The sequence below is a fragment of the Apodemus sylvaticus genome, chromosome 19 (genome assembly GCF_947179515.1).
Source record: "Apodemus sylvaticus chromosome 19, mApoSyl1.1, whole genome shotgun sequence".
Classification (NCBI taxonomy): Eukaryota; Metazoa; Chordata; class Mammalia; order Rodentia; family Muridae; genus Apodemus; species Apodemus sylvaticus.
In genome coordinates, this window is record NC_067490.1 from 24,316,196 (window position 1) to 24,459,657 (window position 143,462).

The 143,462-nt window shown below is 46.2% G+C and overlaps 4 protein-coding genes across 6 annotated transcripts in view; 1 reads left to right on the forward strand and 3 right to left on the reverse strand.

The window, feature by feature from the left end:
- The first annotated feature begins 2,048 nt into the window (after positions 1-2,048).
- On the forward strand, positions 2,049-79,620 carry Mypn (myopalladin). Its single transcript, XM_052164457.1, has 19 exons — positions 2,049-2,947; positions 25,665-25,840; positions 27,937-27,988; positions 31,399-31,510; positions 32,733-32,804; positions 43,003-43,144; positions 45,735-45,758; positions 47,782-47,898; positions 48,431-48,830; positions 58,633-59,235; positions 59,875-60,013; positions 63,269-63,490; positions 65,651-65,800; positions 67,814-67,896; positions 70,034-70,160; positions 71,662-71,869; positions 74,835-75,000; positions 77,013-77,146; positions 78,440-79,620. The coding sequence occupies exons 1-19, from the start codon at positions 2,049-2,051 to the stop codon at positions 78,607-78,609; spliced, it is 3,996 nt and encodes a 1,331-aa protein (XP_052020417.1). The 3' UTR covers positions 78,610-79,620.
- Positions 79,621-87,462: 7,842 nt separating this feature from the next.
- On the reverse strand, positions 87,463-87,912 carry Atoh7 (atonal bHLH transcription factor 7). Its single transcript, XM_052164534.1, has one exon. The coding sequence runs from the start codon at positions 87,910-87,912 to the stop codon at positions 87,463-87,465; it is 450 nt and encodes a 149-aa protein (XP_052020494.1).
- A 23,593-nt stretch (positions 87,913-111,505) lies between these two features.
- The window catches only part of LOC127670179 (phenazine biosynthesis-like domain-containing protein 2), a 56,415-nt gene continuing 24,458 nt past the window's right edge, over positions 111,506-143,462 (reverse strand). For 2 of the 3 annotated variants that reach the window (XM_052164529.1, XM_052164530.1), the window contains exons 3-10: positions 138,837-138,936; positions 138,216-138,314; positions 133,224-133,333; positions 133,078-133,107; positions 132,432-132,520; positions 131,894-132,072; positions 129,546-129,608; positions 127,516-128,693 (exon numbers count right to left, since the gene is read on the reverse strand). In XM_052164529.1, coding sequence (XP_052020489.1) covers positions 128,581-128,693; positions 129,546-129,608; positions 131,894-132,072; positions 132,432-132,520; positions 133,078-133,107; positions 133,224-133,333; positions 138,216-138,314; positions 138,837-138,936 — 783 coding nt within the window. In that variant the 3' untranslated portion in view covers positions 127,516-128,580. Of the gene's footprint in view, positions 111,704-127,515; positions 128,694-129,545; positions 129,609-131,893; positions 132,073-132,431; positions 132,521-133,077; positions 133,108-133,223; positions 133,334-138,215; positions 138,315-138,836; positions 138,937-143,462 lie in introns of those variants that run through there. The other variant, XM_052164531.1, reaches the window with a different exon arrangement.
- LOC127670040 (phenazine biosynthesis-like domain-containing protein 1) lies at positions 112,450-124,340 on the reverse strand. Its single transcript, XM_052164327.1, has 9 exons — positions 124,257-124,340; positions 119,700-119,799; positions 118,962-119,060; positions 118,263-118,372; positions 118,116-118,145; positions 116,178-116,266; positions 115,626-115,804; positions 112,766-112,852; positions 112,450-112,517 (listed from the first exon to the last, which is right to left on the reverse strand). The coding sequence occupies exons 1-9, from the start codon at positions 124,338-124,340 to the stop codon at positions 112,450-112,452; spliced, it is 846 nt and encodes a 281-aa protein (XP_052020287.1).

Below are 143,462 nucleotides of genomic sequence, written 5' to 3' on the forward strand. Positions count from 1 at the left end.
GATTTAGGGTAGTATTTTCCTCCCCACTTTATTTATTTATTTATTTATTTATTTATTTATTTATTTATTTATTTTTGGATTTGTGTTTTTTCGAGACAAGGTTTCTCTGTGTAGCCCTGGCTGTCCTGGAACTCACTCTGTAGACCAGGCTGGCCTCGAACGCAGAAATCTGCCTGCCTCTGCCTCTCAGAGCCCTCGGATTACAGGCGTGGGCCACCACCGCCCTGCTTCTTCCCCACTTTATTGACAAGACCAATACCTAACAGCAAAGAATGATAAATGGTTTTCATTCCGTTACCATCCCCCAAGGGTAGGTGGAGTTAAGGGTGGGGTGCTGTCCGTCAATGGGAAGATTACGGCTATCTCTGAGTGTCCGCTTGGGATAGAATAGAGTTAACTACCCAGGGGTCAAAGGTGAGCCATCTCTCAGCAAGCTGCTGAGGGAGTATGTGGGCAAGATCACCAGCGCCAAACACATGCTATGGTTTTCTTAAGGTTGTAGAAATATTTTCTAAAAAGTGTTATATTCACATATTTACAATTTAAAAACTAAGACTGTGATACCCCGTGCTAAGCACTGCATTCTGTGACCTCTCATCTCTTCTGTTAACCAAAGGTAATTTGAGATCCTTTTAGAAACCGAGGTTTTAGGGGCAGAAGAGATGGCTCAGCCACTACGAGCAAACGCTGCCCTTTGCAGGGGATCCGATTCTGTTCTCAGCACACCTCTGGCCTCGCATCCTGCGCATGCGCCGCACACAGACATACTATGATTTTAAATTTTAAATCTTTAAAAAAATAGAAGCCCAGCAATTTAGACTCAACATGAAGGGCAGATGACCCCAGCTTTTGAGAGTAGAGTGAGTCCAGCAATAACAGTGAGTTTAAACAGCTTGTCTCCGAGCTGGGGTGGTGGCGGCGGCGCACGCCTGTAATCCCAGCACTCTGGGAGGCAGAGGCAGGTGGATTTCTGAGTTCGAGGACAGCCTGGTCTACAGAGTGAGCTCCAGAACAGCCAGGGCTATATAAAGAAACCCTGTCTCGAAAAAAACAAATCTAAAAAAAAAAAGGAAAAGAAAAAAAAAAAGAAAAAACAGCTTGTCTCCTACCAAACAATCTTTCATTACATTTCATAAATACCTTTCATTTTTTTTTCCTGAGCTCAGTCAAGGCAACATCTTCAGTAGCTAAGTGAGACTATGTTGCCAATTTCTTTTGTCTTTCTAGAATTCTATTATCATGGAGTTAACAAAGCTGACAGGAGGCAGAACAAGCCTGTTTCTCCCATGGAAGCACCTTGTAACAAAAAAACAGACTATTGTAACTGTTACCAAAATCAGGCTTAGCAGGACCAGTGAGATGGTTCAGTGGGTCCCTGGGGCCCAGGTCTGATCCTTCCACCTACATGGTGGACAAAAGAACCTTCATGGACCTCAAAAGTGCCTGCCCACACATACAATAAACACATACATAAATACACATCATTTTAAAAATTAGGCTTAGACAATTTCCCACATTTTAGGCAAATATTCTGCCACTGAGTTCCATTCCTGGCCCTGATACTGTATAAAATCACTAGAGTTACCCCATAACTTACACAATTGAATTGAATGTAAAGTTGGTTTTTTTTGTTTGTTATTTTTACTGCAATAGTAATCCCCAGGGTCAGGTTGTTTGTTTGTTTGTTTGTTTTGGATTTGTGAGACAGGATCTCTCTACTTAGCCCTGGTTATCCCAGAACTCACTATGTAGACCAGGCTGCCCCAGAACTCAGAGATTCATCTGGCCTCTGCCTCCCAAGTGCTGGGATTAAAGTCGTGGGCTACCGCACTCGGCTAAACTTTATCTTTAATTTCGGGGAAACTTTATTGAGTTAGGAGTCATCATTATGTCTTTCACTTTTGTGAAAATGTCAACATTAGGTGATGTGAGGTTTGGGGTTGGGTTTTTTTAGTGTAATTTAAGACTGTGTGCTGAAGTAAACGCAGGCTTCTTATTCCGTGGCAGTGATCCGAATCTTTCTGCTCTCCTCCTCACTCTGTTGCAGCATGCAAGACGACAGCTTAGAGGCATCCACATCCATCTCCCAGCTTCTGAGAGAAAGCTATCTGGCTGAAACCCGGCATCGAGGAGACAACGAGCGGAGTCGAGCAGAGCCCTCCTCCAACCCTTTCCATTTCAGCGGCCCTGGGGCTGCAGAAGGAGGAGGCCCGGAGGACCTTCCGGACCTTTCTGCCTTCCTGAGCCAAGAGGAGTTAGATGAAAGTGTCAATCTGGCGAGGCTGGCCATCAACCACGACCCCTTGGAGAGAGTGGATGAAGATCAAGCCAGGAAGCGTCTGTCTTCCGACCAGACAAAGCATGCGTCCAAGCCAAGCTTCGAACCCGCCTTCCGCCAGGACAGCTCCCGAGGTCCTGCCAGCTCTAAAGACAGCTCGCCGCCGGAGACCAAGAAGCCACAGTACAGTTCTGAAACCCAGTCCAAGAAGGTCTTCCTCAACAAGGCTGCCGATTTCATCGAAGAACTCTCCTCCCTTTTTAAGGCTCACAGTTCCAAGAGGATCAGACCTCGGGCCTGCAAAAACCACAAGAGCAAAACGGAATCCCAAAACAAAGTTCTGCAGGAAAACAGCCCGGCTTTCACAGATCTGACGGAAAGGCGCGAGAGAGCATCCGTCCCCATCCCCATCCCCACGGACAGCAGGGACAACGAGCTGAACCACGCGATCGAGCAGCGGGAGGCCAAGAGGCGGGAGGCCGAGCTGGCTTCCGGGGAGGCTGCGGCTGGAGACAGCACCCCAGGCTCTTCGCCTTCCTCCCTGTACTACGAAGAGCCTCTGGGGCAGCCTCCCCGCTTCACACAAAAGTTACGGAGCCGAGAAGTTCCGGAAGGCAGCCGAGTCCAGTTGGATTGCATAGTGGTAGGAATTCCACCGCCCCAAGTAAGGTAAAGACGGCCAGGGAGCAAGGCTATGGGTCTGCTGTGATCGTCACTCCAGAAAATAACATACTTCCTTTGAGAAAAGGAGCTGGGAGGAAAAGCGAGAACATAGCACGAGCTATATAGGCAACTCAGTTTGTTCTAGGGCTGAGCCTGCGTCACGGCGCTACCGGTAGATCAATTGCCCAACGTGCAGTGCATGGGGGCCTGACTTCACCTCCTAACCCCTGCACTGCAACAAATCTCTAGATTCCCTCTGTGCAAACCTGTATTCCAGCACTCTGGAGGGAGTGGCCGACGATCAGTAGTTCAAGGTCATCTTGGACTCCTTATAGAGTGCAAGGCAGCCTGGGCTACTTAAGACCCTGTCTCCATTTTCTTTTTCTTCTAAAAGCCCTATATTTTAAAGATTTTTTTATTTTTTTGATGCATGTGCTTATGTTTGTGGATGTTAGTGGAAGCTGGATTGGACTACATGAGACGTCTCAAATGATTAAAAACAAATGGGGGCGGGGCATAAGTTATAAGCTAGCAGCTGATAGATTTTAAGATAGAATAGCGTTGTGGATAAAGCCAATTTAAAAAAAATCATTCTATATATGTAAAACTCTATTCTCCCTAACTCCAAAATCTTTCTCTAATGTGTCTAGTGAGTAGAGGAGATGTTCATCATGTAATGTGTATATGTGTGTGCGTGTGCATGTGTGTGTGTGTGTGTGCATGTGCGTGTCCTGCTTTTACCTGGGTTCTGGGGTGCTCCAAATCCAGCTTCTTGTGCTTTTGAGTCAAGTGCTTTCCCCACTGCACACTCTCCCCAGCCCTAGAGACCCTCACCTGAGGCCCATGAGCTTCAGATTTCCTGACTTACGACGCTGTTCCTAACTTTAGATCCTAATTTCAGTCTATACTTTCAATTATTTCCTTCTATGTTTGTAGTCCCACAGAATCCGGAACCAATCCAGTGGTATTTGCTACCTCTCTTCTTAACATATGGTAACATGTGACTAGTATAGATAAAATACGTTGTGTTTATGGAGACTCACTGGCGTCCCGAGGCCTGTAAGAGTTACCATGCTTCTTCAATCACCTAATTACCGCTAGCCTATGACATCGTTACTATGTAAACTTTATTCTCTGTGAGTCAACAGTATTTCATCTTTTTCTTTCATAATATTCCTACTATGAAACAATCATAGTAATATGAATAATTGTATTTTATATATGCATATGAATTGAAGGTATTCTGGCCCAAAGGCATGTTCTTATATCAAGCGGCAGTAGTGCATACTTTTAATCCCAGCCCTCAGGAGGCAAGGGTACACAGAGACCTGTGAATTTGAGGCCAGCCTGGTCTATAGAGCTAGTTTCAGGACAGCCAAGGCTACACAATGAGAAACCCTGCCTTGAAACACCACCCCCCCACCTCCATGCCACCACCCCCACTTCTGCCTCACCACCCCCACCCCACAAAAATATTTTGCTTTCAAGATAAAGCATACCCGATATTATTTTCACAATGATACAGACAGGTCAGGTTGCCTAGGTGACCTTCACAGCAGGGTTTTCATGGTTCTGAGTCTTGAGTGTCAAGTTCCACTTTTGGCCCACACTAGTGAACGGGGGAAACTGCACATTCAGGGGCATTCTCGTGGCTAATTACCAGAGAAGTCCCTCGGGATGTGAGGAGCATGGAGACCCCCAGAAGCTGCAGAGCAAAGCTGACTTCCAGCGTCGACTGTCACGTCCAACTGATATTGTTCTCGTCATTTGGGAGAGTGGGGCAGGGGATACCCACCATGCTACAAACAAACAAACAAAACCAGGAAAGCAAGAGATTCTCCTTACATTTAAATCGTGACTTATGCAGTTGGCCAAAGACACAGCAAAGAGTAGTAACAGTGGTGTCCGACCTTCTCCTTTAAATATAACAGATGACGCCTCCTGGAACTACGGTCAGGAAAGCTTGCGAGCTGTCATTCCAACAGTGTGACACATGTCCCTCCGTGGCTTCAGGTCCGTCTAAGGAAGCTGGCGAGCCCTCAGCCTTACAGCACACACACCACCTTAGAGAGGTCTACCCAATTTACTCGTTTCTGGATAGACTGGTTTTGTTTTATTTAGTTTTGTTTTTTAAGTAAAAGACCAAATCAGTCATTCTTGACATTTCTCAATAGTGACAGTCTCAGCTATAAGAATCAGATCAGTATACCACCAAAAACAAAACAAGACAAAACCAAAAACCAATCATAATTATAAAGTACCCCTTCCCCAAATAGAAGCAATCCAATAGTCACCCAGAACTGATTAATCAGCCAGGCAAAAATGTACAAATCTATATATACATGGTCACACACAAAACATGGCCACACATTCACGTGCACACAGACATACACACATGCTGAAAGTCATGTATGTGGCTTCTATGCAGCAATGCTGATTTTACCCAGGAAGAATTTCTCAGCTGATAGAACTCATGTCTGTGTCAACAGTTGGTCTAAGGCCAGGAAGTTCATAGGAATCTTTTACATTCATATCTGAATGAACTGGTACTGAATTTCCTGACTACAATTGCATAAAAAAAAAACACAATAATTTTCCTGATCAGCTATCAGCTGTTGCTGTTTTTCTAAACACATGGTTTATATAAGTCTACTCAGAAAGCAGTTTTTGTTTAGTGTTTATTCTGCTCAGCACTACAGTCAATACAACTATACAAATAATATAAATGCATATCAATGCCTTCCAGGAAGGAGAGAAAGAAGTCACCCTAATCCCTCCCCCTTTCTCTCGCTCCTTTTTCAAGACAAGGTTTCTCCTCATAGATGAGGCTAACCTCAAACTCATAGAGATCTGCCTACCTCTGCCTCTGCATGCTTGGCTTCTTAATTTCTATAGCAATAGACTATATGCTCTCAGACTGAGAGGTAGGAAGGTAGAGGAAGGCTATGGAGCTATTGGGGCTTTGAAGACTAAACTGGAGCTAGTTAGAAATGAACTCATTTGTTATTCAACAAGCACACATCGAGTCACTAGCGTTGTTCAAAGCTGGAGTTCAAAGCAGCAAGCTGTTGGAGGTTAGTGACCTTGTTTTAAAACCACATCTAAACCATTCCGAGAGGGCAGCTCATAATCTAGTACAGGAAGCAGACGTGTAATCAGAAGGCTACAGCATTGTGTAATAAGGGGTGTCCAAGGAGAAGGACTGGGGATGCCTGAGTTTGGCCACCAGCTATACATAAAACCCGACATGGTGACACACGCCTATAATCAGGACTTGAAAGGTAGAGGCAGGAGGGTCAGAAGTTCAGAGTCACCCTTAGTTACAATAGCAAGGTTGAGGCTAGATTAGGTTCCATGAGACCCTCTGGACCAGGGAGTCTCAAGTTGTAGTCTACTGGAGAATAGGGCAGAAGGCGGAGGGCGGAGGGCGGAGGGCATTATAATATTTTTGGTGTGATGGAGAGGAAACTGTTCTAACCAGAAAGGACAGTAGAGCCAGATGGTTTTGAAGAGCTTGGGAAGCAAATACCAGAACAAACCGGAAACTGTCTAAGGTCACATGAGCAAGGTGAAGAGGACCATTTCGGGAGGATGATTCCAGAAGGATGGGTTAAATTAGACGAGGGTGATGTGCCGCAGCTTCTGGGGACGCTATCGAGGGTATCCTGGGCACCAGATACTCCAGCGGGGTGGGACGCTTGCCATGGGAAGGAGGAGAGGGAACGATGCCAGGTATTTGGATGAAGCTGAACTTGGTGACTGAATGGACAGGACGAATGTGACAAGGGTGGGCATCCTGTCGTGCTGCGGAGGTACTGAGTGGATCACTGGGGCTTGCCGGCTCTGGGACAGTGAAAGGCCCTGATGGCTGTGAGGATGCTTTTATGCTCCAGGAAATGGCCCTGTGGACGTAAAGTCAGCACCAACTGGGCTCAGAGAGATGGGAGCAGAGGACATGATTTTGGGAGGGGGTGTGTGGTGGAGAGGGTGGTCTGGAAGGAGTTTGATGGGGGAATAGAGGGCTTAGTGTGATCAAAACATGTTGTATACATGTATGAAATTCTCAAAGAATGAATTGGGGGAGAAAAAGAGATAGACGGTAACTGAGGAATGACATCTGATATGAACCTCTGGCAGGTACAAACATGTATGTGCATATTTGCACACACACAGAGGCACACAGGCACATACGCGCGCGCACACACACACACACACACCACTAACACACATGCACACACACATATATGCACACACATACTCAAACATGTGCACACATGCTTGCACACACACTAACACACTCTCATGTACCCACACGCATACACACACTTGAATACACACACATGTGTGAGCACAGGCACACACAGGCACACACACACCACTGACACAAACATGCACACACACACATATACGCACACACATATATATGCACACACATACTCAAACACGTGCACACATGATTGCACACACACTAACACATTCTCTCATGCACCCACACACATGTGCATACACATGAATACACACATATGTGAACACAGACACACACACACACACAGTTCCACAAGTTTGAAGCTGTGCACCTGGTTGGGGGCGAAGGGTGGAAAAGGTTTCACGAGCCAGGGCTGGGTAAATGGAAGAAACAGGTTTGTGGAAGATGCTGATGAACTACGAGTCTGAGGGTTTAAAAAGAGCACAATTATCAGTCAGAAAAGCAGACAGAGCCAGGAGGGGTTCTGCACTCCAGAGGTGGAGTTATAAGGATCAGGAATTCAAAATTATTCCTAGCTCCACAGGAGTTGAAGCCAGCCCGAGACCCTGTCTCAAAGGAATTAGGACATCCAAAAAGTTAGCCTGAACACTGAGAAGAGTCTGTCTCAGCGTGCCTGTGCCTTTTATCAGGCTGAGTAGATCTAAAAGGACTGAGGGAGTGATCGTGTTTCCCTACTGTTTACAAAGGGACTGGTCACGCCGGTGACATTGAGCAGTGACTCCTGCCTCAGTCCAGTGCTACAATGGAAAATATTTTCTAACTTTCTTTCAACAGTAACTAACTCCCCCCGGGGTGGGGGGAATCCCCAAAATATCACACACACATATACACACACTTAAGATAAAATTAATATGGTTAGACTTAAGGAGCTGAAGCCTGCTTGCTGCAGACCAAAGCCCCTGCGACATCTCCTTGGAGGCCCCAGCGACACAGATTTTTGATCCCTCGGATTTTCCTAACAGTGCATCAGAGTTGGGCTGGAGGTGGGTCTCAGCTGGTACAGTGCTTACCCACCCTGTGCGAGGCTGCAAGTTCAATCTGTAGCTATTCGTAGATCAGGCATCACAGCGTGTGCATCTGTGATCCTAGAACTCAGGAGGTGGAGGCTAGAAGGACCAGATAAGTTCATCATCCTGGTTAAAATAATGAGTTCCGGGGCAACCTGAGATTTGTCTCAAAAAAAAAAATTAATAATGATAGTAAAACAATGAGTCATTTTGGCTTGTTACATAGGAACATCAGGGTCAAGAAGAAAACAAAGTTGTCTACTACTTTAGTAAGAAATATTAGTGTGTTGGGCAGCCGTCTCAGGGCTCCTGTGTGTAATTGATACTTTGCCTATGTTTATGTGACTTCAGTTTAGCTGGAAACACACTTGTGTGTATGCTCTTGGATTCCAAGTTAATTCTGTGGCGATCTCTCAGTAGGCGTGAGGTCCTACCTCGCTGAAATCAGCATTTCCGAAAGCCGAGTAAGCTTGGGTATTTTGAGTCTTGGAAAATGGCATCTACTGCTGCAGTAGTCCCAGATAAAAGGGGTCCGCAGGAATCCAGAGCAAATGGCCCTGATCCCTTTCTGTGTCCTGACTCCAAATTCTTGGACCAGGAATTTACAGCTGGGTCACTCTCTGTTTGCTTGTTTACTTCTAAGGCAACTCAAGTCTGCTTTTATAGACACACACACAGCTATCAGAGCTTGCTGTGGTCCTTAGGTTTCCTTATTGCTACTTCTGGGCCATTGCCTGAAAGTAGCGTGCCAAAGAAGTGAGAAGTTTTAAAACAAAAGAAAGGATCTTGTGTGCTCACAGTGGCTTGCGGGTGTAGCCCGGCATTTGGGAGGTAGAGGCAGAAGGGTCAGAGGTATCAGGTCTTCCTTGGCTACTTAGCAAGCTGGAGGCCAGTCTGGGCTACATGAGAATCTGTCTGAAAATAAAATAAAGATATATTGAGCTGGCGGTGGTAGCGCATACCTTTAATCCCAGCATTCAGGAGGCAGAGGCAGGCCATTTCTGAGTTCTAGGCCATTCTGGTCTACACAGCGAGTTCCAGGACAGTCAGTTCAACACAGAAAAATCCTGTCTGGGGGTGGGGGAGTGGGGAGGCAAAAAGAAAGAAAGAATATCTTAAATAATGCAGAGGTAATTCATATTCTGTTATTTCAGGGCTTTTTCTTGTACCTTGCTTCTGACCTTCCTAATGCTGTGGCTTCCCTCCTTCCCTCTCTCTCCCACCCCCCAGTGTTTCTCTGTATAGCCCTGGCTGTCCTGGAACTCACTCTGTAGACCAGGTTGGCCTTGAAATGCTGTGGCTTTTTAATACAGTTTCTCATGTCATCGTAAGCCCCCAACCATAAGTTTGTTTGGTTGGTTGGTTGGTTTTTTTGGATTTGGTTTTTTTCAAGACAGGGTTTCTCTGTATAACCCTGGCTGTCCTGGAACTCACTCTGTAGACCAGGCTGACCTTGAACTCAGAAATCCACCTGCCTCTGCCTCCCAGAGTGCTGGGATAACAGGTGTTGCGCCACCACCGCCGGCTTTTCTTTTTCTTTCTTTTTTTAAAAAAGATTTATTTATTTATTTATTTATTTATTTTAATGAGTACACTATAGATACCTTCCGACACACCAGAAGAGGGCATCAGATCTCATTACAGATGGTTGTGGGCCACCATGCAGTTGCTGGGAACTGAACTCATGACCTCTGGAAGAGCAGCCTGTGCTTTTAAGCGCATTGTTCTAACAAGCTGCCGGTTACTTGCTGATAGTTGGCGGTGCTTAGCAATGGGTATGTCTCTATTTTGGTTTTTTTGGTTTTTTTTTGGATTTGGTTTTTTCAGAGACAGGGTTTCTCTGTGTAGCCCTGGCTGTCCTGGAACTCACTTTGTAGACCAGGCTGGCCTCGAACTCAGAAATTCGCCTGCCTCTGCCTCCCAGAGTGCTGGCATTACAAGTGTGCGCCACCACCTCCCGGCTGGTATGTCTCTATTTTGTTGATAATTTAAAAGTTAAAAAAAAGAAAAAGGTAAGGGCCAGCAAGATGGCTCGGCAGGTGGAGATGCTTGCCACCAAGGCTGCCAACCTGAACTTGATCTGCAGAGCCCACGCGGTGGAGAGAGGAGAGGGAGAGAGCCGACTACAGCAGGTTGTCCTCTAGCCACAACATGCACACACACACACACACACACACACTCATACACAATGTTTAAGCGTTAAATTTTTTTTTAAAGTTAAGTGTATTAGTCAGTCTGTCATGTAAAAATGTGAAATGAGTGGAATTAGCATGTCTATATTCTTTTGCTACATGACTTGGCTTCCTTAAGGCGAGTCCCTGTGGAGCTGTTTTCATGCTGTGCGCTGTATCACACACGGCTACACTGTTGCATTTCCTGTGTACCTCCTATTTGCTTTAGTGTTTGTCCCCACATTTATAAAGGTCATACTTCCAATACATCCCGGTGAATGTGTTTTCACTTGTTTCTTTAACGTGGGTAGGGATGGGATCGGAGGCAGCGCCTGTCTAACATCAGCCTCATAAGAGTCTTGAATTGTCTTCCCCATTTCTTCTGACTTATGTTCTCACCAAGATATCGTAAGGGTTCTGGTTACTCTGTGTCGTGGCCAATGTCAACAACACTAATTTAACCAATGAAGCTCCGGAGCATATTATTTAGTTGTTTGTATAAAAGAAAAACCATTTATTTGTTTGTTTGTTTGTTTATTTATTTAGTGTATATGCATGCCATGGTATGAATATGGATCTTGGAGGACAGCTTTCAGGAGTCAGTTCTCTCTCTCCTTCCTCCATAGGGTTGCCCGGGATAGAACTAGGGCCGTCAGGCTGAGCAGCAAGCCCTTTTACCCCAGAGCCATCTTGCTGGCCCTGGACGGTCTCATTTTTCTATTGCATTGCTTGTTCTTTTCTTCTTGTAAGACTTTTAAAATAGTCTGGACATTAGCTGAGCTTGGTGGAGCAGGCCTGTAATACCGGCTACCCAAGAGGGTGAAGCAGAAGGCTCGTAAGTTCAACACCTGCCTGAGCTCCAGAGTTAGTTCAAGGTCAGCCTGGAGCCGGGCTTTGGTGGCGCACGCCTGTAATGCCAGCACTTGGGAGGCAGAGGCAGGCGGATTTCTGAGTTCGAGGCTAGCCTGGTCTACAGAGTGAGTTCCAGGATAGCCAGGGTTACACAGAGAAACCCTGTCTCGAAGAAAGAAAAAAAAAAGATTTAAAATCATTTCTGTTGCTCTCACCAAATCTTCGGCTACCTTTTTTCACAGGCATTTCATTTCTCATGCAATTATAAATGGCATCTTTGAAAAAATGACGTGGCGTGTGCAGCATATGTAGAGACAGAGTTGACTTTCACAGCCTTGCTGAATTCACAAAGCTTTCGCATTTGGGAAACTTTTCCCATCCAATATGGGCTGACTGAATGGAAGTTTGACCTCTGGAGTTTGTTCTCCCGTCCTTCCTGTCTCGCCTTGTCTTGTGCATTCCTTCCTTGCAGTTGGTCACAGGTGATGGTCCTTTGTGCCCTGGTCTTATTTCTGACCTTAGCAAGATCGATTTCCAATCGCTACTCTTCAACCTTACATGGGATTCTGTTACAAGTCCTCTCTAGAAGTTTCATAGTTTAAAAATCCAGTCAGGTGTTATGACACATGCCTGTAATCCCAGTACTTTAGAGGTAAAGGTAGGAGTTTCAGACCAGCATGGGGACTAGGAGAGCTTATATTTAAAAAGGAGAAAAAAATTGATTTGGGTGCATACATAAGAGAGATATGTATAGTGTGTGTGTCTCTGTGTGTGTGTATGTCAGTGTGTGAGCGTGAGTGTACATATAAGTGTGTGAAAGTGTGTGTGTGTGTATGAGTGTGCATATAAGTGTGTGAGTGTGTGTGTGTGTATATGAGTGTGTGAATGTGTGTGTGTGAGAGAGTGTCTCTGTGTGTATGTGAGTGTGTGTGTGTATATGAGTGTGTGTGTGTATGAGTGTGTGTGAGTGTATATGAGTGTGTGTGAGTGTGTGTATATGAGTGTGTGTGAGTGTATATGAGTGTGTGTGAGTGTATATGAGTGTGTGTGTGTGAGTGTGTGTGTGCAGGGACAGTCATCATGAATGCTCATATAGGCTATAGATTTGTTTCCTCAGCTGCTCCCCATGTTATTCTTTGAAACAAGATCTCTGGACGGAGCTGGGACTCACTGTCTTGCCTAGGTTGACTGTCCAGAGAGACTCTGACACTCTGCCTGCCAACTGCCAGCCCCCAACAGTGCTGGGGTTGCAGGTGTGCTCCACTGACCCTGGCTTGTAGTCCTCCCTCACATGTATGTGTGTATGCATGGAGGTCAGAATTTCAGGAGTGGGGTCTCTCGGCCCACCACGTCATTGCGCTGTCTCTGGATTCTTTGGTACTGGGGATCCAACCCAGAACCTCACGCATGTTAGGCAAGACTTTAACCAATCAAGCTACATCACTAGCCTCAAACTGAGACTTTCAGATTTCCTAAAAGGTAGAGATCCCATATGGAAGACAGATACCAGTTTTGTGAGTCTCGATGCATCTCTAAACTAGAGGCGTCCTCTTTAAGATAAATAATCCAACCTCCTGAATATACAGTCATGAATACAGAATATACAATAAAGACCTTGGAAGGGTCCTGGAAAAATCTGAAGATTCACTGACATCTTAAATAACATGAACCTTGATTGACAAGGAAAACCTAAATCCAAATCATATCCCAGAGAAAATGGGATAGGTACTAGGAATTCTTCAGGGCATGCTCCAGACTCAGAGGGGAAAAACCCAATGACTAGGAGAGGACCCTGGCTGTCAGCGTGATTAACCTAGGGATGACATTCAAAGCAGCTGTGTGGGTCAGGGCTTCCCACTTTCTTTGCTTGGGCTGAGCACCAAGCACAGTCCTGAATACAGGAGCCAACACAGCAAGTGTGCTCTGGAGGAGCCCCGGGCTGTGGCCTGGGCAGTGGCCCAGATAACTAACAATAGCCAGGAGGGTTGAGGCACTTCTGGTACACAGTGTTCGCCTAGCTGAAAATCCTCTGCCACCTCACCCCAGCAATCACCAGAAACTATTGTCTCTGGTAATCAGAGCTGATTGTCCTGAATGGACAAGGCTTTCAAACAGCTCAGGAAAATCAACACCGACCCAGCTCCCCCAGGAGCAGACAATAGAGTTCATTCTAGAAGATGTCACTTAGCAGGGTCCGGGAATGGCTCGTTTGGTAAAACGCTTGTTGCAGGAGCTCTGTGGGCTTGAGTTTGGCTCCTCTGCCTGCGCATGACAGCCTAGGCATGCTTTGGTGGCGTGACTAGGGTGGAGCTCTGGTGCATGCTATCCAGTCAGACCACTTAAATCAAGTCTGCAAGCTTCAGGCCAATGGAAAACCCTACAAACAAACAAACAAACAAATAGGTAGGAGGTAGAATGTGACTGAGGAAGACACCAATATGAACCTCTGGTCTTCATCCGTGCAAGCCCATAAGCACACACACATCCTTACACCAACCTAGCAGATAAATGAAGGAATAAACTCTACTTTTAAACAGGTAACACAGATTTCAACCCATCAAATTGATGAGAGCAAACCCTGAAAATCTGTCTGTCTGCTCCTTCAATAACAATTAAAGGTCCTTGCTTTGTATCAGGAAATATTTTAGGGACACAGGAGTCCTTTAAGGAAAATGAAGTTCTGCCGGGAAGTGGCACACGGGCCGTGGTGGCGCACACCTGTAATTCCAGCACTCTGAGAGGCAGAGGCAGGCAGATTTCTGAGTTCGAGGCCAGCCTGGTCTACAGAGTGAGTTCCAGGACAGCCTGGGCTACACAGAGAAACCCTGTCTCAAAAACAAACAAACAGCCGGGCGGTGGTGGCGCACGCCTGTAATTCCAGCACTCTGGGAGGCAGAGGCAGACGGATTTCTGAGTTCGAGGCCAGCCTGGTCTACAGAGTGAGTTCCAGGACAACCAGGGCTATACAAAGAAACCTTGTCTCGAAAAAATCCAAATCCAAAAACAAACAAACAAACAAACAACAACAAAAAAAGGAAAATGAAGTTCCCTAAAAATACTACATTCTGGGAGGGGGGACAGATAATAAAGGCTAACCTTGATAAATAAGCAGACTGTGTAGTGATTTAGACATAAAGGCAATGGCTTGAAGAAAAGAAAGAGTTTCTAGGTAGAAGCTGTTAAGGTTTTGGGCAAGAGAGCCTTGACCAAAGTAATCTCTTTAAAACATGTTATTTTAGGGGATGAAATTCAGCTGGTAAAGTGTTTGCCTTAGAGGCACAAAGCCCTGGTTTGATCCCCAGTAGTAGATGAATTCAGGAGGCAGAGGCAGGAAGGTCAGGAGTTCAAGGGTATCCTCAGCTCTGGAGAATTTGCAGCCAGCCTGGGATCTATAAAACCCCAATCCCAGCACCTGAAAGGAGACCTGGAATGGAGAATTCTGAATCCCAGGTCAACCCAGGTTTAGGAATTGCTTTCTTCTTGTTGCCCAGAAAAGTTCCCTTTGTTCTACATAAATTTAGCTAAGTGGTAAGGGGCGGGGTTAGTGTCTTCATCTGTGACAGCTGCCCGTTTGTGCTTCTTTTAAGTTACCAACTAGCTCCCACCTGAAAGAACTCATACACATTTTTTTCTCTCCTTTTTCTTCTTGGTTTTGAGATAAGGTTTTGGTTTTGTGAGACAGGACAGCCCTGGCTATCCTGGAACTCACTCTGTAGACCAGGCTGGCCTCGAACTTAGAGATCTGCCTGCCTCTGTTTCTGTAGTGCTAGGATCAAAGGTGTGTGTGTGCGCGCCACCACTGCCCAGCACACATAAACATTTTTAAAAGAATATAAATTGTTTGAAAACACAGCATAGCTTCAAGTCCCTGACAGCTCTCGTGGTCTTCCTAACCAATTAGGGGAAAAGACGTTAAACACATAAACCTGCAAATCAATTCATCGTCTGTAGGTTCTAGAAAGGAAAGGGAACAGGGCTACCAGAATAACAGAAATGTGTGAAGGACTTTGGAAGGACTGGGGTAAGGTTAAGGGAGGACTCCGAGCAAGCCCTCTCTTAACGAGCACTATTACTGGTGAGTCAGAACAGCATACTCAAATTATACTTAGAACTTGTCAGTGTGCTGAGATGACAAGTCACAATATTTATCCAAGTCAGGTTTTAGGTGCACTAGTAACTAACAGTAGAATATAATGACAGGCAGCCAAAAAATTTTTTTTAGAAAACATATTTCTTGAATGTCGTCTGAGGCTTGGTAGCTGACCAAATCTGCAGGCTTGACCGGTGACTCCAGCACAGGCACGGAGAAGGTAGGTTTGGCTCCGCCGGCTTCCCCGACCCGGCGGTGACTCATTTCTCCTGAGCCATGAATCACACGGGGCATCTCCTGCCCTGCTGTGACTGTCTAGGGACAGGCATTCTGAAAACGTGGAGTAGGCGAGGCCACCATCTCTCTCTGAGAGCTCTCCTTAACATGGCGGCTCCCTCCGACCCTCAGAAGGCTTCCGGGTGCCTTTCAGAAGGCACTCTGGTTTCTGACTGGATCTCAGTGCGGTAGCCAGAGATAAAAGGGCGGTTCCTCAGCCCTAGCCGTAGCCACTCTGGTGGACTGAGTAAGCATTTTTCAATGCTTCTGACTAAGGGCTCAAGCATGTGAACCTACACACATACTCACCCCACCCCACCCCACCCCACCCCCACCTCCACCTCCACCTCACCCTACCCCCAACCCCACCTCACCCCGCCCCACCCCACCTCACCCCACTCCACCCCACCCCACCTCACTCTTCCCCCACCCCACTTCAACCCCACCCCACCCCACCCCCACCCCATCCCCACTCCACCCCACCCACTTAGCTCCCTCTGGGCATCCAATTTACCACAATTGATTCCTCTTTCTTCCTTCCTTTCTTCCTTCCTTCCTTCCTTCCTTCCTTCCTTCCTTTCTTCCTTCCTTCCTTCCTTCCTTCCTTCCTTCCTTCCTTTCTTTCTTTCTTTCTTTCTTTTTTGATTTTTTCGAGACAGGGTTTCCCTGTATAGCCCTGGCTGTCCTGGAACTCACTCTGTAGACCAGGCTGGCCTCGAACTCAGAAATCCGCCTGCCTCTGCTTCCCAAGTGCTGGGATTAAAGGCCTGGTTGGCATTTATTTGTTTAAAAACAACTACTTATATTTGTTTTAGAAAAAAACAACTACAACACCTTGATGCATTGCTTTAAAATTCAAATGCAGACACTAGAGAGATAGCTCAGTGGTTTAGAGCACCACACACTCTTCTACAAGACCTGGGCTAAATCCTAATGCCCACCAAGCAGCTAACCACTCTCTGTAATACTAGTCCCAGGGGATGCAGCACCCTCCGTGAGCACCAGGCACACACAGGGAACACAGACTTCGGTGCAACCCAAACACCAACCAATGCACATAAAATCTAAATTCGAAATTGAAATACTGGTCAGGGCATGGTAGCACACACCTTGACCCCAGCACTCAGTGACAGAGACAGGTGGTTTCCTGAGAGTTGGGGGCAGGCCTGATTCTTATAAAGTGAATTCCATGTTAGCCAGGACACTATCTCAAAAAAAAAAAAAAAAAAAAAAAGCAAATATTATAGACTACTTTCAATTCTCCTTACAGTTTCCTGTTTATTTCCCTACTGGTCTCTTACTGTACACAGTGCTCAAGTTTTTTGTTCTTAGTTCCCCTTTACAATCTTAAAGATCACTGAAGCCCAAAAGAAGGCTTTCTGTTATTTCCTTCCTTCCTTTCTCTTCTTCCTCCCCATCTCCTCCCTCCATCCCTCCCTTTTCCCTCCCGTCCTGTACAGAATCAAGTTTACTGTCTCCAGCCTGTAATAATAATTAATAATAATAACAGGTCATTCTAAATAATTTGATGAGGAATATTTTCCGAATCAAAACACTTAGCCAGTGAGTATGATGACAATCACTCAAGTCAAATAGCTTTGACCATAGCAGGAAATCTGTATCCAAATCATTGTGTCTACAATTCATTCCTTGGCACAGCAGAGCTGTCACTCTTAGCTTAGCTACTATGGAGGTAAAATCCTTTGGTGATGGGAGGGACATTGAACCCGGTTGTCTAGAAATTGTTATTTTGGGTTTGTAGCACAGTAAGAGCCAAGATTTTTAAGCTCTACTAAAAACAACAAACAAACAAACAAACAAACGTTATCTTTTTATGTTTATTTAATAACATGTCCATCATTTTTATGATTGGTAGAAAAATATATATTGTGTTAAGTATAATAATTGAAAAATAAAAAATAAAAACTTAGCCAGAAGAGTGGCATTACTTCAGTAAGTGTCTGTATGGAATGTATGTGTGATATATGTTGTATGTACATGTGTGAATTTGCTTCTGCGCTCAGTGTATTGTAATGTGCTGTTGGGGCTGAAATCACCCTGTACTGAAATGTCAGGACTGGTAGGGCATTGGAAACATTAGCGTCTCTCAGCCTTTCAGCTCATAGCTTCCTAAAGGTGAGCAGGCAGGGGAAACCTGAACCCTACCAAAGAACTTTTGTCCTGCCACGTGTTAAAACCCAGAAGGTCATTTTGAACTCCATAGGGACAATATCTTCCATTTGTCATTTGGGAAATGAAGAATGTAGATCTTCCAAAACTTGGCATTAAAAAAGAATCCTTTTTTTTGGGGGGGGGGGTTGGATTTGTTTTGTTTTTTCAAGACAGGGTTTCTCTGTGTAGCCCTGGCTGTCCTGGAACTCACTCTATAGACCAGGCTGGCCTCGAACTCAGAAATCCACCTGCCTCTGCCTCCCAGAGTGCTGGGATTACAGGCGTGCGCCACCACTGCACAGCTAAAAGAATCATTTGTTAAATCATTGATTTCACTTTTAAAAAAATAATGAAGACTTTTAAGATGGTGGGAAACCTAAACTCACTGTGGGAGAGACAGAAGTTCTCTGGTTTCTCCTGGAAAAGACAATTTGTAATCCATCAGCAGCAGATAATGTCAATTGTTTTTGCTTGAGATGACAAGTGTGCTTCCTTAGGTTTGTGACCCAGGTCTGAGTGTTCATAAGGTTTCAAGGGAAATTTCCAGGTAAACCATCACATCGTGCATTAGACAGTTTAACCTTCAGTTGGAACATAGCACAAGGACTCTCCGTCATGCAATCCAATCCCTTATTCCACATCCCAGAATATTAAAAGACTTAGACCCAAGGTTAAGATTCAATAAAATGCTACTGGATGTACACCCCTTTTATCTCCAGCACCTGGGAGGAAGAAGGTAACCTGGGCTTCATAGTGAGTTCCAGGCTAGCCCAGACTACAGAGTGAGACCCTGACTCCAAAGGGGGTGGGGAGCGGGGGATTGATAAAAACTAATGACTTTTGCTGCTTTATCAAAATCTGTTCTTTATCGGGGTGCTGGGCCCGCTCCCAGAGTCTGCTCTGTGACATGCTTCGGTTAACTCGGCTGAAGCACCCGGGGCTCTCTCTACTTACTGTGGCTTTTGCGGCATCAGGGTAAATGTGACTACAAAGGGCAAATAATCTCGCTTTTGTTCTCACGGGAAGTGAGAGACGTGAGTTCAGCGAGATGCCTCTGAAGAGTTCCTGCACAAACGCTGGCGTAAGCTATTCTCTGTTGATCTCCATCTGTTGGCCGGAACAAGCGTCCGTACGTACCTTAAGCCGGCACCCCTACTTTTTCCCTTTATGATGCCTCAAATATATTGTTATATCAAAAAATATTTAGTGGTTAGTTGCTTGTTACTGTGAAAGTGTCCCTCACCCCCCAGCCTTATCGGGTAAGGTTCGTCTTGTTTACGTAGCACCCCACTGTTATCAGAGGATCAACTCCAGAAGTCTCCTGTGGATACCAACATCTATAATGCTCGAATCTCCTATATAAAACCATGCATTTTACTTGTTATTTGCATATAATTGATACATATTGTCCTGCATATTCTCTTTCGGGTCTTGGGTTTGGGTCTTGGGTTTGGGTCTAAGCCCAAGACCTCTTGTGTGGGAAGCCGTTACCTGGTCACTTAGCTGTGACCCCAGATTGTCCGTTTACATCGGGTCTAGTCAACGTGAGAGAGGTTAGGGAGAGTCTTTAGGGTTGGAGAGGAAAGAGAGGCTAACAGACATGTGACCTGTGACATGAGAGCAGGTGTAGGAAGGACCTATGGCAGACATGAGGGACTCGGTAGAGAAAAAACACGTCAGAACAAAGTGCATTGTCCCGTGTGTGCGAAGAAGCCAAGTCACACAGTAACTCTGGTCGCTAACTTAAAAGCTCATTTTAAAGGGTCGGCACTGCGGCGCATACCTTTAATCCTAACCCTGGGGAATCTGAGTCAGACGGATCTCTGTGAATCTGAAGCCAGCCTTGTCTACACTGTGAATTCCAGGCTAGGCAGGAATACACAGTGAGACCCCGTGTCCAACAAAGAAATAAACGGCTGAGCTAGAATTCATGCTGTCGACCAGGCAGGCCTCGAACTCAGAGACCTGCCTACCTGTGCTCCCAAGCACTGGGAGTAAAGGCATGCACCACCAACACTGACTATTATCGTAAGTAAGCAATGGCTTCTTTGTCCGTATTTATTTGAACATGAAACAAATTTGACTGACTCGATTCTACCGTCAGTTTGTGAAACTTCAGACCAGCCTGGTCTGCGAGGTTAAGCCCTTGGGGTTTCCCCAGAGAAACCCCTCCTGAAGCGCTTCTTTCCCTCTGGCTCCCCTCTGGGACCTCTGCTCGCTCACCCTGCAGGGCAGTCCTCCTGGGACAATGGTGACAGCTCAGCCCAGGGGCAGTGACCTGGAGTGGAGGCTCATTTCCCAAACTAGTAACCTTTCCCCGATTTACATTCCATGTCCTCTCTCCCTGCTGTCAGCAATCTCCTGTCTCCATGACCCAGTTTTCTGGGATCTGGCTGCCGATAATACATCGTTCACCCCGCAGCCCCAAGGAAATACTGGGTTTACATCTCTCCTCTGTCCATCTTCCCACGGCACCTGAAAGCTAGCATCTGTTCTTTTTTTTTTTTTTTTTTTTTTTGAGTTCTTTTCGTTTTTTGTGGCTCTGTGCCTTTAAAAAGTTCTTTTATTCTGTCATCTCAGCATTCAGGATGTGGGGTCAGAAGGACTAGGAATTGAAGGTCGTTCTTGTCCACTTACCAAGTTTTCAAACTTGAGTTGGCTTCAAGAGACTCTGTTCCAAGACTTCAGTGCAGGGACAAGAAAAGAAAAGAAAGGAAAAGAAAAGGAAAGGAAAGGAAAGGAAAGGAAAGGAAAGGAAAGGAAAGGAAGAGCTGGGTGTGGTGGCGCACTCCTGTAATCCCAGCACTTGGGAGGCAGAGAAAGGAGGATTTCTGAGTTCAAGGCCAGCCTAGTCTACAGAGTGAGTTCCAGGACAGCCAGGGCTACACAGAGAAACCCTGTTTCGAAAAAACCAAAAAGAAAGAAAGAAGGAAAGAAAGAAAGAAACAAACAAAGAAAGAAAGAAAGAAAGAAAGAAAGAAAGAGGAAGGAAGAAGAAAAGAAGGAAGGAAAAAAGAAAGAAAGAAAGGAAGGAAGGAAGGAAGGAAGGAAGGAAAGGAAGGAAGAAAATCCTTTTAGTCTCATTTCTAGGTATTTCAAATGGGAAGTAATGACAATAAGTAAGCTTAATCCCCGGGGTTTGATCAAAAGCCCGCATTTCAGGTTCATTCACAGACAGTCCTCACAGTCTAGGTCAGCTGTGTGCCCTGGGAAGGATGTGAACCTGTCTTGGCAGGCTTGGGTTCTGTGTCTGCTGCTCAGAGATGGGCCGTGAATCTGGTAAGGCAAACAAACACCCATGAAGGATCAACCATGAACGTTTCCTGCCCTTTTGTTTGCTCATTTGACAAGTTCATCAACCCTTTCCTTCTGAGTACAGGCACCTAGCCCGGTAGGTGTGAGTGATAGGATTGTCGTGGTAATTACGACAGATGAGGCCTGCTGTGGCATTAGGATGTAGGGAAGAGGGGCAGACAGTGACCAGGTAAGTTTATATGATTTCAAATAGTAAGGGGTGCTGAGAGGATGACGGATGAACGTACCGTGGTTTAGATATAAATGTCCCTACGGGTTTATGTATTAAATGGTCGTCTCACTCCTGAAGCTGTGTTGGAAGATTAGAAACTTTAGGAAGTAGGCCCAGTTAGAGGAAGTAGATCATTGGGAGTGACTTAGGACGTGGCCTCTGGTGCCGGCTTTCTGTCCACCGTAAAGTGAAAGGCCACTGCTGACTCCTGTTCCTGCTGCCGTGATGTTCTGCCAGATTACATGGGGTCAGGTAACCCTTGGAACTGAGCCAAGGCAAATCCTTCTGCCTTTGTGTTGGTATTCAAGGTCACTGCTTGGTCATTGCTACCAGAAGATAACTAATGCCTGGGTTAGCGTGATAGAATGAGTAGAAAGGCCATCCAGGGGAAACAGTGGGGAAGTTTCTCCCAGAAAGTGACATTTGAGCAGAGGTCTCATTTAACGAGACTTGTGTAAAAATTAGTTATCATTCTAGCTAGCATGTATAAAAGGCACAAGAATCTGGTATTGTATTTACAAGCTGTAAGCCTAGATTGGGCAGGTTGGGAGCTATGTTGACTTACCTTCCAGCCGTGGGTCCCTTGCTGTTTGAGTCTTGCCTGAGTCATTCCCAGGGTCCGTGTCTCCTGGTCATGTGCTCATGATCCATCCGGTCTCATGGTGACCTTATCCCCACCCCCTGACTCCTTCCTTTTTCCTCTTCTGGTCTCTCCTGAGACCCCCTCACTCCATTCTCAAGTCCCGCCTTTCTCTCTCTCCTACCCAGTTGCAGGTTCTAGCATTTTGTTAACCAATTAACTTTAAACTGGGGAGCAAGGTTCACAGAACCAAGGCTTATATGAGAATTCTCTCCTCTGGGGGCAACTGGATCTCGGGGTACAGAATATAACATTTATATACACAGCACCAACAGACATGTCTTTGTGACAATCTGGGGCAGACGGTTTTAGGGATCTCAAAAACCTCACGGTGGAGCCAGGTGTGGGAGTACATACATGTGGGAGTACATACATGTGGGAGTACATACATGTAATCCCAGCACTCAGAAGGTGGAGGCAGGGCAAAAATCCAAGGTCGGCCTGGGCAACAGAACAAGTTTCAAGCCAAACTGGAATTCCTAGTAAGATCCTATGTCAAGCGCCTGGAAGAAGATGACTCAGAGGGTAAAGGCACCTGTCACCGGGTCTAATGGCCTGAGTTCAATTCCTGAGGCCTGCATGGTGGAAGGAGAGAACTGACTCCCTAAGTGGTCCTCTGACCCCCACAAGTATACCATGGATGCTCCCCTGTGAGAAAGCTTTTTACAAATACAATAAGACCCCCATCAATGAAAACACCAAATGCATAAATATCTGTGGGCAGAGAGGGGCTCAATGTACTCACAGGATAGAAAGGTCAGGGAGGCTGAAACAGAAGGGGAGGGAGGGGGAGGAGAGGAGAGGAGAGATTCAGTCAGGACTGAGAAAGCAGATTTGGAGGTGAAGGTGTGCTTGACACTGAGGGGTGACATAAGATGCCAAAGCAGAAAGGAGAAAGAGCTGTGCTAGGCTCTGGAGATACCCCAGCAGTGCAGAAGGTACTGTCCCTGCTAAGATAAAAGGCCTACAGAGCAGCGAATTAGCAAGACAAACAGAACTTCAAAATGGAGACTCAGTGAAAGGTCATAGACAATCAGAACTTTTTTTTGTTGTTGTTGTTGTTGTTGTTTTTGTTTTTAGTTCTTTGGATTTGGTTTTTTTTGAAACAGGGTTTCTCTGTGTAGCCCTGGCTGTCCTGGAACTCACTCTGTAAACCAGGCTGGCCTTCAGAAATCCACCTGCCTCTGCCTTCCAAGAGTGCTGGGATTACAGGCGTGCACCACCACCGCCCGGCTCAGAACTTATTTTTTTTTTAAGGTGGAGTTAGAAAACATACTAATCATTGTTGGTAAGTGTAGCCTTGTGTGTGAGGTGAGGTCTAAGCCACAAGTCCATGGATGAATTATGTTTATAGTGGTGGAAAGCAGAGGAAGGGAGGAAGAACCTGGACAGAGGGGTGACCGCGATATATTTATGCAAGAGAAGAGAGCAGCTTGCTTGTAGAAAGTAGGTGAACAGATGTGATTCCTAGAGTGTGCTTAGAATCCTGCTTGATCGAGTCGCAGTGGGAGGAAGCTAAGCCACTCAGGTGAGTATATCTTAGGGACCCATCTCCATTGGTACTTGGTGCTCCTTCCCATCCTCAATTGGGAGCCGCCATGTTCCATTCTATGATGGCTGCACCTTAGCTTGGAGAGCAGTGACCTAAAGGTGAACAGTTAGCTTGTTTCTCATCGCTTGTTCTTCTCAGCGTTAGCTTGTTTCTAATCCCTTGCTCTTCTAAGAGTAACCTGTATATTTCTCAGTTTGTACATTTGCAAGTCTCTCTGTACACAGATTTCAATGAGACTGTTGGCTCCAAGAATAAAGTGTATCTGTAATTTTAATATCACTGCCACAGTCCTTTCCTAAGAACAATACCATTTCTTGTTTATATTTCAAGAAAAGGTTTCCTTGTATAGCCCTGGCTGTCCAGGAACTCACTCTGTAGACCAGGCTGGCCTCAAACTCAGAAATCCTCCTGCTTCTGCCTCCTGAGTGCTGGGATTAATGGTGTGCACTACCTGGCCCAGCTGGAGTCATATATTATTTTTTCTTATCACTAATATATATGAAAGTGATCAATAGATTTTTCTTTCAAAACTGTTATGTGACAAATTGTATTTCAATGCTTATTTTTCTTACCAGGCACCTTCCACATTTTATTCTTTCTTTTTTAAAGATACACTTTAAAAAAAAATATGTGTATGTCTGTGCACAAGAATGCAGGTCTCATGAGGTTGGATCCCGAGGAGATGGAGTAGTTACAAGCTGTTAGGAAACACCTTATAAGCATGCTGGGACTGAATTGCAATCTTCTGTAAAAGCAATAAGCACCTTTAACCACTGAGCCATCTCTCCAGCTCCTAAATATTTCACATATAATTTTGTATAAACTTTTGGCCACAAAAATACCCCATATGCTATAAAAGGTTCTAACTAAATATATAGAATTAAAATGCAAGTCCAGCCATGCATACCTTTCATCCCAGTACTTAGGAAGCAGAGGCAGGTAGATCTCTGAGTTTGAGGCCAACCTGGACTTAGTTCCAGGCCATGCAAGGTTACAATAGTGAAATCCTGTTTTAAACAAACAAACAAACAAACAAACAAACCATGCATTATGCATAGAAACATTTAACCTGGGCTATCTACCAGGGCTATAGCCAGTTCTGGGCAAAGTAGTAACAGAATAAATTAAATTTCTTAGAGTGCCAGACACAATGTAAGTGACCTCGTAAATACTTCGCACCTCTTTGAGCCTCCCTAGCTAAGATGAAGCAGCACTTGATGCGTATTATAAAAACATGGGAAGAAATGAACATCTGTATCACAGCATCTAACTGTATGATTGACAGTGCTGAGTTTTTTTTTTTTCAACATCTTTCAGTTGTATAATTTAAAAAAAAAAAGGCGGTGGTGGCGCACACTTGTAATCCCAGCACTCTGGGAGGCAGAGGCAGGCGGATTTCTGAGTTCGAGGCCAACCTGGTCTACAGAGTGAGTTCCAGGACAGCCAGGGCTACACAGAGAAACCCTGTCTCGAAAAAACCAAATCCAAAAAACCAAAACCAAAAACAAAACATGCATGTTTATGTGTGAGTCTGTATTTTGTATGCAGTATAACAAAACATGGAGGACAGAAGAACATCTGATCCCCCCCCACCCCCCACCCCAAGCCGGGATCCCAAAGGAGGTCCATGCTTGGAACTAGATTCACGCTCCTCTGCTAACAGTACTCTTAACCTCTGAGCCAGCCCACCAGTGTCATTTTCAGTAGGAGTCACTTCTCGATTGCTAGAGTAAACTATCGGTGTGGTTTGAATACTACTGCCAACTCGTCCCTCTGTTACAACCAAACAATACCAAACCAAACTGCAACAATACCAAACCAAACCACAACAAACCAAACCCCAACAATACCAAACTAAACGTTTACTTTGCATTCTGACTCAAAGCTTATAGGTTTCCTTCTCATGAAACAGCTGGAGCCATCTCTGCTATTGAGCCTTTGATATTATTCCGTTTTATGTGTTTGGTTTGGTGTTTGTTGTAGTTGTTTTAAGGCAAGGTCTCCTATAACTCAGGCTGATCTCCACCTCACTATGTAGCCTAGAATGACCTTGAACCTCTGCCGCTGCCACCTCTGCCTCCTGAGGGTTGGGATTACAGGTAAACCCCACCATCCCTTGACAATGCTCCGGTTTCCATTCTGTCTGATGGCGATGTTCTTGTCCTTACAGGTGGTATTGTGAAGGCAAGGAGCTCGAAAACTCTCCAGATATCCACATTGTGCAGGCAGGAAACCGTCACTCACTGACCATTGCCGAAGCCTTCGAAGAGGACACAGGACGATACTCATGCTTTGCTTCCAACATCTATGGGACAGATTCAACTTCCGCTGAGATTTACATAGAAGGTAAAGCTAAATACTTCCGGAGCTTGGCATGCCCTAACTATCTGTAATTAAGTAAATATTTTCAGGGGGTGCTGTTCTATCCAGATAGACACTGGGGGTAATAACCATGAACCAAGTAGATAAAACTCTTCAGATACCGGGCAGTGGTGATCCACGCCTTTAATGCCAGGGAGGCAGAGGCAGGCGGATTTCTGAGTTCGAGGCCAGCCTGGTCTACAGAGTGAGTTCCAAGACAGCCAGGGCTACACAGAGAAACCCTGTCTCAAAAAAAAAAAAAAAAAAAAAAAAAACAACCAAAATAAAAAACAAAATAAAAAATAAAAAACTCTTCAGATGATGAATTCTCATTATAATGGGAGAAACTCCAAACAAATGAGATAAACCATGATAAATATGTGACACTCCAGAAGAAATAGGGGGAAACAATGAATAGAAATTTTGTGTGTGTCAGCTGTAATTTTAGATTAGGTGACCAGTAAAGACCTCACTACCCAGGTGAAAGGAAAGACTGGTGGCCACAGGAGAAGGAAGGGAAAATCTCTTAGGCAGAGAAATCAGCAGGTAAGAGGGCACCAGTCTTAAGGCAGAAATGAGCCAGTGTTGAGCCAACGAGACACCTCAGTGAGTAAAACCCGGAAACTGAGTTCAACACTGGTACCCACAGTGGAGGAACCAACTCAAAAATGCTGTCTTCTGACCTCCATGCATGCCTACACACACACACACACACACACACACACACACACGCACGCACGCATATGCACAGGGATATACACATACCACATACACACATATACACATGTACATGCTAATAATAATAATAGTAATAATAACCAAGACCATTTAAAAAAAATAGGAAGAGTTGAGCTAATGTGGCCAGAGCAGAGCAAGCAAGAACCAAAGTAACAGCAAAGGAAGCCTGAAGTTCAAGGTGAGGTTGAGGTGCAGGGAGGCAGGGGAACAGATCCTCAGTCCTCATCAGTCACTTCAAGGGCTTTGCTTTTGAGAAACACAGGAAATTCTGGAAGGTTCTGAGGAGGGGCGTGGCATAACGTGGTGGGTCCCCTAGCTGCTAGCTGAGAATACACACTGTCAGGAGTCAGGCGTAGAAGTCTGGTGACCACTTGAGAACTTTGGGAAGGAGGGCCGTTTCAACAGGAGTAATTTTAGAGGAGAGATCAAGTTGGAGTCCTTTGGTGTCTGTTAAGCCTATATCCTATTTGCTTCATCCTCTGGGTTTGATCCGGGGCACTGTTCTCTAGTCCCCTTTCTTGCCTATTCAATACCTTAAGTATTGTCCTTGCACTTGCATATTATATGATCATAGAATAAACACTCATTTGCCAAGAAGATTGCAAGGCCAAAGTGGTCTCCTTCCTCCGTATTTCCATCTCTTGATAATTTCCACAGAACCAAGCACCTATTGCATATTTGACAAACATTTAGTGAATAAATACACCGGCAGGAATGTGCTTGGCATTTTTAGCCTCAAGGTTTTGGAGCACAAGAAATACCTCCAGGTTTAGCTCTACTGTATATTCCTGGCGTTTGCTATCTTGAGAAGGCAATCTAGGCTCCAGCATCTGGTAGAAGAACTGAGATTGCATTGCTGTTTGTGTGTCTTTCCATTCCGGCATCTGGACATGGAAGACTCCCACCCCGAGATGAAGGATGACTTGTTAATATTAGGACAGGAAGGAAGAGCCCCCACCTACACCTGCAGTGTTTGGAATCCTGACTAATCCCCTCTTTCGCCCACTCTGTGAGGATTTGTGAACCCAAGGGGGTACCAGCAAAGACTGCCCTGTGGATGGGAAGACCTTAGCAGGTGTTTTACACACTGGGATTCAGAACACGGCCCAGTTACATTTGAACTGTAACATTGTAACACTCACTAGGCGCATGGCCTTGAAGGGCTCCCTTGGCTTCTTAGGGTGAAATGTTCCTCCTTTGCCAGATTGGGTGTTCACGTGAGGAACCACTAGTCCCTCCCTTCCTAAGTTTCTTTGTTCCTAAATTAGGTCTTTGAATGCTTACGAGTTTATTTAGTAAGTGATCAACTTAAAAATCCCGGCCTCTTGTTTTCCTTTCTCCAGGAGTCTCTTCCTCTGACTCAGAAGGGGACCCGAACAAAGAAGAGATGAATCGGTAATTCTCATAGCCTAAGCATTAGTCCTCAGACCCCAAGAGAACCCGTAGTTAAAGTCTCAGAACTTGAAGGAGGTGCTTCCATGGTAGAGCCTGACATTTCAAGAAAACATATATATGTACATATACAGAGGAAGATTTGGGGAAGACCCTTGTTTATTTTTGCTTATATCTTGCCCACCAGATTAATTTGAATCTTTCCCAATTCAAATTCACTTACAAAAAGGAAATATCACTTCTGAAGTATCATCATACTTTTATCTATTAAAATATATATATATATCCCATAAAATATTAAGTACATTTTAAAATAATAATTATAAAGCTGGGTGTGGTGGAGCACACTTGTAATCTCAACATTCAGGAGGCTGAGGCAGGAGGATTGCCAAGAGTTTCAGACAATATAAATGTCTCGGCAAGTCACTGCCGAGTCAAGTAGCACTGAATAACATTTTATCTATGTAGTTGTTGTTTTTTACACTTTCCATTGATCCCCTGCTAGGTACCCTGCCTAGGCACTGAGTTAGATTCAGTGGACACCTAGAAGAGTCACAGACTTCCTGCCTATCCAAGATTTAAGGTCTAATAGAGGGACATGTACAGGGAGAAATTCCAAGAGTAATAAAGTATAGTAAACAGGACCGTGCATAAACTGAACAGGACTGGGCTCGATAGACTGATGCTCCAGGGAGGAGAGGGAAATCAAGAAAGGCTTCACAGAGCTGAGGAGCACAGCCTGCCCTCCCCACAGAGGAGAAGCTCTGCAAGGGGAGAAATCACGTTTTATTGCTCAAACGCTCCTTGCATCCACCGGTGTGATAACGATAACTTGCTCATAGCTCTTGTGAGCGTTGACCTGCTTTGACCATTCACCCCTTCCTATCATCATCAGCAAGGTCCTGGACCCAGTCCTCCATCACTTCCTTAAAGGTCTTCCTCTCCGTCCCCGCCCTTCTCTCTCTTTTATAGACTTTGAGGTGGTACCAATCGATTCAGATTGGTCTTATCATCGATCTGTAGAAAATCCAAACCGAACAAGAAACAATATTTTTGAAAAGAATCTTCGCATGGTCTCTGTACCAAGCCTAGTTCAGGAGAGGGTCAACTTTGATTGACAGCTGAGCAGGCGAGCCTGCCTCCGCCTTTCCTCAGGGCTGGCGCCTCACTTGAATGGCATCGCATTTGCTGTTAGCTTGTCCCTCAGACCGTGCCCCCTGTGGAATTTCCCGTTGTGAAAATTCTGGCTCATTGTAGACACCCAATCTCAAGGTTCTTTCTCCGGGGTCCATGATAGACTTGTCCTCAGCTACACACTCGTCCTTCCTCTCTCAGGGCCCCAGATCCTGTTACCAAGGCCGATGGGTACAGACTTTGGTCTGCGTGTTTCAATACGTGAAAGAGATCACATTTATCCATTTGCTTTAAACTAACTTGTTATAGCAAAGATTTTAGCTTCAGTTTCACATAACAGAGAACAAACTAACTATGACCTAAACATCACAGATATTTATTTCTTATTTACATACGTGTCAGGAATTGTCTGGTAAACAGAGTTCTCTGTGTACTCGGTACCAGCATGGGCCATCGTGGGTCTGTGGTGGCTAGATCTGACTTTCTGCTTCACCTCATGCTAACACATGGCCCCCATCTCTACCCTGAGAGGAAGGAGGGAGGGGTATGCCAAGCCTCCTCTTCTGTTCTCCCTCCCTGTCCCCAAGGCCCTGCCTTGGTTTTTTAAGACCCTGGATGTCTCGGAACTCATTCTATAGACCAGGCTGGCCTGGAACTCAGAGATCTGCCTGACTCTACCTCCCAAGTGCACAAACCATGCTCCCTCATGGCCTATGCCCAAAAATTCATCCTAGGGGCACTCCTGGCTACAGCGAAGGATAGGAAACAGTCTTTCTATGCAGCAGCCATGAGAAGAAAAAAAAAAGACTTTTCTATTGTAGAGCTGAACAAGTTCTGGGAAGACATGCAATTTTGCTTCTTAGAATACAAGCTGCCTGTCCAGGAGAAACATTCATTCTGCGTCCGTATGTCCTCCCTGGCTGTATGGAGATCCCACAGGCATCTCTACTGAGCGTGGCGAAAGTGAGGACATTCGGAGCATCTGATGGGAGTTAGCTCCTTTAACCCTCCTGAAAGCCTTATCGGCCAAATGGTTATTTACCCATTTTAGAGATGAAGAAACTGAGAAGCAACATGCAGGCTAAAGAAAGAGGAGTCAGTGGTCAGTGGTTATTTATCCTCAGGGGCATAGATGAGAGCCCCATGTTCAAGGTCATGAAGGGCCCTTTAAGCCCAGTGCTCCCTGTTTCCCAGGGCTCTTTTGGAAAACAAGAATCTTTCCCCCAGGGCCTTCCTTCCCCTCTCTCTGCCTTAGGCTCTTTCTCTTGTCAGTCCTCTGTCAAATCCCCAGGCCTCTATCTTTCCCTTCTGCATCCTTCTCAAGAGCACTTCCTGGTTCAAACCTCTTTAACGTGTATATATTTGAAGAGCTTGTTGACTTTAGAATATTTTTATTTTTGCCACGGTAAATCCTAGAAATAAAGATTTATAAAGTTTGGCTTTTCACCCCTCCCCCTTTTTTTCTTGCTTGAGACGGGAAGAGAAGGAGTCCTTGATGGTTTGCTTGCCCAGTGTGCACAAAACCCTGGATTTGATTCCTATAACCTCATAAAAACAGGCATGGGGGGCTCATGCCTGTAATTCAAGCATTCAGAAGGTAAATGTAAATGTAGAAGGATCAGAAGTTCAAGGCCCCCTTCAACTTCAGCTACATAGCCAGTTCAAAGCTAGAGGGGAGAGAAAGAGAGAGAGAGAGATAGAGAGAGAGAGAGAGAGAGAGAGAGAGAGAGAGAGAGAGAGAATGAGAGAGAGAATGAGAGAGAGAGCTAAATTTAGTAGTGTAGACCTTTAATCCCAGCACTCTAAAGGCTGGCAAGTAGATTTCTGTAGCTTCAAGGCCAACCTGGCTTACACAGTGAAACCTTTTAAAAAAGAAAGAGAGAAAGGAAAAAAATAAAGAATGAAGAGAGGGAGGGAGGAAGGGAAAAAAAGAAGAGGGAAAGAAATAGAGACAGTGACAGCAAAATAAATCTTTAAAAACCATCTCCAGCCTGCACTGTGCCCATCACCGGTGAACGAGCCGGTGATCAGGTCTCGATTGATATATCTGACTGGCCGGCTGTGCCCAGAGCTAGGAATTCAAGGCTAAGGAAGCTGTCTTCATGTGTATATTGCCCAGTAGAGTATATAGCAATGGAATGTGGGCGAATACTTACTTGTAGGATATTGTCAAAGACTTACTATGTCCAGCCGTAGACAATGCTGACATTCTGGTTTTGCCAAGAGACTTCACCGGCGTATAGTTCTGTTTTGTAATCTTTATGTCAATAATTTCTCAGACTCCAGAAACCAAATGAGGCGTCCTCACCTCCCGCCACCTCTGCAGCCATTCCTCCAGCCTCGCAAGCCCAGCCTTTGGCGGCCCAGCCCCGAGTATCCACCGTCCAGCAGGTACAAGAATCTAGGTCGAGCACAAGTGACCGAGACTACCTTGCCTGGCAGGGTCATGTTCCTCGTGTGTAACCTGTCATTAAGATAATCACTTCGTCCTTCTGCTGCATAAGTTGTGGCTTCCAATGGCTTTGGGAACCTCGTCTTCCAACACCTTGGGAAAACATCATGGGAAAAGAGACACTTGACAAGTTAATCCCCGACACCCCCATTTTATAAAACATGCCAATCATATGTGAACCAATGGACGTTTATCTTTACTTTCTTTCTCGGAACTTGGAATGATTCTCCTTACCAAGGCAGGCAGGAAGTTGATGGGTTTGTTGTTGTTGTCTTAGAAAAATAATAAAGCCATCTTTCAAGATGGTGATGATGTTTATTAGAAAACACCCAATGTATAGAAGCATATTAAGTAACAACTTTAATCAGAGCTGGAGAAATGGCTCAAGGTTAAGATTAAGTATTGCTCTTGCAGAGGACCTGATTCCGTCCCCAGCATGTACTTTGAGCTCACAACCAACTGTAATTCCAGTTCCTAGGGACTCAGATGCCTATTTTGGCTTCCATGGATACTGGCAGGCTCGTGAACAAACAGAGATAGAGACCTATACACGTAACTAAAACTAAAATAAAATCTTTTTTTAAAAAACTACCATCTTTAGTCAAGGTTCAATCTCTACACCCCTGTTCCTTAGATAAATCTCCAGTCCACAGTAATAATTGCTAGGAGAGACTTCCAGGCATCTTCTAATCATATATAAAAATATTTATTTATGCACATACTTTAAAACACAAAATTATACTTCCTAAGTGTACCTGCTGCTTCTTAGTGATGATCTAAATAAATATATTTTATTGTGTTGATCTACACCTTAAAAAAATATTCAGGATTACTTAGCTAACCTCTTCAGTAATGCAGAAGTTAACTTTGAATCCAAATACATTAGTCTTTAAATCAGTGATTTGTGTAGCCCCAGGGACTTGGTGAAACCTCTTCAGGTTAAGGCTACTGATACAGACTTAGAGGGGGTCGGGAGTGTATTTTACAGCCAGCCTGACTTAGGAAGAAATGCAATAGATTTGGTCTACAGACTATGATTCATGCTTTTAGAAAACAAGGTCTTTTGACTTGAGGAGACAAGGCCTGTAGATTTGTTATCTTTAAGTCTATCCATTCAGTAACCTTGGTGACAGTGACTGCATTACTGATTCTCTCTAACAGTGTCAGAGTCCCACCAACTATTTGCAAGGCCTGAACGGGAAGCCAATCATCGCAGCGCCGGTGTTTACAAAGGTAACCAGACTTCTTCCACACCAGACAAAGCACCTACGACCAGCAGCTTATGTCAGGATTTGTCTTTTGGGATAACAGTGTTAAGACTTACTTTGTGCCGGGCAGTGGCGGCGCACACCTGTAATCCCAGCACTTGGGGGGCAGAGGCAGGCAGATTTCTAAGTCTGAGGCCAGCCTGGTCTACAGAGTGAGTTCCAGGACAGTCAGGGCTACACAGAGAAACCTTGTCTCAAAAACAAAATAAAACAAAACAAAACAAAAAAACAAAAGACTTTGTGTTTCAGAAGTTTCTATGGTATTACAGCTAGACCTAGGTTTATTGGTTTTGTTTTACTTTTTTCAGATAGAAATACATACATCCCAGACAGACCTTGAACTTACTATGTAATTTAAGATGAACTTCCGGTTTGTTTTACCTCAGCCTCTTGAGTACTGAGGTTATAGATGTATACTGCTACACCCAGTTTATTCATTGTTAGGAGCAGAACTCAGGGCCTTGTGTGTGCTAGGCAGGACTCCATCAGCTAAGCTAATCCCCAGCCCATCTCTAAGTCTCTCAGACTACTACTTCTTCTTCTTCTCTTCTTCTTCTTCTTCTTCTTCTTCTTCTTCTTCTTCTTCTTCTTCTTCTTCTTCTTCTTCTTCTCCTTCTCCTTCTCCTCCTCCTCCTCCTCCTCCTCCTCCTCCTCTTCCTCCTCCCTCTCTTCCTCCTCCTCCCCTCCTCCTCTTCCTCTTCTTCCTCCTCCTCCTCTTCCTCCTCCTCCTCTTCCTCTTCCCCCTCCTTCTCTTCCTCCTCCCCTCCTCTTCTTCCTCCCCTCCTCTTCCCCCTCCTCCCCCTCCCCTTCCTCTCCCTCCTCCCCCTCTTCCTCCTACTCCTCTTCTTCTTCCTCCCCCTCTTCCTCCTCTTCCTCTTCTTCCTCCTCCCCCTCTTCCTCCTCTTCCACCTCCTCCTTTTCCTCCTCCTCTTCCTCCTCTTCCTCCTCCTCCTCCTTCTCTTCCTCCTCCTTCTTTTCTTCCTCTTCCTCCTCTTCCTCTTCCTCCTCCTCTTCCTCCTCCTCCCCTTCCTCTTCTTCCTCCTCCTCCTCTTCCTTCTCTCCTTGTTCTCTTCCTCCTCCTCCTCTTCCTTCTCTCCTTGTTCTTTTCCTCTTCCTCCTCTTCTTCCTCCTCTTCCTCCTCCTCTTATTTCTTCTTCCTTTTCTCTTTCCTTCCTTTCTTTCTTTTTCACTAAAACAGCTGACAATTTTATTTCCACCTTTCACACTTCAAGTGTAAACTGCACCTTTTTATTTTATTTTTTTTAAATCTCACTTCTCCCTTCCAAAACTATTCTGTTAGGAAGACGGGGTGGGGGTCGGGGGGAGTTTTCCTTGTCACACAGCTAGGAAAAAAACCACTCCGGCTCAGCACAGCAATGTCCTGGTCAAAGAGAACAAGAAACACAAAACTGATAAAGCACCTTCTGCTCTTATCTGACTGGCTGAGTCTCACCAGGCAGTGTCCACCCTCACAGCACAGGCGGGGGAGGCCCGGGCATCACGGGGATGTAACCTCCCGTGGATGGCCTCGTCCTTAGAGCAGGTCCCACGGGCATCATCCCAGGAGGAGGAGGGCCCCTCATTGGCATCACGGGAGGGCCTATCATGTGGGATGCGGGGGCAGCGTGCCAGGGTGTGGAGGACCCTGGAGACTGGGAGAGGCGGGGCCATGGCCCCTGCAGGTGGGGCAGGGAATGGGCTGGGGGTATCTGTCAGTCAGGCCTGCTCTCACTGGGTAATAGTCTTTCACCTTCTCTTTGTGTTTCCTGTCACTGCTGTCTCACAGACGGAGAATCACTGGTAAGAAACGTATCCCAGAAGCGACCATAAAACCTTAGCATGTTGCTCCTGAGGCCGTAGACTATGCGGTTCCACGGCATCCCAAGTCTGAGTTCTAATGACGCTTTCTATAAGGAGGGAAATGTACTCACTGCTAAGCACGCTGACCTTTATGATCAGTCTAAAGGCTGTTGAACAGTCATTCCTGGAGATCACATGACAGGATTCTGGCCACTTGTCATTCTAGAGATGGATCCCGACTTTCAGGAGAATCCCGTTAGGGGATCGCCTTTGGGGCTCAAGGAAACAGAGCTAAGTGACCTTAGGAGGGTTAACATAAAGCCTGGCTCAGGACCCAGAGCTTGCGCTTCTGTTCCATGGTATTAGCGACTGTGAATCATCAAATTCTAAATCACAGGTTCTTTGTATTTTGAACTTGAAAAATCCATCAAAGGTTTTCCTTTACAAAGGGAAACACTAAGGGGAGGGTCAGAGAGATTAAACTAAAATTCAGCCAGTGTGGCAGGACTGGCTAACGACAGCATTAGGAGCCAGACCAGGTTTCCCACTTCTCACAAGGAGATTCTATGTGCATCACACCCTGCTGCCCACGACCATGAGTTCAAAGGTGAAAAATAAATTACATGGGATATTTTATAGTTTGAAAACTCAATGTGTCTCCATGATAGTCTTCTTAATATGAACAGTGCATGCAGGCCCAAGGAGATTTTCATTCTAAAAGAAATATGGCTGAAGTCATAGATATTAATTGGGGTTAGTTTTGTTCTCAAGGGGTCATTGGTAATGTCTGGAAACATGAGCAGGCTGTGCCAGTGGCCTGCGGAGATGTTGTTAAGCGCCCTACAGTGAGTGCAGGGTGCCAGCCCCTGTCCTCCAGCAAATAATTATCTAGCCCCAGATCTCTAGAATGCCCAAGATGAGGAAGCCCCGTTTGAAGAAAAATGGCAAATGAGGTCTTTTCTAGCAGTATTGATAACTGTTGCTAGACCCACAACTATTCCAGAAGGGGAGCTCTGCCATTTTGGATGAGATCATTCAAGATGGCTTCCCAAAACTCATCATGGAGTCTAGAGTGATCCCTAACTGCCCATTTCCGTGTCAATTAGACACCTTTCCTTATTGATAACTGTTGCTAGACCCACAACTATTCCAGAAGGGGAGCTCTGCCATTTTGGATGAGATCATTCAAGATGGCTTCCCAAAACTCATCATGGAGTCTAGAGTGATCCCTAACTGCCCATTTCCGTGTCAATTAGACACCTTTCCTTATGTGAATAAGGTATCTATTTTTTTTTAAGATTCACTTAATATTCTGACTCTGGTGTTTCAGCCTCGCTATTGTGAAAGACTAGAAGGAGAAAAACAACATGTCATGAGTTAGTAGATACAAGACTCTGAAGCAGAATTGTGGAGTGGAATTGTGAATGGACTGTGTGTATGTGTATGTGTGTGTGTGTGCATATATGTCTCTGTGTGTATATTTATGTGTATGTGTGATATATGTGTGATATATGTGTGTGTGTGTATGTACAGGTGTGTATATGTCTGTGCATATATATGTGTATATGTGATATATGTGTAATGTATGTATGTGTATATATGCATATGTGTATGTATGTGTGATGTATGTATATGTCTCTGTATATATGCATTGTGTATGTTTATATATTCATATGTGTGTATCTGTGTGTGTGAGTAAACCTATTTTTGTCATCTCTTATTGGCACTGCTAAGTCATATAGTCTTTTTTTTTTAAAGAGTTATTTATTTATTTTATGTTTGTGAGTATACCATTGCTCTCCTCAGGCACACTAGAAGAGGGCATCAGATCCCATTACAGATGGTTGTGAGCCACCATGTGGTTGCTGAGATTTGAACTCAGGACCTCTGGAAGAGAAATCGGTGCTCTTAACCGCTGAGCCGTCTCTCCAGCCCATATAGTCTTAAAATATAGCATAAAAGTGTCACAGAAATAAAGTAATATATCATGTCCATTTGTTACAGGTTAGAGACAGTGCTAACTCTTCAAAAGTAGCTCAAGCACCAAATATACAATATCTGGTCCCAGTAAAGTCTCCTGTCTTCCCATTCTCAGAACCTATTACCACCCAGTTTCAAAGCTTAGGTGTGGTAAGATTTGCACCGCTCAGAGCACATGTCTTGTGTATTCAACACAGACAGAGCTGTTTCTACTTCCCAATCATCCTGAAAGTTATGTGTAATATGCAGATAGAAGTTTACAGAGGTGCAATCTGGGACAATAATGCAAGCCTATAATCCTAACAGTCAGGAGGCTGAGACAGAGAGAGGCCGTTCAAGGCCAGCCCGGGCTACATAGAAAGATTCTTTCTCAAAAGCTAAGTTCTAAAAGCTAGCTTTCCTTCTTTCCTTTTTTCTTTAAAAAAATCTGGCCGGGCAGTGGTGGTGCACACCTTTAATCCCAGCACCTGGGAGGCAGAGGCAGGGGGATTTCTGAGTTCGAGGCCAGCCTGGTCTACAGAGTGAGTTCCAGGACAGCTAGAGCTACACAGAGAAACCCTGTCTCGAAAAAAAAAAAAAAAAATCTGGGTTTAGGGTGTAGATCAGTGGTTAGGTACTTGCCTAGGAAGCACAAAGCCCTGGGTTTAACCCTCCGCATGAAAGAGAGGGGCAGGAGAGAAAGAGAGAGAGAAAGGCGGAGAGAGAGAGGGAGGGAGGGAGACAGACATACAGAGGGAGTCAGTAGGACGCTTTAATATTAATTCTTTATATTTAATTTTCAAGGTCACTCATAGCACCCATTTTAACTGGGGTGACTCTGGTTTCCTCTTTCTGATTAGATGTTCTGGGTGGCAGATACAAATGCCTTTGACATAAAAATGGGGACATGAATTGGTCATTAGATATGGCAAAGTCTAAAAATGTTAGCCTGCTGGTAGGAATCAGCTGTTGAAACACTGACAGGAGCTATGAGGAGGCTTTCTCTGCCCGCTGGAGGTAGGCTGTTGCCTCCATAAATGGGATCAGGCTTGCCCAGGGACATGGGCCACCAGGACAGGCTGCGGTTCAGATTCCAGTGAGACTTATCAGCCCCGGTGTGCATGCGTTAGTTTCCGTCACTGAGGGCAGGATTGATGTCACAATCACAGCCAGTGTCCTTAGCGAATATCTGAGTCACAGTTACCAAGGATGGCCAGCGATGATAGCAGGTGATTTGCATACATCAGTTCCAGATTGTTCGGTCTCTGTTTACCTCTTTAGGGACTTCTGGCAGTACAGCTCCTGTGACTCATTTTCTATACAGCCTAACAAAGCATTTTGTTGCCAATTATGGCAAGACATCAATCTTATTTTTAAAAGCAGTGATTAGAGAGTGGAGTTTTATTTAACTCCTCCCCCCCCATAATAGAAAATGCCTATCTTCATTTTTTTTTAATTTGGGGTGGGGGGGGGGGGCAGTGCTGGCTTTCAAGATCAGATTTCTCTGTGTAGCCCTGGCTGGCCCGGAACTTGCTCTATAGAACAGGCTGGCCTCAAATTCTACCTATCTCTGCTTCCCGAGGGCCGGGATTAAAGATGGGGATATTCCTCCTATAGAAGGTGTGTGTATTCCTCTTATAGAAGGCTTAAGTGAAATGGAGAATGGCCTTACCAAACGGTGGCATTGTTAGGAGCATTGTTAGGGTCCCTGTATGCTTATTCATAGAGTGTCGGTGCCTTTGGTTGATTTGTGAGATGACCAAGTGCTTGTGAATGCTGGGTAAGTGCTCTACCACTGAGCTACATCTGGAGCCGTTGTTGTTGTTGTTGTTGTTGTTGTTGTTGTTGTTGTTTTAGGCAAAGCCTCTGGCTGACCTCAGACTCTCTAAGTAGCAGTGGATGACTTTGAAGTCCTGGTCTTCTTGCTTCCACCTGCTGAGTGCCAGGGTTACAGTGTTATCCCTGAGCACACCTGCTTTATGTAGCCCTGGAAATCCAACCCAGGGCTTTGTGCCTGCTAGGGAGCCTCTCTACCGATGAGTTACAGCCTCAGCCCGCCTTCTATGCTTTGTTTCTTTTAATTTTTTTATATGTATTTACTTATTTGGCATGGGGGTGGGTACAACCCTGGGTGTTTCAGGGACCGGGATTTAGGTTCTCAGTCTCAGCGACAAGTGTCGTTCCCCTTTGAGCTATCTCACCACCCTTCCTATGTTTTGAAACACTCTATGTATGGAGCTAGACCACCCTTCCTCCTCCTCCTCCTCCTCTTCCTCCTCCTCCTCCTCCTCCTTCTCTTTGCAACATCAAAAACACTTCACTCTGCTTAGGAAGAGAACAGCACTCACACGTCTTGAGTGTGGAGGGAGGGAGGTGACCAAATTAGAATCTTGCTCCTGTCCCCTCCCACTCAATGGCAGCTGCCCTGGCTGGCTTTCAAGGCTGCCACAGCCCTGGCAGCTTCAGCAGTAACTTGAAGCTTGTAAGGGGGCAGGGGAGAGGAGAATTTGAAGAGCGCTACATTATATAACAGCAGAGGCAGGAAACCCTGAAATAACTGGGCCAGTGACCAGATCCAGATTTCTGATGGTTTCACCATCCCTCGTCCCAACCCACCAGTTCCAGAAACTTTTCTGCATCCTTAACCTGGGGCATCCGTGACAACCAAACTGACAGGGCCCAAGTGTGGTGGTCAGAGGACTATTTGTGGGAATCTGTTTTCTCCTCCCACCATGTAGGTCCTGGGACCAAAGTCATCCTCAGGCTTGGTGGCAAGTACCTTTGCCTGCTGAGTCAATCTCTCATTGGTCTACATCAGTAAACTCTTCTGGGCCCAACTGCAGCCTAAGACACTAAACACATTCCTGTACTTCATGCCCAAAGAGGCTGAAACATCTGGATTTAAAAAGATAAATAAATAAATAAATAAATAAATAAATAAATAAATAACAAAATGAACCTTGGAGCTATTCTTCAAAATATTTTATTTTTATTTTTTTTGTTTTTTTTGTTTTTTCGAGACAGGTTTTCTCTGTGTAGCCCTGGCTGTCCTGGAACTCACTCTGTAGAACAGGCTGGCCGAACTCAGAAATCTGCCTGCCTCTGCCTCTCAAGTGCTGGGATTAAAGGTGTGCACCACCACTGCCCGGGCGGAACCCCCATTTATAGCACCTGACACACTAGGGCAGGGCCGAAGCAGGCATGTTTTCAAATCTCTTCTGCAGTAAATGTGTCAACATATCTTCAGAAAGAGCATGGACAAAGGGCCTGGGGCTGCCTGGTCACAGACTCTCCAGACTGTCTCGGGTGTGTAATGAATGAACTCAAACTCTGTGGTGACAAATAAGGCAGATTTGTACTTTGGCTATTGTTTTTACCTCAGGGAAATGTGGACTTTTGACTATAGTGACTTCATTTCAGATCCATAATTTCTGGTAAAGATTAACTTAGGTTTTCTCAATTGACTGTCTTATCCAGCTTGACTGAAATTAGATGAATGTAATCAAGTCTGTGTTCCTGGTGTGTATTTGTTTGGGTTTTGTTACTGCAATGGAATACCAAAGGGCGGGTCCTTTATACAGGAGAGAGGTTTATGTACCTTAGAGGTTTGGCATTTCAAGGGTCTAACAGTGGTGTTGCCTTAGCTCTGGTGATAATTTTGTGGCGATTGGTAACACAACAGTGGGAAAGGGAGAGAATAGGAAGAGAACTGTGCAGACAGCCAGGGTTTTAAAAGAAAAGTGGAGGGACTGGAGAGAGCTCGGTGGTTAAGAGTGCTTGCTGCTCTTCCAGAGAACCTGTACCCTATTTCTGGCGCCCACATGGTGGCTCACAGCCATCCATAGCTCCAGTTCCAGAGGAGGATTCAGCACTCTCCTCTGACCTCCCTGAGCGCCAGGCATATATAAGTGTTCTCCAAACATACATGCAGGCAGACATCATACATAAAAGTTCTTTTGCAAAAAGAAATGAAGAGAAGAGCGGGTAACAATTCACCTCTTGAGTCACCCCTCCTAACAAAGCCACACAAGGGAACAAGCTTCTAAGGTGGGAGTGTTTAGCGAGACGCATTGTATCGTGAACTTCTAGGGAGACACATTGTATTATCCACATGAGCATCACACAGCATCAGAGGATGCCTAAGGTCTACTGTGTTAACTAGGACAGCGCCATCCACACAGTGTCCCAATGGCTTAACTAATCTGTATGTGTGGCTAGGCACAACAGCCATCATCTCCTTCTGAGACTTTGTAGAAGACCTTGGGTTTTCCAGGCCTAATGGTGCAGGCTTCTCGGATTTTCAGCTCTCAGGAGTTGGAGGCCGGAGACTCAAGAGTTCGAGGTCACCCTCAGCTACATGACAAAGCCACTTTTAAAAACAAAACCGAAACGGCTCCAGAGAGATGACTCAGTTGTGGGGCTGAAGGTTTGAAAAGCCTCAGCAGTAAAGAGCCTGAACTGCTTTTCCAAAGACCAGAGTTCAGATGACTACACCAGGCAGCTCACCACAGCTTGTGACTTGAGTTCCGGAGGGTCCTGGTGCCACTCCATCCACATACATGTACATAAGTATGCATATATACACATAATTAAAAGTGGAACTTTAAGAAGTTTTAAGTATCAGTTTGCTGATAAACTTTTCAGAAAAAGAGAAAAAATGCCCTACAATTTGCAACAATAATGGCTTTAACTCTCAGCCACTATTTCTAAATGGCTTGTAAGATAACCCTTGGACTCTTCCCCTCTGGGTATTGACCCCTGCTAGAATGAACTTCTCCCTCCTCCCCTAGACATTAGCCGGCCTTCCCTGTACTCAGTCGCACTACCAGTGTCTTGGCTGACCTCTCACAGGTCTCCACTTTCATTGTCAAATGAAAAAAATTACAACCATGAGACGGGGCTTCTCTCAGCTGTGACACAGCCTCACAAGAGGGTCCTTCTGCAAAACAGCGTCGCAGACCCCCGGCTGAAAACCCACCCGCTTAGCAAATGAACCACCGAGCCACAAGTAATGTTAGAAGGAGTGGATTGATTTCATTCTGTATAGATCCGTTTTATAAACACGCCATATGTCAATTACACAGTCCCTTCTGCCACTACTCTTTTTATTGGGGACGGTTGATTTATTTTCTAACCGGTTTACCTCAGAAGTAATGAAAACTCCATGAATTCCAAAGAGGTTTCTAATGGCCACTGAAGGTTTTGGTAGGCCCCAAAGTTAGCATTTGAGCACAGAGTTTTCTCAGAGGTCAGGGAAGAGCACAGCATACAGGGGCTCACGGATGTTGCCTGCTTCCTAGGGGAAGGGAGGGGATGACTGGATTTTTCAGTCCAATAGCACTTTCATTAATTCAGAAAACTACTGTTATTTGGGTCATGAATGATTTCAAGCAAACAGATTTGGGACTACAGAAAGAACAAAATACTGACATTGAACTGCAGTGCCCCCTGACTGTCAGGATGCCAATTCACAGACACCTTTGGATACTAGAGCAAAACCTTGTCATCTACAAAACTCATGCTTGAAAACTGTTCATCTGACCAGAACCACCTTACTTTGTAATATTTTTAAGTAGGTTTGTGTTTTTGTGAATAAGGCGTGGCTCGTAGCTGGTGGGAGGGGGACCATACAGCCCATATCACTAGGCAAGGGTTATCAACGTGAGCAATGCACAAATACAAATAAGTTTGTTGGTAGACAAGAACTGTAAAAAAAAAAAAAATCACAAATCATACGAGTGAATGAGTAAAGAAATAAAGAAAACTAACAAATAATAACAGAAATTAGTTTTTAAAAAATGTCCTTTATAGCCAGGCGGTGGTGGTGCACGCCTGTAATCCCAGCACTCTGGAAGGCAGAGGCAGGTGGATTTCTGAGTTTGAGGCCAGCCTGGTCTACAGAGTGAGTTCCAGGACAGCCAGGGCTACACAGAGAAACCCTGTCTTGGAAAAAACCAAATCCAAAAAAACAACAACAAAAAAGTCCTTTACTCTTACCTAATATTTGATAAATTTGATTAGCACTGAAGTGGAGGCAAGGAAGAACAATGAGGGGGCTGGAGAGATGGCTCAGGGGTTAAGACTGCTCTTCCAGAGGTCCTGAGTTCAAATCCTAGCTACCACATGGTGACTCACAACCATCTGTAATAAGATCTGCTGCCCTCTTCTGGTGTGTCTGAAGAGAGTAACTGTGTACTCATATACATAAAACAAACAAACAAACATTTAAATAAATCTTTAAAAGAGGAATAATGAGGAAAGAACCTTAGGAGGGTTGGGGTAAAGCTGCTGGAAACATCGAAGATGTGGAAACTATCCAAGGGTGGAGAGGGGCTCCCTAACACCCAGGAGTGGGCTATGGTCCCCAAGTTCATAGGTTTAACAGCACTTCTCGCTCACCCCAGATGCTGCAGAACTTGTCAGCCTCTGAAGGGCAGCTGGTTGTCTTTGAGTGCAGAGTGAAAGGGGCCCCGTCTCCAAAAGTCGAATGGTACAGAGAAGGGACCTTAATAGAAGACTCTCCAGACTTCAGGATCTTACAGAAGAGTAAGTTGATGCTTTACTGATAGTTTTACTTTTTAAAAATAGGGGTTTTCATATAGGTTTGTTTTTAATGTTTAAAAAAATTAAATATATGTTAAAAAAGAAAGAAAGAAGAGAAAAGAAAAGCTAACGTAAAGGAGCTGGAGAAATAGCTCAACAGTTAAGAGCACTGGCTGCTCCTCCAGAGGACATGAGCTAATTCCCAGCTCACACTTGGAGACTCACAACTGTCTATAACTCCAGTTCCAGGGGATCTGCCACCCTCTTCTGGTCTCTGTGGGTACTGCAGCACATTGTACACAGACAAAAATACCCATATGCATAAAAGATCGGTTCAAATTTCTTAAACTAAGATTTCTTAATTTCTTAAATCACTTGTAGGAATGTCTCCTAGTGCTGGGCATGGTGGCACAAGCACTCGAGAGGTAGAGTCAGGTTGATCTCAGAGTTTGAGGGCAGCCTAGTCTACACAGAGAAACCCTTTCTTAAAAACAAAAGTAAACTAAAGAATGTCTCCAAAGATAAATTGTATTAATATATTGGTATATTCACCAAGATTTCTCCATACGTATTTTTAATTTTTTAAAACATCAGAGCTGGGCGGTGGTGGCGCACACCTGTAATCCCAGCACTCTGGGAGGCAGAGGCAGGTGGATTTCTGAGTTCGAGGCCAGCCTGGTCTACAGAGTGAGTTCCAGGACAGTCAGGGCTACACAGAGAAACCCTGTCTTGAAAAACACACACACAAAAAATCAGTCTTTTTTTGTAATTAATTTTTCATTTTGAGACAGGGTCTTACTGTGTAGCTCTGGCTGACCTGGGATTATGTAGACCAGGCTTGCCTTGAACTCAGAGAGATTCCCCTGCCTTTTCCTCTCAAGTGTCAGTGATAAAAGCATGTTCCACCATGGCCAAATATGTTTTTACATTAGAGTTTATAGACATCTTTTCATATTCACGTATTGTTCTTAGTTTTATGTGCTATTTTAGATTTTAGTTGCGTGTATTTATCATGCCTGTATGTGTGGATTCATGTTTACAGCACACCTGTGAGGTCAGAGGACAGCTTGCAGATCCTCCCCCTTCCCTGTGTGGTTCCTTCTGATTCAAATCAGGCCATCAGCTTAGGTGACAAGTGCCTTTACCCGCTGAGCCATGCCAGCCATTATGATTTTTTTTTCTTTCTTGCAGTGCTAGGGATTGAACCCAAGACCTGCATGGCAGACAAGAACTCTACCGCTAAGCTGCATATAAGACTCGTTACCTTTAAAACTAGTATAAGTCATAGTCCAGAGAGATGGCTCAGTGGGTAGTGGTGTCTGCCTATATCCTAGACTCACGTAGTGCAAGGAGAGGTCTTTCCTCTGGCCTTCACAGGCATGGTGGCAGCAACAGCAATAATGCTGAACACTATCTGAGAAAGGAAAACACTTCGGTAGTTCTGTGTATTGTGTTGAAGATGGGTGGTATATGTACGGCTATTTACTTAATGCCTGAAATTGGATAATGCCTGAATTGGATAATTTAATGCCTGTATTTTGTGGTAGGCACTTTGAGGAAAACCAAACAATTTTAGGACAATGAACTTGCTGCCTTCAGGGAATCTTTTGCATGTCCCAATTGGCCCTTAAGTTTACAAACTTATAGAAGGAAGAAACTACATTTTGTAGACACTTGAGAAACCAGAGCTGAGAAATATTTCTCAAACTTCATGAGCGTTCTTCTAGGAAAAGCAGGTCATGAGTCTCTGAGATGGCTCAGAGGGAGAGAAGCTCTTGCCTTCCAGCCTTAAGACCCAAGATTGATTCCAAGATCCACATGAAGGGAAGGGAAGAGCTGATTCCTGCAGATTGTCCTCTGACCTCCACATGAGTGCTGTGGAATGCACAAAACAGATGCTAGATAGATAGATAGATAGATAGATAGATAGATAGATAGATAGGTAGATAGATAGATAGATAGATTAGTGGATGGATGCATACATACATACATATATAGACACATACATACACGGATGATACACACATACATACATACATACATATATAACATATCCATACATAGATGATGGATACATACATACACACATACATATATACATGGATGGATGAATACATACATACATACATACATGGATGGATAGATGGATGGATAGTAGATGATAGATACATACATACGTACGTACATACATACTTGCATACATGGATGGGTACGTGTACACACACACACACACACACACACACACACACACGGATGGATAGATAGATAGATAGATAGATAGATAGATAGAGGCTAGTCCTTCTGAATCTCACCTCCCTCTGGTACTCATCCTTGCCTGGAGGCCTGAAGCTTATGGTTCACTGTGTTAACCCAAGGTGCTCCAAGATGAGGCACCGTTCAGCTACTTCCAGCTGCCCCCTGTAGCCTCCCTGAGGTCACTGGTACCTGGGTTAGCATATAACCTTGACAGATTGTCCTTATCACCTTGCTGTCAAGTAAGCAAGACACAGGGGGGGGGGGGGCAAAGCTTCTGATGAAATGTAACTTCCCAGCCGATAAATGCTCACGACCGTTTGTTCTTTTCTCTCTTCAGAGCCTCGGTCCATGGCAGAGCCAGGTAAGGATCATCTCACCTTTCCCTTCCTCCTGTGTGATGAGTGGTTTGAGACACACATGTGTGGTGATATGTCACCGTTGCCCTAGTGTCAAGACAAAGTGAGAATAAAAATTTCCAGAAAAATCCGAATGAACTCTAGCTGTTATTGTAGAAGGGGCGGGGAGATGGAGCACATTCAAATTTGCATATCAATTCATTACCTCATATGAGTCCAGTTTTTTTTTGTTTTTTTAGCATTTTCTTGGGGATATTTTCCCTCCTACCATTACTCCCGCCCATTTCACGCCCTCCTTAAAACCAGACTTGGCATCTCTTCAGTGCAGGGTCAAGTCCAGTCCCCATAGCCTTTGTGTCTCGATCTTAACGGATGAGAGGCTGGGAATGTGCATAACAGAGAACATTGACCTAGTTTACTCCAAGTTTGATCCACGGCCTTGACTGGCGTGAGGGTACCAGTCAAAATAAATAAAGAATAATTTATGGGTCAGATTCCGGAATATATAGAGGTTTTTTTTTTGTTGTTGTTGTTGTTTTTTTTTAATTTTGGAGAATACTGAAACAGAAGTGGGAGCCAGCAAGCATTCGCCTGTAGACAATTTGAGTCCTTTCCAAACCAGAGCCCTCAGGCTGTATCTGTAACCCAGGTGACAAGATTGTTCACAGTTTCATTACAATTCTCTTCTCAGGACAAAGGCATTCCAGAAGTAAGCACAAAACAGTCTTATGGTCCATCAACACTAGACCCGGGCACATATTAAAGACAACAGTTCTTTCTCATAAGGAGTAACCAGTATTGTCTGTCTGTCATGGTCTCCTGGGAAGTACTAGATTAACGGTTGTCAACCTTCCTAATGCCGCAACCCTTTAATACAGTTCCTCACGTTGCGGTGGCCTCCTAACCATAAAATTATTTTTCCTAGCTATCTTGTAATTGCAAGTTTGCTGTTGTTTGAAACCATGATGTAAATATCTGATATGCAGGACATCTGATATGTGACCCCAACCCACAGGTTGAGAACGCTGCGCTGGCATGAGGTTGTTGACTTAATTCAGTTATCTCGAAGTAGAGATACCAAGCTTCCCCTAACACAACTATTTCAGTGATTTTGTTTTAACGACCCGCTCTGATTTAGTTGCCAAAGAATATCTAATTGTACTAATTTTAGGCTCTAATCCTATCTGAGAATTACCTGTGCTGTCACAAGACTTCGGGCTAACCCACAGGAACGACTGCGGGATTACAAAGGAAGATGGGCTTTGATCCCTCCTCACCTGGAATCTCTGTTCTCTACCAGCTAATTGACACGATGTAAACAAAGCATTTATCGGCAATTAATAGCTGTCCAGTTGATTGTGCTTCTGGCGATCACACCCAGAACCTCACGCATAGCATGGCAGTTCTCTCACCCTGAGAGACAGCCCCAGCCCTTCTGCCCAGTGTTAAACTGTGGTCTCTGTTTAAAGCAATCTCACAGTGGAATTTCCCCTTGAAGGTAATGAGGGATTGGAGGTCGGAAACCTATTTCGGTGTTTTTTCTCTTTCATGCACACCCTTCCTTTTCCTTCCTTTGACCCCTAGTTTGTTTTTGTGACTTTTGACAAGTTTGTTGCTAGTTTAAGTTTTCTCATTTGACTCGGCGACATAGAAACAGAACATGCATCATGTGTAACCGCTGGTCTTGGTCCACTTTAACTGGCAAACGCTGGAGAGAATACGACAGGAGAGTCAAGAATTTGAGGCAGGACTGAGCTGCACCTTTTGGGATGGGGCTCAATCCGTAGAGGGCTCCCCAAAACCCTCCAATCAGTTCTCAGACTAGGGCACAAAGCCGTCGGTTTTTTATCTTTGGACTCCTAACCAGTCAGTTTGATCAAATAGTTATTTGGTGCGGTTGTTTTGGAAGAACTAATTAAGTCAGTTCCTTGTATCGACTTTTGCGGCTGTGTCATTTGCTATCAGTAAGTCTCCGGATTCTGTCTCCGTGATTAAGTCTCTGACCTTTTCTGCCTCACTGGCACACAGAGGAGATCTGCACGTTAGTCATTGCTGAGGTGTTCTCGGAAGACTCGGGATGCTTCACGTGCACCGCGAGCAACAAATACGGCACGGTGTCTAGCATCGCGCAGTTAGACGTGAGAGGTAAGTGCTCCCTAGCAGTTCGGCTGTGAGGGGAACGTCTTCTTTCCATCCCGATCTACAAGTATGAACCATGAAGCTTTAACTTAGAGGCTGGAGAAATGACTCTGCGGTTAAGAGCCCTGGCCAGCGGGCAGTGGTGGCGCATGCCTTTAATCCCAGCACTTGGGAGGCAGAGGCAGGCGGATTTCTGAGTTTGAAGCCAGCCTGGTCTACAGAGTGAGTTCCAGGACAGCCAGGGCTACACAGAGAAACCCTGTCTTGAAAAAACCAAAATAGCCCTGGCCATTCCTCCAGAGTACCCAAGTTCAACAACACACACACACACACATACACACACACTCACCATTCTTAAATGCTCCAGATTTGGCCTATCTTTAGCAAGCAGCTTTCTGTGTGTGCATCTACCTGGTCTGATATTTTTCCCCCTTGCCCACCTGCTGCCCCCTCCTCGGCAACCCCCAGCTGGAGGTGACAGTCCCATGCCAGTCCCGTTGGGTGGCCTGCAGCCTGGGTTCTCTTATTGTCCTCTCAGGAAACGACGACATCAGTGACAATGGAGCTCTTCACTCTGCCAATTCCACCACCAACCCGGCAGCGGCAGCGGCAGCGGCAGCGGCAGCGACTGAGCAACAGCCGCCCTCCCCACCCAACCCACAGCCTCCTTCGGAGGAGCAGCCCCCCAAACCCAAACTTGAAGGGGTCCTGGTGAACCATAACGAGCCCCGGTCCAGCTCCAGGATCGGGCTCCGGGTGCACTTCAACCTGCCCGAAGACGACAAAGATACGGAGGCGTCTTCTGGGAGCAGCGAGGCCAACACCAGCCAGACCAGGCCGGATTCCTTCCCCGAGAGGTTCAATGGACCGGAAGCCAGAACCCCAGAGCCTTCCTCACCTGTCAAGGCGCCCCCTCCGGTCCTGGCCAAACCCAAACTGTAAGTAAGAACAGAATGAGCAACTGTGACTGCTCGTGAGCCTCCCTTGAGTCTGACCTTGAATATTACAGAGACGGGGGCTGGTAGGATGGCTCAGCTGGGTAAAGGGGGTTGCCACACAGGCCCCCAAAATACAGGTTCAATCCCTGGGACCCACGTGAGTCCCATATACACATGTGTACACCCACATGCGTGTGCACATGTACACATTCACACACACACACACACACACACACACACACACACACACAGTAGCTCGGTTGCTAAGAGTGCTTCCCAGGATGCCCGAGATCCAGGGCTTGATCCCAGCCCTGCAGTAGGTAAGGTAGGGAGCACCCGAGACCCCACCACTTGCCAGGTGGGGACAAGAGGATCTGAAATTCAAGGTCAACTCCAGTTTTACATGGAGTTTGAGGCCAGCCTGGGCTACATAAGGCCTTGCCTCAGACCAAAGCAATGCAAAAACAAAACAAGATAGAGTTGGAAAACCTAATGCCAAGTGAGAAAGTGGACATCGAGGGTGATGCAGAAAGTGCGTCTCTGTGTCGCCATGAACACACTTCTACTGTCTTCATCAGTATTAGCAGTCTGTGGCTGCCCCGCCCTCCTCGTTGCCCCATGCCAGCGACTAGGCACCTATGTTCAGAAGCACCTTTTTGTTGTTGTTGTTTTCTTGTTTTTTGGGTTTTTTTTTTTTTTTTTTTTTTGGTTGGTTGGTTGTTTGTTTTTTCGAGACAGGGTTTTCTGTGTAGCCCTGGCTGTCCTGGAACTCACTCTGTAGACCAGGCTGGCCTCGAACTCAGAAATCCACCTGCCTCTGCTTCCCAAGTGCTGGGATTAAAGGCGTGCACCACCACCACCCGGCTTGACTGCATCTTTCTAATGTTATAGTTCTCTATCCCAGAGTAGAACACTCTTTCTTGTACCTGAAAATCCTTTTTTACTTATTAATTTATTTATTTTATGTGCATGAGTACACTGTAGCTGTACTGATAGCTGTGAGCCATCATGTGGTTGTTGGGAATTTGAATTCAGGAACTCTGCTCACTCCAATCTAAAAAGATTTATTTATTATTATATGTAATCTTCTGTAGCTATCTTCAGATACACTAGAAAAGGGTGTCAGATCTCATTACGGATGGTTGTGAGCCACCATGTGGTTTTTGGGATTTGAACTCAGGACCTTCGGAAGAGCAGTCAGTGCTCTTAACCACTTCGCCACCTCTCCAGCCCTATACCTGACCATCTTGACGGTCCATTCTTCTGTCCTTGTGTGTCTCGGCACCAACTTGAGCCTGTGTGCTCGTTAGAGAAACCTTCAATTTATTTAGATAGTCCTTTGCTAATGTTGAGTACATGGTATAAAATAGCGTGATTTCTGTGACTATAATGGAATACAAGAAGCCTTGGTCTTTCGACTCGGCCCAGGATCTCGACCCTGCAGAGTCCATGGCAGAGTCGTACCGTGTTCAAGTACTCCTGCAGCCAAGCAAGTACAGAGCATGACCTTAGCATGTTGTGGTTCATCCTCATCTGTTACAGCTAGTGATGGTGTATATTACAGCTAGTGATAAAATTTTTATTATAACTATATAAATGCTTAAGGTCAGTATACTGGCTGATTTTGTGTGTCAATTTGACACAGCTAGAGTCACCAGAGAAAAAGAGACCTCAGGTGAGGAAAGGCCTCCATGAGATCCAGCTGTAAGGCATTTTCTCAATTAGTGATCAAGGTGGGAGGGCCCAGCCCATTGTGGGTGGGGCCATCCCTGGGCTGGTGGTCGTGGCTTCTATAAGAGAGCAGGCTGAGCAAGTCAGTCAGCAGCACCCCTCCATGGCCTCTGCATCAGCTCCTGCCTCCAGGTTCCTGCCCTGCTTGAGTTCTTGTCCTGACCTCCTTGGGTGATGAACAGTGATAAGGAAGTGTAAGCCAGATTAACCCTTTCCTCCCAAACTTGTTTTTCGGTCATGGCATTTTGTTGAGGCAATAGGAACGCTAACTAGGACGGTCAGCAAGCACACACACAGTATCAGGCCCGGCACTTGTCCTTCAGTGGAGCAGGAAGGAGGCTCACCAGGTGCCATTCTCATCATTCTTTACTTTGGTCAGCAAACCAGGCGCATTTGCTCACCACACAGTGTGAGGCTCACTGAGACGGTGAATTTCCAGGAGAAAAAGCGTTTATTCGTGAAGCGGCCATGAGTGGAGACAGGACCAGTTCCCAAAGGCACATTCCTAGGATGTGACCTGGGAAGCCACATAGACAGAGGGATGGGAAAGGCGGATGGATCAGGTTTCAACTCTCGTCTGTGTAGACACACAACCAAGGATGGGGAGCCGGAAGCTGGGAGTGGGGCAATGAGGTGGAGAATGGATGGTGTTCCGGTTTTCCTCTTTGTTCGTGTCTGTGTGTGTGTCTGTGTGTGTGTGTGTGTGTGTAGGTGCACATGAACTTGTGTGTGCATGTGGAGGCCAGAGGTTGATATCATTTGTGTTTTTAAACAAACAAAACCCCATATATTTGTTTGTGAGGAGTGGCATGTGCTGACATGGAATTCCGGTTTACAACTCTGTCTCTTGTTTTTTGGTTGGAGTATGTATGGTTCTCAGAGACGGGAGTTGGGGGCTGGGTAGACCAAACAGTTCCCTTGGGGTCTGCCTTTTCTGTGGGGTGTTTTCTCATCCACAGACTGTCTGGATGGGCCATTTAAGGTGGTGAGCCTTCTGTTACCGAAAACCTGAAGTAACAGGTTAAACATAGAAGACTTTATTTTAAGAATGAGTCTCTTCCTGTCTACTGTGCCTTCACCAACATATGTTCCCTGCGGCCTCTCCTGGGCAGGATGTCTGACTGTCCAGCCATTACGTGTCCACTTCAGAAGCAGGAAGAGCAAACGGGCAGAAGTCACAGTCTCCATGTTAGAAGCCCTTTGAAATGCCTTCTTAGAGATCTCAGCCAAATTCTTCTGACTTCATCTCTTTGACCAGCATTGAGTCAGCTGCTATGCCAGCCGAAAAGGAGTCTGGGAAGTGTAGTCTTTAGTTACACATACTGCAAGTGTAGTCTTTAGTTACACATACTGCAAGTGTAGTCTTTAGTTACACATACTGCAATCATGGAAAAAAAAAATCAGCACCCCCCCCCCAAGATGTTTTAGGCAGATACAAAAGCACACACCTGTGATGTTAGCACAGGTCAGAGCAAGAGGATCAAGGGGTCAAGGTGGTCCTCAGCTACATAGCAAGTTCAGGGCCACTGTGATGTTAGCACAGGTCAGAGCAAGAGGATCAGGGGGTCAAGGTGGTCCTCAGCTACATAGCAAGTTCGGGGCCAGCCTAGGCCTCATGAGACCCGGTCTTAAAGAAACTAAAGCCTAATGACACAAAAGGGGGAAAAAAGTCAGCTTCCTCATAAAGTGCAGAATGAATAGTGGTGGACAATTAATAAAAACATTTTTTTGCAATGAGTGACACCCTCTAAAAATCCAATCCTCATCACTATATATTTCTTTAACAGTCCTTGCCCCCCCTTTTTTTTTTACCTTTTCAGTTTTCTCTTAACTGTATTTATATGTTATATATACATACACATACATACTCTTTGTAAACTCACATGCCCACAGCCTGTACTACTACCTTAAAAAATGATGGGTATTTTTTTCCGTGTATAGGTATTTTTGCCTGCATGCATGAATACCCACCGTGGAAGTGCCGTGCCCACAGAGGCCGGAAGCAGGTGTCCAATCTCCTGGAACTGGACACGTGAGGATCAAGCATCGGGAAGAGCACTCAGAGCTTTTGTTTTGTTTTGTTTTTAGACAGGGTTTCTCTGTTTAGCCCTGGCTGTCCTGGAACTCACTCTGTAGACCAGGCTGGCCTCGAATTCAGAAATCCACCTGCCTCTGCCTCCCAGAGTGCTGGGATTAAAGGCGTGCACCGCCACCGTCCGCCAGGCTTCAGCCAGAGTTCTTAACTGCTGAGCCAGCCCTTCTGTCCTGAGTAGTTTTTCCTTTATTTTTTTTTTAATTTGTCACATAATTATTGCACAGTTGTGGGGTGCTGTGTGGTATTTCACTATAGTAAACACACTGTATAATCATCAGTATAACCGGAAAGGCCAGGGCCTCAGTTATTTCTGTGCAGGGACCGCACAGACTAGGTTTGCTGTGATTGGCTGCGTCTGCACAAGCTTTGCATGACAACGAAGGCTCACCCTTCCCCAGGCAGATGGTTTGCTTGTTTTCTTATTCTTTCAGTAAACCATTCCTGTAGAAATTAGAGATAATGTTAATTTTTTAAATGCAGCAGAAAGAAGGGTTGCACTATAGTTAAAACCATACTTCTTCTTCTTCTTTTCAAAGATTTATTTATTATTATATGTAAATACACTGTAGCTGTCTTCAGACACACCAGAAGAGGGCATCGGATCCTATTAACAGATGGTTGTGAACCACCATGTGGTTGCTGGGATTTGAACTCGAGCAGTCAGTGCTCTTACCAGCTGAGCCATCTCTCCAGCCTCCTCCTTCTCCTCCTCCTTCTCCCTCTCCTCCTTCTCCCCTCCCCTCTCCCTTTCATTTTGTTTTATGAGACTGAGTTTCTTGTAGCCCTGGCTGGCCTTGAACTCACAGAGATCCACCTGTCTCTATCTCCCAAGTGCTAGGACTAAAGGCATGAGCCTTTCCCACCTGTCCAAGACAATCCTTCCTTTGAAACTGGTAGCTTGAATATCAAGCTGTCTAAAGTAATGCTTCTGTAATATATATATATATATCCAATGCCCTCCAACTTGATTGAATCAGTCTCCATACATTATTTTAACATACAGCCAGTTCAGAAGCCACTGATGTAGAATTAGAGACACAATCCGAGTTGCCACCTTTCCAACCCCTCACTCCTCTGTGTCCAGGAAAAAAACAAAACAAAAACAAAAATTAACATTTTAAAAAAATGAGCAAACTATCAGACAAACATTAGGATAAGCTAAAAAGCCTATGTTTTAGGGACAAATGTGTCTTTTGTGGATATTATCTTGAGACAGGGTCCCGCGTAACCAAGGCTGCCTTTAACTTTGGTGTGTAGCCCAGGATGACCCTTTTCCAGTCCTCCTGCTTCTACCTCCTTCACGTTGGGATTGCAGGTGTGCACAACTGCACCCGGTTTTTATAGGGGGAGCTGGGGATTGAACCTAGGACTCCCTGAGTGCTAGGCAACATCCTATTTCTCCAGACGCCAGCAAGCCTATCCTTAGCGCAGCGATGAACCTATGAGAGTTGCCCAGGGAAGGGTAGGCGGACCACGAGCGCTGCTCTCGGCCCCTAAAAGCCAGACCCGCCCACGGAACCTGAAACTCTCCGTAACTTGGAAGTCTGTATTTTAACCAGATTCCGAGGCTGGCTCACATTGAAGAACAGCTGACCTATGTTTTAAGATCACTGTGTTTAGATTCCTTCCCAGTCCCGTTAGCTCTGGGCGCATTGCTGCCTCGTCAGGCAGCTTTGTTTGTTTCACAGACTTCGTGACAATAATGAACAGCCTACACCTGGGGCCTGGTAAAACCCATGCGCAGATGCTCGGAATTAGGTGTCCTGATCGGCCGGGGGAAATGTTTAACAACTGACAGCCCTCACAGTTGGCGTGAGCCAACTTCTCCCACGTGATTGTAGGCCTCTGAGTGGGATTCCGGGCCTGGTGCTTATCAGCTGTCCTTCAGAGCCAGGGAGAGTCGGCTCAGGCACACAGTATTCAAGATTGTCGCTAAAGCCACCTTCAAACCAGATAGCCAGGCTTGTATTTAACTGTCTAATACTTTAATCTCAGAGATTCAAAATCCACAGGGTATGATGCCAATACCCTCAGTACTCTGGGGACTGAGGCAGGGGGACTGAGAGCTCCAGGCTAGCTAGGGATGCATAGGAGACTTGTCTCAAAAAACAACAAAAAAAAAACCCTAAAAGTTAAAGATCATGCATTCTTTTTCTTTCTATTATGGGTTGCTTTTTTTGTTTATTCATTTGTTTGTTTTTGGTTAGTTGGGTTTTGTTTTGTTTTGTTTTTGAGACAGGGTTTCCCTGTGTAACCCTGGCTGTCCAGAAAATAGCTCTGTAGATCAGGCTGGCTTAGAACTTTGAGATCTACCGAGTACTGGTTAAGGCAGGGGCCACAGCCACTACCACTCTTTCACGTTTGTTTGATTACCTTTTAATTGCATTTATCATTTCCTTTCTAAAGCAGGGCTGGGGATGAGGGAAGAAGTCACCAAAAGTACTGAATTAGTCACGTAATTCCAGACAACAGCTTTCCTACAGCCGGACAGAGGACTGCTTAGTAGGTACTGTTGCCCAGAGGCAGAAAGGGACTTTCATTTAGTAAATTGTCTCATCTACATACCATGTATTAATATGGTGCCAGAGAAATGTTAGTGGCTCCCCAAAACACTAGACAGGAGCAACTCACACCAGGGTCTTTATTTGAGCTAGCACACTCACTCAGGACTGTTTTGGTAGTAGGGGAGCCCCGGATATCTGTCGGGTCAAGGCTTTATAGTAAGCAGCAATTGATGGCGGAAGGCGAGGTTAAATGTGCAAGCCTCTAATTGGAAAGCTACTGTGGCCTTTATCGTAATTGGCTGGTGCTGGGAGTCCGATCATAAACCTAATTTCTGCTCCCCTCTGCATTGGTGGTCGGTAGGCAGGTGGTGGGCTTGTAACCTGGGGTGCAGGTTTGTTGGGGGACTAACCTGGAGACACTGGTCTTGTTGGGGATTAGTCTAGAGACTGGAGCTAGGCTTGGGTTTTGTTGGGGGGCAACTTGGAAACTAATGCTAGGTACCAGCCTGAGTTCAAACTTAGGTCAGGTTCCCTAAAGTGGAGTCTGAACTTAAAAGATTTGGCCTCTCATTAGAAATGTCGAAGAATGCCGGGTGGGTGGTGGCGCACACCTGTAATCCCAGCACTCTGGGAGGCAGAGGCAGGCGGATTTCTGAGTTCAAGGTCAGCCTGGTCTACAGAGTGAGTTCCAGGACAGCCAGGGCTACACAGAGAAACCCTGTCTCGAAAAAAACAAATCCAAAAAATGAAACAAAACAAACAAACAAAAAGAAATGCCAAAGAAAAAGAAAGAAGAAGAAGAAAAAAAAAAAAGCCTTGAACTCCAAAAATTAGGAAAAATCAGCCAGCCAGGCACAGCAGCCCACATCTGTATTCCCAGCCCACAGGAAGCTAAAGAAGGAAGATTGAGAGTTCTGGGTTAGTCTGGGCTATATAGCAAGATTCTTTTTCAAAAGAAAAGAAAACCAATCAAAGGTCTGGGGGTGTGGCCCAGGGGTAGAGGACATAATATTTGTGAAACCCTGGGTTTGACCCACAACACCCCGAAAAGGTATAAGATTTAAAGAAACTTGGGGTTCAACATGGTGAGCATTGACTTTCTTTTTCAACATTTTTTTTTAATTTTTAATTTTTCAACATGTCTTTTTAATATGTTTGTGTGTGTGCGTGTACATGTGTGTGATGCATGCACACAAATGTGCATGTGTCTAGGAGTGCTGTGACACCAGTGGGAATCAGAGGACAACCTGTGGGAATCTACCTTGTGGGTTCCAGGGATGGAATTCTAGCCAGCGGGCTTCAGCAGCTGAGCCACTCCCCTGCTCCTCCATGTCCCTAAATGACTCTAAAACATGAGACATTTTCATGTTCACTAGATTTCATATTCATCAGCTCACCGTCAATGGCCCAGAAGCACACATTTACAATGGACAAGAGACCAATGGTCTTGAGATGTCCCCAACTCCCATGAGTCTGCCCTCCAGGTCACTCTTTCTGGGATAAACTCTGCGAAATACCCGTTTGTCAGTCTCGATGCCTTCACGCACATAGGATCCTAAGACACTTCCCTTCCATCTTACCTATTAGCAATAATTCACTTGTGAAGAGAAACAGGCTGTGAGAAGAAGGCGAGTCCTGTGGTGCCTCTGTGGCCCGGGCTCCTGCAGAGACACCTCTCCCGCCCCCACCATCCTCCTCCTTTCTTCTCTCTCTCTTTTTAAAAGCCTTTATTCATTATCTGTGTGCGTGTGCCTGAGTTTTATGCACAACCCGTGTGTGTGTATGTGTGTGTGTGTGTGTGTGTGTGTGTGTGCACCTGGAGGCCAGAGAGGCATCGGATGGCGTGGAACTGCAGTTACAGGCAGGCGTGAGCCTCTGTGTGGGTCCTGGGAACTGAGCCTGGCTCCCCTACAAGAGCAGCCACATCTCCAGGCTTCCTTCCCTCTCGTGCTGTGCACACACATGATGCGCGTTGTGTGGTATGTGTGTGTGTAGCATGTGCACGTGTAGGGTGGATTCCTGTGTTTATTCCCTTGAGACACAGGGAACTTGGATCTGACAGGGATCCAGAGAGCACCACTGATCCTACTGCTGGGGGACAGTGCTGGATTATAGGTATGGCAGCCACATCAACTTTCTCACAGGGGTGCTAAGGATTTGAACTCATGTCTTCAAACTTGCACTGTAAGTCATCTTATGCACTGATCCATCTCCCCAGCCTTCTTTCTCTGTTTAAGAACAAGGAAAGTCAAAGGTGATATTTATAAGCAAGATAAGTGTGAAGTTTATCAGGGGATATATATATATATATATATATATATATATACACACACACACATAAATATCCCATATATATGTGTGTGTGCATGTGTATACATACATGTTATATATGTGTATATATATATACACACACACATATATCATATATCATATACACACACACATATCATACACATGTACACACACACACACACACATACACACACACACACATATAATGCCTTTTGTGGCCTGGACTAACATGAAACTTGACACATAGCTGAGCCTAGCCTTGAACTCCTGAGCCTCCTTCCTTGACGCACAGGGACTGAGGCGTGCCCCACCACACAGAGTAGTACTATAGGACACCTTGGAGAGACAAACCTAACATCTGTAATAATTATAATGCTAAAGGCTTAAAGCAAGGCTGCAAACTTGAATGAACAAGGACAGAAGGTCATCTTGTCTGCAAAGCCTTGTCTGGAGAAGACGGGTGACATTCAAACACACTCAGCTCCTCCATAAGGCTGGTGGTGTTGGCTGAGAGTGGTAGAGCACCTGCTCAGTATGCACCAAGCTCTGGAATCCATCGCCATCACAGTGTGGGAGAGATTCTTTTGGAGAATTCAACGTTTCCGGTACCTCACACCCATGCCCAGTGAGATGCCTTCTGTCCAAGCTGAGCTAGCGGAGGCCATCAGAACTTGAAACAGTCTCAGCAAGAGTAACACGGTCTCCATCTCTCTTACTTTCCAATTTGTATACAAACATCCACCATTACACAACTGAAGTGTCAGAGCACAAAGAATATTCTGTTGGTGATTCTCTTGGGAAGAGGGAAAGATAAAAAAAATAAAGGCTCAGTAGCAGTTGTTAGGTGATGTCTCGCCACTGTGGCCCTCTTTGTGTCTCTCTGTCTCTCTCTGTCACTCCTTCTCTGACCCCGCCCCCAGTCTAAAATAGCCATCCGTAGCCCAGGCTGGCCAGCTACTGTGTAGCTGAGGATGGCCTTGAACTTCTTATCCTGTATCTCTAACTCTTGAGCGCTAGGGTTACTGGATATGTGTCATGTTAATTCAGGGCTGGGAATTGAACCCAGAGTTCCATGTATCTCTCTCAGCTGAGCTACATCCCCAGGCCAGCCTGTAGGTTTCTCTGAAGGGTGAGGCTGGTGGTAACAGGTCTCTCGTCTCCCGCTCTGTTTTTCCTCCAGTGACTCCACTCAGTTACAACAGCTTCATAACCAAGTGTTACTGGAACAGCAGCATCTGCAAAATCCATCTCCGTCATCGCCCAAGGAGTCTTCTTTCAACATAAGCGTCATGAACTCGGCTCCCCCGGTGGCAGCGACCATTTCCAGCAAGCAGGCGAAGGGTCCCGCACCACAGACCTTCAACCTGGCCCGGCCGAAGCACTTCTTCCCCGCCTCAAGCACTCCCACGGCACCCGTGTCCCCGTGCAGCTCCCCAGTGTTCACCCTGAGCAATACTCCTCAAACCATTCAGAGGACAGTCAGCAAAGAGAGCCTCTTAATGGCTCACCCCTCCACGCCAGGCAGATCTCCAAGCGGGCTCGCCATCCCAAACGAGCCAGCTCCTCTAAGCCCAGCAGAGCCAGCAGCGCCACCGGCTCCACCAGCAGCCGCCTATGCCGTTCCCGGTGGGAACCAGTTTCAGCCTCACTGTGTGTCCCCAACTCCTGTCTCTCCTACCGGGCGGATCCAGAACCCAGTGGCTTTCCTTAGCTCGGTTCTGCCTTCTCTCCCTTCCATTCCGCCCACCAACGCCATGGGGCTGCCTAAAAGCGCACCGTCTGTGTAAGTGTCTTAGAACCTCAGAGATGCCAACTAAGAGGGGCATGCGCACAGGATAGCTTGGTCTGGCTGAGACTCTTAGTGAGTCAAGTCTGTGATAATCTTATCAAATCGATACAAAATGGATATTGAATGGTTCAGGATAAGGGGCATGATTTGTGTTGTTGTTGATGATGCTTGATTTTTGAGACAAGGGTTTCTCTGTATAGCCCTGGCTATCCTGCAGACCAGGCTGGCCTTGAATGCAGAGATCCACCTGCCTCTGGAGTTCTGGGATTAAAGGCATTGCCACCATGTCTGGGAATTTAAAATATGTAGTAGAGCATTTGCCCAGCTTGAATGAAGCCCCAGGATCTTATAAACTGGGTGTGGTTTGCACATATGTAATTCTAACACTAAGAGCCAAAGGCACGAGGGGCAGAAGTTCAAAATCATCCTTGACTACATAGCTAGTACAAGGCCAGCCTGGGCTACATGAAATCTTGCCTCAAGCTAATAAAAGTAAGTTATAAAGTAAAATGCTTCTACATATGTCGTTTAATCCCCCGATGGCTGAAGCCAGGTTGTCGTTTTACCTATGGAGACCTGTAGACCCTCATAGACTGACTAGTCATTTCATAGGTGCGGGGATTTATTTTGCAGACCGCCCCAGGGTCTGATGAAGAAAACCACAAAGACTCCTCAAGCAGTGAGTGATGGTTACATCCGAGAGACCAAGAACTCAGTGATTCTAGACTTGGGGAAGAAAGCGAATTTCGGTGACGTCAGATCACACCAGCAGGTAACCATTGAAAGTCAGAAGGTTGGATGGGATATTGTCGTAAGGATATAACTCTGCTTAATACAGCACGGGTCACAGCTTTGACTGTAGACACAGCTGGGAAGCTTGTTGACAGGAAATTGTGGCCCTGAAACACCCCATCAGGTCACTCGGGTCACTTGTTGACAGGTGATTGCCTAGAGCGGTCCCCTGATACCCATGGAGACCGGTTCCAAGATTCTCAATGCATGCCTGGGATGGTATTTCTACACAGATACATGCTATATGAAAGCTTAATTTAGACAGAAAAAAACATTTTAAGGGCTGAGACTGTAACTGCAAAATGTAGCCATGAAGCCCAGAGTTCAACTCCCAGTACAAGAAAGAAAGAGAGAGAGAGAGAGAGAGAGAGAGAGAGAGAGAGAGAGAAGGAAGGAAGAGGAAGGGAGAGGGGAAAGACAGGGAGGAGAAATTGAGTATCAGGTGGGACATAGGTCACCCACCTAACATGTATGAAACCTTATTTTTATTCCTTGGGATGTGGGGGGCAGCAGGATGGGACATGAGGGTCAGCTGGTAAAGGCATTTGCCACATGAGCCCAGTATCAACGTTTAAGATAAAAAGAGACAAATAGAGAACTCCACAAAGGCAATTTCTGACCTCGGCGCATGCTCCTGTGTGCATTGTACAGTAAAAATAAATATAAGTTCAAAACAATGTAAATAGTTAGAGCCGGGCAGTAGTGGCGCACGCCTTTAATCCCAGCACTTGGAAGGCAGAGACAGGAGGATTTCTGAGTTCAAAGCCATCCTGGTCTACCGAGTGAGTTCCAGGACAGCCAGGGCTACACAGAAAAACCAAAAAAGAAAAAAAAATGTATATAGTTAAAGATCAGCAACTATAGTTATTGTTATAATGATATACTTTACAAAAGCTATTTCACATATGGCTTTATTTCTGAAGCTTTTCTATTTACTGTCTTTGGACCTGTGTTGGCCATTGGTAACAGAAAGCTCAGAGAGCAACATTGGGCTGGATGTGCTGGCTGGTTTAATGTCAGCCTGACACATGCTAGAGTCCTCTGAGAGGAGGGAACCTCAATTGAGAAAATGCCTTCAAAAGATCGGGCTGTAGGGGGGCCTATATGGCATTTTCTTAATTAATGATTGATGAGGGAGGGCTCAGCCCATTGTGGGTGGTACCATCCCTGGGTTGGTGGTCCTGGGTTCTACAGAAAATCAGGTTGAGAGAACCATGGAGAACAAGCCAGTAAGCACCTCCCCTCTGTGGCCTCTGCATCAGCTCCTGTCTCCAGGTTCCGGCCCTGCCTGAGTTCCTATCCTGCAGATGTACCCCTGGAATCCAATATTTCAAGCTGTCAAATTATCACCTGACTTAGTCACTGTTCTATTGCTGTGAAGAAATGCTTAGACAATTCTCATAAAGGAAGCAGCTAACTGGGGCTGGCTTACAGTTTTAGAGGATTAATCATGATCAAGTTGGAAGCAGACAGGCATGGTGTTAGAGCAGTAGCTGAGAACTTTACATCCTGATTCACAGGCAGCAGGGAGAGAGGGGGAGGGGGAGAGGAGAGAGAGAGAGAGAGGGAGAGAGAGAGAGAGAGACTGGGCGTGGCTTGAGCATTTGATGTTTTGTTTTTGTTTTTGGTTTTGGTTTTTGGTTTTTTTTGGATTTGGTTTTTTCGAGACAGGGTTTCTCTGTGTAGCCCTGGCTGTCCTGGAACTCACTCTGTAGACCAGGCTGGCCTCGAACTCAGAAATCCTCCTGCCTCTGCCTCCCAGACTACTGGGATTACAGGCATGTGCCAGCCCACCCCAAGTGACACACTTCCTCCAACAAGGCTACACCTTCTTTCTAGTCCTTCCCAAACAAGGAATTGTGATGTAGGTCGTAACTTTAGAGTTGGATCTCTGTTGGCAGACACGCTTGACCTTGAGATCAAGCAAACGAATGCTCAAACTGTCCATCAGCTCAGGGATTTAATAACAGGCCACACAGCATTCTCAGTCACCATGTCCTTGTCCCTAAGGCTCTGCCTGCCAAAGTTTAATCTGTCACGGGAGCAGCTCAGCCTTTACATTCTTATCTTAACACTTGTCTTTAGTTAATACATTGGATTACATGGTTGGTACATTGATCAGGTATATCTGTTTATATTTTTTAATTTTATAAACATTATTATTAAAAAGCTTGCAGCCGAGCAGTGGTGGCGCACGCCTATAATCCCAGCACTTAGGAGGCAGAGGCAGGTGGATTTCTGAGTTCAAGGCCAGCCTGGTCTACAGAGTGAGTTCCAGGACAGTCAGGGCTACACAGAGAAACCCTGTCTCAAAAAAAAACAAAACAAAACAAAAACAAAAAGCTTGCAAATATACTTAACTGTCACATGACAAAGTGAACCAGACCCAAACTATCCGTGTCAGTGACGTTCTCTACCACGTGAGCAGCCTTTTTCTGAAGCTTGATTTCACATTGCACTGCAGGATATATTTTTATGTACTTCTCCTCCGTAAGCCTGAGGCTACAGTTCATCCCCAGAACCCATGACAAGTTAGCAGAGCTGTGGCTGGTTGGTTTTTCTCAGCTTGACACAGATCCAGACACCTCTGGGAGGAGGGAATCTTAGTTGAGTAAATGCTTCCATCGGACTGGCCTACAGGCAATTGTATTGTATTGGTATTGTATTGATTAGTGACTGATGTGAGGAGGCCCAGCCCATTATGGGCGGTGCCACCCCTGGTCTGTATAAGAAAGCAAATTGACCAATCATGGGGAGCAAGCCAGTAAACAGTGTGGGTCCACGGCCAATGCTTCAATTCCTGCCTTGTGTTCCTGCCCTGACTTCTCCGGATGATGTAACCTCCAAGACGAAATAAACCCTTTCCTCCCAGAGTTGCTTTTGGTCATAGTCTTCATCATAGCAACAGAAACCCCATCTAAGGGGCCAGAGAGATGGCTCAGTGGTTAAGAGTCCTTTCAGAAGGTCTGGGTTCAATGATAAGCACCTACATGATAGCTCATGGGCATGCCCATGTTCTACAGACATGTGCAGGCAAAACATCCAGACATGTGTAAAATAAAAATAAATAAATCTTTCAAAAAGAACCCTAAGACAAGAACTGACTCCAGAGAGCTGTGTAGGACATTGGCATGGGACCCTGGCATGCATACACAGCCCCTTATATGATTATATTAACAATGGCGATAACGTTTATTTTACATAGACATTTCAACATGCCCTTCTTCTTTGACAGGAATATAAAATTTCCAGCTTTGAGCAGAGGCTGATGAACGAGATAGAGTTCCGTCTGGAGCGCACTCCCGTCGACGAGTCCGACGACGAGATACAGCATGAGGAAATCCCCACGGGCAAGTGCATCGCACCCATTTTCGACAAAAGACTCAAACACTTCCGGGTTACCGAAGGCTCCCCAGTCACCTTCACCTGCAAAATTGTTGGGATACCTGTTCCAAAGGTAGGGAAAATGACCCGCCAGTTGATCATCAACCGCATGGGACGATTACACGGGGTCTTCGGAAAGTCTCACGGGGCTGCCATACCTCAGTGGCAGAGTTGTCGCCTCGACTCCAGTCGACAGGCTCTATCACGTGTCCCTCACGCCGGAAACAGATATCTCAGAGGGATAGAGAGATGACCTCAGGGTCAAGAGCACTTGCGGCTTTTACAGGATGGGAATTCAGTTCCCAGCACCCACTTAGGGTGGTTCACAGACCCCTGAAACTCCAGCTCCAGGACATCTGAGGCCCTCTTCTGGCCTCTTCCTGCACCACCCACCCCCTATCCCCCCACCCCCCCCACCCCAACCCCCACCCACAGAGACACATTAAAAAGAAAAGTCTCTGGCTTGGAATATAGCTCAAGCCAGAAGCAAGCATGAAACCCCGAGTTCAATCCCCCAGAACATATAAAACCTAGACATGGTGATGCATGCCTATAATCCCAACACTTAGGAAGTGAATCAGAAGTTCAAGATCATTCTTGGCTATATAGTGTATTTGAGGCCAGCCTAGGCTACCCTAATTCAGGAAAAAGACAAAAAAAGCAAAAGCCCACATATACATATACACATGTATACACATGCACTCACACTTATGCACATACACATATGCACACACACATATGTACATACATACATGCACACACATATGCACATACACACATGCACACAAACATGCACATACATACATGCACACAAACATGCATACACATACACATATGAACATATGTGCGCACACATGCACATACACATATGCACATACACACATGCGCGCACATATGCACATATGCACATACATACATGCATGCACATGCACACACAATACACACACGAACACACATGCACATCCACACACACACACACATGCACACACAAACTTGTCATACTACAGTGAAATATCTACAGAATAAAAATGAAAAGCAATATTCAAAAATTAGCAAAGCCCTCAGAATTTAGGTAAAAATATATCAGGAACAAGATCATTAGGCCAAAAACAAATCAGACTTGGTAGGGGAGTTTGTTTGCTTTGTTTTAGTCAGGGCCTCAAGTAATCCCAACTGATCTGGGACTCACTATGTAGACCAGGCTGGCCTCAAAGTCACAAAGATCCACCTGCCTCTGTCTCTGGAGGGCTGGGATTAAAGACAAATGCCGTCATATCAAACTTTGAATTTTAATAAAAGTTTAAAACAGATTTCTTAGTCATGGTGCCTTATTTTGGATTATTGGTCCTCTTGGCCACCAAACTGATCCAGTTAATATTTCTCATTGTGTTTAGTTTCTATTTGACCCCTACAGGGTGCCTTTTGTCATACAAAGAGAGCTATATCAGTGTCCTTACTGTGAGGGTGGCAAATGCCTGAGAATGTCCCATGCTTCCTCCCCTCCCCCCCAGCTCTGAGTCATCACATTCTGTGGCAGTCAGAGAAGGCTTTGCACCCGGTGTGGCTATCAGGGATCTGTTTTCACAAACACGAGTGCGATGGTGCCATACCGGATTAGGTAACCAGGGCAAAGGCAGATGAAAACCTACAACCATCACGTTATCTGCCCTGCCTTGAAGAACTCACCCTCACTCACGCAGGGCCAGCCACATGCACAGCAAACCTGTATATTTCAGGCTGAGAGTTTGGATTTTGGCCAGAAGGTAAAGCTAGCAACTTGATGCTCTAGCTGTCTTCTTTTCCGTCCAGTGAACCACGCTAGCCTTTCAGGCAAGGTGAACCATCTCAGGCACTCAGACCTGCATCTGTTTTATGATTACAACTTACATCGGGTAATGGAAGGGTGACCCAGGTTCCTTGTTCATCATTTCGCCTGTGAAGACATAGTGATCCTTTGAGTATCTTAAGCTAATTATGAGGTATAATAAAGATAGTAAAAAACTTTAGCCCAGTGCTGAGCCATATTGTATTTTTTTTTTACTTAGGTATTGTATAGGCCCAGTATACTGTCATTTTGAACATGTTTTATGATCTTTCTCAGTGTTTGCAAATGATGAGTGTCTTGCAACAGCGATGGCGTTTGGCCTTTATCTCGTAGTTCTGAATATCTCTACCCCAGAAGATGCCCACAGTATGTCCTCACCAATAGTTCCTTGCTTCCCTCTCCTGCCAGGTTTACTGGTTCAAAGATGGGAAGCAGATTTCTAAGAGAAACGAGCACTGTAAAATGAGGAGAGAAGGGGATGGGACCTGCTCGCTACACATCGAGTCCACCCACGGCGATGACGACGGCAATTACACCATCATGGCGGCCAACCCTCAGGTTGGTTGCAGGGCGCATGGACACCAGTTCTGGAGTGGTTGATGTTGCTTGTGAATGAAGCCTTAAGGAAAATGAGAGAGAGGCGTGATTGTGCCTATCTAGAACACGGGGCGGAATTTAGGCTAGTCTGCTACTCTGCTGCCCTTGTCAGAAGACATGGGTGGGGCTGGAGGATACAGTTCGGTATTTAGGGTGCTTGTCTAGCAAGCTCGAGGCCCTGCAGTTGATCCTCAATACAACATAGGAACAAGTCAGCGTAGTGGGGTGCTCGGGGTAGCAAAGGTAAGCAGGATCAGCTCAAGGTCACAGTGCATCAAGTCTGAAGGCAGAAAACAAATCAAAACAAAACCAAGGGCCTCAGTAGTTAGGAGCATCTGCTGTTCTTCCAGAAGACCCATGTTTAGTTAGTTCCCAGCACCCAACTACTTGTTAACTACAGCTGCATGGGTTCTGATGCCCTCTTCTGGCCTTTGAAGATACCCACAAATACACATACACATACAAATAAATACAAATTAATTAAATTAAAGAGGGCTAGAAGCACGGACCAGCACATTAAGAACACCGATATTCTCAAAGAGGACCTGGGTTCAGTTCCCAGCACCTGCACAGCAGTGGACAACCATCGGTAACTCCAGTTCTAGGAGTTCTGGTCTCTTCTGACTTCCAAGGAAATCAGACATAAACCGTACACAGATGCATATTTGAGCAAAATACTCACACTTTAAACAAATCTTTTGAAAATTAAAATAAACCTAGAGACAAAAATAAAAAGGCTTGAAATATCTCTCAAACTCATATCGGATTTTTTTTCCTTTTTCTTTTTTCTTTATGGATAAAAGTTGGAGAGCTAGCTATAATCTTATTCTTTACTTTTCTGAATGATCCTGTTTTAAGATTCCCCTAAAAGACAGGACAGAATATTTCCATTTGACATTCAAATTGGAAATACATGGAGCCATCGTTGCTATTTTTGTCCATCCCCCTGAAATGTCAGTGTTGATGAATTTCCATTGAGGAAAGCATAAAAATATCTGGCTCTTTTGCATTGTTGCTACAAGTAATGTTAAATTCATTAAAAAAAAAAAAATGCATGTGACGTCAGAGACCAGAAGAGGGTGTCAGATCCCCTACAACTGGGACCAACTCAGGCCATCTGAAGGAGCAGCAAACTCTCTGAACCTCTGAGCCATCTATCCAGCCCCAGAAGCCAGATTTGTAAAGCACTGACTGTGCAAGGATGAGGACCAGAGCTCCTGTGAATGATGAGTGGGTGTGGTGCCCACCTGGTATTCAACCTGGGGAAGGCAGAGATAGGGAAGTCCCAGTGCAAGCTTCTAGCTGCATTGGTCACATCTGCAAGCACTGGGTTCAACTGAGAGATCCTTCCTCAATGACTAAGGTGGAGGGCCACCTAGCAAGACTCCCAGCATTAACCCCAGGCCTCAATACACACACGTGAATACATCCAAACACACACACACACACATTTAAAGTTGTGTTGTTTTTAGTCAAGCAGTGGTGAGTGGTGGTGCACACCTTTAACTCCAGCACTTGGGACACAGAAGCAGGTGGATCTCTGAGTTCAGCCTTGTCTACAGAGCAAGTTCCAGGACAGCCAGGGCTCCACAGAAAAACCCTGTCTTAAAAACCAAACCAAAGCCGGGCAGTGGTGGCACATGCCTTTAATCCCAGCACTTGGGAGGCAGAGGCAGGCAGATTACTGAGTTTGAGGCTAGTCTGGTTTACAGAGTGAGTTCCAGGACAGCCAGGGCTACACAGAGAAACCCTGTCTTGAAAAACAAAAAAGAAAGAAAAGAAAGAAAGAAAAAGAAAAGAAAACCAAAACTAAAGTTGCAGTGTTTTTTTTTCCCTTTTGAACAGAGAAAGACTCTTTGTTGGGTTTTTTTTTTTTTTTAAAGATGTATAATGATGTTTTGGTGAAGAAAACATTAATATAAATTGAAAAATATGGATTTCTCATTTTAATCTCGTTTGCTTTCTGCTTCTCAGGGGAGGATCAGCTGTTCTGGCCACTTGATGGTACAGGGTTTGCCCATTCGAAACCGACTCAGCCCTGCCGGTCAGCCTCACAGGTAAAGACAGGAGATCCCTCTTTTCTGAAGTCCTCCCGTCTCTCCCACTCACCACGGTGAAGAGCAGTTGTAAGGTCTATGGATCACTGCTTCAATGTACCACACACACACACACACACACACACACACACACACACACACACACACACACGTTGCAGTGCCCCCACCAGGAGATCCTTGGAATACAGACATCAAGCCCGATCTAAAGCATCCAAGTCAGAAGTCACACTTGAATAAAATGCACAGGCACATTTATGTTTGATAAGCTCTGGGCGGTGGTGGCGCACGCCTGTAATCCCAGCACTCTGGGAGGCAGAGGCAGGCGGATTTCTGAGTTCGAGGCCAGCCTAGTCTACAGAGTGAGTTCCAGGACAGCCAGGGCTATACAGAGAAACCCTGTCTCCAAAAAACCAAAGAAAAAAAAAGCTCTGGGCTTGGGCACTTTATTATTATTTTGTTTTAATTTTATGTGCATTGGTGTTCTACCCACATGTATATGTATATACATATGCTTGTGTGTATATATACATACAAATGAGGGTGCTAGATCCCCTAGAACTGGAATTACAGACGGTTGTGAGCTTTGAAGAAACTGAACCCGGGTCCTTTGGAAGAGCAGCCAGTATGTTTAATAGCGGAGCCATCTTTCCAACCCCCAACCCCAACTCCTTTTTTTAAGACAGGCTCCCAGGTATCCCAGACCCTTAAACTCTCTGTATAGCAGAGAATGACTTTAAACTGATAATTCTGCCTTCACCTCCTAAGTGCTGGGATTATAGGCATGTATCACCTACTCCCAGTCAATGTGCTGCTGGGAAAGGAACCCTGAGTTTTGTGCATGCCAAACCAACTAGACCAACTGAACTGCATCCACGGCCCCTTTGGCACGATCATGCTGGTTCAAAACATTGCAACCATCAGCACCTGTCCACATAATGCATGGCGACCCCTTTGAAAGACTGACTTTTCTATCACCAAAGGAAACTTGGGGGCTGAATATTTCTGCTGAAGTCTCCTCCATAACTTATTTTCCTCTTGGATTTTTACAAACCACTAATGAGAAAGAACCTGGCTTTCTCCTTGAGTCTTGGGGTGCCACAAAGACTTAGTGAAGCTTTTCCATAGTTGCTGAGGCTGGCGATGGCATAGCTTACCAAAGGAACTGAAATAAAGACTGTCCGTGTTTTGGACAGTGTCTCCCTGCCATTGTGAAGATTCCTCTCCAGCCCCTCCTATAGCTCTTCTATTTTGTTTTGTTTTCAAGCACAGCTGCTACCGTTGATCACTCTTGCTAGTTCAAGTTCATGGTCATCTTTAATTTCAGCTGTAGTTTTATTACCAGACTGACTTTTCTTGCGGTCACGGCCATTCTGAGTGACTCACGGGGGCTCCTCTTTGGGCTCTCGGACTGACTACGGATTTGTTTCTTTATTTTGATAACTTTTCAGCAAGTGCCAAATGCCACGGAGAGGGAGAGCTAAGCCGATTAACACCGAATGACTTCAGAGAGAAAGAGGCCAAGGACTGCTTGTTTTGTTTTTGTTATTTTTAATTATGTTTATGGGCCGGGTCATGCGCACATAAGCATGGGTGCTTTGGATTCTCCCAAGTGGAACTTAAGGGTGCTTGTGAGGCACCCAGCATGGGTGCTGGGAACTGAACTTGGGTCCTCTGGAAGCACCCAGCCCAGAGCCCATTTACTTAATTTCAGAGTTCAGAAATAATACTATAGTGTATGGGATACTTGCTACAAAAAGCTTTGGGTTTGGTTTGGTTTGGCTTATGTATGTGTGTATTTGCATCCATTCTAAACTGTGATTGATTGATTGATTGATTGATTGATTGATGGTCTAGTAATTCCTCCCTACTCTAGGGGTGTGGTTCATTTGATAGAGTCCTTACCTAACACGTACCACGTTTCCCTGGTGTACCATATAAACCAGGCATAATGCTGCACACCTATAATGCCAGCACTCGGGAGGCATGATAGATCAGAAAGATCAGAGATTAGTCCAAGATCATCCTTGGTTACTGATGAGCTCGCAGCTAGCCTGGGCTAAAGGAGACTATGTCTTATTATAGCCATATAGCCTAAATGCATACAGTTATTGTATATGTTTATGAATGTTTCTTGTAGAGGAAGGTCCAGAATGCAAGAAAGAGACAAAGAGCCTCTACAGGAACGCTTCTTCCGACCACACTTCCTGCAGGCCCCCGGGGATCTGGTGGCTCATGAGGGCGGCCTCTGTCGACTGGACTGTAAGGTACTTCCAAGCACCCGCCCTTAGCACCAGGTCTGTCCAGAGTTTACATCTGGTTATTTCTTCACACTTTTTTTTGTTTGTATTTGTTTTATGGGTTTTTTTTTTCTCAGATGAAGGGGTGTGGGGAAGGGAGGGAAATTCTCCTCTCCATGGTTCTTTCATAGCGTGTAATCTTCTTGCTGCCATACACAAATGTGTCATTAGTGACTTAAATCACCGTATCTTAATAATAAAAAGTATGGAAGCATAAAAATTTTAAAGCAAAACCATTTTATGTGGGCATTATATCAAGCTGATTCTTCATTTTGAGACAATAACCAAAGGGTAACTTGTGGACTTTTCTATATGGTCCCTGGAATCCTTTAAGAAGCCAGAAGCTTGTTTGTTGCTCCTTTGGTCACAGGGAAGGGAGAAACTTCCGTTTTCTCACACTAAGCCACCTCTGTCACCTTTTGACATTCTGCATTCTAATTTCCCAATCTGAAATGAGGCTTCACATAGGCAGGGCAAAGATCTCTCTGTGGAACCGGACACTGATGTCATCACCTCTACGCCAGGCAACCGTGCAGGGTGTTAGGGGACATGTACTCTGATGTCATCACTTCTACGCCAGGCAACTGCGCAGGGTGTTATGGGAAATGTAGGTGCGGGTCAGTGCAGGCTGGAGAGCAGGCATGCGCAGAGAGCCCCTGTCTGTGTGCGGCTCTCAATCCCCCTAGTTGCTGCCTAAATAATATTCAGGTTGTACGTTCTCCTGCCTCTCTAAACTTTAATACCAGCTCCTGGCTTCTTTCCCCAAAGATTCTGTTTCAATATTATAATTAATGCCAGGCAGTGGTGGTGCATGCCTTTAATCCCAGCACTTGGGAGGCAGAGGCAGGCAGATTTCTGAGTTCGAGGCCAGCCTGGTCTACAAAGTGAGTTCCAGGACAGCCAGGGCTACACAGAGAAACCCTGTCTCGAAAAAAACAATATATATATATATATATATATATATATATATATATATATATATATATATATATATATATATATTTCTCAAGGTTTTTTGTTTTGTTTGTTTTTTTTTTTTTAGATAGTTCATGAACAAAATTTGAGAACCTGAATTAGTATCTAAGCCAAAGTCATCTCTTTTACTGATGCCACAGTCTGTGCTTTTCTATTTGTCTCTATCGCTGGGCGGTGGTGGCGCACGCCTGTAATTCCAGCACTCTGGGAGACAGAGGCAGGCAGATTTCTGAGTTCGACAGCCAGGGCTATAGAGAGAAACCCTGTCTCAAAAAAACCAAATCCAAAAACAAAAACAAACAAACAAACAAGCAAAAAACCCAAAAAAACCCCACTATTTGTCTCTATCATCATTGTGGGATATAATCACATGGATTAATCATAACTGAAACGGGGCTGAGAGTCCACCCAGTTCAAAGTCACAGCACCATTCAGTGACCAGGTGAATCTGCCGGTCTCTGTCACCCATGGCGGCTGTCCTGTCTTCTGTTAGGTGAGCGGCTTACCACCCCCGGAGCTGACGTGGCTGCTCAACGGGAAGCCTGTGCTACCCGACGCCTCCCACAAGATGCTGGTCAGGGAGACGGGAGTCCACTCTCTGCTCCTCGATCCGCTCACGCAGCGCGACGCAGGGACCTACACGTGCGTGGCTACCAACAAAACCGGGCAGAATTCCTTCAGTTTGGAGCTCACCGTGGTAGGTAAGGTTGCTATGGGACTCCTGGGCAGAACTCCCTTCAAAGAGATTGACTGTCCAAAATACTCAGACCAGCTCCTTGCCCCAGCAATCTCTTCCCCCTTCACGGTAGCGGACCATATTTTCTACACTGCTTTCTGAGGTACGTCGTCGTAATCTAGAAATGTAATATGGCCGCTTCTTCCTTTTAGTCATATAATCAATGGGAGCAATTGCAAAAGTTGACCAAGCAATCAATGCATTACTTGTCTGGCACTGCAGTCTGACCTTTTGCCCTTCAGACTGATTCTCGGACCACACTAGACTCCTCTGTCTCCTGAGTTACAAACCTTTGCACCATGTCCGTGGTTCTTTACCCAGCACCCTTTTATAAAATCTAACTTCAGGACCAAGGGTTTATCAGCTCGGTCGGTAGGGTGCCTGAGAGCTCAGGTGTCAGTCTACTTAGACCAGCTACGGTGGTGGCGTGTTTCTGACACCCTACGGCCGCAGAGGTGCAAACAGGGAGTCATCCTGCACAGTGAGGTTGAGACCAACCTAGTTACCTAAGGCTTCCTCTCAAGAATAAAAATAGAGAGGAGTAAAAACGTAAAAGCCTTAAGTCCCGTGTCACCACTGGGCTCAGTGGGTTGGCCAGGGAGCCCTTCGCCACCGCCTCTGTTTCCACCGCACAAGAACAGGCAAGATTGGCAGAGCACGCGTGGATCATTACCGAGTGATGGCTCAGTGCTTTGTCTCCCTGCAGACTCTGGGCTTCTGGGGCCAGAGGCTCTGGTTTGCTGTGTTGTGGTTTTAGTTATAAAGAAGGGGGCTACGTCATGGCCTGTGTGTCAGAGCACAGGTCGCAGGAGTAGGCTGGCTCCTTCCACCATGCAAGCCCGAGGGATCACACACCGGACTTCAGCCTTAGCCCGAAGCACCTTTCCCCACTGAGCCTCTTCCCGAGACCCTGGTTTGTTGTGATGTTTGCCTCAGGCTCATCAAATGCTGAATCGTTAAACAAATGAGCCTTTCCCCCAGGATGATGTGAGGCAATCACAGCAAGACCGTAGGAAGGGAAGTCAGAGATATCAGAGATATCGTTGGAGAGAATCCTCAGATGCCGAGCAGTGGTCCAGCCAGAATTTAATTTTGGAACTTAAGAATTCTTTTTTTTTTTTTAATTTCCCAAGACAGGGTTTCTCTGTGTAGCCCTAGCTGTCCTGGAACTACTCTGTAGACCAGGCTGGCCCTGAACTCAGAAACCCGCCTGTCTCTGCCTCCCAAGTGCTGGGATTAAAGGTGAGCGTCTCCACTGCCCCGTGGAATTTAAGAATTCTTTTTTTTTTTTTTTTTGGTTTTTCTTTCAAGGCAGGGTTTCTCTGTGTAGCCCTGGCTGTCCTGCAACTCACTCTGTAGACCAGGCTGGCCTCAAACTCAGAAATCTACCTGCCTCTGCCTCCCAGAGTGCTGGGATTACAGGTGTGAGCCACCACTGCCCGGCCTGCGGAATTTAGGAATTCTAATGCTAAGCTTTTTCCAGCTGTGGGCGGGGCATTAAGAAAATCAACCTGAACCTGGCAGTGGTGGCAGTGGAGGCAGAGGCAGGAGGGTCTCTGAGTTCAAGGCCAGCCTGGTCTACAAAGGGAGTTCCAGCACAGCCAGGCTATATAGAGAAAATGTCTCAAAAAGAAAAAAGGAAAAGAAAACAAAAGAAGGTGGGAAGGGAGAAGAAAAGAGAGAAGCAATTCCAGTCAGCACTGCTGTTCCTCCCTCTAGGCCAACAGCCACTCCCCTGTGAAGCCTTCTCCTTTGCTCCTAATTCAGTCTTGCCGACGTACTAGGACACATTCATTTTATATGGGCTTCGGGCTTTTCTGTTTTCCCCATATTTCTAAACCAATGACTTTGATATATGAAACAACTTAGAATGCGTAATTTTGTTTTAAGTTTTTTTGGTTTTGGTTTTGGTTTTTGTTTTTTTGTTTTTATTTTGTTTCTTTTGGTTTTTGGTAGGTTGGCTGGTTTGTTGTTGTTTTTGGATTTTGTGGGGGTTTGTTTTGCATCTTGAGACATGGTCTCACTGTGTAGCCTTGGCTGGCTGTCCTGGAACTTGCTCTATAGACTGGGCTGGCCTTGAACTCAGAAATCTACCTGCCTCTGCCTCCAGAGTGTTGGGATTTAAGGGCATGCGCCACCACCTTTGTAAAGACTTCTGTTCGGAATATATTGTGAGAAAGAAAAATGACATTGTGACCAAACCTAGCAGGTTGGCTGAGGGGCCTGGAGAGACGGCCCAGTGGTTAGAGCACCTGCTGTTCATGCAGAGGACCTGGACAAGCCAGGACTAGTAAGTTCCAGGACAGCCAGGGCTATACAGAGAAACCCTGTCTTGAAAAAAATCCAAAAATCAAAAAAAAAAAAAAATCAGTTTAAGTGTTTGAAAAATTCTCAAAAGTGGCAAGATGGTTCAGTGCAGAAAGTTGTTGCCGCCAAGCATGCTGATCTGAGTACACACACACACACACACACAAATATACAAATTAACCAATATATATATATATATATATATATTTTTTTTTTGGTTTTTTCGAGACAGGGTTTCTCTGTAGCTCTGGCTGTCCTGGAACTCACTCTGTAGACCAGGCTGTCCTCGAACTCAGAAATCCGCCTGTCTCTGCCTCCCAAGTGCTGGGATTAAAGGCATGCGCCACCACCGCCCGCTTAAATAAATATATTTTTGAAAAACCCTTTTTAAAAAGTCACTACTTCAGGCTCAATATTGTGGTGCACGCCTGTATTCCCAGCCCTTGGGAGGCAAAGGCAGTGTTCAAAGCCAGCCAGGTCTACAAAACAAGTTCCAGGACAGCCAAGGATATACCATGAGACTCTGTCTCAAAAACTAAACTTAAAAAGACTGTAATAAGCTTGAGGCATAAACCTCGAGGCCTTGCTACTATTCAAATAGAAAAGTCATTTCTCTCATTCAGCCAAAGAAGTGAAGAAGGCGCCCGTGATCCTGGAGAAACTCCAGAACAGCGGCGTTCCCGAGGGCCACCCGGTGCGACTGGAGGGCCGGGTCATAGGCATGCCTCCGCCTGTGTTCTACTGGAAGAAAGACAACGAGACCATCCCGTTCACTAGAGACAGGATCAGGTACAGCAGCCACCACCTCCGTGCTCACCTCCTGCAGTCTTTCGCAGCTGGCTGCTTTCATTAAGTGTAGTTGGCGCTCCTAAGTTTCAGTCACATTGTATCTGTTCCAGGCCAACCTGGGCTACACAGTGAGTTCAGAATCAACCTAGACTAGAGTGAGACTCAGTCTCAAGAGGCAGGGTGTGGGGTGCGGCTGGGAGGGGGCCAGTATTCTTCCCTTTGAGCCCCTCCCCCATCAGAAGTTTTGATTTGTTTTGTTTTGTTTCCTTCACTTTGCCTTGATAAAAAAAAATATGTTTACCAGGGCTGGAGAGATGGCTCAGTGGTTAAGAGCACTGACTGCTCTTTCAGAGGTCCTGCGTTCAATTCCCAGCAACCACATGGTGGCTCACAACCATCTGTAATGGGATATGATGCCCTCTGCTAGTGTGTCTGACAGTTACGGTGTACTTATATAAAGTAAATAAATTAAAAAATATATACATACACATACATACATACATGGGAGGGAGGGAGGGAGAGAGAGAGAGAGAGAGAGAGAGAGATGTTGCTACTTTGTTTCCAGCCCAATTACCTGGTAAAAGAAGTCTCAACTCATTCAGTAACAATACAAGCTATGAGCCTAGATTGGGCAGATCTCCCACTACACTACTCTATTCCCATCTATGTTATCCTATATAACCTGCGGTTTCTCCAGGCCACGAGCTTCTCTCTCTGCAGCCTCTCTGTCAATCCCTCCTAGCTCCTCCCCCTCCCTCCTGCCCAATCATTGGCTCAAGCCTTTATTTGAAAAGTTAAGGTGGGGAGAAGGTTCACAAGGCAACTCCTCAGCTGCAGCCCCTCTGAGGAATGGAATTAGCATCAAAATACAAGCCCAGGGCTATCCACAACAGAGAGAGAGAGAGACAGAGACAGAGACATACAGACAGAGAGAGACAGAGAGACTGAGGACAAACACCCAGGGTGTCCATGTCTGCGCTCCACACTCAGGAGGAATACAGAGGGAGGATCAGGAGTCCACAGTTATCAGCTTGGCTACATAGCAGGTTGGAGGCTATCCTGGGCTACAGAAGACTCTGTCTCCAAAATGAAAAGACGTTTTAAAAAACGTACAGGAAGGAGCTATAAAAAAAAAGGTTCAGCAGAGGACCCAAGTTCAAGTCCCAGCATGCACACTGGGTAACTAACTCACAGATGCCTGTAACTCTACTTCTAGGGGATCCAACACCCACTTAAAGCCTCCACAGCTCCTGTGTCTACATGGAGTGCATACACACACATATTTACATACATGAAAATAATAAATCTTAAAAATTGTACGAGGTGCATGTAAGATCTTGCAAATCTGTGTCATAGTCTCTATCATATTAGGACCTGGGAAAGGTTTTGGTTTTAAGTTTTTAAGAAGTAAAAAGCTCTGTTAGGGCTGGATGTGATGTCAGATCCCAGCACTTGAGAGGTAGAGGCAGGAGGACCAAGAGTTGAAGTTCTCAGCTTCGCAGTGAGTTCAAGGTCTCTCTGGGCTACATGAGATGCTGTCTTACAAAGGCACAGTGGAGAGCCGGCTTAGCAGTTACAAACGCGTGCTACTCTTGCACAGGACCCAAGTTTAGTTCCCAGCAGCCATCTGCAACTCTAGTTCCAGAGAATCTGATGGGTTTCTATATGTATATGGTGTACTTACATGCATACATACATACATGTATACATACATACATACTCAAATAAACCAGTCTTTAGGAGGAGGAGGAGAGGGCTGGATGTAATAGCAAAAAGGATCTCTGCGCTGAGGCTAGCTTGTTCTACCCAGTGAGTTCCAGACCAGCCAGGAGACTGTCTCAAAGAGACAGAGGAATAGGAAAAAAATCAAGGGAGAACAAGATGAAGGCTTTTTTAGGCTGTGGTTAAAAAGTGAAATATCCCCCGTCCCGCCTTCAAAGGGTTTCTCCAAGCCTAAAATTAACCGAGACGCTTCTGCACCTGAGTTAAAGGTGAATACCCCTCTTCTCCAGCATGCACCAGGACACGACAGGCTATGTCTGCCTCCTCATCCAGCCAGCCAAGAAGTCTGACGCTGGGTGGTACACGCTGTCAGCCAAGAACGAAGCCGGCATCGTGTCATGCACAGCGAGATTGGATATATATGGTAAGTACGGCATCATGCAAGGAGCATCTATCTGTGTGGGGATGACAGTTTTTAAATAACTTTAAAGATTATTGAAGAATCCCGTGCATACATTGGATAGTTTACATTATACTTTGTGCTTGGAAGATGGCTTCTCCCCACTTTTTGTTTTCTGGTTTTGAGAATCAAGTGGTCAGACTGCTTGGCACCAAATGCCTTTACTGTTCCTCCTTTGTCTAGGAATTCTGATACTCCATATACAAAGAAAAGGACATGTATTGAAGTCCTTGGTCAACCTTAATGACTCACGGATTTACCTTATCAGACTATATAAGATTATAATTCTAGTAAAGCCATCTCCAGAGCCCTTTTATAATCTCACATATCAAGAGGGAAAAGGCATGAGTAGAGACTTTTTTTTTTTGTTTGTTTGTTTTTTCGAGACAGGGTTTCTCTGTGTAGCCCTGGCTGTCCTGGAACTCACTCTGTAGACCAGGTTGGCCTCGAACTCAGAAATCCACCTGCCTCTGCCTCCCAGAGTGCTGGGATTACAGGTGTGTGCCACCACCGCCCTGTGAGACTTTTATTTTTAAGGTTTACTTTTTTTTTAATGTGTTTTCTGTGTGAGTCCATGCCCAGTGAGTGCAGGGACCTGGGAAGGCCAGAAGGGGGAGCCAGATCCCTGGAGCTGAAACGAGTAATTTCCAGCTGGGAAGGAAGAGAAAACAGCAGCAGGTGTGAATTGTGTTGGATTTGTTTACTCTGAGACAAGGTCTCACTATACAGCCCTAGTTGGCCCGGAACTCTTTATGTAGACCAGGCTGGCCTTGAACTCACGGAGATTCACCTGCTTCTGCTTCCCGAGTGCTGGGATTAGAGGGATGTTCTACCACGCCTGACCTTAGGCTGGATTATTTACTTCCCAGCTGGTGAGAGGCTCCATCCCTGGATGAAGTCTTCTTTCTCTTCTAAAGTCTCCATAACTCTCCCCATCTCTCTGCATTTCTTCAATTTTAGACAGGGTCTCAGGAAGTCCAAACTGACTCAGACTTGCTATGTGGCCAAGGCTGGATTTGAACTCCCAGTCTTCCTGCATCCATGTCCCAAGTGCTGGGATTACAGGAGTGTACCACCACCTTGCCATTGGGAGGGTTTTAATGTCTCTTTTTACAAATGGGATCTCTCAGACTTAACTGTGCTTAAATGTTTTACCAAGGATCCTCAGGAAATATTGGCACAAGGGTCAAATGTGATCAGCAATGTTCCTCCCATTGATTCCTTTGATCATAACACTTTACTTTGTCCATTTTCCAGCTCAGTGGCACCAGCAAATCCCAACGCCCATCTCCATCCGGCCCAGCGGCAGCCGCTACGGGTCTCTCACCAGCAAAGGACTCGACATCTTTTCTGCCTTCTCCTCCGTGGAAAGCTCAATGGTGTATTCCTGCACTTCTCGGAGTGTGGTGGAGAGCGACGAACTTTAAGGATGTCTGGGTGCCTGCCGTGTAAGAGGGTGGGCTGTGGAGGGGAAGGAAGACGGACCGTACGCAGTGGTTTCCAAACGACTGGATTTGAGTGAGTTTCCATCCTGCTGGACCTATGGCAAAAAGTGTTTTAAGAAAGTTGGCTGGGGCTTTTTTTGAGCCTTGGCTAAGGGAGAGATAGAGGGCTGTGCGTCTTCAAGATGCCAGTAGATAATATACCCAAACCAAAGATACCACACCACTGCCACCACAGCTTTGGGTGGGGGGTAGGGGGCTAGCATGCTCCCCCCACCCGGTGTGTTAGGGATGCTAGGCCCAACTAGGAGCAATTAGGAGCCCTAGCCAGGGCTGAGAGAAGTTAGCCACCTTAGGATAGATACAAAGGAGAAGGATGGGGAGCCCGTCGTCACCTGTCATGGCTTACATCTACATCGCCGTCCTGGCGAATTCATTAGTGGAGCTCCCATTTAACCTTAGAGGATCTTGCCAGATGCCCCTCCCCACCGAAGTGGCAAAACAGTTTGCGTTATCCTACCTGTGGAGTCGCGTAATGAGAAGCCAAAATGTGCCTGAGATTTAAAGAGAAAACCAACCAACCAAACAAACAAACAAAAACAGACTTTACTAGGACACTCAGATTTCCCACCGCGCTTGTTTTGTGGTCAAAACAAGGCTCCCACCAGCCAATCAGCACCATTTTAGGGAGAAAGCCACACCCACCTCCATCCCTAGTGCCTAGATGGGTACCGAGCACAGTGGAGACCTTTGAAATACATCTGCCGGGTAATGGCTCCTAGACTGAACTACCATTTAGTGTCTGCCGTTCTTAGCCTGTCAAAACGTGGCCCCAGGAATCGTTGTCCCAGCGGTTTGCTGCAGGCAAACCAGGGTGATGAACCGGAGGCGTCTGTCGTCAGTTCCCTTGCTCAAATCTCGGATGTTCTCTGTGCCAGGTCCCCCTCAGCTGACATCCTTCTCAAGTGGTTTTAGCTGGAGATAGTAACTGCTTAGAAAGGCTTGAACAAGTATTTCCAGTATAAAAATAAATTCATTTACTCAAAAGGAAAAATCATATGTGTGTCTACGCTGTGTAAGATCCTGTGCTAGGTACCGTGGGAGACTTGAAAATATGAATAACGGGCAGGAGAGTCGGTTTACCAGATAAAAGGTGCTTGCCACCAAGTCTGAGAGCGTGAGTTTGTGTCCCGGAACCCACAGGGACCCACCTTTCTCTTGGTGAAAGGTTAACTTCCACATGTTGCCTTCCAGTCAATATACATCCTCTATGGTACCCACGCACCCCAAATAAGTAAGACACAGTTTCTGCCCCCAGAGCTCACATCGTGATTAACAGGGAAATGATATATATTTAAGCCGTCTACAATATTGCTTCTTGAGTCAAAGATCTGGTCTTTGGAAAACGGAAGTTTCCAAGTGTTCTCCATCCTATATTTCTTATAACAAAAATCTTCTCAAGTCAGGCATGGTGGCATGTGTTCATAACTCTAGTGCTTGGGAAGTTGAGGCAGGAGGATTAAGAGTGCAAAATCAGACTCTACTTCACAAAGAATTGGAAACCAGTCTGTGCTTCATGAGACCCCCATTTCAAAAAAAAAAACAAAACAAAAAAAACAAAAAAACAAAAAACACAAACAGCCAGGTACAGTGGTACACACCTGTAATCCCAGTACTCAGGAGGCAGAGGCAGGGGCATCTCTAAGAGTTCCAGGACAGCCTGATCTATACAGTGAATTCCAGGTTAGCCAGAAACATACAGAACGACCCTGTTTTTAAAAAAGGTCTTACAAAAAAATAATAAAAAACAGGCCGGGGAAATGGCTCAGTTGGTAAAGTCCTTACCATGTAAGCATGAAGATTGAGTTCTATACTCCAGAATTCACACACACACAAAAAAAAAGCAGCAAATTGAGGCAGCATCAACCTATAATCCCAGCACTAGGGAGAAACACACAGAAAGACAGGGGAGGCCCTGACGCCAGCTAGCCAGATAGTTGGCTCAGTAATTGAGAGATAACTCAGATATTGAGTTCTATGAGCGATCCTGACTCAAGAAGAAAAGGTGGCGAGCATTTGAAGCTGTCACTAATGTTGAAGTTGTCACTAGTGTTGAAGCTGTCACTAGTGTTGACCTCTGGCCTTTCCACACAAATGCACATGGATGCATGCACACGAGTGCACGCGCACGCGCACACACACAGACACACACTTTTTTTTTTTTTTTTTTTTTTTTTGGTTTTTTGGATTTGGTTTTTTTGAGACAGGGTTTCTCTATGTAGCCCTGGCTGTCCTGGAACTCACTCTGTAGACCAGGCTGGCCTCGAACTCAGAAATCCGCCTGCCTCTGCCTCCCAGAGTGCTGGGATTACAGGCGTGTGCCACCACCACCCCGCTCGAAAACCACTTTCTAAATTCTGAAAATGCCTTTGGAATATGTATATGTAATATTATCACCACTATTCCTGACTCTAGTCCTATATATTCTAACTCCTATTCAAACTTGGGATATATATTTCAAGTATGAATATATATACACTTATACACATATACACATATACACATATACATATATATTACACATATACATATATACATACACACATATACATACACACATACACACATATACATATATACATATCCCATTCTGTCCACTCCTGAAAAGCAGGGCCCACAAATATCCTTCATCTCCCAAGCCAGCTCGCTGAGTATTTTTTTTTAATCTTGTCTTTTGTTCAGGAACTAAGATAAATATTATATTTGACACTAGGGGGTGCTGTCTCACTTAAAATACAAGCCTCAACTCAGTTTGTGCTACTGGGTTGATTATATTTTATATCAAGACTCATCACTGCTGGGTAATCATTCATCAAAGGGGGGAGCTGTCCTATGAATTGCGTGATACTCGACACCCCTGGCCTGTCACCCTACCCCAAGCTATGGGGACACCAATCTCATGCACAGCTGGCTGTTTCCTGACAGGGCTCTGGATAATCTGTCTTGAGGAATTGTTCTCCTAGGAATCAAGCTGGCTTTTGTAGGGGGAGGTTCTTTGAAAACTCCTCAAATGATTCATGTTTGCCCTGCAAATGTGTAGTGGGTTGGCCTGATGCTGCTTGTGTTCCAATGCTAATAGTGGTTCTTCAAGAGGTGGTCTCTCTCTCTCTCTCACACACACACACAATCAGACCATCACTACTCAAGTAACACAATGTGAACCTTCTCCCTAATTTAACTGGTCAATAAAAGGCTAGAGCCTGTGATTGGGCAGTGGAGGGGAAAGGTGGGAATGGAGGCTCGAGAGGAAGTTGCAGGGAGGGAGGGAGAGAGAGGAGAAGGAGGTGGAGAGAAGAGAAAGATGCCATGGGTTAGGAGTCAAGAAAGTATGGCTCCCAGGCCTGGCCAATCGGAGTTAAGGGCAACCCAGGTGAAACCAAGTAAGTAATAACTCGGGGTTATCGATAGCAAAGCAGATTCTAATAGCCTACAATAGAGGGTAGATGTCTGCCCAGCTCTAGTGCTGATTAATGTTTATTGTAAACATAAAGGTCCCGTGTGTCTTTTATCCGGGAACTGAATGATCAAAGGCATGACTGAGGTTAATGTTTACTTATGTCTGGGTTGTTTTAACCACAGAAGTGGGTGAAGGCTCAGTGAGAGGGCTCTGGAGCCCACCAGGTTCACCAGGCTCCTCTTTCCCAAGACTAAACAGTACAGACTTCTGAGAGTCGCTCTCAGACAAGACAAGCTGCGCGAAATGCAGACCAGCCTTAGGACAAGGTTTAGATTAACTGAGGCACCTGGAAAGGACACGCCCTAACCTGAGGAGCTGCCAGCAGGCTGTGTAGCTTCTCAAGATTCATGAGAGCTGTCACCCATGCTGGGGTGGTAGGCCGTGGTGATGCAGCTGTCCCTGAGTCCTTCCTGCTCCTGTAAGAAACACCTCACCCCTATTTCAATAATGTTATAAGTTGGTTACAAACTCAAAGCTGCTACAGAAACCAAAAGCATAGGCAAATTCTCTCATAATTGACCTTATAAAAGTCCTCCAGAGCCCTTCGGTAACTCCGGGATGAAATATTTAAAGTATTGACTGAGTTGAAAGTCAACCCCAAACCAGTGAGGTCCCTCACCTGGGCTCCAGTCGAATTTGTGGGAGCACTTTCCACCACAAGTTGCCTTTTCTTGTTTGTTTCAATGTTTCATAGAGTTAATGAAGCATCCTACAAATTTGAGGATAAAGGGCTCATCAGTATGCTTAAAACGTTGCTAATATCATGGGCTTTAAAAAAAATCTGTATGATGCAAAAAAAATTGCATATTAGTTAAAAAACATGTTCACCTCTGATTTCTGCCTCATTATATTAGTTAGCATCCTTGGCGTTAGGGAACTGCAAACACACTACCTTTTAATATGGAAGTAATAGTTGCTTCAGACTCTCAAGAGCAATAGCCTCGAGGTTGCAAGAAATAGATGATGAACACACACACACACACACACACACACACACACACGCACACACACGCACGCACACACGCTTCAACTCTCTGGGGACGGTGCGGTAAATGCTGAGGCCTAAAGAAACGGCTATACGTGTGTGTGTGTGTGTGTGTGTGTGTGTGTGTGTGATGTGGGGAGGGGGTATAAAATGCCTTGGCACTGTTCAGAAAGATTTCTCTCCTTGTACCTTGTGTGGCCCTGACTTGGGTCACCAGCAAGCACTTCTTCCCCGAGACATTTTGCAGGCCCTGTACTCGGTTATATTTTTAGTATAGTATCGGTAAATTAAGATTTGTACCTTATCCCTGTTTCTGTTTTTCATTAGCTTTTATTAATTTTTTTTTTTTTTTTTTTTTGTTTTTTGAGACAGGGTTTCTCTGTGTAGTCATGGCTGTCCTGGAATTCACTCTGTAGACCAGGCTGGCCTCAAACTCAGAAATCCACCTGCCTCTGCCTCCCAAGTGCTGGGATTACAGGTGTGCGCCACCACACCCAGCTAGCTTTTATTAATTTAACATTCAATTTCCTCGAGGCTGGAGAGATGGCTCAGCGATTAAGAGCACTAGCTGCTCTTCCAGAGGTCCTGAGTTCAATTCTCAGAACCCACATGGTGCCTTACAACCATCTATAATCCAAGTTTCAGTGGTTGTAACTCCCTCACACAGACATACAAGTAGGTCAAAACACCAAATGCACATAAAAAAAAATAAATAAATCTCCTGGCCTGCTTCAGCTCTTCATTTCCAATATAAAGATCTGCCTTAAAAGGGACCTTCTTATGTCTGTGATTTATTAAGGGGAATATAAATAATTTGCATGAATTTCACACAAATCTTCTCATTTTTCCATAACTATGGGGTCTTTTTTTTTTTAAACTGCAAAATACTTCTGTTTTCCTGGGACAATAACAAAGCAGAGGGTTGTGTGTGTGTGTGGGGGGGGGGTGCTTAAAGACCCCACCCCGCCCCCAGCTGCTGTTTTAATTATCCAGAGCCCCTCAGGGCTCTCTCTCAGTCCTGCACTGCTGTGGGGTGTGACTGCCCACAGTTACATCGACTGGGTCACCTGGAAGGGAAGCTGGGGATGATGTATGGGAAGGCGGCAAAAAGAGATGGAGACCAAGACAACAGCTGCTGTTCAAGGTCTCAAATTTAATGGAGGACTCCAAATATATAGGCAGAGGAAAACCCTTCCCCCAAAGGCTGGAGACTTCTCCACAGAACCTGTTCAGCTCCTCTGCCAGTGTTTCTCAGGAAATTGCAGGTCCTCAAGAACAATGGGCTTCACCTTGGTCTGAGCACTTCACCCTAGGTGGAAGGGATTATGTCTAACACAGGAGTTCCTGATCAAAGGCTGGGAGAGGAACTTCACCTTGGTCGATGTCAAGTTCCTGCCAGGTGGCATGGCACCCCAATACGGCTCTCTACTGCAGAGTTCAGTGATGCTGACATGCGACCTCCCAGCTGCCCAGTCAGGGGAAGGACACAGCTCCCAAAGCCTGCCTAGAAATAGGTACCTGGTAATATGCATGCTTTGCTGAGATAAAAATATCCCATATAGCTGGGCAGTGGTGGCGCACGCCTGCAATCCCAGCACTCTGGGAGGCAGAGGCAGGCAGATTTCTGAGTTCGAGGCCAGCCTGGTCTACAGAGTGAGTTCCAGGACAGCCGAGGCTATATAGAGAAACCCTGTCTCGAAAAAAACAAAATCCAAAAAACCAAAATCAAAAACAAACAAACAAACAAACAAACCTATATGCTGTGCTGTCATAGAAGAAGCCAATAGATCTTTAAAAAAAGAAAGAAAACTATTTCAGATGTGAACATTGGAGAAAATGCTGTGACAAGTCTTCAAAAGCAACGGAATAAAGATTGAAAATATCTGAATACTGACTTCACAAAGGTATTTGGTGTGTGTGGGTGCTCGTATGTGTGTACTTGTGTGTGTGGTTTGTGTGTGTTTGTTGTGTAGTGTGTGGTATGTGTGTGTGATGTGGTATGTGTGTATGTTTGTGTGTGTGGTATATAGTGTATATATGTGGTGTGTGTGGTGTGTATGTGGTGTGTGTGTGTATGCTTGTGTGTGTGTTGTGTAGTGTGTATATGTGTGTGTGGTATATGTATGTGTGATGTGTAGTGTGTGGTATGTGTGTGTGTTTGTGTGGTGTATGTGTGTATGTTGGTTTGTAGTGTATATGTGTGGTGTATATGTATGTATGTGTGGCATGTGTGTATGCTTGTGTGTGTGGTGTGTATTTATATATATATATGGTATATATGTGTGGTGTGTGTGGTTATGTATGTGTGGTGTTTGTATGCTTATGTATATATGGTGTGTTTGTATATATGCGGTGCATATGTGTGGTGTGGTGTGTGGTATATATGTGTGTGCTTGTATATGTGGTATGTGTAGGTATATTTGTATGGTGTGTACACGTGTGTGTATGTGTCTGTGTATAAGTGTACACGAGAGGTCAGAGATCACCCTCAGGAGTCCTCCTACTACCTTGTTTTCTTTTCTTTTCTTTACTCTTTGTCATAGCATTTCCCAGGGCTATGGAATCAAGAGGCTAAGCATTTTTCTCTATAATCTGCAGGGAAGAATCCTGAACCGTCATTGTTATCTTATTAACAGCAGCAGATGAAAGGGAGACCCTTCAACAGCCTTCCAGGGGGCCCCATAATAGCTAGACTTTTGATATTTTTTTAAGACAGCATCTCATATAGCCCAGGTTGGTCTCAAACTCACCATGTGGCTAAGGATACCTAGGAACTTCTGACCCTCCTGCCCCCATTCCTGAGTACTAGGATTGTAGGCACTTCATAGGGAACCCAGGGCCAGGCTAGGCAAGCACTCTACCTCCTGAGCCCAGGCTAAGCTAAGACAATCACTTTGGTGGAGATGTCCTATAGACTTATTTAATACACAGACTGTATTGGTAGCTGGGCTTTGGAATCCATAGTCAGAAAATTTGGGCGCTGTGGCTTTTGTTGACTTGTGACAGATTCCGAATGCACAGACAGCCTCAGTGTCCTGCTTTTGCTAACTGTGAATGGGCTCTTCCTCTGATTCATGAAGTGTTGCTGAGCACAGCCACTCTAGATGAAGGCTGGGGCTGTTCACGGCTCAGCAGACTCGCTAAAGCCATCTGAATCCACTTCGTGTGTACAGATGCTCTCCTTCGACCAGCCACGAGGGTGGCTGTGAACCCTTCACTGCTCAAACTGTAGACTATAAGGAAAGCACGTCCACAAGCGACATTAATTTCCTGTTGCTATAGAAACAGGAATGCTCTTCTGGGCGACTGTGCATTGGTGTATGCAGATGTGTACAGTTCCGTGTGTGGATGTTCCTGCACATGTGTCGGGATGGATGCATCTGGATACTTGTAAAGAAATTTAGTAACTGGCTTAGTAAGGAAACTAAAATATTGGATATTAAAAAAATCTTCGTACTTGAAAGCGACATGCTGTTTTAACCTAGCTTCATATTACCCAGGGTGATTCTCCTGCTCAGCTTTTGAAAGAGCTGAGATTTTAAGAGAAGCCGCCACACTGGCTTGGTGAAATAAAACACTCCCCTATCTATACCTGGGAAGCAGTCAACACCACCTCTCCCAATATGTGTAAGTTCAAAACACACTCACATTAGTTGTATTTTATAAAATCTATATTTTAATGCATACACAGTTAAAAAAATACAGAGCGCTCATGCCCAAATACTCTCTACCCGCCCCTCGACCCTCTCCTCACCCTCCCCAAAAAAGTCTTACTCTACATGATGCATGCACACATATAAGGGGCATAAATGCATTTACACAAGGTAGCTGCACAGAACATAAACAAGTCATGTAATATAACTTCTCCCAATAGGAACAAACTTGAAAAGTTTAAGAAGGTAAGAATCTGATGGTTTAGTACCAGTCTTATCCAATTTTTTTCTGACACAGTGAATATATATATATATATATATATATATATATATATTCACATTCCTCCATCTCCTGAATGATGCTAGGATTACAGACCGTGCCTCACCATGCTCTGCCTACGCGGCAGTTGGCGCTCGAACCCACGGCTTTTATACATGCAAGGCTAGCCCTCTACCCACTCAGCTAGACCCCAGCCCCATGTCTTAGGGTAAAAGGGACAGAGCATTATTTTCACATCAGCCCAAAGTCATTCACAGTGTCCACTCATGGAACCTACAAAACACGAGAAAAGTGGAGAAAGGGGCACAATGAACTCATTCCATCCACCGGTCTGAAAGGGGAAGGAAATTTAGCAGAAAAGGTGACTGAGTTTTCTCCCCTAAGACCCAAATGGCCCTGTGGCTTAGCTGGCCATGGGGAAGGGCTCCGGCTGGAAGCCGAAGAGCCTCTGCCCGTAGGGCTCAGGGTCTACCTGGAGCCTAGCACCGGGGAATGGGAGGTAGGGGTGATCGCGGGCCCGCTGCTCACAGCGCAGCCCCACCCAGTCCCGCTCGGCTTCGGCTAGGATGCGGGTGAGCGCGACGATGTAGCTGAGCGCCATCTGCAGCGTCTCGTATTTGGACAGCTTCTTGTCCTGGCCCCACTGTGGCACCACCCTGCGCAGTCGGTCGAAAGCGGTGTTCAGCCCCTGCATGCGGCGCCGCTCGCGCGCATTGGCCGCCAGCCGCCTGCGCGCCGCGCTCTCCAGCCGCCCGGGCCCGGCGCACGAGACCGCGCGCTCCGCTGCTCCCGCGCACGGGGCCGCGCCGCACGCTCCCGCAGGAGAGCCGTGGGGTTTGCAGGCCGACTTCATCCACGCTGCCGCTCTGCGGGGCTCCCGGGAGTGAATAAGACACAGACGGAGCGACTCCCGTGCAATCAGTCAGTGAACAGAGGACACTGTGTGGGGACCTTGGCTTGTGTCCTGCTGGGTAGTCAGGCTGATGTCCCTTCCCTTACTCAGATGCAGTGAAAGTGATGCTCAGGAAAAAGTCATTTCCCCCCACCTCTACCCCGAACACGTGAAGTTGAATGAGGAGGAAACTTTCTTGCTGTTTGCAGTTCTTGGGGGTTCGGGAAAGAAAGCCTTTCCAGTTCTCTGGGAACGCCTGAGATTGCTTTTCGCAGAAGCTCAGCCTGGTCAGGAGCGCTTGGACTGCTTGCAGTAGAAGTCGGAAGAGCGCCGGACAGAGCGGCGAGGGAGGAGAATTTATAGCCCGGGGCTCAAGGAGGGAACAGGTGGTGGCAGGTGGGCGGGCGTCCCTCCGCTCCCATCTCAGCACCTTCCTACCCTGGGAACGGCAGGGGGGAGGGGGACGACGCACAGCAAAATCCTGACATCACTGCCTTGGTCTGTTGAAGTTTCTCCAAAGCTATGTCCAACGCTAACGCACCATCTGGAGTGGCCTGGTCTGGCTGTCCCCAATAGAATAACAAGGCGGGGGTAGGGAGTGAGCCTGGTCCTTCTTTTCCCATACCAGCGGGCAGCTTACATATCAAAAACAAAGGCCGGGTTTTTAAATGATTAAGTAGAAAATCATTTTGCCGGAAGATGTTGATTCGGACATCGCTGGGCTAGCAAGATTTTGCTTTGTTAAGAAGTGACAATAAAGTATTAACGTTTTCATTTAATTTTCTAAATAAATTCATACAAATTTGGAAATTCAAATACTGTTGCAGGCCTGGAATGTGACTCTGTAAATAATTTCTGAAACAACTTAAAATGAATCCAAAGATACAAATGTGTCTATTTTCAACTAGATACTATGTTCCGTGGTTGAGTTCTGTGGGTTCCAAGGCCTTGGCACATTAATGTAGCATCTCCCCTTCATTTTCTTGTTCATTAATATTGGGCCACTAATCACTTCATTATTTACCATTGCAACTTAGTAAACAATCTTCATGCACATTTGTATGCAAAATGGAAACATCGAAATAATTTGGGGAGTTTAAAAATATTTTAATGGATTTTTTTTTGCCTGTCTCTTATACCACTAAAAATATTTCATTTCATTCAGTGTTGTCCTCTGTCCTCATGAACAGCAACAAAGCATGATTTGCACCATTGATAATTATTAGATTTACACAGAGAAATCTTTAATTATCCCTCTCCTCTCAGCTTGTTTCTTGTTTTTCGGGGGATTCCAAAGGCAAAGAAACAGGCTCCGATATTTTCAGTTCGCTATTTCAGGAAGGGCCGATGAAGCTCTCTCTCCTTTTGAACCATGGGTGTATCCTCAGATATTTTTGTTTAATTAAATCATCTCCAAGCTCACACAAATCAAGAGCCTTTTAACTTGGACTCATTTCCCCCCGATGGTACCTCTCAGACTGCAACCCCAACACCATCACCCTGACTCCAAGCCCTGTTTTCCCATAAATAGTTTATTAATCCCCCGCTAAAGCACTGACGGGGAAATGAAGTTGAATAACTTGAAGACAATGAAAAGCAATTGAACATTAATAATCCTCAGAGCGACAGATGTTGGACACAGACTTCTGCACAGAGCCACTCAGCTCGGTCGCTCCTTTCTCCTGACAGGTTGGGAGTAGCAGCAGTTCTGCGCTGGGAACAACTGTATTCTTTAGTCATGAGGATGTCAAACGTACGCTTTTTAAGGTTTTCGCAGAAGTCTGCTTTCTTCGTGCCATTGTTCCTCATATTAATTTAGCTTGCCCTCCTCCCCTGAAGAGTCCCCTCTATGAGGCACCGTGGAGGTTATCTCCCTGCACAACAGCCCATGTGCTTCTTCTGCCCGTTAGTGTCCAAAGTATTAATAAGACGTATGGTTTTGCAAATTGTGTATCCAGGATAGGTTAGGATTTTTGGTCCGCCTACCAGAGAATCAAAAGCATTATCATAGAGAGGCAAAAGAAACATTGGGACACAAGCTACATGTGACAAAAGTTAGGGGACCTTAACTAAAAAGGTGTCAGGGGAAGAGGGAAGCATCTAGTACTGCACTTCCCAAAGGCTTCTTGGAAGACATTGAGAGTACTGCTGTCCCACACCTGGACAGTCCTGTGACACTCGTGACGGAAAACCAGCACAGGAAAGGTTCAGAGCTTTCTAGAAGAGGAAATCTATTGACATCAGCATTAAATAGACCTGGTTGGACCCAGAATTCTCTTCTACACAGTGATGAGCATTCTTTGTATACCTTTGCAAAGGTGTGTCTGCTCTAGCACCTTCCATGGAATTTGTTTGCTTATGGATAAGATCTGTATTATAAGCCGGCCATGAACTTGCTACATAGCTGGGGTTGCCCTCCCCCTCTAGCGTGCTGGGATTACGGGTGTGCACCATCACATTTGATGTGTGCAGTGCTGGGCTTCTGACATTCTGGGCAAACAATGCCCTGGCTCAGCTTTTTCTGTCGCCTGACCTTTCACTCATCTTGTAGAGAAGATGTCAGTGCAGGGACCCAGCCCTATGCCTGGACACTGGAAACATATACGGCTGGATTAAGAGAGGAAGTTAAGTCTCTCAAATCCTTTTATCTCGGAGACTTTAAATTTTCAGCCAGGCAGTGGTGGTGCATACCTTTAATCCCAGCAGAGGCAGAGACAGGTAGATCTCTGAGTTCAAGGCCAGCCTGGTGTACAGAGTGACCAGGTTACACAGAGAAACCCTGTCTTGGATAACAAAAACAGACCAAAAAAATTATGAGATTACCTAATTATGCCCCTCACTTGATAATGGGGCAAGAGAGATCCACCAGTGACTTCCAGAAGCCAGACAAAGCACTCATAAAACTTTCAGGAATGTGATTAGCACTGCCATTCTTAAAGGTCAGTAAGCTTTAGATTGCAACCCCAATGTCTAAGACAAGGCCCAGAAAATACTAAGTAGTCACTAAATGATTCAGATGGAGTGACTAGGGCAATACATTAGATAAACTGATTTAATAATAAGCACATTTCTAGTGAATAGTTCATAATAAGGATTTGCAATTTCCCACACAGAGAGACAGAGACAGACAGACAGACAGACAGACAGACAGACAGACAAACTGGGACACACACACACACACACACACACACCTACCTACCTGCAGGGAACCCAAGCTATCTCTAAATTTTGTATTTTGTAAACAGAATTTTCTTTCTTCTGTGTGACAAGGTCTCATATGGCTCATACTCGCCTCACTAGGTAGAGCTATTTGGACCAGAAGAACATTATATGTCAGGCTAAGCTCCATAGAGTCTTTATTGATAGCTTGAGGTAACCAGTTAAACTGCTGGTTACTGTTGCAGGAAGCCTTTGACTAACCAGTTGAACTGGTGGTTACTGTTGCAGGAAGCCTTTGACTAACCAGTTGAACTGGTGGTTACTGTTGCAGGAGACCTTTGGCTTGGACTCAGCCCCTGAGCCCAGCAGACCAAGGCAACATGGAGTCGGTCAAGTCAAGTGAAATTAACTGGGTGAGGGCTCTGGTTAACTGATGCAGCCAACTGATTCAAGCAAGGTGGTCGGATCTCTCAGCTAACTTCTGCTTTCCATCCATACCAACCGCCTGAGGGGGCTGCCAGCAGAATGCTTTGAACCTGCTGTGGTTCGGAAGGCTGATGTATTATCTTTACATTGTAGGCGAAGAACACCGTTACTCCCAGCACTTAGAAAGCAAATTGAACCTCTGTGAGTTTGAGGCCAGCCTGGTCTACATAGAGTGTTCTTGGCCAGTCAGGGATACATATCAAGACCCTGACCTGATTTTGTTGTTGTTATTACTTTTTTATTACTGTGTGTGTGTGTGTGTGTGTGTGTGTGTGTGTGTGTAAATGTTCACACCCATGAAGAAGCAGGGGTGAGCAGGGGTGGGGGGACATCTGGTGTCCTGCCCATGTACAGGACTGTCCTCAGAGCCACTGTCTTAAGGAGTTCAGCTGGGTCTGTTCAACAAAGATCATCGCAACTGGGCTTATTGAGAGTTGAGGCTTCCTCTCAGAAGGAGGTGACCAAGCAGGTCTTGGGACCCTTACCTGAGTAGCTAACTACCCCTCCCAAACATACATGCAGTTCTGTTCTTACTGAATAAGACCAAAGAGTCTCTATGACAACCTAGAAATATAGACCGTGCAGGGCTAGCGGAGGGGGCTTCACCTACACAGCCATGAAAAGCCAACATCCCTGCTGGGTACACCTTTCAGTGTGGCTGCCCTAAGATCACCCAAACCCCTGCCTACACACTCTTTTAAAAAAGAGAGAGAGAGAGAGAGAGAGAGAGAGAGAGAGAGAGATCTATATATTTGCTTTACGTATAGGAGTACCATTATAGCTGTCTTCAGACATAGCAGAAGAGGGTACCAGATCCCATTACAGATGATCATGAGCCACCATGTGGTTGCTGGGAATTGAACTCAGGATCTCTGGAAGAGCAGTCAGTGCTCTTAACCACTGAGCCATCTCTTCAGCCCCTCTAATCTACTGCTCTGTAAGTACACCTAATAAAGTCATTGATTCATTGGGGTGAATTTTGGTGGTTCGTCTATAGGATCACAGGAGGAAGAGAAGCCAGATGGTATTGGCATCTGCCCCAGGCATAAACTTTAAAGACACCTGTTGTGTCACTCTCCACCTTACTTCATTGGGACTGGGTCTCTCACTGATCCTTGAGGTAGGCAGACAGCCAATAAGCCCCAGACAAAGCCTTTGTCTCTCTCCACAACAGCCCCAGGACTACAAACACATGCAGGCCTACTGTGTGGGGGCTGGGGATTTGAACTCACATCTTCAATGCTTGCACTGTGAACCATCTCCCCAAGGATTTTTGCCATGCTGTGCTGAGTCACTGTCCTTCCCAGTTCCTGGCCCCTCCTGGCTCCTTGTTATTGCAGACTAACTCACATGGTATAAAACTCCAGCACCCCCTGAGAGTATATAAAAGCCGGGTAGCATCCTTTGTTCAACTGACTTGCCTGACTCCTTCTGGACTTTGTATCATCATCCTATCTACGACATCTATTTCTCTAACTCTTTAAGCCTTTTTTTTTTTTTTTAAATAAAGCGATACTCCAGTTTTGTGGGGGTTGTTTGTTTGTTTGTTTTTATGTGTGGGGGAAGGGCAGGGTTGATGTCCTTTGCTTTGGGAGGCTTCTGGAGGACACAGGGTTTTTGACCTGGCTATCCTGGAACTCACACTGCCAGGCTGGCCTCCAGCTCACAGAACTCCTCCTGCCTCTGCCTCCTGAGTGCTGGGATGAAGGTGGGCACCACCGCCTACCTGGCTACTCCAGGTTTTAAAGGGAAGTTTCTCCACCTCTGACATGTTGCGGTTTCTTTTCTCATGCTCTCTCTCCTCCAGGTCTATCATGACAATTGTGTGTCACCAACCTGCTTGCTGCCTTTGTTATCATAAATAGCATCACCTACGACACTTTTCTGCCACCTGGCGGCTCCCCTAGAAGTGTGCTTGTCATCCCTCTGTCCCTGCCAATGCTTGCCTCCAGCCTGGGCTATGCCATCCCACTCTCTGCTCCTGCAGTTTCAAATGCAATTAATTTCCCAGCTCCCCAGTGGCCCTGGCGGCCTCCCTGTGCCATTCAGCTCCATCCGATGTTGTTTCCTTCCTTCTGTGTTTGGAAACTCCTGAAATTCAGGAACTTCTTCTGTATGGCTCCTAACTCTATCCTCAGCACTTAACCTTGTGGCTAGGACAAAGCAGATGCACAAGAAATACTGTTGGAAGCCGGATGTGGGGCAACCCTTGGGTGAGCTTGAGCTTGAGGATAGCCTGGGCTATTTAGTTGGTGGTGCTTCACACAAAACAAAGACTATAGTAAATAGAACCAGCGGGGAGGCTCGACTGGTAAAGTACTTGCTACCAAGCTTCAGGACAAGCTGAAGCCACACGGAGGAAGGAGATAACCAACTCCCACAGACTGTCCTCTGACTGTCACACAGATAAATAAATAGATAGATAGATAGATAGATAGATAGATAGATAGAAAAATAAATAAATAAATAAATAAATAAAGTAAAAATAATAAAAATAATAACAAATAGTAGATGGATAATGGGAATAAAAAGAAGTTAGAAAATGAGAGACCCAGAGAGTAGTCCTGGTTTCTAGAGCAATCCAATTCTTTTTCCTTTTTCTAACAACCATTCTGGAGGTGCAGGGGGTGGAGTGGGGTGATTGTGTGTCCTCCAAAGCCACCGGCACAAGCCTGCCACCTTTGTTCCTGCTCTGAAAAAATGTGACATCCGCTGTTTTCCAGGGAGCAGGTGGCTCCCTTCCCCAAAGGGTGCTCTCTCTCTCTCTCATTACCAAGCAGACAGCTCCTGAATCAGCTAAGAACCCAGCTTCGGTGGCTGAGCTGTGGGAGGGAGGTGTCTGGGGGGGGGGTATTTTTCGGGGTTGTCTATTCACCATATTAGTGTTGCTATTTTGTTCCGTCAGCAGCTTAAGCTCATGAGCTGAAGTTATCTTAAATGTCTAGACACTCTGGTCTCTGGAGCCTGAAGTTGGGCTTCTAGAAGTTCGTCCTGGCTATCCTGCATAGTTCCTCAGCTCCTTCCAGCAAGGACAACTTAGAACAGTATGGTACTGTATTAGGAAGCCAGCTGGAACCCTAAACTATAAGATGCCGGAGTGCCTCTCCTCTTCCGCTCATTGGCAACAATGTATCAACCTGTTTAACTGTCTCACTCGGATTTATAGTCTTGCTAGGTGCAAGGGATTGTTGTACGCACTAGAAACCCAACTGAATAATTTTAAACTGATGTCACTTGGACCTTCCTGTGAACTTATTTCCTTTTCTTCCACGTATACTGTAAATTCTCTGGGGGACGGGGCAGAGTTTACACATAAGGGTCTTACTAGAGTGTTCAGTAAGCCCACGTTGGCTGCAGTTCTTACCCAACACTGGTGTTGTGCTAAGGAGACCAACCTTGACACCATATTCACTTTCGTGGTGTGTACAGCATGGCAGAGTCACTGCTGTAACTGTAACCAGTTCAAAGAGCCAGCAACTGGCAGGAAGCACTTTCAAAACATTAGACAATTCATGGCAGGGAGAATCAAAATGAACCAAGATAGTTAAGGCTTCATCTCACTGGTTAAAAAAAAAAAGAGCAAGAAATATAAATGAAGGAGTTAAAGAATAGTCAGGCAGTGGTGGCGCACACCTTTAATCCCACCACTTGGGAGGCAGAGGCAGGCAGATTTCTGAGTTCGAGGCCAGCCTGGTCTACAGAGTGAGTTCCAGGACATCCAGGGCTATACAAAAAAATGCTGTCTCAAAATAATAATAATAATAATGATGATGATGATGATGATAATGCTAGAGTTTCATTTATGTTAAACTATTTTTCTTAAATATTTCATTTTATTTTATTTTATATGTGTATCATCTGTATAGCTGGCATCTGAGCTGGCCAGACAAAGACAATGGACCCTGTGGAAGTGGAGTTATGGGAGGTTGTGAGCCACCGTATGGTTGCACAGCAAGAACTATTAACGGCTGATCCATCCTCTCCAGTCCCTAAAAGTCACCTTTTACTTTATTTTATCATTTCTTTTCAGGTCAGAGTTCCTCTGTGTAGCCATGGCTGACCTGGAACTTGCTCTCTATAGAGAGCCAGGCTGGCCAAAAGCTCGGAGATCAGCCTGCCTTGGCCTTCACCAGGTTTAAAGGCATCTGCCACTGTCACGGGGCTTCAGGTCCAACTTTTAAGACTTCCATCGGTTTATTTGCTTGTGTCTGGGTGTACAGGTTCTGGTGCATATGTGGAGGTCAGAGAACACCTTTCAGGGGTTGTCTCTTCCCTCTTACCATGTGGACCCCGGCCTAGAACTCAGGTTGTCGGGCTTGGTGTCAAGTGCCTGACTCACGGAACCAGCCTGAAAACCCCCTAACATGCGAAAATCTATTATTTTTAAAAACAAGTGCTTTTCATTTTTTCTTTCTTTCTTTCTTTCTTTCTTTCTTTCTTTCTTTCTTTCTTTCTTTCTTTCTTTCTTTCTTTCTTTCTTTTTTAGGGGTGGGGGGAGGTTGTTTTTTTTTTCCCTGAGACAAGGTTTCTCTGTGTAGCCCTGGCTGTCCTGGAACTCACTCTGTAGACCAGACTGGCCTCGAACTCAGAAATCAGCCTGCCTCTGCCTCCCAAGTGCTGGGATTAAAGGCATGTGCCACCACCACCCGGCAAACCAGGGCTTTTCATTCAAGTCTTCTGACCCTGAATATTTTGACTCGCCTGCCCTGCTTATATATAGTTGGAAGAAGCATTTTTCTTGAGACTGGTGTGGGGTGACTCATGTATCCGAGGCTGCCCTCAGGTTCCTGTGTCGCCAAGGATGACCTTGGACTCCTTGCTTTCACCTCCTGCGTGCTGAGGATATGTGGATTTCTGCTGGGCATTGTTAACCCCCAATTTGATCTTTATGCCCTCTGTCTCTGTCTCTGTCTCTGTCTCCCTCCCTCCCTCTGTTTGCCTGTCTGTCTCTATCTCTGTCTCTTTCCCTCCCTCCCTCTGCCTGTCTGTCTGTCTGTCTCTGTCTCTTTCCCTCCCTCCCTCCCTCTGCCCCTCCCTTCCTCCTTTTCTCTGTCTCTCTGTCTCTGTCTCTGTCTCTTTCCCTCCCTCCCTCTCCCTCTCTGTCTGTCTGTCTCTGTCTCTCTCCCTCCCTCCCTCCGTCTGTCTGTCTCTGTCTGTCTCTCTGTCTCTCTGTCAGGCTACTCCAACCATGCCTACTGGATATTGTTAGCACCTGATTTGGCGTTCTTTTGGGTATTTTGCTATGCATCTGCCTGTTTGCCTGTCTGCTACTTGTTTTCTTTTAATTTTGGTTGTACATAAACCTCTCATTTGAAACCAAATCTACATCAATCACAGATTATTTTCCAGACCATACAGGACACTGGACAAGCACTAACCAACAAAGTCATATCCCTAGTCCTTGCTGGATCTGTCTATTTGTTTGTTGGTTTATTGACTTTCCAAGACAGGGTTTCTCTGTGTAGCCCTGGGCATCCTGGAACTAGCTCTACAGACCAGGCTGGCCTCTGACTCAGAGTCCACCTGCCTCTGCTTCCCTGGCGCTGGGATTAAAAGAATGCACCACTAACACTTGGCTTTATTGTACTTTCTAATACTCAAACTCAAGATTTGTTAAAAGTTCGTGATGGGGCAGGAGTGGATAGGTGGGTCGGGGAGCACCCTCATAGAGGCAAAGGGGAGGGGGAGCAGGGAGGATGGGATGGTGGGGGTTGGAAAGGGCTAACCGTGAAGGCAGGTATCTCATGAAATATAAATGAATGGAATGATTAATAACAACAACAACAACAACAATAATAATAATAGTTTGTGAATGATCCAGACACTGTGCTAAACTATTTTAATACATTATCCTAGTGCAGCCTCTCAGCAGCTCAGAGCTGCGGGCTCCGTCACTGTTTCTGTGTTATTTTATTTTGTTTTAGTGTGTGTGTGAGAGAGAGGGGATATGTGTGGTATATGCACATGTATGTGTGCAGGTGTGGGAGTCTATATGCACACTGAGCAGGCCAGAGGAAGACACTTGAGTGTCCTGCTCTGTCACTCTCCTCCGCCTTATTCCTCTGAGACAAGGTCTCTCACTGAACCCGGAGCTCATCTGGTGGCCAGAGCCACGGTTAGATTTCCAGCTATAACCTCTAACAGACTCAACTTCAGCTAGTCCGTGGGCTGACTACCAAGACATCACCCTCCACCAGAACAAAGAGAGGATGCTCTGAGCTCCTCCCTGCCCATTAGGAGAAGTAAGTCTGTGCAAATAACCATAAAATTAAACTCACCCGGGGAGGGCCATTGATTGACAATCGGCATAGCTTGCCAGATGCTACCTAGTCTAAGAACAGCCTAGGCCTCTCCTGGCCATGCCGTCGCCCTTGGCTTTGCAGGGTGCGTTTCCCAGCAGGGAAGGTTCGTCCACTAATGCTTGCTGTTGAAACTCCAATTGAAGGCCTGGCAGGTTTCCCATATGTTGCAGGAGACAGGCCAGCCTTGCCCCCAGCCGGTGCTGGAGTCACCCTCTTATCTGGTTCTGGAGCCTGAAGCCACCCCCAAGAGATTAGAGACGCTCCCACCATCTAATTAACAAGGTGGCCTCCAGCCGCAGAAAGGAATGAGGGCGGAAGGAGAGGACGCCTGATTAAACCGGGAGCCCAGAAGGCAGGCTTGGAGATCACCGATGCATACTTAAGACATCGCTAATGGGTCAGGGCGGTTCTATGCTTGAGACCCAGAGTTCTGATTCTTCTCAGCCCCTTCCGTCTAGCAAAAATAGTAGCGACTATTGGAAGATGCTCTTTTTTTTTTCCCTCGTGGGACAACCTGAAAAGGATTAGACACTCACGACCCCTCCCCTGCACCCGAAGAGCAAGCTTCTGGATTCCGAGCACGGTGTTTGCTTCTGGCCTCAGTTGCGAATCTAAACATTTGTGCTTCCGTCGGTTTACATAGAAACAAAGTCCTGGTTTTGAGACAAGAACTTCCGGAAATGCTCAGGCCGGTTTTTGGTCCTTAGGAAAGGAGGGCCGGAGTTAGGAGACAGTCGTAATGACTGGAAATTGAAGGAAATTAAAAGGATCGGAAGTCAGAGCGCACCACCACCTCGAAGCCGCCAACTTTTGACATTCTAATTAGGATACATGCTTATGCAAATGAGGGTTGTCACTTTCCCCAAATCAGCCTAGCGCCTACAATTGTTCCCGAGATCGGTCCAGCCAGGCTGGTTGGTGACATGATTAAAACTCTCCCAGACTTTGAGGGCGAACTGGAAGGCAGTCTTCAGAGACGCCCTAGTTTGTGTGCAGCCTGGCGCAGCTGGCCTTTTGTCCCGCTAGCCGCTAGGACGCCTTGAATCTCTCCCATCAAGCAAAATAGAATGTGACAGCGAAGTGTTCTCAAGCTTCGGGCCTCAAGAGTGGAGTGGGAGGCAGCCGGGAATCCACCGCGTGCGTCAGGAAGTGGGTTTGCGGTATTAGCCCACGCAAGGAGCACAGAGCGTTTATTTCACTTTGAGAATATGGGAAACAAAAGCTGGTCATGGGTGGATAGCTGTAGACACTAATAGACGCATGTCTGAAATAAAATTAAAAATGAATAGGATGGAGAGATAGCTCAGTGGTTAAGAACATAGACTGTTCATACAGAGGACCAGGGTTCAACTCCCAGCACCCACCTCGAGCAGCTTACAACTGCTCATAACTCCAGCATCTAGGGGATGCTCCTAACTCCCCGCACATGCGCATATACAGACACACACAGATGTACATGTAAATAATAAGATGTTTTTTTAAATGAAGCATACATTATTGAGAGAACATTGGGTCATGGTACCAAAAAAATAATCAGCTTAAACTTTTTTTAGGATCTACTTATTTTTATTTCTGGGCACTGGTGTTTTGCCTGCCTGCCTGCCTGTCTGTCTGTCTGTCTGTCTGTCTGAAGGTGCTGAATCTCCTGGAGCTAGAGTCACAGACAGTAGAGAGCTGCCATGTGGGTGCTAAGGAATTGAACCCCAGTCCTCTGGAAGAGTGGGCAATGCTGCTAACCACTGAGCCATTTCTCAAGCCCCCCCTCCCAAAAAAATCATTTTTCAAGACATCAACATGCAAAAAAATCACAGCTATCACCCTCAATGATGGATAAGGGATATCATGGCCCAGGAATATAGATTCAGGTTATCTCAAATTCCAACCTGGTTAACTTTATGATAGTTTTTGTTGTTGTTGTTGTTGTTTGTTCCTGTTGTTGCCTTACATATTTTATTTGTTTTTTTAAATATTCATTTATTTTATTTATATGAGTACATTGTCGCTCTCTTCAGATGCACCAGAAGATGACATCAGATCCCATTACAGTGGTTGCTAGGAATTGAACTCAGGACCTCTGGAAGAGCAGTCAGTGCTCTTTACTGCTGAGCCATCTCTCTGGCCCTATATGTTTTATTTGTATAAGGGTATTTGGTATAAGTGCGTGGTAGCTGCGGAGGACACAAGGCATCCATCCTCTGACTCTCTGGAACTGGAGTTGTGGATGGTTCTGAGCCACCACATGGGTGCTGGGATCCTGAAGGAGCACTGAGTGCTTTAGTGTGTGTGTGTATGTGTGTGTTTTGTTTTTCTGAAGCAGAGTTCTTCTATGTATGTAGCCCCGGTTGTCCTGGAACTCATTGTGTAGACAAGGCTGGCCTTGAACTCAGAGATCCACCTGTCTGCCTCTGGAGTCCATGTCCAGAATCTGTTCTTAACAGGCCAGGATGTCTCCACTTTCGAGAACAGAGAGTATTCTTAACTACTAAGCCATCTCTCCAGCTCCCTTCATGATGACTTTATAGTAACAAACAAAGTGACTCATACATAGGTCAAGACATCTTTAAAATACATTGGTGGCAACATCAGGAAGGTTACAGCAAATCCAGGTGACCTGCACTGTCGCCTCGGAGGCCTGACGATTTTCTTAGCTTTTGAGTTGGTGGAAGCTATGGCTCTGTTTACATATTCTTAAAAGATTACCTCCTGGTCCTTAGGATATTAGTGTTGGCTTACAGACTATTCTGCTAGACTCCTCCCAGCGACTGAGCAATAGTTATGTCATCACCAGCCGCCATTGCTACCTTCTCTGCCTAGTCACCTGCGCTGCCCCTAGGTATGGATGGCACGGCAGCCTATAAGAGGACTGATTGCTACCCCAGCCCCTCCCTCCCTCGCTTCTCTCCCCCTCTCTCTCCCTTCTCACTCTCTCTCCTCCTTTCTCTCTCTCTGTTCCCTGCCAGCCTCTCTTTCCTTCTGTCCTTCTCTTGTCCCTGCTTTCTCTACCCTCGTGGCTCTGTCTGCCTCCACCCCTACTCCAGGTCCTCCCCTCCCTTCCCCCACAATACCCCCCCTCCTTATACCTGGTCTGTCGCATGGCATGATTTCTCAGGGGGACACCTTGGCATGGGCCTACCAGGTACCTCTCACCCCCCCCCCCACTGCTCCATTGTATTCCATAACAGTTAGGCCACACATAGATGTAGGCTGGGGATCGTTGACTTCCCAAGTGCACTAACACAGAGTCCTATATTGCCTTCTTGCTGTTTATGTCTTTTCTAGGAACTTTGGTTCACAGGGTTGGTTGGTTGGTTTGTTGGCTGGTTTGTTGGTTGGTTAGTTGGTGGGTTGGTTGGTGGGTTGGTTGGTTTGTTGGTTGGTTGGTTGGTTGGTTAGTTGGTTTGTTGGTTGGTTGGTTGGTGGGTTGGTTGGTGGGTTGGTTGGTTGGTTGGTTGGTTGGTTGGTGGGTTGGTTGGTGGGTTGGTTGGTTGGTTGGTTGGTTGGTGGGTTGGTTGGTTGGTTGGTTGGTTGGTGGATTGGTTGGTGAGTTGGTGGGTTGGTTGGTGGGTTGGTTGGTTGGTGGGTTGGTTGTGCTGTTGATTGTTGTCTTGGTTTTATCTAGGCCAGGATGGACTGAAACTTGAACCTCGAGTGTATCTGACTCCTGAATACTGAGACCATGGGTAAGTGCCATCCTGCCCACTTCTTCGCTTATCTCGTCCCCACCCCAACCCCCTGCCAGTACTGGGGGTTGTTTCTACAGCCTCATACTTGCTAGGCCCTTTGGTTGCCAGGTCGAGCACAAGAGCCTGCAAACCTCTGGCCTTGGCCGCCAGAGTCGCCGGCATTATATAGCCCTGCACCACCAGGCCTGGCTGATTATCCTCTTAGTGGAAAAAGAAAAATCCTAAAGAATCTGGTCTTTAACAAGAGACCTAAACATGGGGGTGCCAGGCCTGTATTCCTTGCTGTTTGGGAGACTGACTCCAGGAATTCTGGGCCAGCCTGAGCAACAGAACAAGATTCTTTTTTGTCTTTTTTCTTTTCTTTTTTTTTTAAAGTGTGTTTGATGCTAGCATTCTGGAGACAGAGGCAGGCAGATCTCTGAGCTGGAGGTTAGCCTGGTGTACAGGACAGCCAAGGCTACATGAAGAAACTATGTCTCCAAAAAACAGGAAGAAATAAAGAAACACACACACACACACATGCTCAAATATTTTTAAAAAGCAGTACAATCCCTTTTGACATATATATATATATATATATATATATATATATATATATATATATATATACATATATACATATATATACATATTTTTTTCTAAAAAACAAAGAGTTGGGCTGGAGCACCGGTTCAGTGTTTGAATACTTGTTGCTCTTGCATACAGAGAACTTGGGTTCAATTCCAAGTGCCCATACAAAATTCCACAACCGTCTATAACTTCCAGGCACTCACAAGGTATACATTCACACATATAAAATAAATCTAAAAGAAAAACTAAAAAAAAGGGGGGGGGGAGTGCTAGCCAGGCACGGACCATTCCCACTTCCCTTCTGAGAACCTGCTGCCATGGGTAGGGAGCAGAGATGAGATGGGACCATGGGTGGTAAGTCCAGTGCTTTTTATGGAAAATTCTGGTTGGAGTTTTTTTTTTTAAGGATTTATTTATTTACTATATGTAAGTACACTGTAGCTGTCTTCAGACACTCCAGAAGAGGGTGTCAGATCTCATTACAGATGATTGTGAGCCACCATGTGGTTGCTGGGATTTGAACTCAGGACCTTCAGAAGAGCAGTCGGTGTTCTTAACCACTGAGCCATTTCTCCAGCACCCTGGTTGGAGAATTTTAAACATAGGGAGCCCTATGGCTAAGCCGTCAGTACAGGAGGACTGCCTGCAGACCTTGAAGATCTCCTGTCCTCCATAGTACCGAAGGATGCTTCCTCCTTCGTCTAGAAGTGCCCATGTCCTGTCTGACAACAATTGATGAGCTTGTATAAAGCTGCCCCAGCCGGGCTGAGCCCAGTGCATCCTGGCTTCCTTAGGAAACGGTAACAGAATCGGTCTGGGCTAATTAATTGGTCTTCAGGTAGTAACCACATCAACGCTATCTTGGGTACCCTGGGAAGCCTTGAGAGAGTCAAGCAGCTCAAGATTGATGAAGGGCTGCTGAGGTCAGGCTTCGGAACACAGAACCATCTGCCGGCTCTCTGGGGCTGCTACCTGCAGAAAGGCAATTTTAGAAGAACAGGTGCTGGCTTTTAACTGAGCCTTTCTTTTCTTTTATGCTGAAATCATGACTTTAGCTGGGAAGAGCCTCCAGTTGGCTGACGAAATTCAAAACTGTCCGTCGTTCCTTAAAATAACCTGGCCCAGAGGTATCACAATATAACCTCGACTGGCTACTGCCCAAAGTCATAGACCACACATCCCTAGCTGTGGCCACTCTGGCCTCCCCAGAGTGTCAAACGGCAGCAGGAGGCAGTGAGTCCTAAGCCCCGTCCCAGAAGACTAAAAGCTAAGGAGCCACCCTCCAAGTAGCCCATGGCTGCAGAAGAGAGCCTGTGGCCCATCTCCCCTGTGTAGTGCGGGCGAGAGCTCACAAAGTCCTTGGAAGCTGACATTTCCGGTCCCTTGTCAGTGTCTCCTGCCTCAGTGGGCTGAGTGTTTTGAGTGCAATGTGATGGCAAGTCATGTGTTTAGTGAGGACGGTTCAAAGACATCTTTGCTCCATTAAAAACAAAACCAGGGCTGGGTAGTGGCGGTGCACGCCTTTAATCCCAGCACTTGGGAGGCAGAGACAGGCAGATTTCTGAGTTCGAGGCCAGCCTGGTCTACAGAGTGAGTTTCAGGACAGCCAGGGCTACACAGAGAAACCCTGTCTGGAAAAAACAAAAACAAAACAAAGCAAGGACTGTAGAGGTGGGGGCGCACTGCTCTAATCCCAGCAGAGGCAGAGGCCATGCATCTCTGTGAGTTCGAGGCCAGCCTGTCTATAAGAGCTAGTTGCAGGACAGCCGCGAAATCCTATCTCAAACAAACAAACAACAATCAAAACAAAACAAGAGCCACGGAGGTGGCTCAAAGCCTTCGTGCCCAGTAGCACACCTCCCAAAACCCTACTTCTAATCTTTCCCCAAACAATTCCACCAACCAGGCACCTATATACAAGCCTATAGGGGAGCCATTCTCACTCTAACACACACCTTACACACACAGACCAGCATTGGCACACACACTCACAAAGAAAATGTAATAACAAGTTAAAGAGTTTCAGAGTTTCCCTTGAGAGAAGAGAGCGCCTATATCCTGCCCACACAGGGCTTCCCAGGAAGTTGCTTTCCTGGGATTTGCTTGCCTGTGCTCAGTACCCAGCACTGAGGTTGCACACCCCCCTACCCCTCTCCACCCCCCCAACCCCCCCACCCCACTCTACCCCCCAACCCCCACCCCCCTGCCATGCCCTTCATGTAAGGTGCTCAGCTAGCGGTAATCCTCACCTGCCACTATTTACATGATGCTAGTTTTTGCAGGCATGGAGTTCTGGGGTTATGAAGGCTTCCTCCAAGATCTCTAAAGAGAGCCTGGCAAGCCTTCTTGTGTGACAGGTCAGGGTCCCGGAAGGCAGCTCCTGGGGAGGGTTGTGGGTATCGATGCTGGAAACACCAGGAAGTGGGCTATGTCTATTATTTGAGACGACTTATTTAGCAATGCTGCAAATCAGTGAGTAGACCAGCCCAGGAGAATAGCCACATGGGCTGCACACAGCAAAGCCATAAAGGTGGCTCCTTTCAAGCTAAAATCACACCGCTATATACACATATGTCAGATATTGGACATGGGGCCAAGGGACTTAATGTTTGCTCAGCTGCGGGTTTTGTTTGTTTGTTTGTTTTTCGAGATAGGGTTTCCCTGTGTAGCCCTGGCTGTCCTGGAACTCACTCTGTAGACCAGGCTGGCCTCGAACTCAGAAATCCACTTGCCTCTGCCTCCCAAGTGCTGGGATTAAAGGTGTGCACCACCACTGCCCGGCTCAGCTGTGTTTCAGTCTTGTGTTGGTTCTTATCTTTGAGACAGTTCTTCAGGGCAAACGGGCCCTGATGTATATAGTAAGATTCTATTTAATTCTTTCTTGACTTTATGGTAGCGTGCAAATAATACAGATCTGGCAGAAAATGTGCTTCACATTTTGAATTTGGATCTTTCCTCCCGAGTAGCAATGTGTAGTTCTACACTCAGGTGAAGTTGGCAGCCTTAGCAGACGGAAGAGCCCTGTCAGTCACAGGATCTCACTTGACAATGGACACACTGCACATGTAAATGTGGTGTTTGGTGGGGTGGTCGTGGGGTTAGTTTAATGTTGCTGTGAGAAAACACTGTGACCACAAACGACTCATGCACAGAAGAAAGGGTTTGGGGGGGACGGGGGGGGGGGGAGAGGGGACTTATGGTCTGAAAGTGTCCATCACGGTGGGGAGGCATGACTGCCATTCGTAGGCGTGGCAGCAGGAACCGGAAGCTGAGAGGTTGTTAACCGGAAGCAGGAAGCAGAGAGCAAAGGGAAACTGGGGAGAGGCCTTAAGCTCTCGAGTCAGCTCTCGGTGACGATGATGATGATGACGATGATGATGACGATGACGTACTTTCTCCAGCAAGGCTGGGGCTCATAACCTATCCAGACTGCGCCGTCAGCTGGGGACCAGTGAGGCTGAGCCTCTGGGGACATCTCTCGTTTAACTCATCCCGTTTAAATCACCTCATGTAAGTCACACCTATTATCGGTGTATAGGTTTTTCATCTTATGGTGACTGTGCTGGGACACATCACGAATTGAGGCACAGTTACTGCTTTGCCGCTACTGCTTCTATAAAATTTAGTCATTTTGTTAGGTATAGAGATATAGCATCATAGGGTTTGGTTTGGTTTTGTCTTAATTGACGAGCTGGAGAGATGGCTCATCTGACAAAAGAAAAGTGCTGCTCTTGCACCTGAGTTCAGGTCCTAGCACCCATGTTGGACAGAACTGCCTGTAATCCCAGGGGAATCCACAATTCTGACCTTCCAAGGTACCCGGACCCATGTGCACATACCCTACACAGACTTTCACAAATACACAATGTTGGTTTACTTTTGGTTTGGTTTCTGACCTAGGGACAAGGGACTGAGGCGCATATTTTATACATCAAAGCAGACCTGGCCTCCAGGTTCTCCCAGCAACCCTCAGACCCTACCTGTCATGTCCTGTCCCCAAACCTGAACTTTCCAGCCTAAGGGCTGGGCTGCCCTTCCCCCAGAGGCTCTTTCCCATATAATCCAGACATTTGGATCTCTTTCTCTCCTTCTCTACCTCTCTCTGCGGGACACTCTTTTCTCTCTCTTTCCCTGTCTCCTGTCTCTCCCTGCCAGACTTCCAGGACCGCTTACCTTGGGGCCAGTGAACTTGTCCACCCGAGAGGCAGCTTCCCAATTAACCTGCCTTTAATATAATGTAATCTGGCTCGAATTGGCTCATTTATCTGGCAGAGAAATTATTTATCACACATAATTTTTATTACTTAGTTATTCTGTATTTGTGTGCTCTGGTATCATAGAGTACAAGCAGAATTCAGAAGCCAAGTGGCATTCAGCTCTGTCCTTCTACCAGCTGGGTCCTGGGGATCAAACTCAGATGATTAGGTTTGCTGGCAATGCCTACATCTGCTGAGCTATCTCACCAGCCCTTACATGTATTTATTTATTTACTTATTTAGAGTTGAGGTCTCACCTATTGAAAGCTGGCCTCAGACTTACTACTTAGCCATACATGACCTTGAGCCCCTCTTCTTCCTGCTTCTGCCTCTCCAATGCTAGGAGACTGGCTTGTGCTATCATGTCTGGTTTCTTGCCTGGTAGAGACTGAACTTAAAGCCCTGTACATGCTCAGCATTCTACCAATGGACTACACCCTTAGCTAAAATAACCTTTATTATAACATTTAAAAACTATAAACCTGGGGCTGGGGAGACGGCTCAGCGGTTAAGAGCACTTCCAGCGGTCTTGAGTTCAATTCCCAGCAACCACATGGTGACATGATGGGATCTGATGCCCTCTTCTGGTATGTGTCTAAAGATAGCTACAGTGTACTCATATAAAATAAACAAATATATATATATGTATATATGTATATATATCTTTAAAAAAGAAAAAAGAAAGAAACCTATAAACCTGTCCAGATGCTCACTTTTTTTTTTTTAATTTATCTATTATTACTTGTAAACACACTGTGGTTGTCTTTAGACACTCCAGAAGAGGGCATCAGATCTCATTATGGTTGGTTGTGAGCCACCATGTGGTTGCTGGGATTTGAACTCAGGACCTTCAGAAGAGCAGTCAGTGCCCTTACCTGCTGAGCCATCTCACCAGCCCAGATGCTCACTTTTAATCCCAGCACCTGGGAGGCAGAGGCAGGTTCATCTGTGAGTTTGATGCCAGCCTGGTGTACAGAGACAGCCAGAGCTACATAGTGAGACCCTGTCTCAAATGAATAACTAAAATAGAAATAAACTATAAACCTGATAAAAAGTCACAAACCTGGGACTAATTCTAATGACTGTTGTGTAAGACTCTTCCACTGAAAACCAAAGAATGTTGACAAGGTAAATGGAAAAGAGACAAACGAGAGAGAACACTACGCCAGGTTCATGAGCTCAGAGACCAAACGCTGCTCTATCTTGGCGCCCTCCCAGCTCATCTCTAAGGTCCATGGAACCTAAAGCAAATTCCCAGCAGGACTCTAAAGGGCTTTTGCCCTCTAGTGCAAGCTGACCGTAACTACACCGTGATATCTCACAGGATAGTGCCTTAATCTGCTGAGCCATCTCACCAGCTCTTAACCTATTTATTTTAATTTTATTTATTTAATGAATCTACTCATTTTAATTGTGTCTCACCATATGTACACCATAGAGTCACAGTAACTATACAGCGTGCTGCTGTAAAGAGAGGAACCAGGTGGTGGGACAGAAAAGGACTTCCACAAGAGCCTCACCAGGACAGCCAATGACTAAAGAGGATGGCGTCCCAGCCGGTTAGCAGGCAGGCAGTTCATGTGGAGCCTGAGGAACTGGTTACTTATATATATTTTTTTTTAAAATGTGCCTAGCGGTGAAAATTCCGCTCTCGTTACACCACATATAAACATTCCTTCAAGGTAGACAGGTTTTTTTTTTTTTTTAAGTCAAGTGTGTAAAAGAAAATACAGAAATTCTTCATATTATATGTATCTCTGTGCATTTATGTTGTGGTGTGTGCAGTCAAATGCACGTGCGTATAGAGGTCAGAGATGAAGGTAGAGCTTCTTCTTCCTATTTCTTGTCTACTAGGGATTGAACCCAGGGCCTCAGACAGCTCCGTAAGCTGTGCACTGAGCTCCTTCCTCCGCCCTCTTTGTATTTTACTATTAAGATTGTTTTTTAAGATGGGGTTTTATGCACCCCACCCTGACCTCCAACCCAACTCACTACATAGCCAAGGGTAAGTTTGCATCCCTGATCCCTCTGACTCCGCTTCCAGAGGGCTGGGATAACAGATGTGTGGCACCACAGGGTGCTAGGGATATAACCCAGGGCACCATGCATGCTAAGTAGGTACACTACCAACTGAGCTACATAGCCAGCCCCTTCCCCTACAATGGAGAGCTGTTTGACAGTGTCTACATGAAATATGTTAAAGCCATCGCTTGGTAACTACACTCTAAGGTGTAGGGCCCACAGTAAAAAGTGTGGAGCTCTAAAAACATAGTAGTGTTCCACCAGACTCTCCAAGATTTATTTTTATTTAGCTGTGTATCTGTGTGAGTGTATGCGTACACTGCTTGCACAGACCTGTGCACACAGAGGCCAAAAGATGTCAGGTCCCTCAGAACTGGAGTTAAAGTATTTGTGGGATTCCCAGCTTGTTCCATGGGTGTTGGGACCCCAAATTCCATTCATCGTGATGGCACAGGAATCACTCTTAACCACTGAGCCATCCCACAGCCCCCTATTCATACTAAATGTTATACCTAGTCCAAAACTGGAAGCCAGGGAAATCATCATAAGTGGAAGAATGTATAAACAAATTGTAGCACAGGACCAAATATGTCCCCCCTTAACAGAGCCTAGCCAGACCACTCTACATATGTTGATATATGGAGGACTATTCCTACTGGGGGGAGGGCATCGCTGTGATTAATTAACATTGCCAAGGGAACTCCTTAATATTGCATAAAATAAAGTTTGTCTTGGTTCCCCTTTAAAAAAGAAAAGATAGGTTTTTCGCGGCCTCAGCAGTGCTGCATACGGTTTGCATGTTTAATTAGTGATCCTTTTGTGTCTGCAATTAGCACCATGACGATTAATGAAATAACTCCTTTAAAATCTCCATTTAGCTAGCAGAAGTGCACAACCACGTATAATTAATTCGTCATGAATAAATCATGGCTGATTAGCTAATGTGTTTGTTACTAACACGTTACCCAACAGCTCCCACCTGAGCACAGCTAATTTTTCTAAGCCAGACCACGCTGGAAGCTGACACTAGACCAACTCCCGGAAAGTGCGCTTTTAAGCTGCAGGTATAATGTGCAGTCAGGTAGCTTCTGCGTTTAGATGCCATTGAGCCACAGAGGTGATTGTCATGGGAGCGATGGAACCGGCCCTTACATCTGGAGGCCCCAGTGCAAGGCGGGTCTCACACGAGCCCATCGCCTGGAGAGCTTGTTAAAGTCAAAGTACTGGCCCCAGCCCGCAGCGCTCCAGACACAGGTGATCTGGAACGGGGCCTGTGATTTTGCTTTTCTAGCAAGTTCCCACATGGTGCCGATGCTGACAGAGGGATCGCTCTCCAGGAGCCCCCTCCCCTTTCTCTTGTGCTAGGGATGACCTACAATTTCTGGGATTCCCACACCCTTCCTATAGATTCTAATAGGTTTGGTGTACTTTTTGGCATTTGAAATGAAGTCTCAGGAAGCCCCTGCTAACTTCCAATTCATTGGCTTCCTAGTGGCAACTGGCCTTAAAATTGTGATCCCCGTGCCTCGTGCCTCGGCCCGACCAGTGCTGGGATTGCAGGTGTGTACCGCTATGCCTGACAGAACGGTAGTGAATTTCCATAGACCCGGTTCTCACTTTACACCTTGCTTGAGTCCGAGTCTCTCCAGGTATTTGCCACTGTGCTGTATACGCCAAGCTCTCTGGCCTGTGAGTTTCCAGCTAGGTGGGGAGGGACAGGGGATGGAGATAGAGGAATAGGGGTCGGTCTGAGGTGGGTTCTTTCATCTTGACAAGTGGATGCCGGGATTCCAGCCACTTGTCATTATGTCCAGCTTTTATGTGGATTAGAAGGATCCAAACCAGCGAGGACTTTACCCGTCCGACCCTCCCCCAGCCCACCCAATACATCCTTTCTTCTATTCATTTTCTGAGTTCTCCTAAGTCTTAGTGCATAAAAAAGCGAAACAAATGAGGAAAATGATTTTTACTACATTTATTTGTTTTGTTTTGGGGATGCATGTAAATGTGTGGGTGTGGGTGTGCAATAGCACCTATGTGTACGTAGGTCAGAGAACAACATGTAGGAGGTGGTTCGGGTCCCACAATTCAAACTCAGGCTGTCAGCCTTAACAGCAAGCATTTCAACTACTCAGCAAGCCCCCAACTCATTTATTTTAAGGAACACTAAAATTATATTTTCCTCCCAACATGAACTGCTTCATTTCGCCGTCCTCACAGCCCATAAGAACCCACGTACCCCAGCGTCACAGCACAGCCTCCGACAGTGTTCAGTCCACTCATCTTTCATTCTTAGTGTTATTACATCAGGAGATGGATTCCTACATGCTGCTCAGGACCACACCCTGAGCCCAGCAACTGCCATCTTTGGGAGTTCAGCTGCACTTGCCAAAGATCATCCCAGCTGGGCCAGGTGACTGTTTACATCTCCTCAAAGAGGGATGGGGAGACCACAGGGAGTCCAGCCACTCCCTCCCACATGTGGTATGCAGCTCTGCCCCTATTGTACATGGCCTCACAAGAGGCTGGAGGACACAGGCCAGCAAAGATTAGGGGAGTGGGGCGCCTTCTGTGCCACTATGGGAAAGTCACCTTCAGTGCTGCATAAAAGTCCTTCTGGTGCCACCTTTTAGGGGCGCGCACCCACACAATGTAAGCAAGCCCGATAACTCAATGGGGCCCTGGGAGGACTTTGGTGTCATTCTACCTTGGTTGGTCTTTGGAACCTCAGGGAGCGGAGAAGAAATGTTTTTGGCAAAACAACATTTCTGCACAGCTATTTATTCTTCTAAAAGGCTGTGAGATACCCTAAGGTCCACGCCTGAATCGAAATGACTTCATCTGGCTCCTTATCCATGTATCTCACATTTTGATTGGCAGTCATAACCAAAAGAAGGGACAGCATTGTGTCTGCTGTGGGGACAGAAGATGCACACCCTCACAGGCAGAGCCCAGAGCCCACCATCAGGAAAGGATTCTGCAGACACTGCCACACCTCCATCAGATGCCTTTCTTCCCTTTTCTTTCACAAGAGGACCGAAGCTCTGTGCGTTTTCAGTTGGGTTGGGTTGGGTTGGGTTGGGTTGGGTTGGGTTGGGTTGGGCTCTTGGCTATAGAGAAGACTCCATGTTGAGCAGTGGCCAAGCCCAGCATAAGCATCTCTAGGCTGTCAGCGTGCCCTCCAAGACAATAGCAGCTCCGCCCTTCAAGTCAACTCGTCCATCAGGCCTCAGGGAAATGACCAGCTCCCCTCCTCGGCGGGAACACTGAAAGGCTAAGGAGAACACAGCCTGGTGCCAATCAAGAGCATTTCCCCTGGGATTTACCACCCAGCGCAGGATTTGTTGTTACAAAAAAAAAAAAAAAAAAACCTAAAAACAAAAAACAAACAAACAAAAAAAAAACAGGACTCCTCTCAGGCCAGTTTCTAGGATAAACCCCTACCCCTCCACGGGTCCACAGCCCCTCCCACCTCCAGCCCATTCTCCATGGCCGCAGAGGTCCACACACAACTGCCCAGCCCTTTCCTTCCTGGGCCTCTGAGAAGGCCCCACCTTCAGCTCTGATTTGAAAAGAGGGAGTTTTTCCCTCATAGCATATTAAAGCAGCTGTATGTGCCAGGCTACAAAAGAGACACAGTCCAGTCTTCCGGGGGCTCAGAAAGTCATTATACTCTCCCAGGGGAGAGAAAAGGGATTGTGCCTCTCAAAAGTTACACAGCAAGCTAATTATACTCATCAAGCATTTATTAAGCATTTTTTATTATATCTGTATTTGGGGAGGCAGGGGTGAAGAGAGTTGAGATTAGGAGTCATTAAAGGTAAGATGTTACATGAGGAAATTTCACATGAGTAATAATATCTAAGTACTTTTTGGTTTTGGTTTGCTGTTTTCAAGACAAGGTTTCACTGTGTAGCTCTGGTTGTCCTGTACTACACTATGAAGAGCAAGCTGGCCTAGAGCTCAGAGATCCACCTGCCTTTACTGGGATTAAAGGTGTGAGCCACCACCGCCCACCTCTTATTGCATTTTTAAGGAGCTAGTGCATATCAGAATAAATACAAGCTTAAAATGAAGCAAATAAGAAATTTAAGCTGGGCGTAATATTGCACAATCCCAGCCCTCAGGAGGTATTTGAGCTGGGTATAGTATTGCACAATCCCAGCCCTCAGGGTAAATTTGCAAATTTGAGGTCAACCTGTTCTACAAAGCAAGGCCTTGTCTTAAAAAGTTAAGGGATGAGGCTATGACTCTATGGTTGAGCCTTTGCAAAGCTTTGAGTTAACACCCAAGTATCCAATGACGGGGGTGGGGGGGAGGGGGTTGGGGGGGTGGGGGGAAGACTCAAGACTCATCCTACCTCGCATCTCTTTCTTCCCAAGCTGCTGGGACCAGTAACTGCTGAGAACAGTGTGTGCAGATCCTGAAAAGACAGAAGCTCTGAGAAAGAGCAAAGAAAACTGAAGTGGTGTGTTCCAAATTCTGTCCGTGATAGGTCGCTTAGCCAATAGTAAAAGATTAGATGATCTAGTCTTTTGTCAACTGGGCCACAGCAGAGTGTGGAGGAAGGAAGTGAACATGGGGTTTATGAATGGATTCTCTCAAGTTTCCCTGGAATCCTTCAGAGAGGTTTTTGAGGCCTATTTTAAGAATCTATGAGCTACAAAAGGAATCTGAGACCAGATTAGGCTACATAAAAATCTGTCTTGAAATAAGAAAAAAAGAAGAAGTAAAAAAGCTGTAACTTTATTTACTGGCTGAAAATTTTTTAGGTGATTTTTTTAAAAAAAGACTCTTTTCTCATCCACCAGACAAGCTTACTGAGTATTATGGGGTATCTAAGTATGATAACCAACATTTTGATTTTCCCAAGACTGGATCCTAAAAGCCCCATGTCCCAGAACCCCTCAATCCCACTCCACCCTGGCTGGTCCAAAGACCATTGCCATCTAGAAAACATCAAACATTAAAAAAAAAAAAAAAAAAGCGCACTACTTGTCAGTTACAGTCTAGAGGAGCAGCTGTGTGTATGCATGCTGCCCGGAACCCTCTCCCAGGGTGTGCTGGCTGGTTTGATGTCAACTTGACACAAGCTAAAGGTAAGAACCTCAACTGAGAAAATGCCTCCATTAGATCTGGCTGTAAGTCACTTTCTTAATTAGTGATGGATAGGGGAGGGCCCAGCTCATTGTGGGTGGCGCCATCCCTGGGCTGGTGGTCCTGGGTTCTTTAAGAGAGCAGGGGAGCAAGCCATCAGCTTCTGCCTCCAGGTTCCTACCCTGTGTGAGTTCCTATGCTGTCTTCCTTCAATGATGGACCATAGTGTGGAAGTGTAAACGCTGAATCAGCCCTTTCCTTCCCGACTTGCTTTTGGTCATGGTGTTTCCTCACAGCAACATAAACCCTAGCTAAGGTCCACGGGGAGAGAGAGGTTTCACGGGTGCCGTGGGCGTTTCCCTGAGTCCTAGGCAGTACTCTGCTGAGCTTCCTGCTCGTGTGTTTGGTTTTCTCAGAGAACTCAGCGAAGATCCCAGAGCCATCCCAGCTCCTAGCTCTTGGAGCCTCTACCCAGCCTCTTTAAGCCCTGAACTCCACCAGGCATCCCCACACAGACCACTGTTCTCAGAACAGAAGTAGAGTGGCATCCCTGCCCGGCTTTGATGTCTTTCCCCTGCTGCTGGCTGGTACAAGGTCTGCAAGCATTGGCTCAGGGCTCTAGGTGCATTGTTGAAATACGTAGGTCTGTGGAGGTAGCTGTGCAGTGCAGTGCTTGCCTAGCAAGCACAGTGGGCCTGGGTCCGTTCCCCAGTACAAGGAGGAGGGGGAGGAGGGGGCGGAGGAAGGGACAGGGAGGAGGGGGAGGAGGGGGCAGAGGAAGGGACGGGGAGGAGGGGGAGGAGGAGAAAAAAAGGCAGAGACTGAGCATGGTTAGTGCTTATTGGGTGTTTACTGTGTGCCAGGCATAGGATTTGGCCCCTGGACATGTGCTGTGATGACCTAACCCGCTGAGGTATTCTTCATATCACATAGAGGAGAAACTGAGACTTGTAGGGGTTGTCACCTGTCCAGGTGAAAGGGGCTAGGAAGGTGGGGCTGTCAGCCACTGGGTTGCAACCTATTGCAATGCCTCCTTTATTATTATTGTTGTTGTTATATTATCGTTTACTTTTTTTATTTATTCTTTTCTCATACATTACATCCCAACCACAGTTTCCCCTCTCCCCTCCCCCACAACTACCCCCCCCCCCCATCTCCTCCAGATCTACATTTCTGTTTCCTTTTAGAAAAGAGCAGACCTCTCAGGGATATCAACTGAACATGGCATAACAAATTACACTAAGACTACACACAAACCCTCAAGGCTGGATGAGGTGACCCAGCAGGAGGAAAAGGGTCCCAAGGACAGATGAAAGAGTCAGAGACACCCCCACTCCCACTGGTTGGAGTCGCACCAGGACACCAAGCTACACAGCCTTAACACACGCAGAGGGTCTAGCTCAGACCCGTACAAACTCCCTGGTGGTTGCTTCAGCCTCCGTGGGCCCCTGTGAGCCTGGTTGGCTGGCTCTGTGGGCGGGGATCTCGTGGTGTCCTCCACCACTCTGGCTCCTAAATCCTTCCTCTCCCTCCTAAGGATCTTTTCACAGAAGATTTCAGTTAAGAGGGAGAGGGAGAGAAAGATAGAAAAACAAAGTCGCGGGGCAGGACAGCAGGACTGCACAGGTCTGTAAGCCCAGCGCTTGGAAGGGAGGAACAATGGAGGGGCTAAAGGCATCCTTGCTTAGGTGCCAAGTTAGAGACCAGCCCAGGATACATGAAACTCTCTTTCAAAGAACAAATAGAGAGGATCTGAGATGTCTGAGGAAGGCCCTTTGTTTTAGTTTCTTTCCTGTTGCTGGGATAAACTACCCCGGGGCAAGAAAACAATGTAAGGAGGGAAGCATTTCCTCTAGCTCCCAGTTCAAGGTGCAGCTCTTCAGGGCTGGGAAGTGGAGAGAGCAGGAGCTTGAAGCAGCTGCTCACATGATAGCCACAGTAGAACTGCCCCTCTCCCCAGTTACCCAGACCTGCCCACTTGAATCAACGTAATGGAGAGAACCTTAAGAGTCATGCGCAGAGGCCCAGAGTGTGTAGCCAGCGGTTCGTATTCCTCCTATTCCCTGAATAAATCCCCCCTGATCTTAAGTAAAGGGTACCTGTTACGGGGTCTTCAGCCAAACCAACCCATGGCGCAAAGTATCTGGAGTAGAAGTCATACGGGGCCGTCTGCCCCCCATGCTCTCCTTTGAGAGTGAGGATGAGGCCTCTCACCTTCCCTGTCTTGTCAATTCCAGGCAGAGACTTGGTGTTCACCTTCATGGTCTCTAGAAAGGACCTTGAGCACAAACAGGATGACTTAGGAATAAGCATCTCCACACCACCCCTGCACACAATGGAAAGAGTCTGGACCGCACCCAGATGGTTCAGCAGAGGGAAAGGAGAGCCTGCCCTGGCATCTCCCCTTGGCAAAGAACGGGGTTGGGCCAAGCATGGCGGCAGATGCCTCTAATCCTAGCACTCTGTTGGCAGAGGCAGGTGGATCCCTGTGAGTCTGAGTCCAGCCTGATCTACAGAGTGATTTCCAGGCCAGCCAGAGCTACAAGAAGAAGAAAAGGGAGGTAAGCCATGCTTTGGAGACAGCACAGCCTGACCAAAGCAGAGCTGGAAATCTGGGTGCTGGCGTGTAAATGGTCAGACGTGGTGTTCACCTGTCATAAGAATCGCTGAGCCGGACCAGGAGTTTTCGGGTGTCTGGAGAGTACCGGATGTCCTGGACCAGGGTGTCACCTATGGCTGCCTGTGAAGTAGATCAGAAATGCCTCAGAGGGCCAACAGGACGACTTAATGAGTGTAGGCACTTGCAGAATTCAGTCACCTAAGTCCAAATGCAGATTGCCCTCTGACACCCACCCCTACACTATGGCTTGCCTGGCATGCATGGAGCCATAGCACCACATGGACCAGGCAAAAGGATGCATAGTTCATAGCTGAGCTGGAGAGATGGTTCAGTTGATGACGTGTCTGCTTTGCAAGCATGAGGATCTGAGTTCGAGTCCCACAATCCATATTTGTAAAATTAGGCGTGTTGGGAGACAGAGACAGGAGGCCCCCTGGGGCTTTGCTGACTAGCTAATCTAACCTAATCAGTGAACTCCAGAACAATGAAAGACCCTGCTTAAAAAGGTCTGGGCTAAAAGATGAGTAAGATGCTTGCTGTTCAAACACAAGGACCTGAGTCCGAATCCCCAGCACCCACATAAAAAACCAGGGGTGGCTGCACGCGCATACCTGTAGACCCTGGTGATGGGGGAGGTGACACAGGAGACTTTCTGGGGGCTGTATCTTTGTTAATCTGTTCATTTATATATTCATTTGTTGTGTGTATGTGTGTGTGTATGTAAGTATATATGTGTGTATGAGTAAGTTATGTATTTGTGTTGTGTATAGTTGTGTATGTGTGTATGCATGTGTATGTGTGTGGCTCAAGTGTGGAGGTCAGAGGACAAGTTATAGGAATTAGTTCTTTCCTTTTGGTACCAGGCCCAGGCTCTGGGCAGGAAAGTGATATGGTCTCTACTGCATGCCTTCACCTCTAAGGACTGAGATGCTCCAGTTCCCATGGCTGAGACCACTCTGCCTTGGATTTGATGTCCTATTATGTGGCTGTTTCCTCCCAATTAAAATATTCCCTCCTGGAGAGAGGAACGAAGGCTCCTCCTACTCAAGAAGCTAAAGAAAAGCCAGGCAGTGGTGGCGCACGCCTTTAATCCCAGCGCTCGCTCGGAGGGCAGAGGCAGAGGTGGGTAGATTTCTGAGTTCAAGGCCAGCCTGGTCTACAGAGTGAGTTCCAGGACAGCCAGGGCAACACAGAGAAACCCTGTCTCAAAAAAAAGCTAAGGAAACCCTAAAAAATCCAAGAAACTCATAAAGTTACAAGGCTCATCCCCAAGACTATGGGATTACATCATGTCAGAACACAATCCTGCTCTGAGAATAGTGTGAGGAGAACTCTTAGCGCCTGTGAGAAAACTCCTCAGTTTCTTCAAAAACATGTTCTCGGAATGTGCTTTGGGCCCCTCCCAGGTGTAGTGAACAGGAGTGGGTTTACTTCAAATTATTCATTACAACAGGCTATTATTTGTATTATTTGTGATTGTACAGTTTAGTCATGTGACTCCTCTCTCTCTCTCTCTCTCTCTCTCCCACCCCCCATTTGTTTGTTTTTCAAGACAGGGTTTCTCTGTGTAACAGCCCTGACTGTCCTAGAACTCACTCTAGACCAGGCTGACCTTAAACTCATAGAAATCCACCTGCCTCTGCCTCCCAAGTGCTGGGATTAAAGGCATGCACCCACCCCCACCCCTCACCCCCCAGGTGATTCTTAACCTTCAGAGTATAAATTGTCTGATGCTCTGAATAAAGTTGGCTGTTACATGAGACTTCGGTCGGCCTCAGTTTTTAGCCCCCACTACTCCTCTACCTGCAAACACACAACAATGGCCACCCTGAGTATCCCCCCCCCCAACCCTGTCTTCCAGCTTCAGGCTGCCAATTTGAACAGTAAATAACATCCCACCAGAGCTTTCTGTTGAAACGTGAACAAATGATGAAACCATACAGGCCCTAACTGGATTCTTTTCACCCACCTTTATCAAGTCTTCAACTTCATGGAAGTCCTAGAAGGGAAACAGAGATAAAGTCAGTGCTGATCAGGAGAGCCGTGGGCTAAACGCAGTCTGTGGCAGTAACCGCACTTGTCATCTTTCTGTGAGATGCAGTAACTGGGAGCTGACCTGGGGGCAGGCTGGGTAGAGAGGAAAGTTCAGGACAATCCTGTCTTCTGCTCTTCTGGCCTTCAGCTCCCCGCTCATCGTGACAAAGGTCAGGGTGCTGTTCGTGTTCTCTGGACAGAGGAGGGGTCAAAGGTCAGGAAAATAAGCTTGGTATAGGGGACTCCCCACCCTGCCAGTACACAGATTCAAGGCAAGTGACCTAACACTAAGTTATAGACCCAACCAACGTTAAATGTCTTTTATTATTTATTTAAATTTCTTTTTCAAGACAAGATCTTAACTATGAAGTCCCCACTAACCTAGAACTCCCTTTGTAGGTCAGAGAGGTTTTGAACTCACAAAGATCCACCTGCCTCATAAAGATCTACCTCTGGAGTGCTGGTGGTGCATTCATGGAATCCAATATTAGGAAGATGGAGGCAGTCAGGAGCACACGGTGTTCCATAGCTATACAGAGAATCCAGGGCAAGCCTGGGCTACATAAATACCCATCTCAAAAAAACACTGGAGCCAAGGGTGGTGGCACACACCTTTAATCCCAGCTCTGGAGGTAGAGGCAGAAGATCTCTACTTGATTGAGTTCTAAGACAACAACAACCAATACAATACCAAATAAACCACACACACACACACACACACACACACACACACACACACGCGCGCATGCATAGATACAAGCATACAAAAAATTCACGTTACTTATTTTGTGAAACAGCACAGCTGCAGAGGCCAGCGTGGCATGGCCGCACAAGGGGACTTCGCTCACTGGTGTAAACCATCTTAGTCCAAAGCAAGAACCTTCAAAGGAGGAAACGCCAAAGGGAATCAAGTCAGTCAGACCCATGCAGGCTTTTCAGCCTCCAGATTTTCCTAAATCTCTCACTGGTGTGGCTAACAGCAAACTGTGGTCAAATGGCCAGTGCAGTCACTCACAGGCTCCCTGCAGTTAGATCTGGAGCAGAAACTGTAGGTTCACCAACACCCTCCTAGGGTTGCTGTAGAAGAACCCCACGCTTAGGGTGACTCTTGAAGAGAAATTCTCTGTTACAGGCTTGGAGGTCTAGGGACTGGCACCTGCTAAGAGCTGTCTCACTTCATCAGCTCAGGGCATGAGGCACAGCCACAAGAGGGCGCTCAACACCCATGTCAGAGCTATCCCATGCCTGAGATCCCAAACCCACCCTCAAGGACTATCATTACTGCATTACTGTCATCTATTGGGCACAGCTACCCACATGCTGCCCTGGAGACCCATTTCCCCAGGTGGTGGGTGGTGGGAGACACCTTAAACTATAAATTTAGACCTATCTTCAATATACCTTTTCCTAGACTACCAGTAAGGCCCATGTGTGCTGTCGGCATGCAGATAACACATAAGCATCACCCTTAAACCTCCCTCTCCGCCACCCTGGAATAAATGAAAAAGCGTGTGTTTACTTTGTGCGAAGCTGTCAGTCGGCTGCAGTTTCCTGATGAAGGCCGTTTCCGAGAGGTTCATCTCTCTCGCAATCTGTTGATGGGCGCCTTCCTCCAGTGTCTAATCAGGAACAAAGGGTTACTGAGACTCTGGAAACCCAGGCCAGACTCTGTGGCATAAGTCAGCAAAGCAGTTAACACTCAACCTCTGAAGTTCAAGTTATGTGTGGAGGAATTCGATAGAGACAACGTTTCAGATTCTGTACAAGTGAGAGCCCACAGCACCAGGCCAGGTTTCTATTTATGTCAGTGTATTATCAAGTAAAAGATCTCTCTCTCATGTATATAGTACATACATATAATGAATAAAGGCTTACTTTATTTATTATATGTAAGTACACTCTAGCTGTGTTCAGACACCCCAGAAGAGGGCATCAGATCTCATCACAGATGGTTGAGTCATCACGTGGTTGCTGGGATTTGAACTCAGGAACTCCAGAAGAGCAGTCAGTGCTCTTAACCGCTGAGCCATCTCTCCAGCCCCTCCTTTATGGTTTTTTGAGATGGAATCTCACTGTAAGGCCCAAACTGTCCTGGAACTCACTAAGTATCCCAGGCTATCCCCATATGCACTAATTCATAATCCTCTTCCTCACTATGTAGCCCAGGATATGCCCATATGTACTAACTCATAATCCTCTTCCTTACCATGTAGCCCAGGCTATCCCCCATGTTTACTAACTCATAATCCTCTTTCTCAGTCTCCTAAGTGCTGAGATTTCAGGTATATGCCATCATCCCCACCTAGTGTTTTTCTCAAATTTACATTTTATCATTTTTTTATTTAGTGTGCCCTGGTGTTTTGCCTGTATGTATGTCTGAGTGAGGATGTTGGAGCCCCTAGAACTGGAGTGACAGATAATAGTTACAAGCTGTCAGGTGGGTGCTGAGAGTTGAACCCGGGTCCTTTGGAAGAGCAGCCAGTTCTCTTAACTATTGAGCCATCTCTCCAGCCCCTAATTTTACATTTTAAAAAGATACTACTACATTTAAGGGAGGAGGGGACTGGGTGCGTGTGCTTGAATACCACCATGGCCGTGTGGAGGTCAGAAGGGAGACCGTGAGAGTGGGCAGCAAGTGGTTGTACTCCAGGGACCCCTCTGAGCAGCCCCGCTGCTGCTGCTCTTCCTTATAAAGTTAAAGGCACCAGTCCTTACAAAGTGCTTCTCTAACTCTGACACAGGACGACACTTCTATGCCAACCAGTTGATTTAATATTCCAGGGTGGACCTGCTCCAGTGTACACATGGAGGTCAGAGGGCAAGCTTCTGGCTCCCGATTCCCACCTGTAAGTGGGCTCTAGGAACGGAACCCAGGATGAAATGTTTGTGTGTGAGGTAGGGTCCTCTTTGGCTGAGGAGGGTGGTACTTGCCTACAGTCCCACTGCTGGGGAGATAGAGACAGAGAGGTTAGGTTAAAGTTTTACCTCCAGAACTGAAGAGATGGTGCCACGGTTAACAGTACTGCTGTTTGTCCAAAGGACCCATAATCGTTCCCAGCACCCAAGGAGGTCGCCTCCAGGTCACCTGTAACTTAACTCCAGAGGCTCTGACGCCATCTTCTGGCCTCCGTGGGCATCTGCACACAAGTTGCTTAACCCATCATATACACATAACATGAAGGAAAACATACAGTTTTAGGATTTTATATAAGCAATGGAATATATTTTAATTGGTTTTTTGTTTTTTGTTTTTGTTTTTTTAAGAAATAGGGAGAGGAGTCCTTTGAGTCCAGTGCTTACTGATGTTCACACTCCAGAGATGAGAAGGGTTTAAGAGAACTGTGCAAGCTTTTATTACCTGTTTAAAATTCTTCAAATCTCAAGACTTCAAATCTACAAGGCTGAATAGAGCTTGTGGTTGTCACCCAGCCCCACAGCTGCCAAATATGTGATTCTGACTTGGAGACAGGAGACAGTACTCATTGGAGCAGGATTGTGGAACAGCCAGTCACTCTATATCCTCTTTCGGGAAGCATGGGCCATCGCCTTTATTTATTTATTTATTAAACACATTAATTAGTTATTAATTTAAAATTAAACATGTATTTAGTGAGAGAGAAGCAGGAAAGAGAGAGTAGGCATAGGTACGGAGGTCAGAGGACAGTTTTCAAGCAAACATCAAAACAGAAGGCAGGGCCACGCTTGTTTCTGCCTCTGCACTCTGTGGTCCAGGTTGCCTGGCCTACAGGCTTCCAGACGAGTCTCAGGTCTCCCGCTCCCCTGTTACTGTGAGGATGCTGGGACTACAGGCGTCTTCGATGGAGATGTTGGGAACTGGACCCTGGTGAACTGATTACGCCTGGATCCCCTCCTTCACCCACCCCAGTTTTCTCCTTTCACGCAAAGATTCCCACCCAAGAAACTCGACTTTCCAACGTCCACACAGCTTGGCCCCGGAAACCCGACTGAGGAGGTGAGGGAGTGAAGAAATGGCGGGCGCACACACAGAAGGGCCGGGATGGGTGGGCCGGGCTCGCTCTGGTGGAGGGCAGCTACTACTCAACACAGAAGCTCTGGGTGACCTTCCTGTACAGCAGGGAGGAGGGGCCGGCTCCTGTCAACATCTCGGCGGCTCTACAGGGAACAGTCTACTGTGTGACCAAACCAGAGGAGGAAGCTGCAGTCCCAGCAGTCTCACGCAGACCAGGGGAAGCTTTGCCACTCCCTGACCCTCACCCAAAGACCTTTCTCCAAGCACAGTGGCCCCTGACCCGGCTCTGCACACATCACAGGATGCGCGCTCACCCAAGACTTCATCCACTGCCCACAGTGCTGTCCACAGTTACGGTGGGTCTTTCCAATACAAGTAACCTTGTCTCAGGCCTCCCTCACAGAGGTGTCAAGAGATGTGTCCCCAAGGACGCGCTAGCGTGGGTCAAGATGAGCATGGATATAAACCATCATAGGAAGGTCCCTGCTTCCAACCATACAGGAAACGATGTCATTCACCCAGAAGGCCAAAGGATATTTAACTATCTCATTAGCAGTTATTCTAATAAGAAACCTTCATGCCGGGGAGATGGCTCAGTGGTTAAGAGATTGCTCTTCCAGAGGTCCTGAGTTCAATTCCCAGCAACCACATGGAGACTCACAACCATCTGCAATGGGATCTGATGCCCTCTTCTGTCTAAAGAGAGCAATGGTGAATACATAGAAGGAGAAGGAGTAGGTGAAGAAGGAAGGAAGGAAGGGAGGAAGGAAGAAAGAAACCTTATTGACAATCATTGTAATCTAAGAACTATGTGGATTTTTTAAATTTAGGTTCAACTAACTCATTTAATTTGGGGGTCATGGCATACTCGTGAGGCCAGGGGATGACTTGGCAGAAGGAGGTTGTCTGCCTCCACTTTGTGGCTCCCAGGAATTGAACTCTAGTCTTCAGGCTTGGTGCCAAGGACCAAAGGTAAAGGTAGAGGTAAAGACCTGCCAAGCCAGCATAGGGGCTACAAAAGAGCTATTTATAAAAAGAAGATTTTTGGCAAACTGACTCTTCCAGAGTCTAGAGATCACTTCTTTGCTTCTCCTTAACTCTTTGTGGTTGACTTATTTTCTTGATGCTAAAGAGATTTTTTTTAAAAATGTATGTTGATGATTAAGAGAGAGAGAATGAATGTCTGTGTCTGTCAATACACTGGAGTGTAGAGACTTTGAAGATTAGGGAGAGAGACAGACAGAGAGAGAGAGAGAGAACATATGCGTGTGTGTGTGTGTGTGTGTGTGTGTGTGTGTGTGTGTGTCTGGATTTGTACACGTGACAGTGCCCTCAGAGATTTCTGGGAGCTGGAGTCACAGGCAGTTGTAAGTGTCCCACATGGGTGTTAGGAATGGAACTTAAGTCCTCTACAAGAGTGGCAGCCACTCTTAAACAATGAGCCTTCAGCCCTTAGAGAGAAGGTCTCAATGTCTGAGGACCAGGGAAGGTTGAAGCCAGGGTTGGCAGCACTCGGCTGTCACCCGGGCACTAGGGAGGCCAAGGCAGATGGAGCTTGAGAGCTCCAGCCACACAGGGAGTTGTTGAGTGCAGCCCGGGTTGCAGATCGCACAGACCTTCTCCCAACCCTACGAGAGAGCCCCTAACGTAAGATTCAAAGGGAGCTATAGCCATATCTAGTCATAAAACTAAACTAGTTTAGTTTAAAGAACCCCTCCCCCCTACAATTTTAAGTTTATTTGCTTATTTATTTTTGATTTTGTAAGACGAGTCTCTTCACATAGCCCAGGCTGGCCCTCAGACTCATGATCTCCTGCCTTCTCCTTTGGGACACCAGAGTTACAGGCATGAGCCTCGACTCCCCAGCTGCTGCCAGGTCCCCTGCCTGGGAGTCTGTGTGGGTCTGACTCAGTCTAGGCACAGCCGTTCCCTCATAACCTGAAGACACGGCCATCAGCAGCGTGACACAGAACACAAGCCAAAGTGGAAACACACAGTACTGTTCTCACTTCTTTTGCAGATGTGACGGACTGTACACAGATCTGGAATTTCAGGCATGGCCCTTGAGAACCCTTGGGTACTCACGCTCTCCAGAAGGCAGACTGCGGCAGGATTGCCCCGGAAAGCTGTTGCTGTGAACGCATCTACTATGAAGATTGGGAGCTTCATTTTCCTGGCTGGCTGTGTGGGAGCTCCCTGCCCTGCTGCCAGCCCACTTCGTTTAAAAAAAAAAAAAGTTAATGTTTTACTGGTGCCCACATGCAGCTAATGGTTCCCAGACTGAAAGCCAAACAATTATGCCAATATGACTACTGTTAGAGATAACCAATCCTCTAACATGTTTTAGCATCTGTACTGCATAATTTTGGCAGAGTATCTCAGTGCTGGGCACACAAGCACTTGCTTGGCATGCACAAAGCTCCGGGCATATTCCCTAGTGGCCAGTAAACAGGGCACGATGGCACCCGTGTGCGATCTGTGCCCCCTGCATAACAAAGCAGAGATGGGGGAACAGAAAGGCTCATGGCCATCCTCGGCTAACCAGGGCTCCCGGCCAGCCTGGGACACCCAAGGCCCTGTCTCAAAGCAAGAAGAGTTTACCAACATACACAGTATATGAACCTTTACTGTCCTTATGAATCTGACAGGTAAAAAGTAATCATTGGGATCTGCAGAGATAGCTCAGCAGTTAAGAGCGCTGACTGCTCTTCCAGAGGTCCTGAGTTCAAATCCCAGCAACCACATGATGGCTCACAACCATCCCTATGAGATCTGACGCCCTCTTCTGGTGTGTCTGAAGACAGCTACAGTGTGCTTACATGAGACAATAAATGAATCTTTGGGCTGGAGCGAGCAGAGGTTCTGGGTTCAATTCCCAGCAACCACATGATGGCTCACAACCATCAGTACAACTACAGTGTACTCATATACATAAAATAAATGAATAAATCTTTTTTTAAAAGTAATCATTGGATTTCATCAGCAGGACACATCACATTACCCTCCTCTTATTTTTTTTTGTTTGTTCGTTTTTTGTTTTTTGTTTTTCTCAAGACAGGGTTTCTCTGTGTAGTCCTGGCTGTCCTGGAACTCATTTTGTAGACCAGGCTGGCCTTGAACTCAGAAATCGACCTGCCTCTGCCTCCCCAGTCCTGGGATTAAAGTCCCGTGCCACCACCACCCGACTTACCTTTTCTCCTTTTGAATTCACATAGCTGCCAGAGGAGCTCCTGGCTCACAATATCTACTCAGATGATTTAAGAAGTAATTGCTGGGCTCACATTCGACTGGAGTGTGGAGGACAAACAGGAGGATTTGCTGTCCAGTGTCACCTGCCAGGCTGCTTCTCCATCAGCCGCAAAGCCCTCTGTATTTCCCACCGCATATCAGGTTGTTTATGCGGTGGTTTGGGGATTTCATGGCAAATCGCCCTTGTTCTATCAGATAGCAGGAGTCAGTGCAGAAAGGCACGAAGCCTCTGCTGACGTGATTTCCTTTTGCCCGGCTGGAATGGAGCCCAGGCCTCACACGTGCCTGGTAAATGTTCTAGCTAACTTTGTTTGCTATTGTGTGGGTCAGGGATCTTGCTGAGTTGGTGGAGGTTTCTCTGTGGAACCTACACAGGCCTTCAGCCTGAAGTCCTCCCGCCTCCGCCTCCTGAAGAGCTGGGATTACAGGAGTCTGCCTCTGCATCTGGCAGTGGCCATCACAGCTTAATATGGAAGCTTGTGAGCCAGGCTTGGTGGCCTTGGCTTGTAGTACCGGAGTCTGGAGACTGCAACAGGAGGCCTTTTATATATATTCTTCTATTCTTCTTTTGTAATTTTTTTTAAAGACTTATTATATTTATATGAGTATACTGTCATTGTTTTCAGACACACCAGAAGAGGGCATCAGATCCCATTACAGATGGTTGTGAGCCACCATGTGGTTGCCTGGAACTGAACTCAGGATCTCTGGAAGAGCAGTCAGTGCTCTTAACCGCTGAGCCATCTCTCCAACCCTTCTGTTGTAATTGTCATCTCCAAGGCTTACTGCAAATATCTGCTAACCTAGGCCTGGTCCTAGACGCTTTTAGCCTCCATACAATCTAATCTAGGCCTAGAGTGTTTTCAGCCTCTGAGACGTGCTTCTGAGTAAGTTCACACTTCTCTTGTTCTAGCTGGCTGGTTCAACTCAGCTGTTCTGGTTCAAACTCCTCCCCCACCTGACTGATTCAATTTGGCTTCTTTCTCAAGTCTCTGATTTTTTTTTTCTCTGTTTGGTGACAAATTAACTCTGGAAGTCTGTAGTAATCTTCTGGCTCCTTCTGTCTTTACCTATGTCTAGCTTGTCCTCTCTTCAGTCTGTCTCTGTAAGACTCTCCCAGTAAAACTGCCGCTTTCTCCCTCTCTTAGCTGCTCTCCACCACCTCCACTGTATTCCTGTAGTAGACTCTCTTCCTCCTGTACTGCCTGTCTCTCCCTGAAGTAGCTTCTCTTTCCTCTCCTCTTGAGAGATGGGCGTATCCTATTCTGTCCATTCTTTATCTGATTCGTCACTTTTTTCTGTCACTCAAATGGACATCACTTTCATCGTTCTACAAACTAATATTACCCTCAATGTTTGGGATTAAAGGTGAGTATTAAGGAGGTGTCTGTATTCCAGCCAGAGGGATTAAAGGTGTGTGCTGAGGCTGAGCCACATCCTAACTAGAAACAGGTTCAGATATCCTGCAACAGGGATGCCTCCATCTCAAAGTGAACTATGTTTGGGGCCTGACTGAACTTGAGGCTGATTGGTTCCACCCATCAGCATTTGTTAAATGTTACCTGAGAGGGAACATACACGACCCCAATAGTCAGGAGACACAGCGGCAAGCTTCTGAAATGACAGTTAAACAGCCTTCTGAAATTGTGTGTGTGTATATGTGTGTGTGTGTGTGTGTGTGTGTGTGTGTTGAGCTCAGGGACTCAGTCATGCCAGGCACATGCTTTATAACACTGATATATCCCCTCCTAGCCCCTGAGCCTCTGGTGGTTTTAACACAGGCATATCCCCTCCTAGCACCGGAGCCTCTAGTGTTTTTAAGAGATGTTTTAAATTCCGCCTCAGCTTTTCTTTGCTTGTAGAGACAGCATTTCAAGTAGCTCAGGCTAGTTGATAAATTTGTTGAGTTGAAGCTGGCCTTGAACTCGAGATCCTCCTGCCCCTCCCTCCCAAGTGCTGAAATCCCAGGCAGATGCTGTCACATCAGGTTTAGGACAATCTTGCTAACAGGAGAAGGAAATCCTACTCCAAAGGCGCCCACGGGGAGTCAGAGGCACAGATTTCACCAAATTCAAAGCTCTGTTTAATCACGCTTTATTAAACAAGAGAAGACATTGACACTGCCATTCGAAGCCACACAGAAGGGAAAGATTTCATATCACACTCTCTGAGTGTGTATTTTTATCATCACATCACCAAATCAAATGCACACTGTGGTAATCTCCTGGGGCTGTCCTGATCATTACCTCTGGCCGAGTTCAAAATGCAAAGGATTTGTTTCCTAAACCCCAAGGTTTCTCTGAATCCTGCAATAGGAACTGTCTCCCCTAGCTGTCTTCACAACCAAGTCCCTCCATACTCCACACAGCCATAGTGAAGCCTCTGGGACCCTTTACAGTCTACTCTCTTTAGTGTTAGGTCTGCATCTCCACAGAGTTACTGGGTCTGTTGAAAAGACTGTGAGTCTGGCCATGAGGGCTCACACCACTTGAGAGGCAGAGGCAGGCAGGTGTCAAGTTGGAGGTTAGCCTAGTTTCTTCCCAGCCAGAGCTATACATTAAGACTCTGTCTTTAAATTAAAATCACACACACACACACACACACACACACACACATTTGTAAAATTTACCAGAAACCATTTGATAGTGACACATGCCTTTAATCCAACATGCTAGAGGCAGAGACAGGCTGATCTCTGTGAGTTAGAGGGCAGCCTGGTCTACAGAGTTCCAGGACAGCCAGGGCTACACAGAGAAATGCTGTCTCAGAAAATAAATCTTCTATAAGGCCCCCACACCTAAGTCTAAATTCCTTCTCATTCCTTATCAATTCATCTCTCACTTTGATTGGCAGTCATAATCAAAAGAAGGGACAGCATTGTGTCTTCTGTGGGGACAGAAGATGCACACACAGGCAGAGCCCAGAGCCCACCATCAGGAAAGGATTCTGGAGACACTACCACACCTCCATCAGATGTCTTTCTTCCCCTTTCTGTTCACACGAGGACCGAGGGCACCATTCTGCAGGCTTGCTGGGCCAAGTTCTGTGAGTTTGCCATTGGGTTAGGTTGGGTTGGGTTGGGTTGGGTTGGGTTGGGTTGGGCTCTTGGCTATAGAGAAGACTCCTTGTTGAGCAGTGGCCAAGCCCAGCATAAGCATCTCTAGGCTGTCAGCGTGCCCTCCAAGACAATAGCAGCTCCGCCCTTCAAGTCAACTCGTCCATCAGGCCTCAGGGAAATGACCAGCTCCCCTCCTCGGCGGGAACACTGAAAGGCTAAGGAGAACACGGCCTGGTGCCAATCAAGAGCATTTCCCCTGGGATTTACCGCCCACCCAGTGCAAGATTTGTTGTTACAAACCCAGGACTCCTCCCAGGCCAGTTTCCATGGGTCCACGACCCCTCCCACACCCATCCCACTCTCCAGTGTCCCAGACGTCCACACACAACTGCACACACACTGCCAGCCCTGCCCCACCCACCTAAAGCTTCTTCAGGGAAAACTCAACGACTTGTGAAGAGATGAAGGTGAAGAAGGCAAGTCCTCGCCCACCCCTACCCGACCTCCACCACCCCCAAGCCCCACCCACCCCCACTCCCCACCCCCACCTCTACCACCTGTTGCCCCTTCTCAGCTGAGAAAAGTCAGGAGTTTGGGTTTTTTGTAGTAAGCTAAAGCAACCATAAGGCCGGGTGCACAAATGAGCCACAGCCTCAGCCTTCAAGAAGTTCCAAGCTCCAGTCTCAGCAAGGCCAGAGAATAAACACCTGGTCTCCCCATCAAGGCCACAGAGACTCAGCTCTCCTCCCTTCAGTGAGATCTCATCCCCAGGATCAGAGCCCGCCTTGGATGGTGAGCTTCCTCCAGCTGGGACTCCTTTTCCGTGCACCTGAGGCTTATGTCTCTCCTGGGGGGGCTGGGCCTTCAGGAGGCTGAGGCACACTCTAGTCACCCTGAACCCCACAGCAGGGCTCTGTCTCAAGAAGAGAGCAGGGAGGGGGAGTTGGGGGAGCACCTGTCCTGGCATCTCATTTGCTGAGCATTTGAAGCCCCCACCCCACCCCCACCCCCAGTTCAATACCCAAGCACTCAGAGAGCAGAGAAGGGGCAGGGAGGAGCTTTCTTACCTCGCATTTCCTTCTTCCCCAGCTCCTCAGACCAGTAGGGGCCAAGAACAGTGTGGGTGGACCCTGAGAGAAGCCACAAGCTATGAGAGGAGGTGTGAAGACCTTTCTCTAACGGTAGCCACACTTACAGTCAAGCCTCCAGTCTGACTAAACCTTGGATCCTCTGTCAAGGTGGCCACAGTGCAGTGTGGAGTGAGTAAGCAGGAGAGAGGTTTCGGAATGAGCTTTTCCTAAGGACCTGTCAAATCTCTCTTGTTCTCTCTGCACCTGCACTGACCACAGGGTTATTTTTGTTTCTTTGTGTTTTCTCTTTTGAGATAGAAGACTATCCTGCAGGCAGGCTATTGTGCAGCTTGTTGAGGATAATTTTCCTTAGGCCAGAACCTCCCAAGTGCTACCTTGACACATGTACCACCATGCCAGGCAGGGCAGCGGGCTTCAATGCCTGTCTGCCAACTTGTCATCAAATCAAGGCCTTCATGCAAAGGTGTCTGTATCTTTCAGGGACCATAACTCCATCTTCCTGTTGTGTAAATGGGAAGGAGAGAGGAAACTGAGATAACAGCTCACTGTCCAGGGCTTTGGAGACCCAACGCACATTCTTTTTAATTGGAGGTTTTTTTTTAATTTGTGTTTTGGTTTCAGCAGTATTGAGCCCCAATATGGTGGTACACATCTTGAATCCCAGCACTCAGGAGGTAGAGGCAGATGGATCAGAAATGTACATACATTTGTGTGTGTGTGTGTGTGTGTGTGTGCACATGCACTACCCAGAATCCCCTACCATGGGGAGAAGCTCTCCATTCTACATGGGCACTGTGAATGTTGCCCGAGTCTTCAGCTGTGCTTGTGTGCTGAGCTTTGGACTGCCTGCGTTTTGTTCCTCGCCAAGGACTCCGTGAGCCATCCTGGCTCTTGGCATCTGGAGCTCTGCCCATCTCCTCTCAGCCCTGGTGCTGCTTCCCCTAGCAGGGCTCTCCATCAAACACCCCACCCTTGGCTACCTACACCACTGTCCTCAAGGAGAATGAAAACAGAAGGCACCCATTTCTCCCCATCTTCGAAGTCTTCCCTCTGCTTCAGGAAGGTACACAGTCTGCAGGTGTTGGCTCAGGGATCTAGGTGCATTGTTAGTAAAGGTCACTGGGAGGATACTTTGTAGCCCTCCTCCTTATTCAGTGGGAGAAAGCATAGGGGATAACTTGGCAGCCTAGGGCTCCGCTTGGCCTGAGCTATGCACACACCTCTCTCTGAACAATGTACCTAGCAATTGTTAACAGATTAGGGACCTCCTCCCCCACACCAGCTCCTCAGAGCTGCATGTTTACCTGCTATAAACAAGGGGAATAAGTTAAATAAACTACGCCCCTTAACACACCCTTGATAACATCCTACTTCTATCCAAAAAAAAATCCTGGAAGACAATCTGAGAACTACTCAGTGGTCAATGGGCTAATCCAACCTAGACTAGTTTTGGGCTCATGTACAATAACACAGACTGTCCTCAAAGTGAACTTCCAGGGAGCATCTCCTAGTTACCACCCTAAGCCTGTGCGTGGTTGGGCGTGTATATGCTTAAAACCAGATGCACTATTGCAAAGGGGAATGCTCAGGAAGAAAGGGCTCATATCACCCATATACTTGCCAATCAAAATAGAAGATCTCCCCAAATTATGTCCTTAGTAACCAAACTCCTCTTTTTCTTGAACCCCATAAAAGAAGATGTGGGAGACCAGAGAGATGGCTCAGGAGTTAGGAGCATCTGGTGCTCTTACAGAAGACCTAGCACCCATACTGAACAGTTCACAACCACTGAGCACCCCAGGTCCAAGTGTCCTGGGGGTACTGCACGCCTGAGAGCATAGACAGACAGACAGACATATTCCAAACAATACTTTGACCCCTCAGCAGTATTGGCTCATATAACTCACTATGTGGACAGTGTCCTTTCCTGATCTATACGATTGCTTTAAAGAAACCCCCTCACTACTCTGTAATCTCTCTGGGCTTTTATTTCAATTCTTTTTTTTTTAAGATTTATTTATTTATTTTATGTATATGAGTAGTATACTGTAGCTGTACAGATGGTTGTAAGCCATGATGTGGTTGTTGGGAATTGAACTCAGGGCCTCTGCTCACTCCAGCCCAAAGATTTATTTATTGGTATATGTAAGTACACTGTAGCTGTCTTCAGGCACCCTAGAAGACGGCATCAGATCTCATTATGTGGATAGTTGTGAGCCACCATGTGGTTGCTGGGAATTGAACTCGGGACTTTCAGAAGAGCAGTCAGCACTCTTAACCGTTGAGCCATCTCTCCAGCCCAGCCCAGACTCATAGAAGAGTACCTGTTACAGGGTCTTCAGCCACACCAACCCATGGCGCAAAGTATCTGGAGTAGAAGTCATACGGGGCCGTCTGCCCCCCATGCTCTCCTTTGAGAGTGAGGATGAGGCCTCTCACCTTCCCTGTCTTCTCAGTTCCAGGCAGAGACTCGGTGTTCACCTTCAGGCTCTCTAGAAAGGACCTTGAGCACAAACAGGATGACTTAGGAATAAGCATCTCCACACCACCCCTGCACACAATGGAAAGAGTCTGGACCACACCCAGATGGCTCAGCAGAGGGAAAGGAGAGCCTGCCCTGGCATCTCCCCTTGGCAAAGAACGGGGTTGGGCCAAGCATGGTGGCGGATGCATTCTGGTGGCAGAGGCAGGTGGATCCCTGTGAGTCTGAGTTCAGCCTGATCTACAGAGTGATTTCCAGGCCAGCCAAAGCTACAAGAAGAAGAAAGGGGAGGTAAGCCATGCTTGGAGACAGCACAGCCTGACCAAAGCAGAGCTGGAAATCTGGGTGCTGGCGTGTAAATGGTCAAATGTGGTGTTCACCTGTCATAAGAATCGCTGAGCCGGACCAGGAGGTTTTTGGTGTCTGGAGAGTATCGGATGTCCTGGACCAGGGTGTCACCTATGGCTGCCTGTGAAGTAGACCAAAACTCCTCAGAGGCCCAGCTTCTCCTCAGTTGTTGGATATTTGTGTAGCCTGCCAGAGCCCTGAGTCAGTGCCCAGCAGCACATTAACTGAATATGGGGTTGTAGGTGCTCATACCCAAGAGAGAGAGAGAGAGAGAGAGAGGCAGAGAGCTCAGGGGCTCGGGGTCAGCCTCGGCTCGTAGCAAATGTGAAGGCAGGCTGGGAAGCCTGAGATTCTGCTGCAAAACAAAACCAGAACAGAGCAGCTGGGAGACATGGGAGGCAGAGGCAGGGAGGCTCTTTGTGAATTGGAAGCCTCTATTGTGTATATAGTGAGGTCAGGGCCAACCAGGGCTACACAGTGATATCCTCAAGGACAGCAACACAGCAACACAGCTCCTCAGAGGCACGCTTCCGTCCCCACATATGAGGGACAATCTCTATGAAATATTTGTTATGAGCCAGGTCCCTTATTGTCCCCAGGTTCCATGAGTCCCTTCAATTTCAGGACTCGAAGTATGGTTCACATCACAAAGGCTCAAAGCAAATTCTTTTCACCCACCTTTATCAAGTCTTCAACTTCATGGAAGTCCTAGAAGGGGAACAGAGATAAGTCAGTGCTGAAGAGGAGAGCCGTGGGCTAAACGCAGTCTGTGGCAGTAACCGCACTTGTCATCTTTCTGTGAGATGCAGTAACTGGGAGCTGACCTGGGGGCAGGCTGGGTAGAGAGGAAAGTCCAGGACAATCCCGTCTTCTGCTCTTCTGGCCTTTAGCTCCCCGCTCATCGTGACAAAGGTCAGGGTGCTGTTCGTGTTCTCTGGACAGAGGAGGGGTCAAAGGTCAGGAAAATAAGTGGGATTGTGTTTTCTGGGGGTTCAATGCTGTTTGGTGGGTAGTGGTCATAGAGTGTGGTGTGTGTGTATGTGTGTGTGTGTGTGTGTGTGTTACTCTGGAATGCACCCAGAGGGTCACATATGCAAATACCTCCCACTAAGCTATGTCCCCAGTTCTCCTAGGTCTTTTATCTCTGACCAGCGGGCTGGCCTTGAGTCCTTGATGTGACCCAGGAAGTCCGTGAAGTCTTAATCCTCTCTTCTCAGCCTCCTGAGTAACTGGGAATTCAGGACAGTTTCACCTAAACTTGTCCTCATTCTTCTTCTCCTCCCACACACACAAAATCATTTTCTCATCATGATCAGATTTTTTATGAAAGTAAAATGTCTCCCCCAATACCTGGTCCTCTGCTAGTTGTACTGTTTTGGGGAGAAGCATAGGAAACGGTCACAGGTGAAAGGTCTCACATGGGGGTTTTTAAGAGGGGCACTAAGACAGATTGTTCGGGAGTTAGGAGTTTATTAAAATAATTGTTAACACTATAAGCAGACAGACAAACAGCATGGTGTTGGCCTGAGTAAAGGCTCCAGCCCCAAAGACATGGTAGGGTTTTCTGAAGAGATAAAATATCAGTGCTGACATGGCAGAACTGGGGGCTCCCCTCCTCTACCTTTGGGGTGATTTCATAGCACACGCCTTTCCAGGAAGGAGGCAGGTATGGGGTATGGAGCAGGATGTATGGCTAGACCCCGCTTTGGTATAAAGTCACTCCCCCAGGTGAGAGTTTCTGACACTGGAAGTCTGCTACTTAGAGATGCACAGAGTCTCATAGCATGCCTGTCAGTGTCTTAGGAGGGAAAGGACTTCCGCACAGTACTGTGGTCTGAGCAGTGGCTACTTTCTAACACCCCATCTTTACAAAGGGCCAGGGGCCTTGGAGGGTTTATAAGTTGGCCAGCATCTGAGCCAAGGTTATTTGCTTCCTCTCTAAGTTCAGTGTTACTAGTGCAAACTCTTAAAAACATGGGCTGTGCCACCATGGCCACCACGATGGACTGTGTCCCCTGAACCGTGAGCCAAAACAACACCCTCCTCCCTTAACTTGCTTCAGTCAGATATTTTATTGCAGCATCAGGGAGGAAAGGATTACATGGTTGACAGGGCTTGGCTAACTTATAGCTTCATCTCCTGCCAGGCACAGGCTCCCTCAAGAACCTAAGGGCACATAAGTCTAGAAAAGACACTACTGGGCCTCCTCCTGCTCTAGCTCCGCCCCCATTCTAGCTCTGCCTCCTCCCATCGTAGCTCTGTCCCGCCCCCTGCTCTATCTCCACTTCCTCCCATCCTAGCTCTGCCTCCTCCCAGCCTAGTTCTGCCTCCCCCCCTTCTAGCTCCACCTCCTCCTGTCCTAGCTTTGCCCCCTCCTCTAGCGCCATCTCCTCCTGTCCTAGCTCCACCTCCTCCCATCCTAGCTCTACCTCCCCCCCTCTAGCTCCACCTTCTCCTGTCCTAGCTCTGCCTCCTCCCATCCTAGCTCTGCCTCCCCCCCCACACCCGCTCTAGCTCCACCTCCTCCTGTCCTAGCTCCGCCTCCCCTTCTCTAGTTCCACCTCCTGTCCAAGCTCTGCCTCCTCCCACTCTAGCTCCTTGCACCTGTTTCATCTTATTCTTTAGCTCCAGTATCCACCTTCCTCAACCATGAGTCATATCCTTATATGGGGTCACGTAACTGGATGGAGATGTTGCAAACAATGTGTCAATAGTGCAAGGCTTCTGAACACCCAATAATCAAAAATTAATTAAAAGTCTTACGTGTGATGAATAGAGTGTTTCTGGCTGCGCTCACCCGTGTTGTGGCATGACGTCATGGCAAACGAGACAAGCACACTCTGCATTCCGCGAACCTTCACCCCTCACACCAATGAAACACGCAGGCTAGATCTGAGACGGTGGCATGTTATAAACTGCACCATTTCTACTGCACATACGATGTGTTTCTCTTACAGAAACATAAGTTTAATTACAGAGAGCAAAGGTGTTTCATGCTTTTCAGTGGTCATTTGTCATCATATAAGTATCAAATCAGTATCTCTTTGGATTTGTATTGTAATGTTTGATTTTATTTTCTATTTTCAGAAAAAAAAACATTTTTTTTAATGTGCGTGAGTGTTTTGCCTGCATGTATGTCTGTGCACCACGTGTGTACATTGTCCCTGGCAGCCATAAATTCCCTGGGAATGGAGTTACAGACGGCTGTGAGCCACCATGTGGTTTCTGGGAATTGAACTCAGGATCTCTGGAAGAGCAGCCGGTTCTCTTAACCACTGAGCCATCTCTCCAGCCCCTAAAATGTTTGACTTTAAAAATTACTCTTTGATGTGCCGAGCAGTGATGTGCCGAGCACACACCTTTAATCCCAGCACTTGGGGGGCAGATGCAGAGGCAGGTGGATTTCTGAGTTCGAGGCCAGCCTGGTCTACAGAGTTCCAGGATAGCCAGGGCTACACAGAGAAACCCTGTCTTGAAAAATAAAACAAAACAAAGAAATAAAATTACTCTTTGAGTTTTAGCTACATGTCTCAGTTAGACAAATATCTGGGGTTCAGTACCTCAGTCCACATAATGGAAGGGAGAGAACAGACTCCTGAAGATCGTGCTCTGAGCTCCACATGTACACTCTGACATTTATTTGTGCATACACAAAAAGTGATTAATTGGGCTGAAGAGATGGCTCAGCGGTTAAGAGCACTGACTGCTCTTCTGAAGGCCATGAGTTCAAATCCCAGCAACCTCATGGTGGCTCACAGCCGTCTGTAATGGGATCTGATGCCTTCTTCTGGTGTGTCTGAAGACAGCTACAGTGGACTCATATACATAACTCTTTTTTTAAAGGTGATTAATTAATTAATTAAAATATAATACAGTTGTTTCAGGACTCTAAAGCTCTTTTCTGTTCTCTACTGGCATGTCTCATACATGGTACATTGATAAACACGCAGGAAACAACACTTATACTCATAAAAATAAATAGAAAAACTGACAGGCTCCTAAGAAGGAAGGTCCAGGGGACAGGGATGAAGAAGATAGAACAGTGAGCGCGGGGTGGGGAGGTCTTGCACAAGCTATGTCCTATGCCAAAGAAGCTTGCTTAAGAAGTACATAACCTTACATATTAGTTCGAGGGGGGATGGGGCAGTCGGCAGAAACTGTCATACAATGGGATGAAGTCATCAGCGAGCTAAACAGTGTTGCAGAAGGAGGACCTGGGTTATCTCCAGAGCACCACAGACAGAGCCCATAGTAGCCTTGGGATTGGCAACTGTAGCCTGCACAGTGGGAAGAGATCTACAGCTCCCCCAAGGTTCTTACCAGCTCTGCCAACCAAATTCCAGGATTTAGAGAAGGGGCTGTTTTCCTTAAATCAGAGGCTCCATGTATCAGAGCCTCAGGGAGAGCCTTAGATCAGTCCAGCCTTCAACAATAATTAAAAAAAAGTAATTGTGTTTAGTTGCTGTTTGGGGAGCTGGGTGTGGTGACTCATAGCTATAACCAAAGCACCAGGAGACAGAGGTGACCGAAAGCCCAAGTCCCTCCTGCCAGGCCCAGGTACCAAGTTCCAGGCTGAACAGAGTTAGGTGGGAAGAACCGTTTTTTTAAAAAACAGGAGGTGGGGTGTGGCTCAGTTGGTCCAGCACTTGCCTAGCATGCCTGGAGCTGGCGGTTCAATTCCCCAGATCTGCGTAAAAGGTCTGTGTTCTGGAAAGCCTATAATGCCAAGACTTGGGTGAGGAAAGGAACTAAGAGCAGACGTTCTAGGTGTATCAAGAGTTCAAGGTCAGCCTGGAATAAGAAATCCAATCTCAAAAAAAAAGTGTGACTTTAAGATCTGTTAAGGGCTAGGTAACAAACGCCTATCTAACCAACCATCTTGAGCTAATGTTACAAGGAAGCTTTCTCATGTGTTGTGACTTAGAACTGCTTTGTATAGTTAGCCTCAATAAGCTTGGACCCAAACCAACCACCGGGCAGCACTTCCTGCCCCTGTGTATGATTAGCTGCCCCTGAGATGGACCCCCAACATAAGAGAGACACCTGCACCAATATAAGAAGCCACTTGGAATAAGATTCCATCTTTGGATAGGGGTGGAAGTAAAGCTTAAATTCCCAAGACCTCCCTGGGAACTGACATCCTACTGGGCAGAAAGTGACGTGTGCATAGGTAATAGACATCCTGGTTGGCAAGTTGGGGCATGAATGTTAGGGAAGGCAAGTCCCCCCCCCAACGAGGACAGGATAAATGTACAAGACATGTTCCTAAAGAAATCCCCCATCCCTACATCCTGATTGGTGGAATAACTTGGCACAGATGTTTGTGGATTTCAGGCTTAAAAGCTCTGTAGGGTCCTGGCTCGAGGTCACAATCTGCTAAGTCAGTTTTACAACCTTGGTCAGTCAATCAGTCCTGGGGCAAATGCTCAATAAACTATCCCTGACTGGCTGAGACCAGAGTTCAGGTCATTTGTTGTTGACTGGACCCCAACAAGATGAGCAGAAAACTATGTGGAGAACAGTGTGCCTTCATTTTTTTCAGACATTACACTATATGCCAAGTCCATTCTGGCCATGCAAATCCCTGCCACATGTAAATTAATTAAGTTTTTAAAAGAAATTCACATTAGTGAGCCATGGTGGCACATGCTATAATTGTAATACTTGGGAGCTAGATACAGTAGGATCCAGAATTTCAAGGCCACCATTTTCTACACAGGAAACTCAATGCCAGCTGCAGCTAAATGAGACCCTGTCACAAAACAAACAACAATAAATAAATAGATAAATAAATAAATAAGCAAAGTCCACCTTACTTCTTTTTTGAAACAGCACAGCCGCAGAAGCCAGCGTGGCGTGACCACACAAGGGGAACTCAGTCTCTGGGGTAAACCACCTCAGTCCAAAACGGGAGCCTTAGGAGGAGGAAAGGTCAAAGAAAAGCAAGATCAAGCCCACACAGTCCGGTTAGAGATCCTTCAGCATCTTCTCTCCTAAATCGTTAGTGTGGCTAACAGGAAAAACCTTCCTTAGAAGAGTGAGCACTGGGCTGGTGAGATGGCTCAGTGGCTAAGAGCACTGACTGTTCTTCCGAAGGTCCTGAGTTCAATTCCCAGCAACCACATGGTGGCTCACAACCATCTGTAATGAGATCTGGTCTGTCTGAAGATAACTACAGTGTACTCACATATAATAAATAAATCTTTAAAAAAAAAAAAAAAGAGTGAGCACAAGGTAGAGAAACATTCTGCTCCCTCCTAGGAGAGGTCCAAGGAGTTTGATCCCAGGATCCAATATGGCAGAAGAAGAGACCCAACTCTTGTCCTCCAACCTCACACATATGCTGTGGCATGTGCACAGGCACATACACACACACACACACACACACACACACACACACAAATAAATGTAAAGCAAAACTTTAAATGCATATTTACTTTGTGTGAAGTCATCAGTCGGTTGCAGTTTTCGGATGAAAGCGGTTTCGGAGAGGTTCATTTCCCTCGCAATCTGCTGATGCACATTGTCATCCAATGCCTTAAATAGAAAATAAAAAAGTTATTGAGAGTCTGGAACACAGATCTGACTTAACATAGAGGCTTATCGGTACCAAAAGTCAAATGCTTAGACTCGGTATAGTGGTGCACATCTTTAATCCCAGCACTTGGGAGGCAGAGGCAGGGAGATCTCTATGAGTTGGAGGCTAGCAGCCTGGTCTACAGAGTGAGTTCCAGGACAGCTAAGTCTACACATCGAGACCATGTGGAAAGAAAGAAAGAAAGAAAGAAAGAAAGAAAGAAGGAAGGAAGGAAGGAAGGAAGGAAGGAAGGAAGGAAGGAAGGAAGGAAGGAAGGAAGAAGAAAGGGAGACACACGGGAAGGGAGGGAAGGAAAAAGAGAAAGAGAAATGTTACATGATTGAATGTAATTGGTCCCCATGGGCCTATATGGAAGGGCACTATTAGGTGTGGCCTTGTTGGAGGAAGTGTGTCATTGTGGGGGACAGGCTTTGAGATCTCTTATGCTCAAGCCATTTCCAGTATGACAGTCAGTCTCCTGCTACCTTTGGATCAAAATGTAGAACTCTCAGCTCCTTCCCCAGCACCATGTTTGCCTGCAGGCCATCATGTCCTGCCATGATGGTAACAGACTGAACCTCTAAAACTGTAAGCCAGCCCCAATGAAATGCTTTCCTTATAAAGGTGTGGTCATGGTGTCTCTGCATAGCAATAGAAACCCTAAGACGGTGCTTAAAAGGAAATCTAAGTCACATGGTAAAGAATTAAAGTCTCTCTGTGTTTGTGTGTGTGTGTGTGTGTGTGTGTGTGTGTGTGTGTGTGTTTATTTTGTTGTTTGGGTTTTTTTTTCTTTTTAGGTTTTTGCAGTTTCTTATTATCCTGTGAGTTGCGCTAGAGTTGCTTATAGGAACATGAATGATAGTTTCTTACAGCTTTAAGAGCAATTCAACACCTGTACCACTGAAGAACATGTCTCCCTCCAACCAACTGCCTAGGAATCCTTGGAGATGGTCAGGGCCTCATGAAGCACTGTTCTGAAACTCATTCTTCCTGCTGTCTCTATTCCCTGAATGCAGGGATTGCAGGTAACGAGTGTGCACTCTATCTACACGGTGCTGAGATCCAACTCAGGATCTTGCACCTGTTGGGCAAGCACTCTACCAACTGAGACATCCTCAGCCCCATTTCCTTTATTCCAACAAAAACTAATTATTTGGTGGGTTTATTTTGGTTCATTGTTTTGTTTTTTTTCCCCCTTAAAGACAGGTTGGTTTTATTTTTTTTCTTCTTTTTTTTCCCTCTTTTTCCTCCCCTCCTCCCCCAGACAGGGTTTCTCTGTATAGCCCTGGCTGTCCTGGAACTCACTCTGTAGACCAGGCTGGCCTTGAACTCAGCCTCCTAAGTGCTGGGATTAAAGGCGTGCGCCACCACTGCCCAGCTGGTTTTATTTTTAAATCATCCACATCGATACATCTCGTATCCTAGTACCTGGAAGATGAAGGCAGGAGGATTGTGAGTTCACAGTCATTCTCAGCCATATAGCAAATTTAAGTTTGGCCTGAGCTAGCTACACGAGACCTTGTCTCCAAAACAATGATTGATAAATAAGGATAGATAGATAGATAGATAGATAGACAGACAGACAATAGATTGATACTTGATTGATAGATAGTAGAAACATGATTGATAGATAAATTATTGATAGTAGATAATAGGTAGTAGATAGATGATAGATAGATGATTGACAGATAATAGATGACAGACAGATAGATGGTGGATAGACAGAATATTAGCTTTTCATTTTGAGTGGCTCACACCCAGCCTTTAACCTAACACTCTGCACTACCTGGCCAGCCTGTAACCTAACACTCTGCACTACCTGGCCATCCCAAGCTCCCTATTATCTCATTGACACTTTGCAGAAAGGCAAGGCGCCAGCAAGCAGAGAAACATGGGCCGTCGTAAGGCTTCTGAGGGAGCACCAGGGAGTGCTGAGTAGGAACCATTGCCAAAGGAGTCTGATACAGTCATAGGCCCTTCCCTTGGCCTGCTCAGTCAGAACGTCCTCCCAAACACGATGCCAGGGATTGAGGCCAGGGGAATCCCGGTGCACACTAAGATCGGAGAAGTCCTGTTATATAAGCTAATGATTCTGTGTGCAAACAAGACACCCACGGGAAGCCGTAGTGAGCCATGTCACCGAGCAGACCACTGAGGCAGGCAGGGTTGGTTGGTCTAGGACTTGGGGATGCAGGAGGCTGAATCCAAGTGTCACCCATGTTCCACGTGTCTTCTGCATTAAGCTCTGTCTGTAGCCCTGAGATATGGAGACTTTAACAAGAAGTTCTCTGGGCTTTAAAGGTGCTCATAACCAGCCAAGGGTAGTGTCGTACGCCTTTGATTCCAGCACTTGGGAGGCCGATGAAGCAAGCAGTTCTCTGTGAATGTGAAGCTAGCCTGAGCTACAAAATGAGTCCAGGATAGCCAGAGCTCTGTTACACAGAAAAACCTTGTCCCCCAAAAGAAAAAAAAAATGCTCACCACTATCTGTAAGCCCAGCTGCAGGGGATCCATCCATGGCCCTCTTCTAGCCCCTGCCAGCATCAGGAATACGCATGGTACACATTCAAACACACAGGGAAACAATCATACACATGAAAGAAAAATAAATCTTTGAATGTATGAATTTATCGATAAGGTCTTATGCTGGGTCTGCACATCAGGTCGGGTTTTGATGAGGTAGACAGGAGAATGTGAGCAGAGTCTCGCATTGGGTAAGTATCTTAGGCAGGACACAGCCTCGCTTCTGTTCTCCTGAAATCAAGGGATATAATGTACAGGTAGAGTCCCTGAGGCGCGCGTGCGCGCGCGCGCGCGCGCACACACACACACACACACACACAGACACATACACACAAATTTTCATCACAATATTTATTTTTCCATTTTATACTACAAGCTTCTTTTGCACATAAGTACAACCCTGATCAGAGGGTGTGACTTAGTAGTAGAACACAAGATTGGTGTGTACGACCCACCCTCCAAATAGCCAGACACAGCTGTCTGTTTTGTTCTGTTTGAGACAGGACCCCCTGTTGCCTCAACTGAGGTGTGTAGCTAGAATGACCTTGAACTTCTTTTAAAAAAAAAGATTTATTTATTTATTATATGTAATTATACTATAGCTGTCTTCAGACACTTCAGAAGAGGGAGTCAGATCTCGTTACAGATAGTTGTGAGCCACCACATGGTTGCTGGGATTTGAACTCAGGACCTTCAGAAGAGCAGTTAGTGCTCTTCACCTCTGAGCCATCTCACCAGCCCCGACCTCGAACTTCTGGTCCTTCTTCATCTACTTCCAAAGTTCTGGGATGGATCACAGACACGCCCCACCATGCCCAGCAAGCTTCTGGCTTCAGCATCCACTTCCTTTCAGCATCCTCACGGAGATCAAGTTCCCAATACCAAGAGCAGAGTGATGCTTGGGCAGTGTGAGACAAGAAGATGCTGGCTGTGTCCTGCCTACGATACTTACCCACAAGATGGGAGTATAAAATAAAACTTTATTCTGCTTTCCCCGGCTCCATGATCCTATGGATCCTAAGATGTCAGCAACCATGTGGTGGCTCACAACTATCTGAAGTGTCTGAAGACAGCTATAGTATAATTACATATAATAAATAAATAAATCTTTTTTTTAAAAGAAGTTCAAGGCATTCTAGCTACACACCTCAGTTGAGGCAACAGGGGGTCCTGTCTCAAACAGAACAAAACAGACAGCCATGTCTGGCTATTTGGAGGGTGGGTCGTACACACCAATCTTGTGTTCTACTACTAAGTCACACCCTCTGATCAGGGTTGTACTTATGTGCAAAAGAAGCTTGTAGTATAAAATGGAAAAATAAATATTGTGATGAAAATTTGTGTGTATGTGTCTGTGTGTGTGTGTCTGTGTCTGTGTGTGCGTGCGTGTGTGTGTGCGTGCGTGTGTGTGTGTGTGTGTGTGTGTGTGTGTGTGTGTGTGTGACGCGCGCCTCAGGGACTCTACCTGTACATTATATCCCTTGATTTCAGGAGAACAGAAGCTGGCTGACATCTTAGGATCCATAGGATCATGGAGCCGGCGAAAGCAGAATAAAGTTTTATTTTATACTCCCATCTTGTGGCAATATAGAGACCCGGCAGCCTACGTGTGACAACCTGTCTTCTGGGTCTTTGTCCCTCTACCATATTGCCTTTCAGAGAAGCCAGAGCACCTGGTACAGGAGGTGCTAAGAACACACGAGAAGACATTGGGACCCTTCCTCTGCAACAGAACCCCTAAAGGAAGCACTGTCTGCACCATCATGTGTTCCTAATAGTTCTTATGGCTGGGGGCGTAGGTCAATGGTAGAGCACTTGCCTAGCATGGCTAAGGCCCAACCTCCAATTAAAAAAAAAATCAAACTCTATCACATAACCCAACGTTCCTACTCACTGTTTTATTTTAGGCTTCACTTATACTGGGGCAAGGTGGGTCCCACCAAGCCACATCCCCAGTCTTCAT

Bases quoted from the DNA above. Each gene is read 5' to 3' on its own strand.
- Mypn (XM_052164457.1), top strand. From the start codon at position 2,049: ATGCAAGACGACAGCTTAGAGGCATCCACATCCATCTCCCAGCTTCTG. The intron at 47,899-48,430 runs GTAAGTGCTCCC...TTGTCCTCTCAG, and splicing joins CGCGCAGTTAGACGTGAGAG to GAAACGACGACATCAGTGAC. The intron at 67,897-70,033 runs GTAAAGACAGGA...TGTTTCTTGTAG, and splicing joins CCTGCCGGTCAGCCTCACAG to AGGAAGGTCCAGAATGCAAG.
- Atoh7 (XM_052164534.1), bottom strand. From the start codon at position 87,912: ATGAAGTCGGCCTGCAAACCCCACGGCTCTCCTGCGGGAGCGTGCGGC.
- LOC127670040 (XM_052164327.1), bottom strand. From the start codon at position 124,340: ATGAAGCTCCCAATCTTCATAGTAGATGCGTTCACAGCAACAGCTTTC. The intron at 119,061-119,699 runs GTAAACACACGC...CCTCCTTTGAAG, and splicing joins GACTGACAGCTTCGCACAAA to GTTCTTGCTTTGGACTAAGA. The intron at 118,146-118,262 runs GTCAGCTCCCAG...TTTCCCTTCTAG, and splicing joins TCTACCCAGCCTGCCCCCAG to GACTTCCATGAAGTTGAAGA.